The sequence below is a fragment of the Ambystoma mexicanum genome, chromosome 4q, assembly GCF_040938575.1.
Source record: "Ambystoma mexicanum isolate Mex_15411 chromosome 4q, UKY_AmexF1_1, whole genome shotgun sequence".
NCBI lineage: Eukaryota > Metazoa > Chordata > Amphibia > Caudata > Ambystomatidae > Ambystoma > Ambystoma mexicanum.
This window is the reverse complement of record NC_090928.1, coordinates 433684556-433816492: the sequence shown is the minus strand read 5'-3', so window position 1 is coordinate 433816492 and position 131937 is coordinate 433684556. Positions and strand designations below refer to the sequence as shown.

Genomic DNA, 131937 nt, shown 5'->3' with positions numbered 1-131937 from the left:
AATCACCATGGGGTGCCCAACTACACTGTTTGTGGAACATGCACTATTTGCAATATTGAATAAACCTAAGTCCACCCTAACCACGCAAAGGGCATCAGGTTATGAGATCATCTTATCCAGAGCTGAACTATCAATTGTTAGATGTAGCACGGTCAACCCTGCAAGGTTCCTAGCAGAAGTAATTGAGGAAGGAGATTATGCCCACGACTGTACGCAAATAACTGAAATGTACTCATGTACTAGAAAGATTGAAGAGAACGCACTAGAGGGAGGTGAGCTCCTGTTCATTGATGGGTCATCAACTATCGACCAAAGAGATGGTATAAGGAGGACTGGGGCAGCAGTGGTAAAAATGATGGAGGTACCGGTGTGTGTGGCAATGAAATGTGTACAACTACCACAGCATTATTCCGCTCAAGCAACAGAATTAATTGCACTGATTTTGGCGTTGAAGGAAAGCTTTGACAAACGAGTGACCATATATTCCGACAGCGCATATGTTACGTCCACTGTCCACTCAGGGCTGTCGAAATGGAGAAGAAGAGGGTTTAGGAGAGCTGATGGCACTCCAGTGCAACATGCCCTCCTATTGGCTGAACTAATTGAAGCAATAAATGACCCCCAAGAATTAGCTTTGGTCAAATGCACCGCACACACCAATGGTGAAGACCACATCTCAAAAGGGAATGCAACAGCGGACGCACATGCGAAGTATGCTGCATATTTTGGTGAGATATGGAACCCCCCAGAGTCACAGAGAGGGAGAGGGAGGGGAATGGCTAAGGAGATGTTGATAAGAGAAGGGTACACCCATCTCCCAGCCACACAGATAATGGAGCTACAAGCGGCTGCACCAATGGCAGAAAAAGAAATATGGGTTAAAATGAGGATGCACAATGTCACCAACTGACGCACTATGGCGCCAGGGTGACACTGGAAAGATTGTAATACCACTGGCACTATTGAACACCGCCCTGAGCCAACTACATCACCCAGCCCACACAGGCAAGGAAGTAATTGCAGCCTGAATTAGGGAAGACTGGTTCTGCCCCGAGTTAAATTCTCATGTGTCAAATTTTATCAGCATTTGTCTCACATGTCAACAGTTTACGGCCGGTCACACTCTGAAGGTGATAAGAGGTACTATACCCCGGCCAGAGGGACCCTTCCGACATCTCCATATTGACTATGTTGATATGATCAACGTATGTCAAGGAAATAGGTATATGATTGTAGTAGTATGCCCATTCTCGAGGTGGATTGAAGCAGGGCCCTGTTCACACCCAGATGCATTCAGAGCAGCTAAATTCCTAGTGAGGGAGGTCTTCCCCAGGTGGGGAGTGTGCGAGGTACTGCGGTCAGACAATGGCCCACATTTCGCAAACGAAATGTTCCAGCACATCACATCCTTGCTGAACATCAAGCATAAATTTGCATGTGCATACCACCCACAGGCCAACGGTTTATGTGAACGCCTGAATGGCCTATTAAAGGAGGCAATTGCAAAAATACAGCAAACAACAAAGAAGAGTTGGTTGTATTGCCTTCCATTAGCCCTATTTGAGCTAAGGAATAGACCAGGTTCCGACCACCACCTCACCCCTCACGAGGTGGTTACCGGACGTCAAATGCGCCTTCCCCTAACGCCAACATCAAGAGCATTTACCGACCACGAGAGTACTGCAAATGTCCTTGGTGATGAAATGTACCAATATGTGTCTTCTTTGATTACTAGTGTAGTTTTTGTGTCTCAACAGCTCGAGCGCACGCGGGGCGGGTCTAACAGCGATCAACAAGAAGACGTGGATAAAGAATTGGAAAAGGAAAGACTGTGCAAAGTTGCTAAAGGTGACCACGTACTACTTCGCAATTTCAACAGAAAGTGGAACAGCCCATGCTTCACTGGCCCCCATCTGGTAGAGGAGGTATCAACGAGAGCAGTAAAGCTACAGGACAAACGTGCCTGGAACCACCTACACGACGTAAAGATCTACAAACTCCAGACCCGCCCCAGCGCCACCGACAGGGCCACTGGAAGAACAACAACAGCGTCACCAACGGAGGAAGAGATTTCTACCACAACTAACGGCCTAAGTGTCCCCATACCCCGCCACCCCTCAGATTCCCCAGAGACAACTACTAGAAAAAAAAGGGGTGATCCCCATACCGCCCACCCCATGGTTACACGATTAAAGAGTAAAGAGACTTCCGCCAGTTGAGCCCCAAACCCTCTGCCCATTGACCCCCTACCCACTGTAGTAATAACTGAACTGAAGGACATTGTCTTACACATATACACATGTAAACACCTGAATGTTCTCTTTCTTTTCTCTCACACATGCAGGTACAGCGTATTATTGTACTACTAAGAAAGTAGATAACTAACCAATTCACTGCCCATGAGTAGATGGTACCCTCAGACGATAATTACCTGGAAGAATTGTCACACCAATTTGTATATGAAATAAAAAGGCCAACGTACCTGAAAAGAAGGAGGGTACGTGTCTACTACACAGCATTCCTCTTGGCCATAGAACATTCAATGCCCCACCTCCAACCATACTTGCCTGCCCTAAGAGATAGATCGCTTAGATTGGCGTGGGAACAGCTCTTCACCTGGGCACTGAATGACTACTTGATAGGGAGAGCTTAAAAACGACAACTAACACTAATAACAAGCATATTAAGAATGTTCAGGCGGGCAACTGTAACGTCGCAAGAATAAGCTGCCGGACTGCAGCAAGGTAAGAGCAAAATGCCGGTGAAATTAGCATTTGTAATAAAATTGATAGGGATTTTAATGATCACCGGGTTCTTGGCTGCCTCTGTATGGCAGTACAGCTATGCTATCAATATTATTGCTGTACCCAAACCTAATACACCCCCACCCCCAGCTGCAACAGGTGTTACGTCAGGTGGTACTAGTAAAATCCCACACAAGGAAAATAGAGTTAAACGCAGCACATACTCAGATAATAAAGGTATTGACAACTACATACAAGATTCAGCACACATCTCAAACAACATATGGTACCAACACATGACCCACATAGGTAAGCAGACAACAGAAGACAGCTGCTACGTTTGCTCATTGATCCCAGACGCCATGAGCGCTTCTCGAACATTTGTTGCCACGGAGATAGATGAAAAAATAGCACGATGTATAATATACCTGGCACTGTTCCAGACGAAAGGAAGATTTCAAGGGACAGTGGTGAAACTGGTGTGGAAAACACGAGATACATATCCATATGAAAACAACTTCCTCAAGACTTATTTGAGTTACCACAAGAGCAGTTTATATGCTGAAGGATTCAGATACCTAACAAGTGGTCCTGAAAAAGGTGAAACAAAGAAAGTAACACTAAAGTACCTACCATGTGATTGGTACGCCTCTGAAGTCCCTGGTAAAAACGGATGTTGGGAAAGACCACTGATGATAATAACAGGGAAGGTGTACATGAACAACAAATGGGACATAGGAGTGGTTGGCAGCAACATGGTAACAAGAGAAAATATTTCAACTATTGATGGACACAACCATAGATGTTGGATGACTTGGGTCAAGTACGTACCCATGCTCACTTGAATGGAGAAGGATGAAGACCCAATAACAATACTGCCGCTAACTGCGCCTAAGGTATGCTACCAACATAAAGGAGAGGTGGACGTAGGATACAACACCAACTGTGAAAGCGTGATGGAGTTACCTGAGGGGGGAGCAGGAACAGCAGTAGTAATGGACCATTACTGGGCCTGTGGAGACAAGGAGTACCACACACTGCCCCCTTTGTGGAATGGTATATGCACAATGGTGCACGTTAATGTACCATCACTAGTGGTGCCCCAGAAACATGTGAATATGGCGAATTTCCCCAAGATGGATGAAGGGAACAAAAGGAAGAAGAGATATGCACAGCCTCGGAAAGGGCCAGAGAACCGACACAACGGCAACAACACTGTCCTCAACAGAAGGAAAAGACAAGGAGAACCTCTGACAGGAAATTACCTGTGGGGAAGGTCGGAAACAGCACTCACCTCAATTCCGCCGGAACACAGACTATTCAGCAGAGCAGCTATGTTCTTCTCCTCAATAATACATCCTGGACTGCAGGCCTACGCAAACGCAAAATGGCTCCAGATAACTAGGTGGGAACTAATGATGACAATTAACTCTACAGTAAATTGATTCAACGCAATAAAAGAGGAATTGCGAGCAGTAAGAATGGTTGCACTACAGAACAGATATGTACTGGACGTCCTCACAGCAATGGAAGGAGGAGTTTGCGCAAAGATAGGACAATCATGCTGCACATTCATTCCTGCTAACGATGCTGACAATGGTACACTGACAGAAGCAGTTTTACAATTGGCCCAGATGCACTCAAAAATGATGGATGAAAGTAAAGGTGTGAAAAAGGATGAGAGCTGGTTTTCAATATTATGGTCATGGATGCCATCTTGGCTGTCAGATGGACTGAAGATTATAGTTGGATGTACTATTTTGGCTGGAGCTACACTGATCATAATAAGATTTTGGAAGGCCCGAAGGCACGCACCACAGACGAGATGATCGAAATGGTTGGTATACACCTCTTGATGCCAACAGATGACGGCCAACACACAGGCACAATCATAAAAGAGAGAGAGAAGTTGCGCAACCAGATCATCACCAACCACCTGGACCCACCATCTGTGAAGCTCGAAAACCCAAGAAACCCAAGGAGCTACATAGGGAAATGGGTATACTGCACTCCTGGAGGAACCTGTGAATATATGTATTGGTCATTTGAAGACCATGTTAACCACTATGGACATTTGGGAGTAATAACTAAAATATGGAGAGTAAGAGGAGATAAAGAAAAGGATATGTTTGTGGTCGACAAGTCGACCAGAGGGGGGACTGAAGTGGGAGAATGGAAGAACAGGCTCCCGCCCTTCCCCTCTCGCGCTTGGCCTAGAGGATCACGGCCTAGACACCCGCCACGAGAGGAGTTTGCCTATCTACCAGACGACCAAATACCCTGGTACAAAACATACGGATGTGCCCACCTACCTGCCCAGCAGCCCGCCCTGTCCATGCCGAGACCTGCGGCACGGATCAACTCGACTAAACCTACACGTCGTTAGAGATGCCATGACGACCTAGCCAACGGTCAGCACACCTGTGCAAACATGCACACCGGACACTCCCACACCAATCCACACGAAGAACATACTCAGTGCTATGACGTAGGTGACAGACATACCCACGGACGTGCATCTTTATTATTTTCCACATAGGCTCTCAAAATGCAGAAACGCAAGACGCATAATGAACTTATCTAAAAAGGCTTGCTCACGCTTCTTCTAAGAACCATGTACCATAATGAAGAATATAACGGAGACACGATACTGAGGATAGAGCAATATGATACCGTAACCTAAAACGCTCTGCATCAAACGGTTCCACCTATGCACCAGGCCCAAGTAGGCCGCAAGCAAAAGCTTCCATGAACATTGAATGAGCAAGAGCTTGGTTGCTGACCCTGCAAAATGAGCCCGGCGAAAGCACACCGCCAAGGGCACGATGTTGCAATCTCGCACGCCGCAAGCCGACACCTAGGTCGCACCTGCAAGATAAACCAGGCACACAGTAGGAAAAACAATATTAATTGTGTTGAATTTTGCCTCAAACACGGTCCCACCTCACGTGACAAAGCCAAACTTGACAGGACGCCAAGCCCAGGAGGAAGGAGACACCTGAATCCCACGTTTCAAGACACAGGCAGATACAATTAAAAGACTCATTGGACATCTGCAGCAGTGGGAGTAGTCGACCTCCCAACATACGAATGAATCCTCACATTGTTTACACCTACCCATAGTAAAACATTGTTGCAAAGGACAGGTGCACCGCGAGCTGGGAACAGCGATAGTCCCAGACTGGGAGGCTCGCGAGCGGACCAATCAGAACATGGGGCTCTTATCACTGACGCCATTAACATTGACCAATCCTCAGAGGTCTTCATGTAACAATTTTCATGTATCACATTGAAGGGACAGCCCAGGTATACCACCTGACTATCCCTCAACCACTAACACCGTTCTCTATATGTATGCTATATTAACCCTACCACTCGAGTAACCAATCCAGAGTGGAAAAAGGTGTTTTGCTAAACACTCCAAGGTGACGCAAGTAGCGCGTCAGAATAAGGTAAAAAGGGCCTGCGAGCCCCACAATTGTGTGTGTCAGGACGGACGCGTACGCTCCTTGACCCATCACTGCCGTTTTGTCTAATAAACAGCAGAGTCACCTTGCTTCTTGCGTGTGTCTCATACTCTATCTCTTTTGGGAAATACGGGAGGAGTTGGGGCCTCCCTGCCCGGAGGTCTGCAGACGGCCCGGCCGACCCCGGCAGAATTTCCCCCCGACAAGTGTATATGGTTATGAAACAGGGACTTCTTGAACTACACTCCTACGCTCTACCACTGACATAAACCCTTCAATGTTGAAAACTGCCCTTTTTTAAAAAGGTGATAGAGTGGGTGACTCTATGGAACTTGTAGAACTAATGACATCAGTGCACTTCTGGTCAGCTGTACAAATTAATACATTTCATTAAGGGCATATTATTGGTTTCCACCACAGTTTTAAAACATTCATATGAGCTTCCAATGGACTATTTCAAACTGATCATATCACCAGTAGAACTTGGGTGAATGTAAAACACAGCTTGTATCATATGAAGAAATCCTAAACAGCTTAATGGTGTTTACCCTATGTTTCAGGTGATGATCAGGAGTATTTCAAATGTAGAAATGTGTTGCTCATTACATAAAATTCTAACATTGTAAATGTTTACTTCAATTTATTTAGTTAAAAAAATATTTCTACAGGTAAAACAGTTAGACAAGGGGGCACCGAGATTTGAACTAGGGACCTTTTGATCTGCAGTGAATTCCTCTACCCCTGAGCTATACCCCCATTTCTGAAATGTTCACCTTTATTTATTCAGTAATATGTACAAAGTGGAAGCAACATGCAATCACCATCTAAGCAATGCATTTTCAGCCACCAAACCCTCCTTATAAGTATAAGGGGTACAAAAGATGTCCTTTATCTGCCTTGGTAAAATACAGTGAGATTTCCATTGCAAGAATTCATACATTTCGTATGACATGTAGATCTTGGAACATGGAAAAAAACTTTTGTCAAATGCACTAATTCTGCAAAACGTAACTGCTTCTCTACTGCAGTTTGTTGATTTTGTGCTAAGAGCATAGTTAAACCCAATTGTTCATTGTTTTTTATATGAAATGATGATATATCCTTTTGTTTCTTACAGTACATTGGGTTGAAAAACATTTTAACAGGATCTATTGACGAGGGTATATTGTTATGAAACAGGGACTTCTTGAACTGCACTCCTATGCTCTACCACTGAGTTAAACCCTTGAATGCTGAAAACTGCCCTTTTTTAAAAAGGTGATAGAGTAGGTGACTGTATGGAACTTGTAGAACTAATGACATCAGTGCACTTCTGGTCAGCTGTACAAATTAATACATTTAATTAAGGGCATATTATTGGTTTCCACCACAGTTTTATAACATTCATATGAGCTTCCAATGGACTATTTCAAACTGATAATATCACCAGTAGAACTTGGGTGAATGTAAAACACAGCTTGTATCATATGAAGAAATCCTAAACAGTTTCATGGTGTTTACCCTATGTATCAGGAGATGATCAGGAGTATTTCAAATGTAGAAATGTGTTGCTCATTACATAAAATGCTAAGATTGTAAATGTTTTCTTCAATTTATTTAATTAAAAAAATATTTCTACAGGTAAAACAGTTGAACAAGAGAGCACCAAGATTTGAACTATGGACTTCTTGATCTGCAGTCAAATGCTCTACCACTGAGCTATACCCCCAGTTCTGAAAATTTTACCTTTATTAATTCAGTAATATGTACAAAGTGCAAGCAACATGCAATCACCATCAAAGCAATGCATTTTCAGCCACCAAACCCTCCTTATAAGTATATGGGGTGCGAAGGATGTCCTTTATCTGCCTTGGTAAAATACAGTGAGGTTTCCATTGCAAGAATTCATACATTTCGTATCACATGTAGATCTTGGAATATGGAAAAAAAAATATTTTGTCAAATGCACAAATTCTGCAAAATGTAACTGCTTCTCTACTGCAGTTTGTTGATTTTGTGCTAAGAGTATAGTTAAACCCAATTGTTCATTGTTTTGTATATGAAATGATGATATATCCTTTTGTTTCTTACAGTGCATTGGGTTGAAAAACATTTTAACAGGATCTATTGAAGAGGGTATATGGTTATGAAACAGGAACTTCTTGAAAAGCACTCCTACGCTCTACCACTGACATAAACCCTTGAATGCTGAAAACTGCCCCTTTTTAAAAAGGTGATAGAGTGGGTGACTGTATGGAACTTGTAGAACTAATGACCTCAGTGCACTTCTGGTCAGCTGTACAAATCAATACATTTCATTAAGGGCATATTATTGGTTTCCACCACAGTTTTATAACATTCATATGAGCTTCCAATGGACTATTTCAAACTAATCATATCACCAGTAGAACTTGGGTGAATGTAAAACACAGCTTCTATCATATGAAGAAATCCTAAACAGCTTGATGGTGTTTACCCTATGTTTCAGATGATGATCAGGAGTATTTCAAATGTAGAAAAGTGTTGCTCATTACATAAAATGCTAAGATTGTAAATGTTTACTTCAATTTATTTAATTAAAAAAATATTTCTACAGGTAAAACAGTTGGACAAGGGTGCACCCAGATTTGAACTAGGGACCGTCTGACTTGTAGTGAAATGCTCTACCCCTGAGCTATACCCCCATTTCTGAATCGTTCACCTTTATTTATTCAGTAATATGTACAAAGTGGAAGCAACATGCAATCACTATCAAAGCAATGCATGTTAAGCCACCAAACCCTCCTTCTAAGTATAAGGGGTGCGAAGGATGTCCTTTATCTGCCTTGGTAAAATACAGTGAGGTTTCCATTGCAAGAATTCATACATTTCGTATCACATGTAGATCTTGGAACATGGAAAAATAATCTTTTGTCAAATGCACAAATTCTGCAAAATGTAACTGCTTCTCTACTGCAGTTCGTTGATTTTGTGCTAAGAGCATATTCAAACCCAATTGTTCATTGTTTTGTATATGAAATGATGATATCCTATTGTTGCTTACAGTGCATTGGGTTGAAAAACATGTTAACAGGATCTATTGAAGAGGGTATATGGTTATGAAACAGGGACTTCTTGAACTACACTCCTACGCTCTACCACTGACATAAACCCTTCAATGTTGAAAACTGCCCTTTTTTAAAAAGGTGATAGAGTGGGTGACTCGATGGAACTTGTAGAACTAATGACATCAGTGCACTTCTGGTCAGCTGAACAAATGATTACATTTCATTTAAGGCATATTATTTGTTTCCACCACAGTTTTATAACATTCATATGAGCTTCCAATGGACTATTTCAAACTGATCATATCACCAGTAGAACTTGGGTGAATGTAAAACACAGCTTCTATCATATGAAGAAATCCTAAAGAGCTTAATGGTGTTTACCCTATGTTTCAGATGATGATCAGGAGTATTTCAAATGTAGAAATGTGTTGCTCATTACATAAAATGCTAAGATTGTGAATGTTTATTTCAATTTATTTAATTAAAAAAATATTTCTACAGGTAAAACAGTTGGAGAAGGGGGCACCCAGATTTGAACTAGGGACCTTTTGATCTGCAGTGAAATCCTCTAACCCTGAGCTACAGCCCCATTTCTGAAATGTTCACCTTTATTTATTCAGTAATATGTACATAGTGGAAGCAACATGCAATCACCATCAAAGCAATGCATTTTCAGCCACCAAACCCTCCTTATAAGTATAAGGGGTACAAAAGATGTCCTTTATCTGCCTTGGTAAAATACAGTGAGGTTTCCATTGCAAGAATTCATGCATTTCATATCACATGTAGCTCTTGGAACATGGAAAAAAAATATTTTGTCAAATGCACAAATTCTGCAAAATGTAACTGCTTCTCTACTGCAGTTTGTTGATTTTGTGCTAAGAGCATATTTAAACCCAATCGTTCATTGTTTTGTATATGAAATGATGATATCCTATTGTTTCTTACAGTGCATTGGGTTGAAAAACATGTTAACAGGATCTATTGAAGAGGGTATATGGTTATGAAACAGGGACTTCTTGAACTACACTCCTACGCTCTACCACTGACATAAACCCTTCAATGTTGAAAACTGCCCTTTTTTAAAAAGGTGATAGAGTGGGTGACTCGATGGAACTTGTAGAACTAATGACATCAGTGCACTTCTGGTCAGCTGAACAAATGATTACATTTCATTTAAGGCATATTATTTGTTTCCACCACAGTTTTATAACATTCATATGAGCTTCCAATGGACTATTTCAAACTGATCATATCACCAGTAGAACTTGGGTGAATGTAAAACACAGCTTCTATCATATGAAGAAATCCTAAACAGCTTAATGGTGTTTACCCTATGTTTCAGATGATGATCAGGAGTATTTCAAATGTAGAAATGTGTTGCTCATTACATAAAATGCTAAGATTGCAAATGTTTACTTCAATTTATTTAATTAAAAAAATATTTCTACAGGTAAAACAGTTGGACAAGGGGGCACCCAGATTTGAACTAGGGACCGTTTGACTTGTAGTGAAATGCTCTATCCCTGAGCTATACCCCCATTTCTGAATTGTTCACCTTTATTTATTCAGTAATATGTACAAAGTGGAAGCAACATGCAATCACTATCAAAGCAATGCATGTTAAGCCACCAAACCCTCCTTCTAAGTATAAGGGGTGCGAAGGATGTCCTTTATCTGCCTTGGTAAAATACAGTGAGGTTTCCATTGCAAGAATTCATACATTTCGTATCACATGTAGATCTTGGAACATGGAAAAAAAATCTTTTGTCAAATGCACAAATTCTGCAAAATGTAACTGCTTCTCTACTGCAGTTTGTTGATTTTGTGCTAAGAGCATATTTAAACCCAATCGTTCATTGTTTTGTATATGAAATGATGATATCCTATTGTTTCTTACAGTGCATTGGGTTTAAAAACATGTTAACAGGATCTATTGAAGAGGGTATATGGTTATGAAACAGGGACTTCTTGAACTACACTCCTACGCTCTACCACTGACATAAACCCTTCAATGTTGAAAACTGCCCTTTTTTAAAAAGGTGATAGAGTGGGTGACTCGATGAAACTTGTAGAACTAATGACATCAGTGCACTTCTGGTCAGCTGTACAAATATTACATTTCATTTAAGGCATATTATTTGTTTCCACCACAGTTTTATAACATTCATATGAGCTTCCAATGGACTATTTCAAACTGATCATATCACCAGTAGAACTTGGGTGAATGTAAAACACAGCTTGTATCATATGAAGAAATCCTAAACAGCTTAATTGTGTATACCCTATGTTTCAGGTGATGATCAGGAGTATTTCAAATGTAGAAATGTGTTGCTCATTACATAAAATGCTAAGATTGTAAATGTTTACTTAAATTTCTTTAGTTAAAAAATATTTCTACAGGTAAAGCAGTTGGACAAGGGGGCACCCAGATTTGAACTAGGGACCTTTTGATCTGCAGTGAAATCCTCTAACCCTGAGCTACAGCCCCCTTTCTGAAATGTTCACCTTTATTTATTCAGTAATATGTACAAAGTGGAAGCAACATCCAATCACCATCAAAGCAATGCATTTTCAGCCACCAAACCCTCCTTATAGGTATAAGGGGTACAAAAGATGTCCTTTATCTGCCTTGGTAAAATACAGTGAGGTTTCCATTGCAAGAATTCATGCATTTCATATCACATGTAGATCTTGGAACATGGAAAAAAAATCTTTTGTCAAATGCACAAATTCTGCAAAATGTAACTCCTTCCCTACTGCAGTTTGTTGATTTTGTGCTAAGAGCATAGTTAAACCCAATTGTTCATTGTTTTTTATACTAAATGATGATATATCCTATTGTTTCTTACAGTGCATTGGGTTGAAATACATTTTAACAGGATCTATTGAAGAGGGTATATGGTTAAGAAACAGGGACTTCTTGAACTACACTCCTACGCTCTACCACTGACATAAACCCTTCAATGTTGAAAACTGCCCTTTTATAAAAAGGTGATAGAGTGGGTGACTCTATGGAACTTGTAGAACTAATGACATCAGTGCACTTCTGGTCAGCTGTACACATTAATACATTTCATTAAGGGCATATTATTGGTTTCCACCACAGTTTTATAACATTCATATGAGCTTCCAGTGGACTATTTCAAACTGATAATATCACCAGTAGAACTTGGGTGAATGTAAAACACAGCTTGTATCATAGGAAGAAATCCTAAACAGCTTAATGGTGTTTACCCTATGTTTCAGGTGATGATCAGGAGTATTTCAAATGTAGAAATGTGTTGCTCATTACATAAAATTCTAACATTGTAAATGTTTACTTCAATTTATTTAGTTAAAAAAATATTTCTACAGGTAAAACAGTTAGACAAGGGGGCACCGAGATTTGAACTAGGGACCTTTTGATCTGCAGTGAATTCCTCTACCCCTGAGCTATACCCCCATTTCTGAAATGTTCACCTTTATTTATTCAGTAATATGTACAAAGTGGAAGCAACATGCAATCACCATCTAAGCAATGCATTTTCAGCCACCAAACCCTCCTTATAAGTATAAGGGGTACAAAAGATGTCCTTTATCTGCCTTGGTAAAATACAGTGAGATTTCCATTGCAAGAATTCATACATTTCGTATGACATGTAGATCTTGGAACATGGAAAAAAACTTTTGTCAAATGCACTAATTCTGCAAAACGTAACTGCTTCTCTACTGCAGTTTGTTGATTTTGTGCTAAGAGCATAGTTAAACCCAATTGTTCATTGTTTTTTATATGAAATGATGATATATCCTTTTGTTTCTTACAGTACATTGGGTTGAAAAACATTTTAACAGGATCTATTGACGAGGGTATATTGTTATGAAACAGGGACTTCTTGAACTGCACTCCTATGCTCTACCACTGAGTTAAACCCTTGAATGCTGAAAACTGCCCTTTTTTAAAAAGGTGATAGAGTAGGTGACTGTATGGAACTTGTAGAACTAATGACATCAGTGCACTTCTGGTCAGCTGTACAAATTAATACATTTAATTAAGGGCATATTATTGGTTTCCACCACAGTTTTATAACATTCATATGAGCTTCCAATGGACTATTTCAAACTGATAATATCACCAGTAGAACTTGGGTGAATGTAAAACACAGCTTGTATCATATGAAGAAATCCTAAACAGTTTCATGGTGTTTACCCTATGTATCAGGAGATGATCAGGAGTATTTCAAATGTAGAAATGTGTTGCTCATTACATAAAATGCTAAGATTGTAAATGTTTTCTTCAATTTATTTAATTAAAAAAATATTTCTACAGGTAAAACAGTTGAACAAGAGAGCACCAAGATTTGAACTATGGACTTGTTGATCTGCAGTGAAATCCTCTACCCATGAGCTATACCCCATTTCTGAAATGTTCACCTTTATTCATTCAGAAAATATGTACAAAGTGGAAGCAACAAGCAATCTCCATCAAAGCAATGCATTTTCAGCCACCAAACCCTCCTTATAAGTATAAGGGGCACAAAAGATGTCCTTTATCTGCCTTGGTAAAATACAGTGAGGTTTCCATTGCAAGAATTCATACATTTCATATCACATGTAGATCTTGGAACATGGAAAAAAACTTTTGTCAAATGCACAAATTCTGCAAAACGTAACTGCTACTCTACTAGAGTTTGTTGATTTTGTGCTAAGAGCATAGTTAAACCCAATTGCTCATTGTTTTTTATATGAAATGATGATATATCCTTTTGTTTCTTACAGTACATTGGGTTGAAAAACATTTTAACAGGATCTATTGACAAGGGTATATGGTTATGAAACAGGGACTTCTTGAATTGCACTCCTACGCTCTACCACTGAGTTAAACCCTTGAATGTTGAAAACTGCCCTTTTTTAAAAAGGTGATAGAGTGGGTGACTCGATGGAACGTGTAGAACTAATGACATCAGTGCACTTCTGGTCAGCTGTACAAATTAATACATTTCGTTAAGGGCATATTATTGGTTTCCACCACAGTTTTATAACCTTCATATGAGCTTTCAATTGACTATTTCAAACTGATAATATGACCAGTAGAACTTGGATGAATGTAATACACAGCTTGTATCATACAAAGAAATCCGAAACAGCTTAATAGTGTTTACCCTATGTTTCAGGAGATGATCAGGAGTATTTCAAATGTAGAAATGTGTTGCACATTACATAAAATGCTAAGATTGTAAATGTTTTCTTCAATTTATTTAAAAAAATATTTCTACAGGTAAAACAGTTGGACAAGAGGGCACACAGATTTGAACTAGGGACCTCTTGATCTGCAGTCAAATGCTCTACCACTGAGCTATACCCCCAGTTCTAAAATGTTAACTTTTTTTTATTCAGTAATATGTACACAGTGGAAGCAACATGCAATCACCATCAAAGCAATGCATTTTCAGCCACCAAACCCTCCTTATAAGTATAAGGGGTACAAAAGATGCCCTTTATCTGCCTTGGTAAAATACAGTGAGGTTTCCAGTGCAAGAATTCATACATTTCGTATCACATGTAGATCTTGGAACATGGAAAAAAACTTTTGTCAAATGCACAAATTCTGCAATACGTAACTGCTTCTCTACTGCAGTTTGTTGATTTTGTGCTAAGAGCATAGTTAAACCTAATTGTTCATTGTTTTGTATATGAAATGATGACATATCTTATTGTTTCTTACAGTGCATTGGGTTGAAAAACATTTTAACAGGATCTATTGAAGAGGGTATGTGGTTATGAAACAGGGACTTCTTGAACTGTACTCCTACGCTCTACCTCTGACATAAACCCTTGAATGCTGAAAACTGCCCTTTTTTAAAAAAGTGATAGAGTGGGTGACTGTATGGAACTTGTAGAACTATTGACATCAGTGCACTTCTGGGCAGCTGAACAAATTAATACATTTCATTAAGGGCATATTATTGGTTTCCACCACAGTTTCATAACATTCATGTGAGCTTCCAATGGACTATTTCAAACTGATCATATCACCAGTAGAACTTGGGTGAATGTCAAACACAGCTTGTATCATATGAAGAAATCCTAAACAGTTTCAAGGTGTTTACCCTATGTTTCAGGAGATGATCAGGAGTATTTCAAATGTAGAAATGTGTTGCTCATTACATAAAATGCTAAAATTGTAAATGTTTTCTTCAATTTATTTAATTAAAAAAATATTTCTACAGGTAAAACAGTTGGACCCGGGGGCACCCAGATATGAACTAGGGACCTCTTAATCTGCAGTCAAATGCTCAACCACCGAGCTATACCCTGAGTTCTAAAATGTTTACCTATATTAATTCAGGAATATGTACAAAGTGGATGCAACATGCAATCACCATCAAAGCAATGCATTTTCAGCCACCAAACCCTCCTTATTACTATAAGGGGTACACAAGATGTCCTTTATCTGCCTTGCTAAAATACAGTGAGGTTTCCATTGCAAGAATTCATACATTTCGTATCACATGTAGATCTTGGAACATGGAAAAAAAAACTTTTGTCAAATGCACAAATTCTGCAAAACGTAACTGCTTCTCTACTGCAGTGTGTTGATTTTGTGCTAAGAGCATAGTTAAACCCAATTGTTCATTGTTTTGTATATGAAATTATGATATATCTTATTGTTTCTTACCGTGCATTGGGTTGAAAAAAGTTTTAACAGGATCTATTGAAGAGGTTATATGGTTATGAAACAGGGACTTCTTGAACTGCACTCCTACCCTCTACCACTGACATAAACCCTTGAATGCTGAAAACTGCCCTTTTTTAAAAAAGTGATAGAGTGGGTGACTGTATAGAACTTGTAGAACTAATGGCATCAGTGCACTTCTGGTCAGCTGTACAAATTAATACATTTCATTAAGGGCATATTATTGGTTTCCACCACAGTTTTATAACATTCATATGAGCTTCCAATGGACTATTTCAAACTGATAATATCACCAGTAGAACTTGGGTGAATGTAATACACAGCTTGTATCATACGAAGAAATCTGAAACAGCTTAATGGTGTTTACCCTATGTTTCAGGAGATGATCAGGAGTATTTCAATTGTAGAAATGTGTTGCTCATTACATAAAATGCTAAGATTGTAAATGTTTTCTTTAATTTATTTAATTAAAAACAAACTCTACAGGTACAACAGTTGGACCACGGGGCACCCAGATTTGAAGTAGGGACCTCTTGATCTCCAGTCAAATGCTCTACCACTGAGCTATACACCCAGTTCTAAAATATTCACCTTTATTAATTCAGTAATATGTACAAAGTGGAAGCAACATGCAATCACCATCAAAGCAATGCATTTTCAGCCACCAAACCCTCCTTATAAGTATATGGGGTGCGAAGGATGTCCTTTATCTGCCTTGGTAAAATACAGTGAGGTTTCCATTGCAAGAATTCATACATTTCGTATCACATGTAGATCTTGGAACATGGAAAAAAAAACTTTTGTAAAATGCACACATTCTGCAAAACTTAACTGCTTCTCTACTGCAGTTTGTTGATTTTGTGCTAAGAGCATAGTTAAACCCAATTGTTCATTCTTTTTTTTTTATATGAAATGATGATATATCCTATTGTTTCTTACAGTGCATTGGGTTGAAAAACATTTGAACAGGATCTATTGAAGAGGGTATATGGTTATGAAACAGGGACTCCTTGAACTGCACTCCTACCCTCTACCACTGACATAAACCCTTGAATGCTGAAAACTGCTCTTTTTAAAAAGGTGATAGAGTGGGTGACTGTATGGAACTTGTAGAACTAATGACATCAGTGCACTTCTGGTCAGCTGTACAAATTAATACATTTCATTAATGGCATATTATTGGTTTCCACCACAGTTTTATAACATTCATATGCGCTTCCAATGGACTATTTCAAACTGATAATATCACCAGTAGAACTTGGGTGAATGTAATACACAGCTTGTATCATACGAAGAAATCCGAAACAGCTTAATGGTGTTTACCCTATGTTTCCGGAGATGATCAGGAGTATTTCAAATATAGAAACGTGTTGCTCATTACATAAAATGCTAAGATTGTAAATATTTTCTTCAATTAAAAAAATATTTCTACAGGTGCAACAGTTGGACCAGGGGGCACTCAGATTTGAACGAGGGACCTCTTGATCTGCAGTCAAATGCTCTACCACTGAGCTATACCTGCAGTTCTAAAATGTTCACCTTTATTAATTCAGTAATATGTACAAAGTGCAAGCAACATGCAATCACCATCAAAGCAATGCATTTTCAGCCACCAAACCCTCCATATAAGTATATGGGGTGCGAAGGATGTCCTTTATCTGCCTTGGTAAAATACAGTGAGGTTTCCATTGCAAGAATTCATACATTTCGTATCACATGTAGATCTTGGAACATGGAAAAAAAATTTTGTCAAATGCACAAATTCTGCAAAACGTAACTGCTTCTCTACTGCAGTTTGTTGATTTTGTGCTAAGAGCATAGTTAAACCCAATATTTCATTGTTTTTTACACAAAATGATGATATATCCTATTGTTTCTTACAGTGCATTGGGTTCAAAAATATTTTACAGGATCTATTGAAGAGGGTATATGGTTATGAAACAGGGACTTCTTGAACTGCACTCCTACGCTCTACCACTGACATAAACCCTTGAATGCTGAAAATTGCCCTTTTTAAAAAAAGTGATAGAGTGGGTGACTGTATGGAACTTGTAGAACTAATGACATCAGTGCACTTCTGGGCAGCTGTACAAATTAATACATGTTATTAATGGCATATTATTGGTTTCTACCACAGTTTTATAACTTTCATATGAGCTTCCAATGAACTATTTCAAACTGATAATATTACCAGTAGAACTTGGGTGAAGGTAATACACAGCTTGTATCATACGAAGAAATCAGAAACAGCTTAATGGTGTTTACACTATGTTTCAGAAGATGATCAGGAGTATTTCAAATGTAGAAATGCGTTGCTCATTACATAAAATGCTAAGATTGTAAATGTTTTCTTCAATTTATTTAAAACAATATTTCTACAGGTACAACAGTTGGACCAGGGGGCACCCAGATTCGAACTAGGGACCTCTTGAACTGCAGTCAAATGCTCTACCACTGAGCTATACCCCCAGTTCTGAAATGTTCACCTTTACTAATTCAGTAATATGTACAAAGTGCAAGCAACATGCAATCACCATGAAAGCAAAGCATTTTCAGCCACCAAACCCTCCTTATAGGTATATGGGGTGCGAAGGATGTCCTTTATCTGCCTTGGTAAAATACAGTGAGGTTTCTATTGCAAGAATTCATACATTTTGTATCACATGTAGATCTTGGAACATGGAAAAAAAACTTTTGTCAAATGCACAAATTCTGCAAAACGTAACTGCTTCTCTACTGCAGTTTGTTGATTTTGTGCTAAGAGCATAGTTAAACCCAATTGTTCATTGTTTTTTATATGAAATGATTATATATCCTATTGTTTCTTACAGTGCATTGGGTTGAAAAACATTTTAACAGGATCTATTGAAGAGGATATATGGTTATGAATCAGGGACTTCTTGAACTGCATTCCTACGCTCTACCACTGAGTTAAACCCTTGAATGCTGAAAACTGCCCTTTTTAAAAAGGTGATCGAGTGGGTGACTGTATGGAACTTGTAGAACTAATGACATCAGTGAACTTCTGGTCAGCTGGAGAAATTAATACATTTCATTAAGGGCATATTTCTGGTTTCCACCACAGTTTTATAACGTTCATATGAGCTTCCAATGGACTATTTCAAACTGATAATATCACCAGTAGAACTTCGGTGAATGTAATACACAGCTTGTATCATACGAAGAAATCCGAAACAGCTTAATGGTTTTTACCCTATGTTTCCAGAGATGATCAGGAGTATTTCAAATGTAGAAATGTGTTGCTCATTACATAAAATGCTAAGATGGTAAATGTGTTCTTCAATTTATTTAATTAAAAAAATATTTCTACAGGTAAAACAGTTGGAGAAGGGGGCACCCAGATTTGAACTAGCGATCTCTTGATCTGCAGTCAAACGCTCTACCACTGAGCTATACCCCCAGTTCTAAAATATTCACCTGTATTCATTCAGTAATATGTACAAAGTGCAAGCAACATGCAATCACCATCAAAGCAATGCATTTTCAGCCACCAAACCCTCCTTATAAGTATAAGGGGTACAAAAGATGTCCTTTATCTGCCTTCGTAAAATACAGTGAGGTTTCCAGTGCAAGAATTCATACATTTCGTATCACATGTAGATCTTGGAACATGGAAAAACAAACTTTTGTCAAATGCACAAATTCTGCAAAATGTAACTGCTTCTCTACTGCAGTTTGTTGATTTTGTGCTAAGATCATAGTTAAACCCAATTGTTCATTGTTTTATATATGAAATGATGATATATCCTATTGTTTCTTACAGTGCATTGGGTTAACAAACATTTTAACAGGATCTATTGAAGAGGGTATATGGTTATGAAACAGGGACTTCTTGAACTACACTCCTACGCTCTACCACTGACATACACCCTTGAGTGTTGAAAACTGCCCTTTTTTAAAAAAAGTGATAGAGTGCGTGACTGTATGGAACTTGTAGAACTAATGACATCAGTGCACTTCTGGTCAGCTGTACAAATTAATACATTTCATTAAGGGCATATTATTGGTTTCCACCACAGTTTTATAACATTCATATGAGCTTCCAGTGGACTATTTCAAATTGATAATATCACCAGTAGAACTTGGGTGAATGTAATACACAGCGTGTATCATATGAAGAAATCCGAAACAGCTTAATGGTGTTTACCCTATGTTTCAGGAGATGATCAGGAGTATTTCAAATGTAGAAATGTGTTGCTCATTACATTAAATGCTAAGATTGTAAATGTTTTCTTCAATTTATTTAATTAAAAAAATATTTCTACAGGTGCAACAGTTGGACCAGGGGGCACTCAGATTTGAGCTAGGGACCTCTTGATCGGCAGTCAAATGCTCTACCACTGAGCTATACCCGCACTTCTAAAATGTTCACCTTTATTAATTCAGTAATATGTACATTGTGCAAGCAACATGCAATCACCATCAAAGCAATGCATTTTCAGCCACCAAACCCTCCTTATAAGTATATGGGGTGCGAAGGATGTCCTTTATCTGCCTTGGTAAAATACAGTGAGGTTTCCATTGCAAGAATTCATACATTTCGTATCACATGTAGATCTTGGAACATGGAAAAAAAACTTTTGTCAAATGCACAAATTCTGCAAAACGTAACTGCTTCTCTACTGCAGTTTGTTGATTTTGTGCTAAGAGCATAGTTAAACCCAATTGTTCATTGTTTTTTACACGAAATGATGATATATCCTATTGTTTCTTACAGTTCATTGGGTTGAAAAACATTTTAACAGGATCTATTGAAGAGGGTATATGGTTATGAAACAGGGACTTCTTGAACTGCACTCCTACGCTCTACCACTGACATAAACCCTTGAATGCTGAAAACTGCCCTTTTTAAAAAAAAAGTGATAGAGTGGGTGACTGTATGGAACTTGTAGAACTAATGACATCAGTGCACTTCTGGGAAGCTGTACAAATTAATACATTTCATTAAGGGCATATTATTGGTTTCTACCACAGTTTTATAACATTCATATGAGCTTCCAATGGACTATTTCAAACTGATAATATCACCAGTAGAACTTGGGTGAATGTAATACACAGCTTGTATCATACGAAGAAATCCGAAACAGCTTAATGGTGTTTACACTATGTTTCAGGAGATGATCAGGAGTATTTCAAATGTAGAAATGTGTTGCTCATTAGATAAAATGCTAAGATTGTAAATGTTTTCTTCAATTTATTTAAAACAATATTTCTACAGGTACAACAGTTGGACCAGGGGGCACCCAGATTTGAATTAGGGACCCCTTGATCTGCAGTCAAATGCTCTACCACTGAGCTATAGCCCCAATTCGATAATGTTCACCTTTATTTATTCAGTAATATGTACAAAGTGGAAGCAACATGCAATCACCATCAAAGCAATGCATTTTCAGCCACCAAACCCTCCTTATAAGTATAAGGGGTGCGAAGGATGTCCTTTATCTGCCTTGGTAAAATACAGTGAGGTCTCCATTTCAAGAATTCATACATTTCATATCACATGTAGATCTTGGAACATGGAAAAAAAACTTTTGTCAAATGCACAAATTCTGCAAAACGTAACTGCTTCTCTACTGCAGTTTGTTGATTTTGTGCTAAGAGCATAGTTAAACCCAATTGTTCATTGTTTTTATATGAAATGATGATATATCCTATTGTTTCTTACAGTGCATTGGGTTGAAAAACATTTTAACAGGATCTATTGAAGAGGGTAGATGGTTATGAAACAGGGACTTCTTGAACTGCATTCCTACGCTCTACCACTGAGTTAAACCCTTGAATGCTGAAAACTGCCCTTTTTAAAAAAAGTGATAGAGTGGGTGACTGTATGGAACGTGTAGAACTAATGACATCAGTGCACTTCTGGGAAGCTGTACAAATTAATACATTTCATTAAGGGCATATTATTGGTTTCCACCACAGTTTTATCACATTCATATGAGCTTCCAATGGACTATTTCAAACTGATGATATCACCAGTAGAACTTGGGTGAATGTAAAACACAGCTTGTATCATACGAAGAAATCCTAAACAGTTTCATGGTGTTTACCCTATGTTTCAGGAGATGATCAGGAGTATTTCAAATGTAGAAATGTGTTGCTCTTTATATAAAATGCTAAGATTGTAAATGTTTACTTCAATTTATTTAATTAAAAACATATTTCTACAGGTAAAACAGTTGGACAAGGGGGCACCCAGATTTGAACTAGGGACCTTTTGACCTGCAGTGAAATTCTCTACCCCTGAGCTATACCCCCATTTCTGAAATGTTCCCCTTTATTTATTCAGTAATATGTACAAAGTGGAAGCAACATGCAATCACCATCAAAGCAATGCATTTTCAGCCACCAAACCCTCCTTATAAGTATATGGGGTGCAAAGGATGTCCTTTATCTGCCTTGGTAAAATACAGTGAGGTTTCCATTGCAAGAATTCATACATTTCGTATCACATGTAGATTTTGGAACATGGAAAAACAATCTTTTGTCAAATGCACAAATTCTGCAAAATGTAACTGCTTCTCTACTGCAGTTTGTTGATTTTGTGCTAAGAGCATAGTTAAACCCAATTGTTCATTGTTTTGTATATGAAATGATGATATATCTTATTGTTTCTTACAGTGCATTGGGTTGAAAAACATTTTAACAGGATCTATTGAAGAGGGTATATGGTTATTAAACAGGGACTTTTTGAACTGCATTCCTATGCTCTACCACTGAGTTAAACCCTTGAATGCTGAAAACTGCCCTTTTTTAAAAAGGTGATAGAGTGGGTGACTGTATGGAACTTGTAGAACCAATGACATCAGTGCACTTCTGGTCAGCTGTATAAATTAATACATTTCATTAAGGGCATATTATTGGTTTCCACCACAGTTTTATAACATTCATATGAGCTTCCAATGGACTATTTCAAACTGATAATATCACCAGTAGAACTTGGGTGAATGTAAAACACAGCTTATATCATATGAAGAAATCCTAAACAGTTTCATGGTGTTTACCCTATGTTTCCAGAGATGATCAGGAGTATTTCAAATGTAGAAATGTGTTGCTCATTACATACAATGCTGAGATTGTAAATGTTTTCTTCAATTTATTTAATTAAAAAAATATTTCTACAGGTAAAAAAGTTGAACAAGGGGTCACCCAGATTTGAACTAGGGACCTCTAGATCTGGAGTCAAATGTTCTACCACTGAGCTATACCTTCAGTTCTGAAAAGTTCCCCTTTATTAATTCAGTAATATGTACAAAGTTCAAGCAACATGCAATCACCATCAAAGCAATGCATTTGCAGCCACCAAACCCTCCTTATAAGTATATGAGGTGCAAAGGATGTCCTTTATCTGCCTTGGTAAAATACAATGAGGTTTCCATTGCAAGAATTCATACATTTCGTATCACATGTAGATCTTGGAACATGGAAAAAAAAACTTTTGTCAAATGCACAAATTCTGGAAAACGTAACTGCTTCTCTACTGCAGTTTGTTGATTTTGGGCTAAGAGCATAGTTAAACCCAATGTTCATTGTTTTGTATATGAAATGATGATATATCCTATTGTTTCTTACAGTGCATTGGGTTGAAAAACATTTTAACAGGATTTATTGAAGAGGGTATATGGTTATGAAACTGGGACTTCTTGAACTACACTCCTACGCTCTACCACTGACATAAACCCTTGAATGTTGAAAACTGCCCTTTTTAAAAAAGATGATAGAGTGGGTGACTCTATGGAACTTGTAGAACTAATGACATCAGTGCACTTCTGGTCAGCTGTACAAATTAATACATTTCATTAAGGGCATATTATTGGTTTCCACCACAGTTTTATAACATTCATAAGAGCTTCCAATGGACTATTTCAAACTGATCATATCACCAGTAGAACTTGGGTGAATGTAAAACACAGCTTGTATCATATGAAGAAATCCTAAACAGCGTAATGGTGTTTACCCTATGTTCCAGGTGATGATCAGGAGTATTTCAAATGTAGAAATGTGTTGCTCATTACATAAAATGCTAAGATTGTAAATGTTTTCTTCAATTTATTTAATTAAAAAATATTTCTACAGGTAAAACAGTTGGACAAGGGGGCACCCAGATTTGAACTAGGGACCTCTTGATCTGCAGTCAAATGCTCTACCACTGAGCTATACCCCCAGTTATTAAATGTTCATCTTTATTAATTCAGTAATATGTACAAAGTGCAAGCAACATGCAATCACCATCAAAGCAATGCATTTTCAGCCACCAAACCCTCCTTATAAGTATATGGGGTGCGAAGGATGTCCTTTATCTGCCTTGGTAAAATACAGTGAGGTTTCCATTGCAAGAATTCATACATTTCGTATCACATGTAGATCTTGGAACATGGAAAAAAAACTTTTGTCAAATGCACAAATTCTGCAAAACGTAACTGTTTCTCTACTGCATTTTGTTGATTTTGTGCTAAGAGCATAGTTAAACCCAATTGTTCATTGTTTTGTATATGAAATGATGACATATCCTATTGTTTCTTCCAGTGCATTGGGTTGAAAAACATTTTAACAGGATCTATTGAAGAGGGTATATGGTTATGAAACAGGGACTTCTTGAACTACACTCCTACGCTCTACCACTGACATAAACCCTTGAATGATGAAAACTGACCTTTTTTAAAAAGGTGATAGAGTGGGTGACTGTATGGCACTTGTAGAACTAATGACATCAGTGCACTTCTGGTCAGCTGTACAAATTAATACATTTCATTAAGGGCATATTATTGGTTTCCACCACAGTTTTATAACATTCATATGCACTTCCAATGGACTATTTCAAACTGATAATATTACCAGTAGAACTTGGGTGAATGTAATACACAGCTTGTATCATACGAAGAAATCCGAAACAGCTTAATGGTTTTTACCCTATGTTTCCAGAGATGATCAGGAGTATTTCAAATGTAGAAATGTGTTGCTCATTACATAAAATGCTAAGATTGTAAATGTGTTCTTCAATTTATTTAATTAAAAAAATATTTCTACAGGTAAAACAGTTGGACAAGGGGGCACCCAGATTTGAACTAGGGATCTCTTGATCTGCAGTCAAATGCTCTACCACTGAGCCATACCCCCAGTTCTAAAATGTTCACCTGTATTCATTCAGTAATATGTACAAAGTGCAAGCAACATGCAATCACCATCAAAGCAATGCATTTTCAGCCACCAAACCCTCCTTATAAGTATAAGGGGTACAAAAGATGTCCTTTATCTGCCTTCGTAAAATACAGTGAGGTTTCCAGTGCAAGAATTCATACATTTCGTATCACATGTAGATCTTGGAACATGGAAAAAAAAAACTTTTGTCAAATGCACAAATTCTGCAAAATGTAACTGCTTCTCTACTGCAGTTTGTTGATTTTGTGCTAAGATCATAGTTAAACCCAATTGTTCATTGTTTTATATATGAAATGATGATATATCCTATTGTTTCTTACAGTGCATTGGGTTGAAAAACATTTTAACAGGATCTATTGAAGAGGGTATATGGTTATGAAACAGGGACTTCTTGAAATGCACTCCTACGCTCTACCACTGACATAAACCCTTGAATGCTGAAAACTGCCCTTTTTTTAAAAAAGTGAGAGAGTGGGTGACTGTATGGAACTTGTAGAACTAATGACATCAGTGCACTTCTGGGCAGCTGTACAAATTAATACATTTCATTAAGAGCATATTATTGGTTTCTACCACAGTTTTATAACATTCATATGAGCTTCCAATGGACTATTTCAAACTGATAATATCACCAGTAGAACTTGGGTGAATGTAATACACAGCTTGTATCATACGAAGAAATCCGAAACAGCTTAATGGTGTTTACACTATGTTTCAGGAGATGATCAGGAGTATTTCAAATGTAGAAATGTGTTGCTCATTAGATAAAATGCTTAGATTGTAAATGTTTTCTTCAATTTATTTAAAACAATATTTCTACAGGTACAACAGTTGGACCAGGGGGCACCCAGATTTGAATTAGGGACCCCTTGATCTGCAGTCAAATGCTCTACCACTGAGCTATACCCCCAATTCGATAATGTTCACCTTTATTTATTCAGTAATATGTACAAAGTGGAAGCAACATGCAATCACCATCAAAGCAATGCATTTTCAGCCACCAAACCCTCCTTATAAGTATAAGGGGTGCGAAGGATGCCCTTTATCTGCCTTGGTAAAATACAGTGAGGTCTCCATTTCAAGAATTCATACATTTCATATCACATGTAGATCTTGGAACATGGAAAAAAAACTTTTGTCAAATGCACAAATTCTGCAAAACGTAACTGCTTCTCTACTGCAGTTTGTTGATTTTGTGCTAAGAGCATAGTTAAACCCAATTGTTCATTGTTTTTATATGAAATGATGATATATCCTATTGTTTCTTACAGTGCATTGGGTTGAAAAACATTTTAACAGGATCTATTGAAGAGGGTAGATGGTTATGAAACAGGGACTTCTTGAACTGCATTCCTACGCTCTACCACTGAGTTAAACCCTTGAATGCTGAAAACTGCCCTTTTTAAAAAAAGTGATAGAGTGGGTGACTGTATGGAACGTGTAGAACTAATGACATCAGTGCACTTCTGGGAAGCTGTACAAATTAATACATTTCATTAAGGGCATATTATTGGTTTCCACCACAGTTTTATAACATTCATATGAGCTTCCAATGGACTATTTCAAACTGATAATATCACCAGTAGAACTTGGGTGAATGTAAAACACAGCTTGTATCATACGAAGAAATCCTAAACAGTTTCATGGTGTTTACCCTATGTTTCAGGAGATGATCAGGAGTATTTCAAATGTAGAAATGTGTTGCTCTTTATATAAAATGCTAAGATTGTAAATGTTTACTTCAATTTATTTAATTAAAAACATATTTCTACAGGTAAAACAGTTGGACAAGGGGGCACCCAGATTTGAACTAGGGACCTTTTGACCTGCAGTGAAATTCTCTACCCCTGAGCTATACCCCCATTTCTGAAATGTTCCCCTTTATTTATTCAGTAATATGTACAAAGTGGAAGCAACATGCAATCACCATCAAAGCAATGCATTTTCAGCCACCAAACCCTCCTTATAAGTATATGGGGTGCAAAGGATGTCCTTTATCTGCCTTGGTAAAATACAGTGAGGTTTCCATTGCAAGAATTCATACATTTCGTATCACATGTAGATTTTGGAACATGGAAAAACAATCTTTTGTCAAATGCACAAATTCTGCAAAATGTAACTGCTTCTCTACTGCAGTTTGTTGATTTTGTGCTAAGAGCATAGTTAAACCCAATTGTTCATTGTTTTGTATATGAAATGATGATATATCTTATTGTTTCTTACAGTGCATTGGGTTGAAAAACATTTTAACAGGATCTATTGAAGAGGCTATATGGTTATTAAACAGGGACTTTTTGAACTGCATTCCTATGCTCTACCACTGAGTTAAACCCTTGAATGCTGAAAACTGCCCTTTTTTAAAAAGGTGATAGAGTGGGTGACTCTATGGAACTTGTAGAACCAATGACATCAGTGCACTTCTGGTCAGCTGTATAAATTAATACATTTCATTAAGGGCATATTATTGGTTTCCACCACAGTTTTATAACATTCATATGAGCTTCCAATGGACTATTTCAAACTGATAATATCACCAGTAGAACTTGGGTGAATGTAAAACACAGCTTATATCATATGAAGAAATCCTAAACAGTTTCATGGTGTTTACCCTATGTTTCCATAGATGATCAGGAGTATTTCAAATGTAGAAATGTGTTGCTCATTACATACAATGCTGAGATTGTAAATGTTTTCTTCAATTTATTTAATTAAAAAAATATTTCTACAGGTAAAAAAGTTGAACAAGGGGTCACCCAGATTTGAACTAGGGACCTCTAGATCTGGAGTCAAATGTTCTACCACTGAGCTATACCTTCAGTTCTGAAAAGTTCCCCTTTATTAATTCAGTAATATGTACAAAGTGCAAGCAACATGCAATCACCATCAAAGCAATGCATTTGCAGCCACCAAACCCTCCTTATAAGTATATGAGGTGCAAAGGATGTCCTTTATCTGCCTTGGTAAAATACAGTGAGGTTTCCATTGCAAGAATTCATACATTTCGTATCACATGTAGATCTTGGAACATGGAAAAAAAACTTTTGTCAAATGCACAAATTCTGGAAAACGTAACTGCTTCTCTACTGCAGTTTGTTGATTTTGGGCTAAGAGCATAGTTAAACCCAATGTTCATTGTTTTGTATATGAAATGATGATATATCCTATTGTTTCTTACAGTGCATTGGGTTGAAAAACATTTTAACAGGATCTATTGAAGAGGGTATATGGTTATGAAACTGGGACTTCTTGAACTACACTCCTACGCTCTACCACTGACATAAACCCTTGAATGTTGAAAACTGCCCTTTTTAAAAAAGATGATAGAGTGGGTGACTCTTTGGAACTTGTAGAACTAATGACATCAGTGCACTTCTGGTCAGCTGTACAAATTAATACATTTCATTAAGGGCATATTATTGGTTTCCACCACAGTTTTATAACATTCATAAGAGCTTCCAATGGACTATTTCAAACTGATCATATCACCAGTAGAACTTGGGTGAATGTAAAACACAGCTTGTATCATATGAAGAAATCCTAAACAGCGTAATGGTGTTTACCCTATGTTCCAGGTGATGATCAGGAGTATTTCAAATGTAGAAATGTGTTGCTCATTACATAAAATGCTAAGATTGTAAATGTTTTCTTCAATTTATTTAATTAAAAAATATTTCTACAGGTAAAACAGTTGGACAAGGGGGCACCCAGATTTGAACTAGGGACCTCTTGATCTGCAGTCAAATGCTCTACCACTGAGCTATACCCTCAGTTCTTAAATGTTCATCTTTATTAATTCAGTAATATGTACAAAGTGCAAGCAACATGCAATCACCATCAAAGCAATGCATTTTCAGCCACCAAACCCTCCTTATAAGTATATGGGGTGCGAAGGATGTCCTTTATCTGCCTTGGTAAAATACAGTGAGGTTTCCATTGCAAGAATTCATACATTTCGTATCACATGTAGATCTTGGAACATGGAAAAAAAACTTTTGTCAAATGCACAAATTCTGCAAAACGTAACTGTTTCTCTACTGCATTTTGTTGATTTTGTGCTAAGAGCATAGTTAAACCCAATTGTTCATTGTTTTGTATATGAAATGATGATATATCCTATTGTTTCTTCCAGTGCATTGGGTTGAAAAACATTTTAACAGGATCTATTGAAGAGGGTATATGGTTATGAAACAGGGACTTCTTGAACTACACTCCTACGCTCTACCACTGACATAAACCCTTGAATGATGAAAACTGACCTTTTTTAAAAAGGTGATAGAGTGGGTGACTGTATGGAACTTGTAGAACTAATGACATCAGTGCACTTCTGGTCAGCTGTACAAATTAATACATTTCATTAAGGGCATATTATTGGTTTCCACCACAGTTTTATAACATTCATATGCGCTTCCAATGGACTATTTCAAACTGGTAATATCACCAGTAGAACTTGGGTGAATGTAATACACAGCTTGTATCATACGAAGAAATCCGAAACAGCTTAATGGTTTTTACCCTATGTTTCCAGAGATGATCAGGAGTATTTCAAATGTAGAAATGTGTTGCTCATTACATAAAATGCTAAGATTGTAAATGTGTTCTTCAATTTATTTAATTAAAAAAATATTTCTACAGGTAAAACAGTTGGACAAGGGGGCACCCAGATTTGAACTAGGGATCTCTTGATCTGCAGTCAAATGCTCTACCACTGAGCTATAGCCCCAGTTCTAAAATGTTCACCTGTATTCATTCAGTAATATGTACAAAGTGCAAGCAACATGCAATCACCATCAAAGCAATGCATTTTCAGCCACCAAACCCTCCTTATAAGTATAAGGGGTACAAAAGATGTCCTTTATCTGCCTTCGTAAAATACAGTGAGGTTTCCAGTGCAAGAATTCATACATTTCGTATCACATGTAGATCTTGGAACATGGAAAAAAAAAACTTTTGTCAAATGCACAAATTCTGCAAAATGTAACTGCTTCTCTACTGCAGTTTGTTGATTTTGTGCTAAGATCATAGTTAAACCCAATTGTTCATTGTTTTATATATGAAATGATGATATATCCTATTGTTTCTTACAGTGCATTGGGTTAACAAACATTTTAACAGGATCTATTGAAGAGGGTATATGGTTATGAAACAGGGACTTCTTGAACTACACTCCTACGCTCTACCACTGACATACACCCTTGAGTGTTGAAAACTGCCCTTTTTTAAAAAAAGTGATAGAGTGCGTGACTGTATGGAACTTGTAGAACTAATGACATCAGTGCACTTCTGGTCAGCTGTACAAATTAATACATTTCATTAAGGGCATATTATTGGTTTCCACCACAGTTTTATAACATTCATATGAGCTTCCAGTGGACTATTTCAAATTGATAATATCACCAGTAGAACTTGGGTGAATGTAATACACAGCTTGTATCATATGAAGAAATCCGAAACAGCTTAATGGTGTTTACCCTATGTTTCAGGAGATGATCAGGAGTATTTCAAATGTAGAAATGTGTTGCTCATTACATAAAATGCTAAGATTGTAAATGTTTTCTTCAATTTATTTAATTAAAAAAATATTTCTACACATGCAACAGTTGGACCAGGGAGCACTCAGATATGAACTAGGGACCTCTTGATCCGCAGTCAAATGCTCTACCACTGAGCTATACCCGCACTTCTAAAATATTCACCTTTATTAATTCAGTAATATGTACATTGTGCAAGCAACATGCAATCACCATCAAAGCAATGCATTTTCAGCCACCAAACCCTCTTTATAAGTATATGGGGTGCGAAGGATGTCCTTTATCTGCCTTGGTAAAATACAGTGAGGTTTCCATTGCAAGAATTCATACATTTCGTATCACATGTAGATCTTGGAACATGGAAAAAAAACTTTTGTCAAATGCACAAATTCTGCAAAACGCAACTGCTTCTCTACTGCAGTTTGTTGATTTTGTGCTAAGAGCATAGTTAAACACAATTGTTCATTGTTTTTTACACGAAATGATGATATATCCTATTGTTTCTTACAGTTCATTGGGTTGAAAAACATTTTAACAGGATCTATTGAAGAGGGTATATGGTTATGAAACAGGGACTTCTTGAACTGCACTCCTACGCTCTACCACTGACATAAACCCTTGAATGCTGAAAACTGCCCTTTTTTTAAAAAAGTGAGAGAGTGGGTGACTGTATGGAACTTGTAGAACTAATGACATCAGTGCACTTCTGGGCAGCTGTACAAATTAATACATTTCATTAAGAGCATATTATTGGTTTCTACCACAGTTTTATAACATTCATATGAGCTTCCAATGGACTATTTCAAACTGATAATATCACCAGTAGAACTTGGGTGAATGTAATACACAGCTTGTATCATACGAAGAAATCCGAAACAGCTTAATGGTGTTTACACTATGTTTCAGGAGATGATCAGGAGTATTTCAAATGTAGAAATGTGTTGCTCATTAGATAAAATGCTTAGATTGTAAATGTTTTCTTCAATTTATTTAAAACAATATTTCTACAGGTACAACAGTTGGACCAGGGGGCACCCAGATTTGAATTAGGGACCCCTTGATCTGCAGTCAAATGCTCTACCACTGAGCTATACCCCCAATTCGATAATGTTCACCTTTATTTATTCAGTAATATGTACAAAGTGGAAGCAACATGCAATCACCATCAAAACAATGCATTTTCAGCCACCAAACCCTCCTTATAAGTATAAGGGGTGCGAAGGATGTCCTTTATCTGCCTTGGTAAAATACAGTGAGGTCTCCATTTCAAGAATTCATACATTTCATATCACATGTAGATCTTGGAACATGGAAAAAAAACTTTTGTCAAATGCACAAATTCTGCAAAACGTAACTGCTTCTCTACTGCAGTTTGTTGATTTTGTGCTAAGAGCATAGTTAAACCCAATTGTTCATTGTTTTTATATGAAATGATGATATATCCTATTGTTTCTTACAGTACATTGGGTTGAAAAACATTTTAACAGGATCTATTGAAGAGGGTAGATGGTTATGAAACAGGGACTTCTTGAACTGCATTCCTACGCTCTACCACTGAGTTAAACCCTTGAATGCTGAAAACTGCCCTTTTTAAAAAAAGTGATAGAGTGGGTGACTGTATGGAACGTGTAGAACTAATGACATCAGTGCACTTCTGGGAAGCTGTACAAATTAATACATTTCATTAAGGGCATATTATTGGTTTCCACCACAGTTTTATAACATTCATATGAGCTTCCAATGGACTATTTCAAACTGATAATATCACCAGTAGAACTTGGGTGAATGTAAAACACAGCTTGTATCATACGAAGAAATCCTAAACAGTTTCATGGTGTTTACCCTATGTTTCAGGAGATGATCAGGAGTATTTCAAATGTAGAAATGTGTTGCTCTTTATATAAAATGCTAAGATTGTAAATGTTTACTTCAATTTATTTAATTAAAAACATATTTCTACAGGTAAAACAGTTGGACAAGGGGGCACCCAGATTTGAACTAGGGACATTTTGACCTGCAGTGAAATTCTCTACCCCTGAGCTATACCCCCATTCCTGAAATGTTCCCCTTTATTTATTCAGTAATATGTACAAAGTGGAAGCAACATGCAATCACCATCAAAGCAATGCATTTTCAGCCACCAAACCCTCCTTATAAGTATATGGGGTGCAAAGGATGTCCTTTATCTGCCTTGGTAAAATACAGTGAGGTTTCCATTGCAAGAATTCATACATTTCGTATCACATGTAGATTTTGGAACATGGAAAAACAATCTTTTGTCAAATGCACAAATTCTGCAAAATGTAACTGCTTCTCTACTGCAGTTTGTTGATTTTGTGCTAAGAGCATAGTTAAACCCAATTGTTCATTGTTTTGTATATGAAATGATGATATATCTTATTGTTTCTTACAGTGCATTGGGTTGAAAAACATTTTAACAGGATCTATTGAAGAGGGTATATGGTTATTAAACAGGGACTTTTTGAACTGCATTCCTATGCTCTACCACTGAGTTAAACCCTTGAATGCTGAAAACTGCCCTTTTTTAAAAAGGTGATAGAGTGGGTGACTCTATGGAACTTGTAGAACCAATGACATCAGTGCACTTCTGGTCAGCTGTATAAATTAATACATTTCATTAAGGGCATATTATTGGTTTCCACCACAGTTTTATAACATTCATATGAGCTTCCAATGGACTATTTCAAACTGATAATATCACCAGTAGAACTTGGGTGAATGTAAAACACAGCTTATATCATATGAAGAAATCCTAAACAGTTTCATGGTGTTTACCCTATGTTTCCATAGATGATCAGGAGTATTTCAAATGTAGAAATGTGTTGCTCATTACATACAATGCTGAGATTGTAAATGTTTTCTTCAATTTATTTAATTAAAAAAATATTTCTACAGGTAAAAAAGTTGAACAAGGGGTCACCCAGATTTGAACTAGGGACCTCTAGATCTGGAGTCAAATGTTCTACCACTGAGCTATACCTTCAGTTCTGAAAAGTTCCCCTTTATTAATTCAGTAATATGTACAAAGTGCAAGCAACATGCAATCACCATCAAAGCAATGCATTTGCAGCCACCAAACCCTCCTTATAAGTATATGAGGTGCAAAGGATGTCCTTTATCTGCCTTGGTAAAATACAGTGAGGTTTCCATTGCAAGAATTCATACATTTCGTATCACATGTAGATCTTGGAACATGGAAAAAAAACTTTTGTCAAATGCACAAATTCTGGAAAACGTAACTGCTTCTCTACTGCAGTTTGTTGATTTTGGGCTAAGAGCATAGTTAAACCCAATTGTTCATTGTTTTGTATATGAAATGATGATATATCTTATTGTTTCTTACAGTGCATTGGGTTGAAAAACATTTTAACAGGATCTATTGAAGAGGGTATATGGTTATTAAACAGGGACTTTTTGAACTGCATTCCTATGCTCTACCACTGAGTTAAACCCTTGAATGCTGAAAACTGCCCTTTTTTAAAAAGGTGATAGAGTGGGTGACTCTATGGAACTTGTAGAACCAATGACATCAGTGCACTTCTGGTCAGCTGTATAAATTAATACATTTCATTAAGGGCATATTATTGGTTTCCACCACAGTTTTATAACATTCATATGAGCTTCCAATGGACTATTTCAAACTGATAATATCACCAGTAGAACTTGGGTGAATGTAAAACACAGCTTATATCATATGAAGAAATCCTAAACAGTTTCATGGTGTTTACCCTATGTTTCCATAGATGATCAGGAGTATTTCAAATGTAGAAATGTGTTGCTCATTACATACAATGCTGAGATTGTAAATGTTTTCTTCAATTTATTTAATTAAAAAAATATTTCTACAGGTAAAAAAGTTGAACAAGGGGTCACCCAGATTTGAACTAGGGACCTCTAGATCTGGAGTCAAATGTTCTACCACTGAGCTATACCTTCAGTTCTGAAAAGTTCCCCTTTATTAATTCAGTAATATGTACAAAGTGCAAGCAACATGCAATCACCATCAAAGCAATGCATTTGCAGCCACCAAACCCTCCTTATAAGTATATGAGGTGCAAAGGATGTCCTTTATCTGCCTTGGTAAAATACAGTGAGGTTTCCATTGCAAGAATTCATACATTTCGTATCACATGTAGATCTTGGAACATGGAAAAAAAACTTTTGTCAAATGCACAAATTCTGGAAAACGTAACTGCTTCTCTACTGCAGTTTGTTGATTTTGGGCTAAGAGCATAGTTAAACCCAATGTTCATTGTTTTGTATATGAAATGATGATATATCCTATTGTTTCTTACAGTGCATTGGGTTGAAAAACATTTTAACAGGATCTATTGAAGAGGGTATATGGTTATGAAACTGGGACTTCTTGAACTACACTCCTATGCTCTACCACTGACATAAACCCTTGAATGTTGAAAACTGCCCTTTTTAAAAAAGATGATAGAGTGGGTGACTGTATGGAACTTGTAGAACTAATGACATCAGTGCACTTCTGGTCAGCTGTACAAATTAATACATTTCATTAAGGGCATATTATTGGTTTCCACCACAGTTTTATAACATTCATAAGAGCTTCCAATGGACTATTTCAAACTGATCATATCACCAGTAGAACTTGGGTGAATGTAAAACACAGCTTGTATCATATGAAGAAATCCTAAACAGCGTAATGGTGTTTACCCTATGTTCCAGGTGATGATCAGGAGTATTTCAAATGTAGAAATGTGTTGCTCATTACATAAAATGCTAAGATTGTAAATGTTTTCTTCAATTTATTTAATTAAAGAAATATTTCTAAAGGTAAAACAGTTGAACAAGGGGGCACCCGGATTAGAACTAGGGACCTCTTGATCTGCAGTCAAATGCTCTACCACTGAGCTATACCCCCAGTTCTGAAAAGTTCCCCTTTATTAATTCAGTAATATGTACAAAGTGCAAGCAACATGCAATCACCATCAAAGCAATGCATTTTCAGCCACCAAACCCTCCTTATAAGTATATGAGCTGCGAAGGATGTCCTTTATCTGCCTTGGTAAAATACAGTGAGGTTTCCATTGCAAGAATTCATACATTTCGTATCACATGTAGATCTTGGAACATGGAAAAAAAATATTTTGCCAAATGCACAAATTCTGCAAAATGTAACTGCTTCTCTACTGCAGTTTGTTGATTTTGTGCTAAGAGCATAGTTAAACCCAATTGTTAATTGTTTTGTATATGAAATGATGATAAATCCTACTGTTTCTTACAGTGCATTGGGTTGAAAAACATTTTAACAGGATCTATTGGAGAGGGTATATGGTTATGAAACAGGGACCTCTTGAACTACACTCCTACGCTCTACCACTGACATAAACCCTTGAATGTTGAAAACTGGCCTTTTTAAAAAAGGTGATAGAGTGGGTGACTCTATGGAACTTGTAGAACTAATGACATCAGTGCACTTCTGGTCAGCTGTACAAATTAATACATTTCATTAAGGGCATATTATTGGTTTCACCCACAGTTTTATAACATTCATATGAGCTTCCAATGGACTATTTCAAACTGATCATATCACCAGTAGAACTTGGGTGAATGTAAAACACAGCTTGTATCATATGAAGAAATCCTAAACAGCTTAATGGTGTTTACCCTATGTTTCACGTGATGATCAGGAGTATTTCAAATGTAGAAATGTGTTGCTTATTACATAAAATGCTAAGATTGTAAATGTTTACTTCAATTTATTTAATTAAAAAAATATTTCTATAGGTAAAACAGTTGGACAAGGGGGGACCCAGATTTGAACTGGTGACCTTTTGATCTGCAGTGAAATGCTCTACCCCTGAGCTATACCCCCATTTCTGAAATGTTCACCTTTATTTATTCAGTAATATGTACAAAGTGGAAGCAACATGCAATCACCATCAAATCAATGCATTTTCAGCCACCAAACCCTCCTTATAAGTATAAGGGGTACAAAAGATGTCCTTTATCTGCCGTGGTAAAATACAGTGAGGTTTTCATTGCAAGAATTCATACATTTCGTATCACATGTAGATCTTGGAACATGGAAAAAAAAGTTTGTCAAATGCATAAATTCTGCAAAACGTAACTGTTTCTCTACTGCATTTTTTTGATGTTGTGTTAAGAGCATAGTTAAACCCAATTGTTCATTGTTTTGTATATGAAATGATAATATATCTTATTGTTTCTTACAGTGCATTGGGTTGAAAAACATTTAACAGGATCTATTGAAGAGGGTATATGGTTATGGAACAGGGACGTCTTGAACTACACTCCACCACTGACATAAACCCTTGAATGTTGAATACTGCCCTTTTTTAAAAAGGTTATTGAGTGGGTGACTCTATGGAACTTGTAGAACTAATGACATCAGTGCACTTCTGGTCAGCTGTACAAATTAATAGATTTCATTAAGGGCATATTATTGGTTTCCACCACAGTTTTATAACATTCATAAGAGCTTCCAATGGACTATTTCAAACTGATCATATCACCAGTAGAACTTGGGTGAATGTAAAACACAGCTTGTATCATATGAAGAAATCCTAAACAGCTTAATGGTGTTTACCCTATGTTTCAGGTGATGATCAGGAGTATTTCAAATGTAGAAATGTGTTGCTCATTACATAAAATGCTAAGATTGTAAATGTTTACTTCAATTTATTTAATTAAAAACACATTTCTACAGGTAAAACAGTTGGACAAGGGGGCACCCAGATTTGAACTAGGGACCTTTTGATCTGCAGTGAAATACTCTACCTCTGAGCTATACCCCCATTTCTGAAATGTTCACCTTTATTTATTCAGTAATATGTACAAAGTGGAAGCAACATGCAATCACCATCAAAGCAAAGCATTTTCAGCCACCAAACCCTCCTTATAAGTATATGGGGTGCGAAGGATGTCCTTTATCTGCCTTGGTAAAATACAGTGAGGTTTCCATTGCAAGAATTCATACATTTCGTATCACATGTAGATCTTGGAACATGGAAAAAAATCTTTTGTCAAATGCACAAATTCTGCAAAATGTAACTGCTTCTCTACTGCAGTTTGTTGATTTTGTGCTAAGAGCATAGTTAAACCCAATTGTTCATTCTTTTGTATATGAAATGATGATATATCTTATTGTTTCTTACAGTGCATTGGGTTGAAAAACATTTGAACAGGATCTATTGAAGAGGATATATGGTTATGTAACAGGGACTTCTTGAACTGCATTCCTAGATCTACCACTGAGTTAAACCCTTGAATGCTGAAAACTGCCCTTTTTTAAAAAGGTGATAGAGTGGGTGACTGCATGGAACTTGTAGAACTAATGACATCAGTGCACTTCTGGTCAGCTGTACAAATTAATACATTTCATTAAGGGCATATTATTGGTTTCCACCACAGTTTTATAACATTCATATGAGCTTCCAATGGACTATTTCAAACTGATCATATCACCAGTAGAACTTGGGTGAATGTAAAACACAGCTTGTATCATATGAAGAAATCCTAAACAGTTTCATGGTGTTTACCCTATGTTTCAGGAGATGATCAGGAGTATTTCTAATGTAGAAATGTGTTGCTCATTACATAAAATGCTAAGATTGTAAATGTTTTCTTCAATTTATTTAATTAAAAAAATATTTCTACAGGTGAAACAGGGGGCACCCAGATTTGTACTAGGGACCTCTTGATCTGCAGTCAAATGCTCTACCACTGAGCTATACCCCAGTTCTTAAAAGTTGACCTTTATTCATTCAGTAATATGTACAAAGTGCAAGCAACATGCAACCACCATCAAAGCAATGCATTTTCAGCCACCAAACCCTCCTTATAAGTATATGGGGTGCGAAGGATGTCCTTTATCTGCCTTGGTAAAATACAGTAAGGTTTCCATTGCAAGAATTAATACATTTCGTATCACATGTAGATCTTGGATCATGGAAAAAAATCTTTTGTCAAATGCACAAATTCTGAAAAATGTAACTGCTTCTCTACTGCAGTTTGTTGATTTTGTGCTAAGAGCATAGTTAAACCCAATTGTTCATTGTTTTGTATATGAAATGATGATATATCTTATTGTTTCTTACAGTGCATTGGGTTGAAAAACATGTGATAGAGTGGGTGACTCTATGGAACTTGTAGAACTAATGACATCAGTGCACTTCTGGTCAGCTGTACAAATTAATACATTTCATTAAGGGCATATTATTGGTTTCCACCACAGTTTTATAACATTCATAAGAGCTTCCAATGGACTATTTCAAACTGATCATATCACCAGTAGAACTTGGGTGAATGTAAAACACAGCTTGTATCATATGAAGAAATCCTAAACAGCTTAATGGTGTTTACCCTATGTTTCAGGTGATGATCAGGAGTATTTCAAATGTAGAAATGTGTTGCTCATTACATAAAATGCTAAGATTGTAAATGTTTACTTCAATTTATTTAATTAAAAACATATTTCTACAGGTAAAACAGTTGGACAAGGGGGCACCCAGATTTGCACCAGGGACCTTTAGATCTGCAGTGAAATGCTCTACCCCTGAGCTATACCGCCATTTCTGAAATGTTTACCTTTATTTATTCAGTAATATGTACAAAGTGGAAGCAACATGAAATCACCATCAAAGCAATGCATGCTCAGCCACTAAACCCTCCTTATAAGTATAAGGGGTGCGAAGGATGTCCTTTATCTGCCTTGGTAAAATACAGTGAGGTTTCCATTGCAAGAATTCATACATTTCGTATCACATGTAGATCTTGGAACATGGAAAAAAAATATTTTGCCAAATGCACAAATTCTGCAAAACGTAACTGCTTCTCTACTGCAGTTTGTTGATTTTGTGCTAAGAGCACAGTTAAACCCAATTGTTCATTGTTTTGTATATGAAATGATAATATATCTTATTGTTTCTTACCATGCATTGGGTTGAAAAACATTTAACAGGATCTATTGAAGAGGGTATATGGTTATGAAACGGGGACTTCTTGAACTGCATTCCTACGCTCTACCACTGAGTTAAACCCTTGAATGCTGAAAACTGCCCTTTTTTAAAAAGGTGATAGAGTGGGTGACTGTATGGAACTTGTAGAACTAATGACATCAGTGCACTTCTGGTCAGCTGTACAAATTAATACATTTCATTAAGGGAATATTATTGGTTTCCACCACAGTTTTATAACATTCATATGAGCTTCCAATGGACTATTTCAAACTGATAATATCACCAGTAGAACTTGGGTGAATGTAAAACACAGCTTGTATCATACGAAGAAATCCTAAACAGTTTCATGGTGTTTACCCTATGTTTCAGGAGATGATCAGGAGTATTTCTAATGTAGAAATGTGTTGCTCATTACATAAAATGCTAAGATTGTAAATGTTTTCTTCAATTTATTTAATTACAAATATATTTCTACAGGTAAAACAGTTGAACAAGGGAGCACCCAGATTTGAACTAGGGACCTCTTGATCTGCAGTCAAATGCTCTACCACTGAGCTATACCGCCATTTCTGAAAAGTTCACCTTTATTAATTCAGTAATATGTACAAAGTGCAAGCAACATGCAATCACCATCAAAACAATGCATTTTCAGCCACCAAACCCTCCTTATAAGTATAAGTGGTACAAAAGATGTCCTTTATCTGCCTTGGTAAAATACAGTGAGGTTTCCATTGCAAGAATTCATACATTTCGTATCACATGTAGATCTTGGAACATGGAAAAAAAATCTTTTGTCAAATGCACAAATTCTGCAAAATGTAACTGCTTCTCTACTGCAGTTTGTTGATTTTGTGCTAAGAGCATAGTTAAACCCAATTGTTCATTGTTTTGTATATGAAATGTTGATATATCCTTTTGTTTCCTACAGTGCATTGGGTTGAAAAACATTTTAACAGGATCTATTGAAGAGGGTATATAGTTATGAAACAGGGACTTCTTGAACTGCACTCCTATATTCTACCACTGAGTTAAACCCTTGAATGCTGAAAACTGCCCTTTTTTAAAAAAGGTGATAGAGTGGGTGACTGTATGGAACTTGTAGAACTAATGACATCAGTGCACTTCTGGTCAGATGTACAAATTAATACAGTTCATTAAGGGCATATTATTGGTTTCCACCACAGTTTTATAACATTCATATGAGCTTCTAATTGACTATTTCAAACTGATAATATCACCAGTAGAACTTGGGTGAATGTAAAACACAGCTTGTATCATATGAAGAAATCCTAAAAGGTTTCATGGTGTTTACCCTATGTTTCAGGAGATGATCAGGAGTATTTCAAATGTAGAAACGTGTTGCTCATTACATAAAATGCTAAGATTGTAAATGTTGTCTTTAATTTATTTAATAAAAAACATATTTCTACAGGTAAAACAGTTGAACAAGGGGGCACCCAGTTTTGAACTATGGACCTCTTGATCTGCAGTCAAATGCTCTACCACTGAGATATACCCCCATTTCTGAAAAGTTCACCTTTATTAATTCAGTAATATGTACAAAGTGCAAGCAACATGCAATCACCATCAAAACAATGCATTTTCAGCCACCAAACCCTCCTTATAAGTATAAGTGGTACAAAAGATGTCCTTTATCTGCCTTGGTAAAATACAGTGAGGTTTCCATTGCAAGAATTCATACATTTCGTATCACATGTAGATCTTGGAACATGGAAAAAAAATCTTTTGTCAAATGCACAAATTCTGCAAAATGTAACTGCTTCTCTACTGCAGTTTGTTGATTTTGTGCTAAGAGCATAGTTAATCCCAATTGTTCATTGTTTTGTATATGAAATGATGATATATCTGATTGTTTCTTACAGTGCATTGGGTTGAAAAACATTTTAACAGGATCTATTGAAGAGGGTATATAGTTATGAAACAGGAAATTCTTGAACTACACTCCTACGCTCTACCACTGACATAAACCCTTGAATGTTGAAAACTGCCCTTTTTAAAAAAGATGATAGAGTGGGTGACTTTATGGAACTTGTAGAACTAATGACATCAGTGCACTTCTGGTCAGCTGTACAAATTAATACATTTCATTAAGGGCATATTATTGGTTTCCACCACAGTTTTATAACATTCATAAGAGCTTCCAATGGACTATTTCAAACTGATCATATCACCAGTAGAACCTGGGTGAATGTAAAACACAGCTTGTATCATATGAAGAAATCCTAAACAGCGTAATGGTGTTTACCCTATGTTCAAGGTGATGATCAGGAGTATTTCAAATGTAGAAATATGTTGCCCATTACATAAAATGCTAAGATTGTAAATGTTTACTTTAATTTATTTAATTAAAAACATATTTCTAGAGGTAAAACAGTTGGACAAGAGGGCACCCAGATATGAACTAGGATCCTTTCGATCTGCAGTGAAATGCTCTACCCCTGAGCTATATACCCCCATTTCTGAAAAGTTCACCTTTATTTATTCAGTAATATGTACAAAGTGGAAGCAACATGCAATCACCATCAAAGCAAAGCATTTTCAGCCACCAACCCCTCCTTATAAGTATATGGGGTACAAAAGATATCCTTTATCTGCCTTGGTAAAATACAGTGAGGTTTCCATTGCAAGAATTCATACATTTCGTATCACATGTAGATCTTGGAACATGGAAAAAAAATCTTTTGTCAAATGCACAAATTCTGCAAAATGTAACTGCTTCTCTACTGCAGTTTGTTGATTTTGTGCTAAGAGCATAGTTAATCCCAATTGTTCATTGTTTTGTATATGAAATGATGATATATCTGATTGTTTCTTACAGTGCATTGGGTTGAAAAACATTTTAACAGGATCTATTGAAGAGGGTATATAGTTATGAAACAGGAAATTCTTGAACTACACTCCTACGCTCTACCACTGACATAAATCCTTGAATGTTGAAAACTGCCCTTTTTTAAAAAGGTGATAGAGTGGGTGACTCTATGGAACTTGTAGAACTAATGACATCAGTGCAATTCTGGTCAGCTGTACAAATTAATACATTTCATTAAGGGCATATTATTGGTTTCCACCACAGTTTTATAACATTCATAAGAGCTTCCAATGGACTATTTCAAACTGATCATATCACCAGTAGAACTTGGGTGAATGTAAAACACAGCTTGTATCATATGAAGAAATCCTAAACAGCTTAATGGTGTTTACCCTATGTTTCAGGTGATGATCAGGAGTATTTCAAATGTAGAAATGTGATGCTCATTACATAAAATGCTAAGATTGTAAATGTTTACTTCAATTTATTTAATTAAAAACATATTTCTACAGGTAAAACAGTTGGACAAGGGGACACCCAGATTTGAACTAGGAACCTTTTGATCTGTAGTCAAATGCTCTACCACTGAGCGATACCCCCAGTTCGGAAACGTTCACCTTTATTAATTCAGTAATATGTACAAAGTGCAAGCAACATGCAATCACCATCAAAGCAATGCATTTTCAGCCACCAAACCCTCCTTATAAGTATATGGGGTGCGAAGGATGTCCTTTATCTGCCTTGGTAAAATACAGTGAGGTTTCCATTGCAAAAATTCATCCATTTCGTATCACATGTAGATCTTGGAACAAGGAAAAAAAATCTTTTGTCAAATGCACAAATTCTGCAAAATGTAACTGCTTCTCTACTGCAGTTTGTTGATTTTGTGCTAAGAGCATAGTTAAACCCAATTGTTCATTGTTTTGCATATGAAATGTTGATATATCCTTTTGTTTCCTACAGTGCATTGGGTTGAAAAACATTTTAACAGGATCTATTGAAGAGGGTATATAGTTATGAAACAGGGACTTCTTGAACTGCACTCCTATGTTCTACCACTGAGTTAAACCCTTGAATGCTGAAAACTGCCCTTTTTTTAAAAAGGTGATAGAGTGGGTGACTGTATGGAACTTGTAGAACTAATGACATCAGTGCACTTCTGGTCAGCTGTACAAATTAATACAGTTCATTAAGGGCATATTATTGGTTTCCACCACAGTTTTATAACATTCATATGAGCTTCCAATGGACTATTTCAAACTGATAATATCACCAGTAGAACTTGGGTGAATGTAAAACACAGCTTGTATCATACGAAGAAATCCTAAACAGTTTCATGGTGTTTACCCTATGTTTCAGGAGATGATCAGGAGTATTTCAAATGTAGAAATGTGTTGCTCATTACATAAAATGCTAAGATTGTAAATGTTTACTTCAATTTATTTAATTAAAAACATATTTCTACAGGTAAAACAGTTGGACAAGGGGGCACCCAGATTTGAACTAGGAACCTTCTGATTTGCAGTGAAATGCTCTACCCCTGAGCTATAGCCCATTTCTGAAATGTTTACCTTTATTTATTCAGTAATATGTACAAAGTGGAAGCAACATGCAATCACCATCAAAGCAATGCATTTTCAGCCACCAAACCCTCTTTATAAGTATATGGGGTGCGAAGGATGTCCTTTATCTGCCTTGGTAAAATACAGTAAGGTTTCCATTGCAAGAATTCATACATTTCGTATCACATGTAGATCTTGGAACATGGAAAAAAAAATCTTTTGTCAAATGCACAAATTCTGAAAAATGTAACTGCTTCTCTACTGCAGTTTGTTGATTTTGTGCTAAGAGCATAGTTAAACCCAATTGTTCATTGTTTTGTATATGAAATGATTATATATCTTATTGTTTCTTACAGTGCATTGGGTTGAAAAACATTTAACAGGATCTATTGAAGAGGGTATATGGTTATGAAACAGGGACTTCTTGAACTACACTCCTACGCTCTACCACTGACATAAACCCTTGAATGTTGAAAACTGCCCTTTTTTAAAAAGGTGATAGAGTGGGTGACTCTATGGAACTTGTAGAACTAATGGCATCAGTGCACTTCTGGTCAGCTGTACAAATTAATACATTTCATTAAGGGCATATTATTGGTTTCCACCACAGTTTTCTAACATTCATATGAGCTTCCAATGGACTATTTCAAACTGGTAATATCACCAGTAGAACTTGGGTGAATGTCAAACACAGCTTGTATCATATGAAGAAATCCTAAACAGTTTCATGGTGTTTACCCTATGTTTCAGGAGATGATCAGGAGTATTTCTAATGTAGAAATGTGTTGCTCATTACATAAAATGCTAAGATTGTAAATGTTTTCTACAATTAAAAACATATTTCTACAGGTAAAACAGTTGGACAAGGGGGCACCCAGATTTGAACTAGCGACCTTTAGATCTACAGTGAAATGCTCTACCCCGGAGCTATACCCCCATTTCTGAAATGTTCACCTTTATTTATTCAGTAATATGTACAAAGTGGAAGCAACATGAAATCACCATCAAAGCAATGCATGCTCAGCCACTAAACCCTCCCTATAAGTATAAGGGGTGCGAAGGATGTCCTTTATCTGCCTTTGTAAAATACAGTGAGGTTTCCATTGCAAGAATTCATACATTTCGTATCACATGTAGATCTTGGAACATGGAAAAAAAATATTTTGCCAAATGCACAAATTCTGCAAAACGTAACTGTTTCTCTACTGCATTTTTTTGATTTTGTGCTAAGAGCATATTTAAACCCAATTGTTCATTGTTTTGTATCTGAAATGATAATATATCTTATTGTTTCTTACAGTGCATTGGGTTGAAAAACATTTAACAGGATCTATTGAAGAGGGTATATGGTTATGAAACAGGGACGTCTTGAACTACACTCCTACGCTCTACCACTGACATAAACCCTTGAATGTTGAAAACTGCCCTTTTTAAAAAAGATGATAGAGTGGGTGACTTTATGGAACTTGTAGAACTAATGACATCAGTGCACTTCTGGTCAGCTGTATAAATTAATACATTTCATTAAGGGCATATTATTGGTTTCCACCACAGTTTTATAACATTCATAAGAGCTTCCAATGGACTATTTCAAACTGATCATATCACCAGTAGAACCTGGGTGAATGTAAAACACAGCTTGTATCATATGAAGAAATCCTAAACAGCGTAATGGTGTTTACCCTATGTTCAAGGTGATGATCAGGAGTATTTCAAATGTAGAAATATGTTGCTCATTACATAAAATGCTAAGATTGTAAATGTTTACTTTAATTTATTTAATTAAAAACATATTTCTAGAGGTAAAACAGTTGGACAAGGGGGCACCCAGATATGAACTAGGATCCTTTCGATCTGCAGTGAAATGCTCTACCCCTGAGCTATATACCCCCATTTCTGAAACGTTCACCTTTATTTATTCAGTAATATGTACAAAGTGGAAGCAACATGCAATCACCATCAAAGCAAAGCATTTTCAGCCACCAACCCCTCCTTATAAGTATATGGGGTACAAAAGATGTCCTTTATCTGCCTTGGTAAAATACAGTGAGGTTTCCATTGCAAGAATTCATACATTTCGTATCACATGTAGATCTTGGAACATGGAAAAAAAATCTTTTGTCAAATGCACAAATTCTGCAAAATGTAACTGCTTCTCTACTGCAGTTTGTTGATTTTGTGCTAAGAGCATAGTTAAACCCAATTGTTCATTGTTTTGTATATGAAATGTTGATATATCCTTTTGTTTCCTACAGTGCATTGGGTTGAAAAACATTTTAACAGGATCTATTGAAGAGGGTATATAGTTATGAAACAGGAAATTCTTGAACTACACTCCTACGCTCTACCACTGACATAAATCCTTGAATGTTGAAAACTGCCCTTTTTTAAAAAGGTGATAGAGTGGGTGACTCTATGGAACTTGTAGAACTAATGACATCAGTGCAATTCTGGTCAGCTGTACAAATTAATACATTTCATTAAGGGCATATTATTGGTTTCCACCACAGTTTTATAACATTCATAAGAGCTTCCAATGGACTATTTCAAACTGATCATATCACCAGTAGAACTTGGGGGAATGTAAAACACAGCTTGTATCATATGAAGAAATCCTAAACAGCTTAATGGTGTTTACCCTATGTTTCAGGTGATGATCAGGAGTATTTCAAATGTAGAACTGTGATGCTCATTACATAAAATGCTAAGATTGTAAATGTTTACTTCAATTTATTTAATTAAAAACATATTTCTACAGGTAAAACAGTTGGACAAGGGGGCACCCAGATTTGAACTAGGAACCTTTTGATCTGCAGTCACATGCTCTACCACTGAGCGATACCCCCAGTTCTGAAACATTCACCTTTATTAATTCAGTAATATGTACAAAGTGCAAGCAACATGCAATCACCATCAAAGCAAAGCATTTTCAGACACCAAACCCTCCTTATAAGTATATGGGGTGCGAAGGATGTCCTTTATGTGCCTTGGTAAAATACAGTGAGGTTTCCATTGCAAAAATTCATACATTTCGTATCACATGTAGATCTTGGAACATGGAAAAAAAATCTTTTGTCAAATGCACAAATTCTGAAAAATGTAACTGCTTCTCTACTGCAGTTTGTTGATTTTGTGCTAAGAGCATAGTTAAACCCAATTGTTCATTGTTTTGTATATGAAATGATTATATATCTTATTGTTTCTTACAGTGCATTGGGTTGAAAAACATTTAACAGGATCTATTGAAGAGGGTATATGGTTATGAAACAGGGACTTCTTGAACTACACTCCTACACTCTACCACTGACATAAACCCTTGAATGTTGAAAACTGCCCTTTTTTAAAAAGGTGATAGAGTGGGTGACTCTATGGAACTTGTAGAACTAATGGCATCAGTGCACTTCTGGTCAGCTGTACAAATTAATACATTTCATTAAGGGCATATTATTGGTTTCCACCACAGTTTTATAACATTCATATGAGCTTCCAATGGACTATTTCAAACTGGTAATATCACCAGTAGAACTTGGCTGAATGTCAAACACAGCTTGTATCATATGAAGAAATCCTAAACAGTTTCATGGTGTTTACCCTATGTTTCAGGAGATGATCAGGAGTATTTCTAATGTAGAAATGTGTTGCTCATTACATAAAATGCTAAAATTGTAAATGTTTTCTTCAATTAAAAACATATTTCTACAGGTAAAACAGTTGAACAAGGGGGCACCCAGTTTTGAACTAGGGACCTCTTGATCTGCAGTCAAATGCTCTACCACTGAGCTATACCCCCATTTCTGAAAAGTTCACCTTTATTAATTCAATAATATGTACAAAGTGCAAGCAACATGCAATCACCATCAAAACAATGCATTTTCAGCCACCAAACCCTCCTTATAAGTATAAGTGGTACAAAAGATGTCCTTTATCTGCCTTGGTAAAATACAGTGAGGTTTCCATTGCAAGAATTCATACATTTCGTAACACATGTAGATCTTGGAACATGGAAAAAAAATCTTTTGTCAAATGCACAAATTCTGCAAAATGTAACTGCTTCTCTACTGCAGTTTGTTGATTTTGTGCTAAGAGCATAGTTAATCCCAATTGTTCATTGTTTTGTATATGAAATGATGATATATCAGATTGTTTCTTACAGTGCATTGGGTTGAAAAACATTTTAACAGGATCTATTGAATAGGGTATATGGTTATGAAACAGGGACTTCTTGAACTACACTCCTACGCTCTACCACTGACATAAATCCTAGAAATGTTGAAAACTGCCCTTTTTTAAAAAGCTGATAGAGTGGGTGACTCTATGGAACTTGTAGAACTAATGACATCAGTGCAATTCTGGTCAGCTGTACAAATTAATACATTTCATTAAGGGCATATTATTGGTTTCCACCACAGTTTTATAACATTCATAAGAGCTTCCAATGGACTATTTCAAACTGATCATATCACCAGTAGAACTTGGGTGAATGTAAAACACAGCTTGTATCATATGAAGAAATCCTAAACAGCTTAATGGTGTTTACCCTATGTTTCAGGTGATGATCAGGAGTATTTCAAATGTAGAAATGTGATGCTCATTACATAAAATGCTAAGATTGTAAATGTTTACTTCAATTTATTTAATTAAAAACATATTTCTACAGGTAAAACAGTTGGACAAGGGGGCACCCAGATTTGAACTAGGAACCTTTTGATCTGCAGTCAAATGCTCTACCACTGATCGATACCCCCAGTTCTGAAAAGTTCACCTTTATTAATTCAGTAATATGTACAAAGTGCAAGCAACATGCAATCACCATCAAAGCAATGCATTTTCAGCCACCAAACCCTCCTTATAAGTATATGGGGTGCGAAGGATGTCCTTTATCTGCCTTGGTAAAATACAGTGAGGTTTCCATTGCAAGAATTCATCCATTTTGTATCAAATGTAGATCTTGGAACATGGAAAAAAATATTTTGTCAAATGCACAAATTCTGCAAAATGTAACTGCTTCTCTACTGCAGTTTGTTGATTTTGTGCTAAGAGCATAGTTAAACCCAATTGTTCATTGTTTTGTATATGAAATGTTGATATATCCTTTTGTTTCCTACAGTGCATTGGGTTGAAAAACATTTTAACAGGATCTATTGAAGAGGGTATATAGTTATGAAACAGGGACTTCTTGAACTGCACTCCTATATTCTACCACTGAGTTAAACCCTTGAATGCTGAAAACTGCCCTTTTTTAAAAAGGTGATAGAGTGGGTGACTGTATGGAACTTGTAGAACTAATGACATCAGTGCACTTCTGGTCAGATGTACAAATTAATACAGTTCATTAAGAGCATATTATTGGTTTCCACCACAGTTTTATAACATTCATATGAGCTTCTAATTGACTATTTCAAACTGCTAATATCACCAGTAGAACTTGGGTGAATGTCAAACACAGCTTGTATCATATGAAGAAATCCTAAACAGTTTCATGGTGTTTACCCTATGTTTCAGGAGATGATCAGGAGTATTTCTAATGTAGAAATGTGTTGCTCATTACATAAAATGCTAAGATTGTAAATGTTTTCTTCAATTAAAAACATATTTCTACAGGTAAAACAGTTGAACAAGGGGGCACCCAGTTTTGAACTATGGACCTCTTGATCTGCAGTCAAATGCTCTACCACTGAGCTATACCCCCATTTCTGAAAAGTTCACCTTTATTAATTCAGTAATATGTACAAAGTGCAAGCAACATGCAATCACCATCAAAACAATGCATTTTCAGCCACCAAACCCTCCTTATAAGTATAAGTGGTACAAAAGATGTCCTTTATCTGCCTTGGTAAAATACAGTGAGGTTTCCATTGCAAGAATTCATACATTTCGTATCACATGTAGATCTTGGAACATGGAAAAAAAATCTTTTGTCAAATGCACAAATTCTGCAAAACGTAACTGCTTCTCTACTGCAGTTTGTTGATTTTGTGCTAAGAGCATAGTTAATCCCAATTGTTCATTGTTTTGTATATGAAATGATGATATATCTGATTGTTTCTTACAGTGCATTGGGTTGAAAAACATTTTAACAGGATCTATTGAAGAGGGTATATAGTTATGAAACAGGAAATTCTTGAACTACACTCCTACGCTCTACCACTGATATAAACCCTTGAATGTTGAAAACTGCCCTTTTTAAAAAAGATGATAGAGTGGGTGACTTTATGGAACTTGTAGAACTAATGACATCAGTGCACTTCTGGTCAGCTGTACAAATTAATACATTTCATTAAGGGCATATTATTGGTTTCCACCACAGTTTTATAACATTCATAAGAGCTTCCAATGGACTATTTCAAACTGATCATATCACCAGTAGAACCTGGGTGAATGTAAAACACAGCTTGTATCATATGAAGAAATCCTAAACAGCTTAATGGTGTTTACCCTATGTTCAAGGTGATGATCAGGAGTATTTCAAATGTAGAAATATGTTGCTCATTACATAAAATGCTAAGATTGTAAATGTTTACTTTAATTTATTTAATTAAAAACATATTTCTAGAGGTAAAACAGTTGGACAAGGGGGCACCCAGATATGAACTAGGATCCTTTCGATCTGCAGTGAAATGCTCTACCCCTGAGCTATATACCCCCATTTCTGAAACGTTCACCTTTATTTATTCAGTAATATGTACAAAGTGGAAGCAACATGCAATCACCATCAAAGCAAAGCATTTTCAGCCACCAACCCCTGCTTATAAGTATATGGGGTACAAAAGATGTCCTTTATCTGCCTTGGTAAAATACAGTGAGGTTTCCATTGCAAGAATTCATACATTTCGTATCACATGTAGATCTTGGAACATGGAAAAAAAATCTTTTGTCAAATGCACAAATTCTGCAAAATGTAACTGCTTCTCTACTGCAGTTTGTTGATTTTGTGCTAAGAGCATAGTTAATCCCAATTGTTCATTGTTTTGTATATGAAATGATGATATATCTGATTGTTTCTTACAGTGCATTGGGTTGAAAAACATTTTAACAGGATCTATTGAAGAGGGTATATAGTTATGAAACAGGAAATTCTTGAACTACACTCCTACGCTCTACCACTGACATAAATCCTTGAATGTTGAAAACTGCCCTTTTTTAAAAAGGTGATAGAGTGGGTGACTCTATGGAACTTGTAGAACTAATGACATCAGTGCAATTCTGGTCAGCTGTACAAATTAATACATTTCATTAAGGGCATATTATTGGTTTCCACCACAGTTTTATAACATTCATAAGAGCTTCCAATGGACTATTTCAAACTGATCATATCACCAGTAGAACTTGGGTGAATGTAAAACACAGCTTGTATCATATGAAGAAATCCTAAACAGCTTAATGGTGTTTACCCTATGTTTCAGGTGATGATCAGGAGTATTTCAAATGTAGAAATGTGATGCTCATTACATAAAATGCTAAGATTGTAAATGTTTACTTCAATTTATTTAATTAAAAACATATTTCTACAGGTAAAACAGTTGGACAAGCGGGCACCCAGATTTGAACTAGGAACCTTTTGATCTGCAGTCAAATGCTCTACCACTGAGTGATACCCCCAGTTCTGAAACGTTCACCTTTATTAATTCAGTAATATGTACAAAGTGCAAGCAACATGCAATCACCATCAAAGCAATGCATTTTCAGCCACCAAACCCTCCTTATAAGTATATGGGGTGCGAAGGATGTCCTTTATCTGCCTTGGTAAAATACAGTGAGGTTTCCATTGCAAAAATTCATCCATTTCGTATCACATGTAGATCTTGGAACATGGAAAAAAAATCTTTTGTCAAATGCACAAATTCTGCAAAATGTAACTGCTTCTCTACTGCAGTTTGTTGATTTTGTGCTAAGAGCATAGTTAAACCCAATTGTTCATTGTTTTGTATATGAAATGTTGATATATCCTTTTGTTTCCTACAGTGCATTGGGTTGAAAAACATTTTAACAGGATCTATTGAAGAGGGTATATAGTTATGAAACAGGGACTTCTTGAACTGCACTCCTATGTTCTACCACTGAGTTAAACCCTTGAATGCTGAAAACTGCCCTTTTTTAAAAAAGGTGATAGAGTGGGTGACTGTATGGAACTTGTAGAACTAATGACATCAGTGCACTTCTGGTCAGCTGTACAAATTAATACAGTTCATTAAGGGCATATTATTGGTTTCCACCACAGTTTTATAACATTCATAAGAGCTTCCAATGGACTATTTCAAACTGATCATATCACCAGTAGAACTTGGGTGAATGTAAAACACAGCTTGATCATATGAAGAAATCCTAAACAGCTTAATGGTGTTTACCCTATGTTTCAGGTGATGATCAGGAGTATTTCAAATGTAGAAATGTGTTGCTCATTACATAAAATGCTAAGATTGTAAATGTTTACTTCAATTTATTTAATTAAAAACATATTTCTACAGGTAAAACAGTTGGACAAGGGGGCACCCAGATTTGAACAAGTGACCTTTTGATCTGCAGTGAAATGCTCTACTCCGGAGCAATACCCCCATTTCTGAAATGCTCACCTTTATTTATTCAGTAATATGTACAAAGTGGAAGCAACATGCAATCACCATCAAAGCAAAGCATTTTCAGACACCAAACCCTCCTTATAAGTATATGGGGTGCGAAGGATGTCCTTTATGTGCCTTGGTAAAATACAGTGAGGTTTCCATTGCAAAAATTCATACATTTCGTATCACATGTAGATCTTGGAACATGGAAAAAAAATCTTTTGTCAAATGCACAAATTCTGAAAAATGTAACTGCTTCTCTACTGCAGTTTGTTGATTTTGTGCTAAGAGCATAGTTAAACCCAATTGTTCATTGTTTTGTATATGAAATGATTATATATCTTATTGTTTCTTACAGTGCATTGGGTTGAAAAACATTTAACAGGATCTATTGAAGAGGGTATATGGTTATGAAACAGGGACTTCTTGAACTACACTCCTACGCTCTACCACTGACATAAACCCTTGAATGTTGAAAACTGCCCTTTTTTAAATAGGTGATAGAGTGGGTGACTCTATGGAACTTGTAGAACTAATGGCATCAGTGCACTTCTGGTCAGCTGTACAAATTAATACATTTCATTAAGGGCATATTATTGGTTTCCAGCACAGTTTTATAACATTCATATGAGCTTCCAATGGACTATTTCAAACTGGTAATATCACCAGTAGAACTTGGATGAATGTCAAACACAGCTTGTATCATATGAAGAAATCCTAAACAGTTTCATGGTGTTTACCCTATGTTTCAGGAGATGATCAGGAGTATTTCTAATGTAGAAATGTGTTGCTCATTACATAAAATGCTAAGATTGTAAATGTTTTCTTCAATTAAAAACATATTTCTACAGGTAAAACAGTTGGACAAGGGGGCACCCAGATTTGAACTAGGGACCTCTTGATCTGCAGTGAAATGCTCTACCCCGGAGCTATACCCCCATTTCTGAAATGTTCACCTTTATTTATTCAGTAATATGTACAAAGTGGAAGCAACATGAAATCACCATCAAAGCAATGCATGCTCAGCCACTAAACCCTCCCTATAAGTATAAGGGGTGCGAAGGATGTCCTTTATCTGCCTTGGTAAAATACAGTGAGGTTTCCATTGCAAGAATTCATACATTTCGTATCACATGTAGATCTTGGAACATGGAAAAAAAATATTTTGCCAAATGCACAAATTCTGCAAAACGTAACTGTTTCTCTACTGCATTTTTTTGATTTTGTGCTAAGAGCATAGTTAAACCCAATTGTTCATTGTTTTGTATATGAAATGATAATATATCTTATTGTTTCTTACAGTGCATTGGGTTGAAAAACATTTAACAGGATCTATTGAAGAGGGTATATGGTTATGAAACAGGGACGTCTTGAACTACACTCCTTCGCTCTACCACTGACATAAACCCTTGAATGTTGAAAACTGCCCTTTTTAAAAAATATGATAGAGTGGGTGACTTTATGGAACTTGTAGAACTAATGACATCAGTGCACTTCTGGTCAGCTGTACAAATTAATACATTTCATTAAGGGCATATTATTGGTTTCCACCACAGTTTTATAACATTCATAAGAGCTTCCAATGGACTATTTCAAACTGATCATATCACCAGTAGAACTTGGGTGAATGTAAAACACAGCTTGTATCATATGAAGAAATCCTAAACAGCGTAATGGTGTTTACCCTATGTTCAAGGTGATGATCAGGAATATTTCAAATGTAGAAATATGTTGCTCATTACATAAAATGCTAAGATTGTAAATGTGTACTTTAATTTATTTAATTAAAAACATATTTCTAGAGGTAAAACAGTTGGACAAGGGGGCACCCAGATATGAACTAGGATCCTTTTGATCTGCAGTGAAATGCTCTACCCCTGAGCTATATACCCCCATTTCTGAAACGTTCACCTTTATTTATTCAGTAATATGTACAAAGTGGAAGCAACATGCAATCACCATCAAAGCAAAGCATTTTCAGCCACCAACCCCTCCTTATAAGTATATGGGGTACAAAAGATGTCCTTTATCTGCCTTGGTAAAATACAGTGAGGTTTCCATTGCAAGAATTCATACATTTCGTATCACATGTAGATCTTGGAACATGGAAAAAAAATCTTTTGTCAAATGCACAAATTCTGCAAAATGTAACTGCTTCTCTACTGCAGTTTGTTGATTTTGTGCTAAGAGCATAGTTAATCCCAATTGTTCATTGTTTTGTATATGAAATGATGATATATCTGATTGTTTCTTACAGTGCATTGGGTTGAAAAACATTTTAACAGGATCTATTGAAGAGGGTATATAGTTATGAAACAGGAAATTCTTGAACTACACTCCTACGCTCTACCACTGACATAAATCCTTGAATGTTGAAAACTGCCCTTTTTTAAATAGGTGATAGAGTGGGTGACTCTATGGAACTTGTAGAACTAATGGCATCAGTGCACTTCTGGTCAGCTGTACAAATTAATACATTTCATTAAGGGCATATTATTGGTTTCCACCACAGTTTTATAACATTCATATGAGCTTCCAATGGACTATTTCAAACTGGTAATATCACCAGTAGAACTTGGGTGAATGTCAAACACAGCTTGTATCATATGAAGAAATCCTAAACAGTTTCATGGTGTTTACCCTATGTTTCAGGAGATGATCAGGAGTATTTCTAATGTAGAAATGTGTTGCTCATTACATAAAATGCTAAGATTGTAAATGTTTTCTTCAATTAAAAACATATTTCTACAGGTAAAACAGTTGGACAAGGGGGCACCCAGATTTGAACTAGGGACCTCTTGATCTGCAGTGAAATGCTCTACCCCAGAGCTATACCCCCATTTCTGAAATGTTCACCTTTATTTATTCAGTAATATGTACAAAGTGGAAGCAACATGAAATCACCATCAAAGCAATGCATGCTCAGCCACTAAACCCTCCCTATAAGTATAAGGGGTGCGAAGGATGTCCTTTATCTGCCTTGGTAAAATACAGTGAGGTTTCCATTGCAAGAATTCATACATTTCGTATCACATGTAGATCTTGGAACATGGAAAAAAAATATTTTGCCAAATGCACAAATTCTGCAAAACGTAACTGTTTCTCTACTGCATTTTTTTGATTTTGTGCTAAGAGCATAGTTAAACCCAATTGTTCATTGTTTTGTATATGAAATGATAATATATCTTATTGTTTCTTACAGTGCATTGGGTTGAAAAACATTTAACAGGATCTATTGAAGAGGGTATATGGTTATGAAACAGGGACGTCTTGAACTACACTCCTACGCTCTACCACTGACATAAACCCTTGAATGTTGAAAACTGCCCTTTTTAAAAAATATGATAGAGTGGGTGACTTTATGGAACTTGTAGAACTAATGACATCAGTGCACTTCTGGTCAGCTGTACAAATTAATACATTTCATTAAGGGCATATTATTGGTTTCCACCACAGTTTTATAACATTCATAAGAGCTTCCAATGGACTATTTCAAACTGATCATATCACCAGTAGAACTTGGGTGAATGTAAAACACAGCTTGTATCATATGAAGAAATCCTAAACAGCGTAATGGTGTTTACCCTATGTTCAAGGTGATGATCAGGAGTATTTCAAATGTAGAAATATGTTGCTCATTACATAAAATGCTAAGATTGTAAATGTGTACTTTAATTTATTTAATTAAAAACATATTTCTAGAGGTAAAACAGTTGGACAAGGGGGCACCCAGATATGAACTAGGATCCTTTTGATCTGCAGTGAAATGCTCTACCCCTGAGCTATATACCCCCATTTCTGAAAAGTTCACCTTTATTTATTCAGTAATATGTACAAAGTGGAAGCAACATGCAATCACCATCAAAGCAAAGCATTTTCAGCCACCAACCCCTCCTTATAAGTATATGGGGTAAAAAAGATGTCCTTTATCTGCCTTGGTAAAATACAGTGAGGTTTCCATTGCAAGAATTCATACATTTCGTATCACATGTAGATCTTGGAACATGGAAAAAAAATCTTTTGTCAAATGCACAAATTCTGCAAAATGTAACTGCTTCTCTACTGCAGTTTGTTGATTTTGTGCTAAGAGCATAGTTAATCCCAATTGTTCATTGTTTTGTATATGAAATGATGATATATCTGATTGTTCCTTACAGTGCATTGGGTTGAAAAACATTTTAACAGGATCTATTGAAGAGGGTATATAGTTATGAAACAGGAAATTCTTGAACTACACTCCTACGCTCTACCACTGACATAAATCCTTGAATGTTGAAAACTGCCCTTTTTTAAAAAGGTGATAGAGTGGGTGACTCTATGGAACTTGTAGAACTAATGACATCAGTGCAATTCTGGTCAGCTGTACAAATTAATACATTTCATTAAGGGCATATTATTGGTTTCCACCACAGTTTTATAACATTCATAAGAGCTTCCAATGGACTATTTCAAACTGATCATATCACCAGTAGAACTTGGGTGAATGTAAAACACAGCTTGATCATATGAAGAAATCCTAAACAGCTTAATGGTGTTTACCCTATGTTTCAGGTGATGATCAGGAGTATTTCAAATGTAGAAATATGATGCTCATTATATAAAATGCTAAGATTGTAAATGTTTACTTCAATTTATTTAATTAAAAACATATTTCTACAGGTAAAACAGTTGGACAAGGGGGCACCCAGATTTGAACTAGGAACCTTTTGATCTGCAGTCAAATGCTCTACCACTGAGCGATACCCCCAGTTCTGAAACGTTCACCTTTATTAATTCAGTAATATGTACAAAGTGCAAGCAACATGCAATCACCATCAAAGCAATGCATTTTCAGCCACCAAACCCTCCTTATAAGTATATGGGGTGCGAAGGATGTCCTTTATCTGCCTTGGTAAAATACAGTGAGGTTTCCATTGCAAAAATTCATCCATTTCGTATCACATGTAGATCTTGGAACATGGAAAAAAAATCTTTTGTCAAATGCACAAATTCTGCAAAATGTAACTGCTTCTCTACTGCAGTTTGTTGATTTTGTGCTAAGAGCATAGTTAAACCCAATTGTTCATTGTTTTGTATATGAAATGTTGATATATCCTTTTGTTTCCTACAGTGCATTGGGTTGAAAAACATTTTAACAGGATCTATTGAAGAGGGTATATAGTTATGAAACAGGGACTTCTTGAACTGCACTCCTATGTTCTACCACTGAGTTAAACCCTTGAATGCTGAAAACTGCCCTTTTTTTAAAAAGGTGATAGAGTGGGTGACTGTATGGAACTTGTAGAACTAATGACATCAGTGCACTTCTGGTCAGCTGTACAAATTAATACAGTTCATTAAGGGCATATTATTGGTTTCCACCACAGTTTTATAACATTCATAAGAGCTTCCAATGGACTATTTCAAACTGATCATATCACCAGTAGAACTTGGGTGAATGTAAAACACAGCTTGATCATATGAAGAAATCCTAAACAGCTTAATGGTGTTTACCCTATGTTTCAGGTGATGATCAGGAGTATTTCAAATGTAGAAATGTGTTGCTCATTACATAAAATGCTAAGATTGTAAATGTTTACTTCAATTTATTTAATTAAAAACATATTTCTACAGGTAAAACAGTTGGACAAGGGGGCACCCAGATTTGAACAAGTGACCTTTTGATCTGCAGTGAAATGCTCTACTCCGGAGCAATACCCCCATTTCTGAAATGCTCACCTTTATTTATTCAGTAATATGTACAAAGTGGAAGCAACATGCAATCACCATCAAAGCAAAGCATTTTCAGACACCAAACCCTCCTTATAAGTATATGGGGTGCGAAGGATGTCCTGTATGTGCCTTGGTAAAATACAGTGAGGTTTCCATTGCAAAAATTCATACATTTCGTATCACATGTAGATCTTGGAACATGGAAAAAAAATCTTTTGTCAAATGCACAAATTCTGAAAAATGTAACTGCTTCTCTACTGCAGTTTGTTGATGTTGTGCTAAGAGCATAATTAAACCCAATTGTTCATTGTTTTGTATATGAAATGATTATATATCTTATTGTTTCTTACAGTGCATTGGGTTGAAAAACATTTTAACAGGATCTATTGAAGAGGGTATATGGTTATGAAACAGGGACCTCTTGAACTGCACTCCTACGCTCTACCACTGAGTTAAACCCTTGAATGCTGAAAACTGCCCTTTTTAAAAAAGGTGATAGAGTGGGTGACTGTATGGAACTTGTAGAACTAATGACATCAGTGCACTTCTGGTCAGCTCTACAAATTAATACATTTCATTAAGGGCATATTATTGGTTTCCACCACAGTTTTATAACATTCATATGAGCTTCCAATGGACTATTTCAAACTGATAATATCACCAATAGAACTTGGGTGAATGTAAAACACAGCTTGCATCATATGAAGAAATCCTAAACAGCTTAATGGTGTTTGTTTACCCTATGTTTCAGGAGATGATCAGGAGTATTTCAAATGTAGAAATGTGTTGCTCATTACATAAAATGCTAAGATTGTAAATGTTTTCTTCAATTTATTTAATTAAAAAAATATTTCTACAGGTAAAACAGTTGGACAAGGGGGCACCCAGATTTCAACTAGGGACCTTTTGATCTGCAGTTAAATGCTCTACCACTGAACTATATGCCCAGTTCTGAAATTTTCACCTTTATTAATTCAGTAATATGTACAAAGTTAAAGCAACATGCAATCACCATCAAAGCAATGCATTTTCAGCCACCAAACCCTCCTTATAAGTATAAGGGGTGCAAAATATGTCCTTTATCTGCCTTGGTAAAATACAGTGAGGTTTCCATTGCAAGAATTCATACATTTCGTATCACATGAAGATCTTGGAACATGGAAAAAAAAACGTTTGTCAAATGCACAAATTCTGCAAAACGTCACTGCTTCTCTACTGCATTTTGTTGATTTTGTGCTAAGAGCATAGCTAAACCCAATTGTTCATTGTTTTGTATATTAAATGATGATATATCTTATATTTTCTTACAGTTCATTGGGTTGAAAAACATTTTAACAGGATCTATTGAAGAGGGTATATGGTTATGAAACAGGGACTTCTTGAACTGCTTCCTACCCTCCACCACTGACATAAACCCTTGAATGCTGAAAACTGCCCTTTTTTAAAAAAGAGATAGAGTGGGTGACTGGATGGAACTTGCAGAACTAATGACATCAGTGCACTTCTGGTCAGCTGTACAAATTAATACATTTCATTAAGGGCATATTATTGGTTTCCACCACAGTTTTATAACATTCATATGAGCTTCCAATGGTCTATTTGAAACTGATAATATCACCAGTAGAACTTGGGTGAATGGAATACACAGCTTGTATCATACGAAGAAATCCGAAACAGCTTAATGGTGTTTACCCTATGTTTCAGGAGATGATCAGGAGTATTTCAAATGTAGAAATGTGTTTCTCATTACATAAAATGCTAAGATTGTAAATGTTTTCTTCAATTTATTTAAAAAATATTCCTACAGGTAAATCAGTTGGACAAGGGGGCACCCAGATTTGAACTAGGGACCTCTTGATCTGCAGTGAAATGCTCTACCCCTGAGCTAAAGCCCCATTTCTGAAATGTTCACCTTTATTTATTCAGTAATATGTACAAAGTGGAAGCAACATGCAATCACCATCAAAGCAATGCATTTTCAGCCACCAAACCCTCCTTATAACTATAAGGGGTACACAAGATGTCCTTTATCTGCCTTGGTAAAATACAGTGAGGTTTCCATTGCAAGAATTCATACATTTCTTATCACATGTAGATCTTGGTACATGGAAAGAAAACTTTTGTCAAATGCACAAATTCTGCAAAACCTAACTGCTTCTCTACTGCAGTTTGTTGATTTTGTGCTAAGAGCATAGTTAAACCCAATTGTTCATTGTTTTTTATATGAAATGATGATATATCATATTTTTACTTACAGTGCATTGGGTTGAAAAACATTTTAACAGGATCTATTGAAGAGGGTATATGGTTATGAAACAGGGACTTCTTGAACTGCACTCCTACGCTCTACCACTGGGTTAAACCCTTGAATGCTGAAAACTGCCCTTTTTAAAAAAGGTGATAGAGTGGGTGACTGTATGGAACTTGTAGAACTAATGACATCAGTGCACTTCTGGTCAGCTCTACAAATTAATACATTTCATTAAGGGCATATTATTGGTTTCCACCACAGTTTTATAACATTCATATGAGCTTCCAATGGACTATTTCAAACTGATAATATCACCAATAGAACTTGGGTGAATGTAAAACACAGCTTGCATCATATGAAGAAATCCTAAACAGCTTAATGGTGTTTGTTTACCCTATGTTTCAGGAGATGATCAGGAGTATTTCAAATGTAGAAATGTGTTGCTCATTACATAAAATGCTAAGATTGTAAATGTTTTCTTCAATTTATTTAATTAAAAAAATATTTCTACAGGTAAAACAGTTGGACAAGGGGGCACCCAGATTTAAACTAGGGACATTTTGATCTGCAGTCAAATGCTCTACCACTGAACTATATGCCCAGTTCTGAAATTTTCACCTTTATTAATTCAGTAATATGTACAAAGTTAAAGCAACATGCAATCACCATCAAAGCAATGCATTTTCAGCCACCAAACCCTCCTTATAAGTATAAGGGGTACAAAATATGTCCTTTATCTGCCTTGGTAAAATACAGTGAGGTTTCCATTGCAAGAAATCATACATTTCGTATCACATGAAGATCTTGGAACATGGAAAAAAAACGTTTGTCAAATGCACAAATTCTGCAAAACGTCACTGCTTCTCTACTGCATTTTGTTGATTTTGTGCTAAGAGCATAGCTAAATCCAATTGTTCATTGTTTTGTATATTAAATGATGATATATCTTATATTTTCTTACAGTTCATTGGGTTGAAAAACATTTTAACAGGATCTATTGAAGAGGGTATATGGTTATGAAACAGGGACTTCTTGAACTGCTTCCTACCCTCCACCACTGACATAAACCCTTGAATGCTGAAAACTGCCCTTTTTTAAAAAAGGGATAGAGTGGGTGACTGGATGGAACTTGCAGAACTAATGACATCAGTGCACTTCTGGTCAGCTGTACAAATTAATACATTTCATTAAAGGCATATTATTGGTTTCCACCACAGTTTTATAACATTCATATGAGCTTCCAATGGACTATTTGAAACTGATAATATCACCAGTAGAACTTGGGTGAATGTAATACACAGCTTGTATCATACGAAGAAATCCGAAACAGCTTAATGGTGTTTACCCTATGTTTCAGGAGATGATCAGGAGTATTTCAAATGTAGAAATGTGTTTCTCATTACATAAAATGCTAAGATTGTAAATGTTTTCTTCAATTTATTTAAAAGAATATTTCTACAGGTAAATCAGTTGGACAAGGGGGCACCCAGATTTGAACGAGGGACCTCTTGATCTGCAGTGAAACGCTCTACCCCTGAGCTACAGCCCCATTTCTGAAATGTTCACCTTTATTTATTCAGTAATATGTAAAAAGTGGAAGCAACATGCAATCACCATCAAAGCAATGCATTTTCAGCCACCAAACCCTCCTTATAACTATAAGGGGTACACAAGAGGTCCTTTATCTGCCTTGGTAAAATACAGTGAGGTTTCCATTGCAAGAATTCATACATTTCTTATCACATGTAGATCTTGGAACATGGAAAGAAAACTTTTGTCAAATGCACAAATTCTGCAAAACCTAACTGCTTCTCTACTGCAGTGTGTTGATTTTGTGCTAAGAGCATAGTTAAACCCAATTTTTCATTGTTTTTTATATGAAATGATGATATATCATATTTTTACTTACAGTGCATTGGGTTGAAAAACATTTTAACAGGATCTATTGAAGAGGGTATATGGTTATGAAACAGGGACCTCTTGAACTGCACTCCTACGCTCTACCACTGAGTTAAACCCTTGAATGCTGAAAACTGCCCTTTTTAAAAAAGGTGATAGAGTGGGTGACTGTATGGAACTTGTAGAACTAATGACATCAGTGCACTTCTGGTCAGCTCTACAAATTAATACATTTCATTAAGGGCATATTATTGGTTTCCACCACAGTTTTATAACATTCATATGAGCTTCCAATGGACTATTTCAAACTGATAATATCACCAATAGAACTTGGGTGAATGTAAAACACAGCTTGCATCATATGAAGAAATCCTAAACAGCTTAATGGTGTTTGTTTACCCTATGTTTCAGGAGATGATCAGGAGTATTTCAAATGTAGAAATGTGTTGCTCATTACATAAAATGCTAAGATTGTAAATGTTTTCTTCAATTTATTTAATTAAAAAAATATTTCTACAGGTAAAACAGTTGGACAAGGGGGCACCCAGATTTCAACTAGGGACCTTTTGATCTGCAGTCAAATGCTCTACCACTGAACTATATGCCCAGTTCTGAAATTTTGAGCTTTATTAATTCAGTAATATGTACAAAGTTAAAGCAACATGCAATCACCATCAAAGCAATGCATTTTCAGCCACCAAACCCTCCTTATAAGTATAAGGGGTGCAAAATATGTCCTTTATCTGCCTTGGTAAAATACAGTGAGGTTTCCATTGCAAGAATTCATACATTTCGTATCACATGAAGATCTTGGAACATGGAAAAAAAAAACGTTTGTCAAATGCACAAATTCTGCAAAACGTCACTGCTTCTCTACTGCATTTTGTTGATTTTGTGCTAAGAGCATAGCTAAACCCAATTGTTCATTGTTTTGTATATTAAATGATGATATATCTTATATTTTCTTACAGTTCATTGGGTTGAAAAACATTTTAACAGGATCTATTGAAGAGGGTATATGGTTATGAAACAGGGACTTCTTGAACTGCTTCCTACCCTCCACCACTGACATAAACCCTTGAATGCTGAAAACTGCCCTTTTTTAAAAAAGAGATAGAGTGGGTGACTGGATGGAACTTGCAGAACTAATGACATCAGTGCACTTCTGGTCAGCTGTACAAATTAATACATTTCATTAAGGGCATATTATTGGTTTCCACCACAGTTTTATAACATTCATATGAGCTTCCAATGGTCTATTTGAAACTGATAATATCACCAGTAGAACTTGGGTGAATGGAATACACAGCTTGTATCATACGAAGAAATCCGAAACAGCTTAATGGTGTTTACCCTATGTTTCAGGAGATGATCAGGAGTATTTCAAATGTAGAAATGTGTTTCTCATTACATAAAATGCTAAGATTGTAAATGTTTTCTTCAATTTATTTAAAAAATATTCCTACAGGTAAATCAGTTGGACAAGGGAGCACCCAGATTTGAACTAGGGACCTCTTGATCTGCAGTGAAATGCTCTACCCCTGAGCTAAAGCCCCATTTCTGAAACGTTCACCTTTATTTATTCAGTAATATGTACAAAGTGGAAGCAACATGCAATCACCATCAAAGCAATGCATTTTCAGCCACCAAACCCTCCTTATAACTATAAGGGGTACACAAGATGTCCTTTATCTGCCTTGGTAAAATACAGTGAGGTTTCCATTGCAAGAATTCATACATTTCTTATCACATGTAGATCTTGGTACATGGAAAGAAAACTTTTGTCAAATGCACAAATTCTGCAAAACCTAACTGCTTCTCTACTGCAGTTTGTTGATTTTGTGCTAAGAGCATAGTTAAACCCAATTGTTCATTGTTTTTTATATGAAATGATGATATATCATATTTTTACTAACAGTGCATTGGGTTGAAAAACATTTTAACAGGATCTATTGAAGAGGGTATATGGTTATGAAACAGGGACTTCTTGAACTGCACTCCTACGCTCTACCACTGTGTTAAACCCTTGAATGCTGAAAACTGCCCTTTTTAAAAAAGGTGATAGAGTGGGTGACTGTATGGAACTTGTAGAACTAATGACATCAGTGCACTTCTGGTCAGCTCTACAAATTAATACATTTCATTAAGGGCATATTATTGGTTTCCACCACAGTTTTATAACATTCATATGAGCTTCCAATGGACTATTTCAAACTGATAATATCACCAATAGAACTTGGGTGAATGTAAAACACAGCTTGCATCATATGAAGAAATCCTAAACAGCTTAATGGTGTTTGTTTACCCTATGTTTCAGGAGATGATCAGGAGTATTTCAAATGTAGAAATGTGTTGCTCATTACATAAAATGCTAAGATTGTAAATGTTTTCTTCAATTTATTTAATTAAAAAAATATTTCTACAGGTAAAACAGTTGGACAAGGGGGCACCCAGATTTAAACTAGGGACATTTTGATCTGCAGTCAAATGCTCTACCACTGAACTATATGCCCAGTTCTGAAATTTTCACCTTTATTAATTCAGTAATATGTACAAAGTTAAAGCAACATGCAATCACCATCAAAGCAATGCATTTTCAGCCACCAAACCCTCCTTATAAGTATAAGGGGTACAAAATATGTCCTTTATCTGCCTTGGTAAAATACAGTGAGGTTTCCATTGCAAGAAATCATACATTTCGTATCACATGAAGATCTTGGAACATGGAAAAAAAACGTTTGTCAAATGCACAAATTCTGCAAAACGTCACTGCTTCTCTACTGCATTTTGTTGATTTTGTGCTAAGAGCATAGCTAAACCCAATTGTTCATTGTTTTGTATATTAAATGATGATATATCTTATATTTTCTTACAGTTCATTGGGTTGAAAAACATTTTAACAGGATCTATTGAAGAGGGTATATGGTTATGAAACAGGGACTTCTTGAACTGCTTCCTACCCTCCACCACTGACATAAACCCTTGAATGCTGAAAACTGCCCTTTTTTAAAAAAGGGATAGAGTGGGTGACTGGATGGAACTTGCAGAACTAATGACATCAGTGCACTTCTGGTCAGCTGTACAAATTAATACATTTCATTAAAGGCATATTATTGGTTTCCACCACAGTTTTATAACATTCATATGAGCTTCCAATGGACTATTTGAAACTGATAATATCACCAGTAGAACTTGGGTGAATGTAATACACAGCTTGTATCATACGAAGAAATCCGAAACAGCTTAATGGTGTTTACCCTATGTTTCAGGAGATGATCAGGAGTATTTCAAATGTAGAAATGTGTTTCTCATTACATAAAATGCTAAGATTGTAAATGTTTTCTTCAATTTATTTAAAAGAATATTTCTACAGGTAAATCAGTTGGACAAGGGGGCACCCAGATTTGAACGAGGGACCTCTTGATCTGCAGTGAAACGCTCTACCCCTGAGCTACAGCCCCATTTCTGAAATGTTCACCTTTATTTATTCAGTAATATGTACAAAGTGGAAGCAACATGCAATCACCATCAAAGCAATGCATTTTCAGCCACCAAACCCTCCTTATAACTATAAGGGGTACACAAGAGGTCCTTTATCTGCCTTGGTAAAATACAGTGAGGTTTCCATTGCAAGAATTCATACATTTCTTATCACATGTAGATCTTGGAACATGGAAAGAAAACTTTTGTCAAATGCACAAATTCTGCAAAACCTAACTGCTTCTCTACTGCAGTGTGTTGATTTTGTGCTAAGAGCATAGTTAAACCCAATTTTTCATTGTTTTTTATATGAAATGATGATATATCATATTTTTACTTACAGTGCATTGGGTTGAAAAACATTTTAACAGGATCTATTGAAGAGGGTATATGGTTATGAAACAGGGACCTCTTGAACTGCACTCCTACGCTCTACCACTGAGTTAAACCCTTGAATGCTGAAAACTGCCCTTTTTAAAAAAGGTGATAGAGTGGGTGACTGTATGGAACTTGTAGAACTAATGACATCAGTGCACTTCTGGTCAGCTCTACAAATTAATACATTTCATTAAGGGCATATTATTGGTTTCCACCACAGTTTTATAACATTCATATGAGCTTCCAATGGACTATTTCAAACTGATAATATCACCAATAGAACTTGGGCGAATGTAAAACACAGCTTGCATCATATGAAGAAATCCTAAACAGCTTAATGGTGTTTGTTTACCCTATGTTTCAGGAGATGATCAGGAGTATTTCAAATGTAGAAATGTGTTGCTCATTACATAAAATGCTAAGATTGTAAATGTTTTCTTCAATTTATTTAATTAAAAAAATATTTCTACAGGTAAAACAGTTGGACAAGGGGGCACCCAGATTTCAACTAGGGACCTTTTGATCTGCAGTCAAATGCTCTACCACTGAACTATATGCCCAGTTCTGAAATTTTCACCTTTATTAATTCAGTAATATGTACAAAGTTAAAGCAACATGCAATCACCATCAAAGCAATGCATTTTCAGCCACCAAACCCTCCTTATAAGTATAAGGGGTACAAAATATGTCCTTTATCTGCCTTGGTAAAATACAGTGAGGTTTCCATTGCAAGAATTCATACATTTCGTATCACATGAAGATCTTGGAACATGGAAAAAAAACGTTTGTCAAATGCACAAATTCTGCAAAACGTCACTGCTTCTCTACTGCATTTTGTTGATTTTGTGCTAAGAGCATAGCTAAACCCAATTGTTCATTGTTTTGTATATTAAATGATGATATATCTTATATTTTCTTACAGTTCATTGGGTTGAAAAACATTTTAACAGGATCTATTGAAGAGGGTATATGGTTATGAAACAGGGACTTCTTGAACTGCTTCCTACCCTCCACCACTGATATAAACCCTTGAATGCTGAAAACTGCCCTTTTTTAAAAAAGGGATAGAGTGGGTGACTGGATGGAACTTGCAGAACTAATGACATCAGTGCACTTCTGGTCAGCTGTACAAATTAATACATTTCATTAAGGGCATATTATTGGTTTCCACCACAGTTTTATAACATTCATATGAGCTTCCAATGGATTATTTCAAACTGATAATATCACCAGTAGAACTTGGGTGAATGTAAAACACAGCTTGTATCATACGAAGAAATCCTAAACAGCTTAATGGTGTTTACCCTATGTTTCAGGTGATGATCAGGAATATTTCAAATGTAGAAATGTGTTTCTCATTACATAAAATGCTAAGATTGTAAATGTTTTCTTCAATTTATTTAAAAAAATATTTCTACAGGTAAATCAGTTGGACAAGGGGGCACCCAGATTTGAACTAGGGACTTCTTGATCTGCAGTGAAATGCTCTACCCCTGAGCTATAGCCCCATTTCTGAAAGGTTCACCTTTATTTATTCAGTAATATGTACAAAGTGGAAGCAACATGCAATCACCATCAAAGCAATGCATTTTCAGCAACCAAACTCCCCTTATAACTATAAGGGGTACACAAGATGTCCTTTATCTACCTTGGTAAAATACAGTGAGGTTTCCATTGCAAGAAGTCATACATTTCTTATCACATGTAGATCTTGGAACATGGAAAAAAAACTTTTGTCAAATGCACAAATTCTGCAAAACCTAACTCCTTCTCTACTGCAGTTTGTTGATTTTCTGCTAAGAGCATAGTTAAACCCAATTGTTCATTATTGTGTATATGAAATGATGATATATCTTATTGTTTCTTACATTGCATTGGGTTGAAAAACATTTTAACAGGATCTATTGAAGAGGGTATATGGTTATGAAACAGGGACTTCTTGAACTGCACTCCTACGCTCTACCACTGACATAAACCCTTGAATGCTGAAAACTGCCCTTTTTTTAAAAAGGTGATAGAGTGGATGACTGTATGGAACTTGTAGAACTAATGACATCAGTGCAATTCTGGTCAGCTGTACAAATTAATACATTTCATTAAGGGCATATTATTGGTTTCCACCACAGTTTTATAACAATCATATGAGCTTCCAATGGACTATTTCAAACTGATAATATCACCAGTAGAACTTGGGTGAATGTAAAACACAGCTTGTATCATACGAAGAAATCCTAACCAGTTTCATGGTGTTTACCCTATGTTTCAGGAGATGATCAGGAGTATTTCAAATGTAGAAATGTGTTGCTCATTACATAAAATGCTATGATTTTAAATGTTTTCTTCAATTTATTTAAATAAAAAAAATATTTCTACAGGTAAAACAGTTGGACAAGGGAGCACCCAGATTTGAACTAGGGATCTCTTGATCTGCAGTCAAATGCTCTACCACTGAGCTATACCCCCAGTTGTGAAATGTTCACCAATATTAATTCAGTAATATGTACTAAGTGGAAGCAACATGCAATCACCATCAAAGCAATGCATTTTCAGCCACCAAACTCTCCTTATAACTATATGGGGTACACAAGATGTCCTTTATCTGCCTTGGTAAAATCCAGTGAAGTTTCCATTGCAAGAATTCATACATTTCATATCACATGTAGATCTTGGAACATGGAAAAAAATCTTTTCTCAAATGCACAAATTCTGCAAAATGTAACTGCTTCTCTACTGCAGTTTGTTGATTCTGTGCTAAGAGCATAGTTAAACCCAATTGTTCATTGTTTTGTATATGAAATGATGATATATCCTATTGTTTCTTACAGTGCATTGGGTTGAAAAACATTAGAACATGATCTATTGAAGAGGGTATATGGGTATGAAACAGGGACTTCTTGAACTACACTCCTACGCTCTACCACTGACATAAACCCTTGAATGTTGAAAACTGCCCTTTTTTAAAAAGGTGATAGAGTGGGTGACTGCATGGAACTTGTAGAACTAATGACATCAGTGCACTTCTGGTCAGCTGTACAAATTAATACATTTCATTAAGGGCATATTATTGGTTTCCACCACAGTTTTATAACATTCATATGAGCTTCCAATGGATTATTTCAAACTGATAATATGACCAGTAGAACTTGGGTGAATGTAAAACACAGCTTGTATCATATGAAGAAATCCTAAACAGCTTAATGGTGTTTACCCTATGTTTCAGGAGATGATCAGGAGTATTTCAAATGTAGAAATGTGTTGCTCATTACATAAAATGCTAAGATTGTAAATGTTTTCTTCAATTTATTTCTACAGGTAAAACAGTTAGACAAGGGGGCACCCAGATTTGAACTAGGAACCTCTTGATCTGCAGTCAAATGCTCTACCACTGAGCTATATCCCCCTTTCTGAAATGTTCACCTTTATTTATTCAGTAATATGTACAAAGTGGAAGCAACATGCAATCACCATCAAATCAATGCAATTTCAGCCACCAAACCCTCCTTATAAGAATAAGTGGTAGAAAAGATGTCCTTTATCTGCCTTGGTAAAATACAGTGAGGTTTCCATTGCAAGAATTCATACATTTTGTATCACATGTAGATCTTGGAACATGGAAAAAAAACCTTTGTCAAATGCACAAATTCTGCAAAACGTAACTGCTTCTCTACTGCAGTTTGTTGATTTTGTGCTAAGAGCATAGTTAAACCCAATTGTTCATTGTTTTGTATATGAAATGATGATATATCTTATTGTTTCTTACAGTGCATTGGGTTGAAAAACATTTTAACAGGATCTATTGAAGAGGGTATATGGTTATGAAACAGGGACTTCTTGAACTGCACTCCTACCCTCTACCACTTACATAAACCCTTGAATGCTGAAAACTGCCCTTTTTTAAAAAAGTGATAGAGTTGGTGACTGTATGGAACTTGTCGAACTAATGACATCAGTGAACTTCTGCTCAGCTGTACAAATTAAAACATTTCATTAAGGGCATATTATTGGTTTCCACCACAGTTTTATAACATTCATATGAGCTTCCAATGGACTATTTCAAACTGATAATATCACCAGTAGAACTTGGGTGAATGTAATACACAACTTGTATCATACAAAGAAATCTGAAACAGCTTAATGGTGTTTACCCTATGCTTCAGGAGTATTTCAAATGTAGAAATGTGTTGCTCATTACGTAAAATGCTAAGATTGTAAATGTTTTCTTCAATCGATTTAATTAAAAAAATATTTCTACAGGTAAAAGAGCTGGACAAGGGGGCACCCAGATTTGAGCTAGAGACCTTTTGATCTGCAGTCAAATGCTCTACCACTGAGCTATACCCCAGTTCTAAAACATTTACCTTTATTTATTCAGTAATATGTACAAAGTGGAAGCAACATGCAATCACCATCAAAGCAATGCATTTTCAGACGCCACCAAACCCTTCTTATAAGTATAAAGGGTACGAAAGATGTCCTTTATCTGCCTTGGTAAAATACAGTGAGGTTTCCATTGCAAGAATTCATAGATTTCGTATCACATGTAGATCTTGGAACATGGAACAAAAACTTTTGTCAAATGCACAAATTCTGCAAAACGTAACTGCTTCTCTACTGCAGTTTTTTGATTTTGTGCTAAGAGCATAGTTAAACCCAATTGTTCATTGTTTTGTATATGAAATGATGATATATCTTATTGTTTCTTACAGTGCATTGGGTTGAAAAACATTTTAACATGATCTATTGAAGAGGGTATATGGTTATGAAACAGGGACTTCTTGAACTGCACTCCTACGCTCTAACACTGAGTTAAACCCTTGAATGCTGAAAACTGCCCTTTTTAAAAAAGGTGATAGAGTGGGTGACTGTATGGAACTTGTAGAACTAATGACATCAGTGCACTTCTGGTCAGCTCTACAAATTAATACATTTCATTAAGGGCATATTATTGGTTTCCACCACAGTTTTATAACATTCATATGAGCTTCCAATGGACTATTTCAAACTGATAATATCACCAGTAGAACTTGAGTGAATGTAATACACAGCTTGTATCATACGAACAAATCCGAAACAGCTTAATGGTGTTTACACTATGTTTCAGGAGATGATCAGGAGTTTTTCAAATGTAGAAATGTGTTGCTCATTACATAAAATGCTAAGATTGTAAATGTTTTCTTCAATTTATCTCTACAGGTAAAACAGTTGGACAAGGGGGCACCCAGATTTGAACTAACGACCTCTTGATCTGCAGTCAAACGCACTACCACTGAGCTATACCCACAGTTCTGAAATGTTCACCTTTATTTATTCAGTAATATGTACAAAGTGGAACAACATGCAATCACCATCAAAGCAATGTTTTTTCAGCCACCAAAACCTCCTTATAAGTATAAGGGGTACAAAATATGTCCTTTATCTGCCTTGGTAAAATACAGTGAGGTTTCCATTGCAAGAATTCATACATTTCGTATCACATGAAGATCTTGGAACATGGAAAAAAACGTTTGTCAAATGCACAAATTCTGCAAAACGTCACTGCTTCTCTACTGCATTTTGTTGATTTTGTGCTAAGAGCATAGTTAAACCCAATTGTTCATTGTTTTGTATATGAACTGATGATATATCCTATTGTTTCTTACAGTGCATTGGGTTGAAAAACATTAGAACATGATCTATTGAAGAGTCTATATGGTTATGAAACAGGGACTTCTTGAACTGCTTCCTACCCTCCACCACTGACATAAACCCTTGAATGCTGAAAACTGCCCTTTTTTAAAAAAGGGATAGAGTGGGTGACTGGATGGAACTTGCAGAACTAATGACATCAGTGCACTTCTGGTCAGCTGTAAAAATTAATACATTTCATTAAGGGCATATTATTGGTTTCCACCACAGTTTTATAACATTCATATGAGCTTCCAATGGACTATTTCAAACTGATCATATCACCAGTAGAACTTGGGTGAATGTAAAACACAGCTTGTATCATATGAAGAAATCCTAAACAGCTTAATGGTGTTTACCCTATGTTTCAGGTGATGATCAGGAGTATTTGAAATGTAGAAATGTGTTGCTCATTACATAAAATGCTAAGATTGTGAATGTTTACTTCAATTTATTTAATTAACAAATATTTCTACATGTAAAACAGTTGGGCAAAGAGGCACCCAGATTTGAACTAGGGACCTCTTGATCTGCAGTGAAATGCTCTACCCCTGAGCTATAGCCCCATTTCTGAAATGTTGATCTTTATTTATTCAGTAATATGTACAAAGTGGAAGCAACATGCAATCACCATCAAAGCAATGCATTTTCAGCCACCAAACCCTCCTTATAAGTATAAGGGGTACAAATGATGACCTTTATCTGCCTTGGTAAAATACAGTGAGGTTTCCATTGCAAGAATTCATACATTTAGTATCACATGTAGATCTTGGAACATGGAAAAAAAACTTTTGTCAAATGCACAAATTCTGCAAAACGTAACTGCTTCTCTACAGCAGTTTGTTGATTTTGTGCTACGAGCATAGTTAAACCCAATTGTTCATTGTTTTGTATATGAAATGATGATATATCTTATAGTTTCTTACAGTGCATTGGGTTAAAAAACATTTTAACAGGATCTATTGAAGAGGGTATATGGTTATGAAACAGGGACTTCTTGAACTGCACTCCTACGCTCTACCACTGACATAAACCCTTGAATGCTGAAAACTGCCCTTTTTTAAAAAGGTGATAGAGTGGGTGACTCTATGGAACTTGTAGAACTAATGACATCAGTGCACTTCTGGGCAGCTGTACAAATTACTACATTTCATTAAGGGCATATTATTGGTTTCCACCACAGTTTTATAACATTCATATGAGCTTCCAATGAACTATTTCAAACTGATAATATCACCAGTAGAACTTGGGTGAATGTAAAACACAGCTTGTATCATACAAAGAAATCCTAAACAGTTTCATGGTGTTTACCCTTTGTTTCAGGAGATGACCAGGAGTATTTCAAATGTAGAAATGTGTTGCTCATTACATAATATGCTAAGATTGTAAATGTTTTCTTCAATTTACAGTTGGACAAGGGGGCACCCAGATTTGAACGAGGGACCTCTTGATTTACAGTCAAATGCTCTACCACGGAACTAAACCCCCAATTCTGAAATGTTCACGTATTTTAATTCAGTAATATGTACAAAGTGGAAGCAACATGCAATCACCATCAAAGCAATGCATTTTCAGCCACCAAACCCTCCTTATAGCTGTAAGGGGTACACAAGATGTCCTTTATCTGCCTTGGTAAAATACAGTGAGGTTTCCATTGCAAGAATTCATACATTTCTTATCACATGTAGATCTTGGAACATGGAAAAACAACTTTTGTCAAATGCACAAATTCTGCAAAACCTAACTGCTTCTCTACTGCAGTTTGTTGATTTTGTGCTACGAGCATTGTTAAACCCAATTGTTCATTGTTTTGTATATGAAATGATGATATATCTTATAGTTTCTTACAGTGCATTGGGTTAAAAAACATTTTAACAGGATCTATTGAAGAGGGTATATGGTTATGAAACAGGGACTTCTTGAACTGCACTCCTACGCTCTACCACTGACATAAACCCTTGAATGCTGAAAACTGCCCTTTTTTAAAAAGGTGATAGAGTGGGTGACTCTATGGAACTTGTAGAACTAATGACATCAGTGCACTTCTGGGCAGCTGTACAAATTAATACATTTCATTAAGGGCATATTATTGGTTTCCACCACAGTTTTATAACATTCATATGAGCTTCCAATGAACTATTTCAAACTGATAATATCACCAGTAGAACTTGGGTGAATGTAAAACACAGCTTGTATCATACAAAGCAATCCTAAACAGTTTCATGGTGTTTACCCTTTGTTTCAGGAGATGACCAGGAGTATTTCAAATGTAGAAATGTGTTGCTCATTACATAATATGCTAAGATTGTAAATGTTTTCTTCAATTTACAGTTGGACAAGGGGGCACCCAGATTTGAACGAGGGACCTCTTGATTTACAGTCAAATGCTCTACCACGGAACTAAACCCCCAATTCTGAAATGTTCACGTATTTTAATTCAGTAATATGTACAAAGTGGAAGCAACATGCAATCACCATCAAAGCAATGCATTTTCAGCCACCAAACCCTCCTTATAGCTGTAAGGGGTACACAAGATGTCCTTTATCTGCCTTGGTAAAATACAGTGAGGTTTCCATTGCAAGAATTCATACATTTCGTATCACATGTAGATCTTGGAACATGGAAAAAAATATTTTGTCAAATGCACAAATTTTGCAAAATGTAACTGCTTCTCTACTGCAGTTTGTTGATTTTGTGCTAAGAGCATAGTTAAACCCAATTGTTCATTGTTTTGTATATGAAATGATGATATATCGTATTGTTTCTTACAGTGCATTGGGTTGAAAAACATTTTAACAGGATCTATTGACGAGGGTATATGGTTATGAAACAGGGACTTCTTGAACTGCACTCCTACGCTCTACCACTGAGTTAAACCCTTGAATGCTGAAAACTGCCCTTTTTTAAAAAGGTGATAGAGTGGGTGACTGTATGGAACTTGTAGAACTAATGACATCAATGCACTTCTGGTCAGCTGTACAAATTAATACATTTCATTAAGGGCATATTATTGGTTTCCACCACAGATTTATAACATTCATATGAGCTTCCAATGGACTATTTCAAACTGATAATATCACCAGTAGAACTTGGGTGAATGTGAAACACAGCTTGTATGATATGAAAAAATCCTAAACAGTTTCATGGTGTTTACCCTATGTTTCAGGAGATGATCAGGAGTATTTCAAATGTAGAAATGTGTTGCTCATTACATAAGATGCTAAGATTGCAAATGTTTTCTTCAATTTATTTAATTAAAAAAATATTTCTACAGGTAAACCAGTTGAAAAAGGGGGCACCCAGATTTGAACTAGGTGACCTCTTGATCTGCAGTCAAATGCTCTACCACTGGGCTATACCCCCAGTTCTGACAAGATCACCTTTATTAATTCAGTAATATGTACAAAGTGGAAGCAACATGCAATCACCATCAAAGCAATGCATTTTCAGCCACCAAACCCTCCTTATAAGTATATGGGGTGCGAAGGATGTCCTTTATCTGCCTTGGTAAAATACAGTGAGGTTTCCATTGCAAGAATTCATACATTTCGTATCACATGTAGATCTTGGAACATGGGAAAAAAACGTTTGTCAAATGCACAAATTCTGCAAAACATAATTGCTTCTCTACTGCAGTTTGTTGATTTTGTGCTTAGAGCATAGTTAAACTCAATTGTTCATTGTTTTGTATATGAAATGATGATATATCCTATTGTTTCTTACAGTGCATTGGGTTGAAAAACATTTTAACAGGATCTATTGAAGAGGGTATATGGTTGTGAAACAGGGACTTCTTGAAAAGCACTCCTACGCTCTACCACTGACATAAACCCTTGAATGCTGAAAACTGCCCTTTTTTTATAAAGGTGATAGAGTGGGTGACTGTATGGAACTTGTAGAACTAATGACATCAGTGCAATTCTGGTCAGCTGTACAAAATAATACATTTCATTAAGGGCATATTATTGGTTTCCACCACAGTTTTATAACATTCATATGAGCTTCCAATGGACTATTTCAAACTAATCATATCACCAGTAGAACTTGGGTGAATGTAAAACACAGCTTGTATCGTATGAAGAAATCCTAAACAGCTTAATGGTGTTTACCCTATGTTTCAGATGATGATCAGGAGTATTTCAAATGTAGAAATGTGTGGCTCATTACATAAAATGCTAAGATTGTAAATGTTTACTTCCATTTATTTAATTAAAAAAATATTTCTACAGGTAAAACAGTTGGACAAGGCAGCACCCAGATTTGAACTAGGGATCTCTTGATCTGCAGTCAAATGCTCTACCACTGAGCTATACCCCCAGGTCTACAAAGTTCGCCTTTATTAATTCAGTAATATGCACAAAGTGCAAGCAACATGCAATCACCATCAAAGCAATGCATTTCAGCCACCAAACCCTCCTTATAAGTATAAGGGGTACAAAAGATGTCCTTTATCTGCCTGGGTAAAATACAGTGATGTTTCCGCAAGAATTCATACATTTCGTATCACATGTAGATCTTGGAACATGGAAAAAAACTTTTGTCAAATGCACAAATTCTGCAAAACGTAACTGCTTCTCTACTGCATTTTGTTGATTTGTGCTAAGAGCATAGTTAAACCCAATTGTTCATTGTTTTTTATATGAAATGATGATATATCCTATTGTTTCCTACAGTGCATTGGGTTGAAAAACATTTTAACAGGATCTATTGAAGAGGGTATATGGTTATGAAACAGGGACTTCTTGAAAAGCACTCCTACGCTCAACCACTGACATAAACCCTTCAATGTTGAAAACTGCCCTTTTTTAAAAAGGTGATAGAGTGGGTGACTCTATGGAACTTGTAGAACTAATGACATCAGTGCACTTCTGGTCAGCTGTACAAATTAATACATTTCATTAAGGGCATATTATTAGTTTCCACCACAGTTTTATAACATTCATATGAGCTTCCAATGGACTATTTCAAACTGATCATATCACCAGTAGAACTTGGGTGAATGTAAAACACAGCTTGTATCATATGAAGAAATCCTAAACAGCTTAATAGTGTTTACCCTATGTTTCAGGTGATGATCAGGAGTATTTCAAATGTAGAAATGTGTTGCTCATTACATAAAATGCTAAGATTGTAAATGTTTACTTCAATTTATTTAATTAAAAAAATATTTCTACAGGTAAAAGAGTTGGACAAGGGGGTACCCAGATTTGAACTAGGGACCTCTTGATGTGCAGTGAAATGCTCTACCCCTGAGTTATAACCCAATTTCTGAAATGTTCACCTTTATTTCTTCAGTAATATGTACAAAGTGGAAGCAACATGCAATCACCATCAAAGCAATGCATTTTCAGCCACCAAACCCTCCTTATAAGTATAAAGGGTACAAAAGATGTCATTTATCTGCCTTGGTAAAATACAGTGAGGTTTCCATTGCAAGAATTCATACATTTCGTATCACATGTAGATCTTGGAACCTGGAAAAAACCTTTTGTCAATGCACAAATTCTGCAAAACGTAACTGTTTCTCTACTGCATTTTGTTGATTTTGTGCTAAGAGCATAGTTAAACCCAATTGTTCATTGTTTTGTATATGAAATTATGATATATCTTATTGTTTCTTACAGTGCATTGGGTTAAAAAAATAAATTTTAACAGGATCTATTGAAGAGGGTATATGGTCATGAAACAGGAACTTCTTGAAAAGCACTCGTACGCTCTACCACTGACATAAACCCTTGAATGTTGAAAACTGCCCCTTTTTAAAAAGTTGATAGAGTGGGTGACTGTATGGAACTTGTAGAACTAATGACATCAGTGCACTTCTGGTCAGCTGTACAAATTAATACATTTCATTAAGGGCATATTATTGGTTTCCACCACAGTTTTATAACATTCATATGAGCTTCCAATGGACTATTTCAAACTGATAATATCACCAGTATAACTTGGGTGAATGTAAAACACAGCTTGTATCATATGAAGAAATCCTAGACAGTTTCATGGTGTTTACCCTATGTTTCAGGAGATGATCAGGAGTCTTTCAAATGTAGAAATGTGTTGCTCATTACATAAAATGCTAAGATTGTAAATGTTTTCTTCAATTTATTTCTACAGGCAAAACAGTTGGAGAAGAGGGCACCGAGATTTAAACTAGGGACCTCTTGATCTGCAGTCAAATGCTCTACAACTGAGCTATACCCCCTCTCTAAAATGTTCGCATTTATTTATTCAGTAATATGTACAAAGTGGAAGCAACATGCAATCACCATCAAAGCAATGCAAATTCAGCCACTAAACCCTCCTTATAAGTATAAGGGTTGCGAAGGATGTCCTTTATCTGCCTTGGTAAAATACAGTGAGGTTTCCATTGCAATAATTCATACATTTCGTATCACATGTAGATCTTGGAACATGGAAAAAAAATCTTTTGTCAAATGCACACATTCTGCAAAACGTAACTGCTTCTCTACTGCAGTTTGTTGATTTTGTGCTAAGAGCATAGTTAAACCTAATTGTTCATTGTTTTGTACATGAAATGATGATATATCTTATTGTTTCTTACAGTACATTGGGTTAAAAAACATTTTAACAGGATCTATTGAAGAGGGTATATGATTATGAAACAGGGTCTTCTTGAACTGCACTCCTACACTCTACCACGGAGTTAAACCCTTGAATGCTCAAAACTGCCCTTTTTTAAAAAGGTGATAGATTGGGTGACTGTATGGAACTTGTAGAACTAATGACATCAGTGCACTTCTGGTCAGCTGTACAAATTAATACATTTCATTAAGGGCATATTATTGGTTTCCACCACAGTTTATAACATTCATATGAGCTTTCAATGGACTATTTCAAACTGATCATATCACCAGTAGAACTTGGGTGAATGTAAAAAACAGCTTGTATCATATGAAGAAATCCTAAACAGCTTAATGGTGTTTACCCTATGTTTCAGGAGATGATCAGGAGTCTTTCACATGCAGAAATGTGTTGCTCATTACATAAAATGCTAAGATTGTAAATGTTTTCTTCAATTTATTTCTACAGGTAAAACAGTTGGAGAAGGGGGCATCCAGGTTTGAACTAGGGACCTCCTGATCTGCAGTCAAATGCTCTACCACTGAGCTATACCCCCAATTCTGAAATATTCCGCTATATTAATTCAGTAATATGTACAAAGTGGAAGCAACATGCAATCACCATCAAAGCAATGCAATTTCAGCCACCAAACCCTCCTTATAAGTATAAGGGGTACAAAAGATTTCCTTTATCTGCCTTGGTAAAATACAGTGAGGTTTCCATTGCAAGAATTCATACATGTTGTATCACATGTAGATCTTGGAACATGGAAAAAAAACTTTTGTCAAATGCACAAATTCTGCAAAACGTAACTGCTTCTCTACTGCAGTTTGTTGATTTTGTGCTAAGAGCATAGTTAAACCCAATTGTTCATTGTTTTGTATATGAAATGATGATATATCTTATTGTTTCTTACAGTGCATTGGGTTCAAAAACATTTTAACAGGATCTATTGAAGAAGGTATATGGTTATGAAACAGGGACTTCTTGAACTGCACTCCTACCCTCTACCACTGACATAAACCCTTGAATGCTGAAAACTGCCCTTTTTTAAAAAAGTGATAGAGTGGATGACTGTATGGAACTTGTCAAACTAATGACATCAGTGAACTTCTGGTCAGCTGTACAAATTAATACATTTCATTAAGGGCATATTATTGGTTTCCACCACAGTTTTATAACATTCATATGAGCTTCCAATGGACTATTTCAAACTGATAATATCACCAGTAGAAGTTGGGTGAATGTAATACACAACTTGTATCATACAAAGAAATCCTAAACAGCTTAATGGTGTTTACCCTATGTTTCAGGAGATGATCAGGAGTATTTCAAGTGTAGAAATGTGTTGCTCATTACATAAAATGCTAAGATTGTAAATGTTTTCTTCAATTTATTTAAAAAAATATTTCTACAGGTAAAAGAGCTGGACAAGGGGGCACCCAGATTTGAGCTAGGGACCTCTTGATCTGCAGTCAAATGCACTACCAATGAGCTATACCCCCAGTTCTGAAATATTCACCTTTATGTATTCAGTAATATGTACAAAGTGGAAGCAACATGCAATCACCATCAAAGCAATGCATTTTCAGCCGCCACCAAACCCTCCTTATAAGTATAAGGGGTACAAAAGATGTCCTTTATCTGCCTTGGTAAAATACAGTGAGGTTTCCATTGCAGGAATTCATAGATTTCGTATCACATGTAGATCTTGGAACATGGAAAAAAACGTTTGTCAAATGCACAAATTCTGCAAAATGTAACTGCTTCTCTACTGCAGTTTTTTGATTTTGTGCTAAGAGCAAAGTTAAACCCAATTGTTCATTGTTTTGTATATGAAATGATGATGTATCTTATTGTTTCTTACAGTGCATTGGGTTGAAAAACATTTTATCAGGATCTATTGAAGAGATTATATGGTTATGAAACAGGAACTTCTTGAACTGCATGCCTTCCCTCTACCACTGACATAAACCCTTGAATGCTGAAAACTGCTCAAATTAATACATTTCATTAAGGGCATATTATTGGTTTCCACCACAGTTTTATAACATTCATATGAGCTTCCAATGGACTATTTCAAACTGATAATATCACCAGTAGAACTTGGGTGAATGTAATTGTCGGGGGGTTTCTCCTGGGGTCGGCTGTGCCTTCCGCGGACCTCCGGGCTGGGAGGCCCCAACTCCTCCCGCGTATCCCAAAAATGAGTATGAGACACACACAAGAAGCAAGGTGTTACTGCTGTTTATTGAATAACGGCAGGGATGGGTCTAGGATCGTACGCGTCCGTCCAGACTCTCGAAATTCGTAGGGCTCGCAGGCCCCTTTTTGCCTCAGTATGACGCGCTACTTGCGTCACCTGGGAAAGTTAGCAAAAAACCTATTGCCACTCTGGATTGGTCGCTAGAGTGGTAGGGTTAGTATAGCATACGTATAGAGAACGCTGTTAGTGGTTAAGGGTCAGTCAGATGGTATACTTAGGTTGTCCCTTCTATTAGATACTTGAAAATTGTTACACAAAGACCCCTAATGATTGGCTAATGTTAGTGGCTTCAGTGATGAGTGCCCCATGTTCTGATTGGTCGACTCGCGAGCCCCCCAGCCTGGGACCATCGTTGTTCCCTGCTCGCGGTGTACCTGTCATTTGCAACAATATGTAACTATGTGTTTGTGCAGACAATGCGTGAATTTGCTCATATGCCTGAGAGCAGACCATTCCCATCGCTGTAGGTGTCCATTAGGTCATTTCATTGTTGCAGCCTGTGTCTCAAACGTGGGATCCAGGCAAATTCTTCCTCCTGGGTCTGGCACCCTGTCAGGTTTGCCTTGGTCACGTGAGGAGAGACCGTGGTTGAGGCAGAATTTTGCACATTTAAGTTGTACTTTCCACTGTGTGTCTGGCTTAGCTTGCAGGTGCGACCTTGGCGTTGGCTGGTGGCATGCGAGTTGCAACATCGCTCCCTTGGCTGTCAGTTCTCGCTGGGCACGTTCTGCAGGGTCAGCAATTGTACTCTTGCTCGTTCAATGTTCATGGAGGCTCTTGCTTGCGGCCTACTTGGGCCTGGTGCATAGGTGGGGATGTTTAATGCACGGCACTTTAAGTTGCAGTATCACATTGCTTCATAGCCGGGACCATGTCTACGTTGTATTTTCATCACAATGCAAGGGTTAGGAGAAGCGCCTGCAAGCATTTAGATGAGTGCTTTGTGCGTCTTGCGTTTCTGCATTTCGAAAAACCTATGTGAAAAATAATAAAGATGCGCGTCAGTGGGTGAGTCTGTCATCTACGTCATAGCACTGAGTATGTTCTTCATGTAGATTGGTGTGGGGGTGTCCAGTGTGCATGGTTGCACGAGTGTTCTGACAGTTGGCTAGGTCGTCATGGCATCTCTAACGATGTGTTTATTTACTGTTGAAGGGTTTAGTCGAGTTCATCCATGCCGCAGGTGTCGGCTTGAGCAGGGCAGGCTGGTGGGCAGGCTGATGGGCACATCCGTATGTTCCTGTACCAGGGTATTTGGTCGTCTGGTAGATATGCAAATTCATCTTGTGGCGGGTGTCTGGGTCGCGATCCTCTAGGTCAGGGGCGCGAGGAGATTGGGGGGAGTCTTTTCTCCCATTCTCCCACTTCATAATACACAGCTTGTATCATACGAAGAAATCCGAAACAGCTTAATGGTGTTTACCCTATGTTTCAGGTGACGATCAGGAGTATTTCAAATGTAGAAATGTGTTGCTCATTACATAAAATGCTAAAATTGTAAATGTTTTCTTCAATTTATTTAATTAAAAAAATATTTCTACAGGTTAAACAAGTGGGCACCCAGATATGAACTAGGTACCTCTTGATCTGCAGCCAAACACTCTACCACGGAGCTATACCCCCAATTCTGAAACATTCAGCTATTTTAATTCAGTAATATGTACAAAGTGGAAGCAACATGCAATCACCATCAAAGCAATGCATTTTCAGCCACCAAACCCTCCTTATAACTATAAGGGGTACACAAGATGTCCTTTATCTGCCTTGGTAAAATACAGTGAGGTTTCCATTGCAAGAATTAATACATTTCGTATCACATGTAGATCTTGGAACATGGAAAAAAAACTTTTGTCAAATGCACAAATTCTGCAAAACGTAACTGCTTCTCTACTGCAGTTTGTTGATTTTGTGCTAAGAGCATAGTTAAACCCAATTGTTCATTGTTTTGTATATGAAATGATGATATATCTCATTGTTTCTTACAGTGCATTGGGTTGAAAAACATTTTAACAGGATCTATTGAAGACGGTATATGGTTATGAAACAGGGAGTTCTTGAACTGCACTCCTACGCTCTACCATTGAGTTAAACCCTTGAATGCTGAAAACTGCCCTTTTTTAAAAAGGTGATAGAGTGGGTGACTGTATGGAACTTGTAGAACTAATGACATCAGTGCACTTCTGGTCAGCTGTACAAATTAATACATTTCATTAAGGGCATATTATTGGTTTCCACCACAGTTTTATAACATTCATATGAGCTTCCAATGGACTATTTCAAACTGATAATATCACCAGTAGAACTTGGGTGAATGTAAAACACAGTTTGTATCATATGAAGAAATCCTAAACAGCTTAATAGTGTTTACCCTATGTTTCAGGTGATGATCAGGAGTATTTCAAATGTAGAAATGTGTTGCTCATTACATAAAATGCTAAGATTGTAAATGTTACTTCAATTTATTTAATTAAAACAATATTTCTCCAGGTAAAACAGTTGGACAAGGGGGCACCCACATTTGAACTAGGGACACCTTGATCTGCAGTGACATGCTCTACCCCTGAGCACTAACCCAATTTCTGAAATGTTCACCTTTATTTATTCAGTAATATGTACAAAGTGGAAGCAACATGCAATCACCATCAAAGCAATGCATTTTCAGCCACCAAACCCTCCTTATAAGTATAAGGGGTACAAAAGATGTCCTTTATCTGACTTGGTAAAATACAGTGAGGTTTCCATTGCAAGAATTCATACATTTCGTATCACATGTAGATCTTGGAACATGGAAAAAAACTTTTGTCAAATGCACAAATTCTGCAAAATGTAACTGCTTCTCTACTGCAGTTTGTTGATTTTGTGCTAAGAGCATAGTTAAACCCAATTGTTCATTGTTTTGTATATGAAATGATGATATATCCTATTGTTTCTTACAGTGCATTGGGTTAAAAAATACATTTTAACAGGATCTATTGAAGAGGCTATATGGTCATGAAACAGGAACTTCTTGAAAAGCACTCGTGCGCTCTACCACTGACATAAAACCTTGAATTCTGAAAACTGCCCTTTTTTAAAAAGGTGATAGAGTGGGTGACTGTATGGAACTTGTAGAACTAATGACATCAGTGCACTTCTGGTCAGCTGTACAAATTAATACATTTCATTAAGGGCATATTATTGGTTTCCACCACAGTTTTATAACATGCATGTGAGCTTCCAATGGACTATTTCAAACTGATAATATCACCAGTAGAACTTGGGTGAATGTCAAACACAGCTTGTATCATATGAAGAAATCCTAAACAGTTTCAAGGTGTTTACCCTATGTTTCAGGAGATGATCAGGAGTATTTCAAATGTAGAAATGTGTTGCTCATTATATAAAATGCTAAGATTGTAAATGTTTTCTTCAATTTATTTAATAAAAAAAATATTTCTACAGGTAAAACAGTTGAACAAAGGGGCACCCGGATTTGAACCAGGGACCTCTTGATCTGCAGTCAAATGCTCTACCACTGAGCTATACCCCCAGTTCTGAAAAGTTCACCTTTATTAATTCAGTAATATGTACAAAGTGCAAGTAACATGCAATCACCATCAAAGCAAAGCATTTTCAGCCACCAAAACCTCCTTATAAGTATATGGGTTGTCAAGGATGTCCTTTATCTGCCTTGGTAAAATACAGTGAGGTTTCCATTGCAAGAATTCATACATTTCGTATCACATGTAGATCTTGGAACATGGAAAAAAAACGTTTGTCAAATGCACAAATTCTGCAAAACGTAACTGCTTCTCTACTGCAGTTTGTTGATTTTGTGCTAAGAGTATAGTTAAACCCAATTGTTCATTGTTTTTTATATGAAATGATGATATATCCTATTGTTTCTTACAGTGCATTGGGTTGAAAAACATTTTAACAGGATCTATTGATGAGGGTATATGGTTATGAAACAGGGACTTCTTGAACTGCACTTCTATGCTCTACCACTGAGTTAAACCCCTGAATGCTGAAAACTGCCCTTTTTCTAAAAAGGTGATAGAGTGGGTAACTGTATGGAACTTGTAGAACTAATGACATCAGTGCACTTCTGGTCAGCTGTACAAATTAATACATTTCATTAAGGGCATATTATTGGTTTCCACCACAGTTTTATAACATGCATGTGAGCTTCCAATGGACTATTTCAAACTGATAATATCACCAGTAGAACGTGGGTGAATGTCAAAAACAGCTTGTATCATATGAAGAAATCCTAAACAGTTTCAAGGTGTTTACCCTATGTTTCAGGAGATGATCAGGAGTATTTCAAATGTAGAAATGTGTTGCTCATTATATAAAATGCTAAGATTGTAAATGTTTTCTTCAATTTATTTAATAAAAAAATATTTCTACAGGTAAAACAGTTGAACAAGGGGGCACCCAGATTTGAACTAGGGACCTCTTGAACTGCAGTCAAATGCTCTACCACTGAGCTATACCCCCAGTTCTGAAAAGTTCACCTTTATTACTTCAGTAATATGTACAAAGTGCAAGCAACATGTAATCACCATCAAATCAAAGCATTTTCAGCCAACAAAACCTCCTTATAAGTATATGGGGTGCAATGGATGTCCTTTATCTGCCTTGGTAAAATACAGTTAGGTTTCCATTGCAAGAATTCATACATTTTGTATCACATGTAGATCTTGGAACATGGAAAACAAATCTTTTGTCAAATGCACAAATTCTGCAAAATGTAACTGCTTCTCTACTGCAATTTGTTGATTTTGTGCTAAGAGCATAGTTAAACCCAATTGTTCATTGTGAGCTTCCAATGGACTATTTCAAACTGATAATATCACCAGTAGAACTTGGGTGAATGTAAAACACAGCTTGTATCATATGAAGAAATCCTAAACAGTTTCATGGTGTTTACCCTATGTTTCAGGAGATGATCAGGAGTATTTCTAATGTAGAAATGTGTTGCTCATTACATCAAATGCTAAGATTGTAAATGTTTTTTTCTACAGGTAAAAAAGTTGAACAAGGGGGCACCCAGATTTGAACGAGGGACCTCTATGATCTGCAGTCAAATGCTCTACCACTGAGCTATACCCCCAGTTTGGAAAGGTTTAACTTTATTAATTCTGTAATATGTACAAAGTGCAAGCAACATGCAATCACCATCAAAGCAATGCATTTTCAGCCACCAAACCCTCCTTATAAGTATAAGGGGTACACAAGATGTCCTGTATCTGCCTTGGTACAATACAGTGAGGTTTCCATTGCAAGAATTCAAACATTTCGTATCACATATAGATCTTGGAACATGAAAAAAAAAACTTTTGTCAAATGCACAAATTCTGCAAAACGTAACTGCTGCTCTACTGCAGTTTGTTGATTTTGTGCTAAGCGAATAGTTAAACCCAATTGTTCATTGTTTTGTATATGAAATGATGATATATCCTATTGTTTCTTACAGTGCATTGGGTTGAAAAACATTTTAACAGGATCTATTGAAGAGGGTATATGGTTATGAAACAGGGACTTCTTCAATTGCACTCCTTTGCTCTACCACTGACATAAACCCTTGAATGCTGAAAACTGCCCTTTTTTAAAAAGGTGATAGAGTGTGTGACTGTATGGAACTTGTAGAACTAATGACATCAGTGCACTTCTGGTCAGCTGTACAAATTAATACATTTCATTAAGGGCATATTATTGGTTTCCACCACAGTTTTATAACATTCATATGAGCTTCCAATGGACTATTTCAAACTGATAATATCACCAGTAGAACTTGGGTGAATGTAAAACACAGCTTGTATCATACGAAGAAATCCTAAACAGTTTCATGGTGTTTACCCTATGTTTCAGGAGATGATCAGGAGTATTTCAAAGGTAGAAATGTGTTGCTCATTACATAAAATGCTATGATTGTAAATGTTTTCTTCAATTTATTTAAAAAAAATATTTCTACAGGTAAACCTTTTGGACAAGGGGGCACCCAGATTTGAACTGGAGACATCTTGATCTGCAGTCTAATGCTCCACCACTCAGCTATACCCCCAGTTCTGAATTGTTCACCTTTATTAATTCAGTAATATGTACAAAGTGCAAGCAACATGCAATCACCATCAAAGCAATGCATTTTCAGCCACCTAACCCTTCTTATAACTATAAGGGGTACACAAGATGTCCTTTATCTGCCTTGGTAAAATACAGTGAGGTTTCCATTGCAAGAATTCATACATTTCGTATCACATGTAGATCTTGGAACATGGAAAAAAAATCTTTTGTCAAATGCACAAATTCTGCAAAATGTAACTGCTTCTCTACTGCAGTTTGTTGATTTTGTGCTAAGAGTATAGTTAAACCCAATTGTTCATTGTTTTGTATATGAAATGATGATATATCCTATTGTTTCTTACAGTGCATTGGGTTGAAAAACATTTTAACAGGATCTATTGAAGAGGGTATATGGTTATGAAACAGGGACTTCTTGAACTACACTGCTACGCTCTACCACTGAGTTAAACCCTTGAATGCTGAAAACTGCCCTTTTTTTTAAAAAGGTGATAGAGTGGGTGACTGTATGGAACTTGTAGAACTAAGGACATCAGTGCACTTCTGGTCAGCTGTACAAATTCATACATTTCATTAAGGGCATATTATTGCTTTCCACCAAAGTTTTATAACATTCATATGAGCTTCCAATGGACTAATTCAAAATGATAATATCACCAGTAGAACATGGGTGAATGTAAAAAACAGCTTGTATCATATGAAGAAATCCTAAACAGTTTCATGGTGTTTACCCTATGTTTCAGGAGATGTTCAGGAGTATTTCAAATGTAGAAATGTGTTGCTCATTACATAAAATGCTAAGATTGTAATCATTTTGTTCAATTTATTTAATTAAAAAAATATTTCTACAGGTAAAAGAGTTGAACAAGGGGGCACCCAGATTTGAACTAGGGACCTCTTGATCTCCAGTCAAATGCTCTACCACTGAGCTATACCCCCAGTTCTGAAATGTTCTCCTTTATTAAGTCAGTAATATGTACAAAGTGCAAGCAACATGCAATCACCATCAAAGCAATGCATTTTCAGCCACCAAACCCTCCTTATAAGTATATGGGGTGCAAAGGATGTCCTTTATCTGCCTTGGTAAAATACAGTGAGGTTTCCATTGCAAGAATTCATACATTTCGTATCACATGTAGATCTTGGAACATGGAAAAAAAATCTTTGTCAAATGCACACATTCTGCAAAATGTAACTGCTTCTCTACTGCAGTTTGTTGATTTTGTGCTAAGAGCATAGTTAAACCCAATTGTTCATTGTTTTGTATATGAAATGATGATATATCCTTTTGTTTCAATGCTGTGCATTGGGTTGAAAAACATTTTAACAGGATCTATTGAAGAGGGTATATGGTTATGAAACAGGGACTTCTTGAGCTACACTCCTACGCTCTACCATTGAGTTAAACCCTTGAATGTTGAAAACTGTCCTTTTTTAAAAAGGTGATAGAGTGGGTGACTGTATGGAACTTGTAGAACTAATGAAATCAGTGCACTTCTGGTCAGCTGTACAAATTAATACATTTCATTAAGGGCATATTATTGGTTTCCACCAAAGTTTTATAACATTCATATGAGCTTCCAATGGACTATTTCAAATTGATAATATCACCAGTAGAACTTGGGTGAATGTAAAACACAGCTTGTAGCATATGAAGAAATCCTAAACAGTTTCATGGTGTTTACCCTATGTTTCAGGAGATGATCAGGAGTATTTCAAATGTAGAAATGTGTTGCTCATTACATAAAATGCTAAGATTGTAAATGTTTTCTTCAATTTATTTAATTAAAACAAATTTCCACAGGTAAAACAGTTGAACAAGGGGGCACCCAGATTTGAACTAGGGACCTCTTGATCTCCATTCAAATGCTCTACCACTGAACTATTCCCCCAGATCTGAAAATTTCGCCTTTATTAATTCTGTAATATGTACAAAGTGCAAACAACATGCAATCACCATCAGAGCAATGCATTTTCAGCCACCAAACCCTCCTTATAAGTATATGGGGTGCGAAGGATGTCCTTTATCTGCCTTGGTAAAATACAGTGAGGTTTCCATTGCAAGAATTCATACATTTCGTATCACACGTAGATCTTGGAACATGGAAAAAAAATCTTTTGTCAAATGCACAAATTCTGCAAAATGTAACTGCTTCTCTACTGCAGTTTGTTGATGTTGTGCTAAGAGCATAGTTGAACCCAATTGTTCATTGTTTTGTATATGAAATGATGATATATCCTATTGTTTCTTACAGTGCATTGGGTTGAAAAACATTTTAACTGTATCTATTGAAGAGGGTATATGGTTATGAAACAGGGACTTCTTGAACTACACTCCTACGCTCTACCACTGACATAAACCCTTCAATGTTGAAAACTGCCCTTTTTTAAAAATGTGATAGAGTGGGTGACTCTATGGAACTTCTAGAACTAATGACATCAGTGCACTTCTGGTCAGCTGTACAAATTAATACATTTCATTAAGGGCACATTATTGGTTTCCACCACAGTTTTATAACATTCATATGAGCTTCCAATGGACTATTTCAAACTGATCATATCACCAGTAGAACTTGGGTGAATGTAAAACACAGCTTGTATCATATGAAGAAATCCTAAACAGCTTAATGGTGTTTACCCTATGTTTCAGGTGATGATCAGGAGTATTTCAAATGTAGAAAAGTGTTGCTCATTACATAAAATGCTAAGATTGTAAATGTTTACTTCAATTTATTTAATTGATAAATATTTCTACAGGTAAAACAGTTGGACAAGGGGGCACCCAGATTTGAACTAGGGACCTCTTAATCTGCAGTGAAATGCTCTACCCCTGAGCTATAACCCCACTTCTGAAATGTTTACCGTTATTTATTCAGTAATATGTACAAAGTGGAAGCAACATGTAATCACCATCAAAGCAATTCATTTTCAGCCACCAAACCCTCATTATAAGTATAAGGGGTACAAAAGATGTCCTTTATCTGCCTTGGTAAAATACAGTGAGGTTTCCATTGCAAGAATTCATACATTTCGTATCACATGTAGATCTTGGAACATGGAAAAAAATCTTTGTCAAATGCACACATTCTGCAAAATGTAACTGCTTCTCTATTGCAGTTTGTTGATTGTGTGCTAAGAGCATAGTTAAACCCAATTGTTCATTGTTTTGTATATGAAATTATGATATATCCTATTGTTTCTTACAGTGCATTGGGTTGAAAAACATTTTAACAGGATCTAATGAAGAGGGTATATGGTTATGAAACAGGGACTTCTTGAACTACACTCCTACGCTCTACCACTGACATAAACCCTTGAATGTTGAAAACTGTCATTTTTTAAAAAGGTGATAGAGTGGGTGACTGTATAGAACTTGTAGAACTAATGACATCAGTGCAGTTCTGGTCAGCTGTACAAATTAATACATTTCATTAAGGGCATATTATTGGTTTCCACCACAGTTTTATAACATTCATATGAGCTTCCAATGGACTATTTCAAACTGATAATATCACCAGTAGAACTTGGGTGAATGTAAAACACAGCTTGTATCATATGAAGAAATCCTAAACAGTTTCATGGTGTTTACCCTATGTTTCAGGAGATGATCAGGAGTCTTTCAAATGTAGAAATGTGTTGCTCATTACATCAAATGCTAAGATTGTAATCATTTTCTTCAATTTATTTAATTAAAAAAATATTTCTACAGGTAAAAGAGTTGAACAAGGGGGCACCCAGATTTGAACTAGGGACCTCTTGATCTGCAGTCAAATGCTCTACCACTGAGCTATACCCCCAGTTCTGAAATGTTCTCCTTTATTAAGTCAGTAATATGTACAAAGTGCAAGCAACATGCAATCACCATCAAAGCAATGCATTTTCAGCCACGAAACCCTCCTTATAAGTATATGGGGTGCAAAGGATGTCCTTTATCTGCCTTGGTAAAATATAGTGAGGTTTCCATTGCAAGAATTCATACATTTCGTATCACATGTAGATCTTGGAACATGGAAAAAAAATCTTTTGTCAAATGCACAAATTCTGCAAAATGTAACTGCTTCTCTACTGCAGTTTGTTGATTTTGTGCTAAGAGTATAGTTAAACCCAATTGTTCATTGTTTTGTATATGAAATGATGATATATCCTATTGTTTTTTACAGTGCATTGGGTTGAAAAACATTTTAACAGGATCTATTGAAGAGGGTATATGGTTATGAAACAGGGACTTCTTGAACTACACTCCTACGCTCTACCACTGAGTTAAACCCTTGAATGCTGAAAACTGCCCTTTTTTTTAAAAAGGTGATAGAGTGGGTGACTGTATGGAACTTGTAGAACTAAGGACATCAGTGCACTTCTGGTCAGCTGTACAAATTAATACATTTCATTAAGGGCATATTATTGCTTTCCACCAAAGTTTTATAACATTCATATGAGCTTCCAATGGACTAATTCAAACTGATAATATCACCAGTAGAACTTGGGTGAATGTAAAACACAGCTTGTATCATATGAAGAAATCCTAAACAGCTTAATGGTGTTTGTTTACCCTATGTTTCAGGAGATGATCAGGAGTATTTCAAATGTAGAAATGTGTTGCTCATTACATAAAATGCTAAGATTGTATTCGTTTTCTTCAATTTATTTAATTAAAAAAATATTTCTACAGGTAAAACTGTTGAACAAGGGGGCACCCAGATTTGAACTAGGGACCTCTTGATATGCAGTCAAATGCTCTACCACTGAGCTATACCCCCAGTTCTGAAAAGTTCACCTTTATTAATTCAGTAATATGTACAAAGTGCAAGCAACATGCAATCACCAACAAAGCAATGCATTTTCAGCCACCATACCTTCCTTATAAGTATATGGGGTACAAAAGATGTCCTTTATCTGCCTTGGTAAAATACAGTGAGGTTTCCATTGCATTAATTCATACATTTCATATCACATGTAGATCTTGGAACATGGAAAAAAAACTTTTGTCAAATGCACAAATTCTGCAAAACGTAACTGTTTCTCTGCTGCATTTTATTGATCTTGTGCTAAGAGCAGAGTTAAACCCAATTGTTCATTGTTTTGTATATGAAATGATGATATATCTTATTTTGTCTTACAGTGCATTTGGTTAAAAAATACATTTTAACAGGATCTATTGACAAGGGTATATGGTTATGAAACAGGGACTTCTTGAACTGCACTCCTATGCTCTTCCACTGAGTTAAACCCTTGAATGCTGAAAACTGCCCTTTTTTAAAAAGGTGATAGAGTGGGTGACTGTATGGAACTTGTAGAACTAATGACATCAGTGCACTTCTGGTCAGCTGTACAAATTAATACATTTCGTTAAGGGCATATTATTGGTTTCCACCACAGTTTTATAAAATTCATATGAGCTTCCAATGGACTATTTTAAACTGATAATATCACCAGTAGAACTTGGGTGAATGCAAAACACAGCTTGTATCATATGAAGAAATCCTAAACAGCTTAACGGTGTTTACCCTATGTTTCAGGTGATGATCAGGAGTATTTCAAATGTAGAAATGTGTTGCTCATTACATCAAATGCTAAGATTGTAAATGTGTTTTTCTATAGGTAAAACAGTTGAACAAGGGGGCACCCAGATTTGAACTAGGGACGCTTGATCTGCAGTCAAATGCTCTACCACTGAGCTATAGTCCCAGTTGTGAAAAGTTCACCTTTATTAATTCAGTAATATGTACAAAGTGCAAGCAACATGCAATCACCATCAAAGCAATGCATTTTCAGCCACCAAACCCTCCTTATAAGTATATGGGATGCAAAGGATGTCCTTTATCTGCCTTGGTAAAATACAGTGAGGTTTCCATTGCAAGAATTCATACATTTCGTATCACATGTAGATCTTGGAACATGGAAAAAAAATCTTTTGTCAAATGCACAAATTCTGCAAAATGTAACTTCTTCTCTACTGCAGTTTGTTGATTTTGTGCTAAGCGCATAGTTAAACCCAATTGTTCATTGTTTTGTATATGAAATGATGATATATCCTATTCTTTCTTACAGTGCATTGGGTTGAAAAACATTTTAACATGATCTATTGAAGAGGGTATATGGTTATGAAACAGGGACTTCTTGAAAAGCACTCCTACGCTCTACCACTGACATAAACCCTTGAATGCTGAAAACTGCCCTTTTTTAAAAAGATGATAGAGTGGGTGACTGTATGGAACTTGTAGAACTAATGACATCAGTGCACTTCTGGTCAGCTGTACAAATTAATACATTTCATTAAGGGCATGTTATTGGTTTCCACCACAGTTTTATAACATTCATATGAGCTTCCAATGGACTATTTCAAACTAATCATATCACCAGTAGAACTTGGGTGAATGTAAAACACAGCTTGTATCATATGAAGAAATCCTAAACAGTTTCATGGTGTTTACCCTATGTTTCAGGAGATGATCAGGAGTATTTCTAATGTAGAAATATGTTGCTCATTACATAAAATGCTAAGATTGTAAATGTTTTCATCAATTTATTTAATTAAAAAAATATTTCTACAGGTAGAACAGTTGAACAAGGGGGCACCCAGATTTGAACTAGGGACCTCTTGATATGCAGTCAAATGCTCTACCACTGAGCTATACCCCCAGTTCTGAAAAGTTCACCTTTATTAATTCAGTAATATGTACAAAGTGCAAGCAACATGCAATCACCAACAAAGCAATGCATTTTCAGCCACCATACCTTCCTTATAAGATAAGTATATGGGGTACAAAAGATGTCCTTTATCTGCCTTGGTAAAATACAGTGAGGTTTCCATTGCATTAATTCATACATTTCATATCACATGTAGATCTTGGAACATGGAAAAAAAACTTTTGTCAAATGCACAAATTCTGCAAAACGTAACTGTTTCTCTGCTGCATTTTATTGATCTTGTGCTAAGAGCAGAGTTAAACCCAATTGTTCATTGTTTTGTATATGAAATGATTATATATCTTATTTTGTCTTACAGTGCATTTGGTTAAAAAATACATTTTAACAGGATCTATCGACAAGGGTATATGGTTATGAAACAGGGACTTCTTGAACTGCACTCCTATGCTCTTCCACTGAGTTAAACCCTTGAATGCTGAAAACTGCCCTTTTTTAAAAAGGTGATAGAGTGGGTGACTGTATGGAACTTGTAGAACTAATGACATCAGTGCACTTCTGGTCAGCTGTACAAATTAATACATTTCATTAAGGGCATATTATTGGTTTCCACCACAGTTTTATAACATTCATATGAGATTCCAATGGACTATTTCAAACTGATAATATCACCAGTAGAACTTGGGTGAATGTAAAACACAGCTTGTATCATATGAAGAAATCCTAAACAGTTTCATGGTGTTTACCCTATATTTCAGGAGATGATCAGGAGTATTTCAAATGTAGAAATGTGTTGCTCATTGCATCAAATGCTAAGATTGTAAATGTTTTTGTCTACAGGTAAAACAGTTGAACAAGGGGACACCCAGATTTGAACTAGGAACCTCTTGATATGCAGTCAAATGCTCTACCACTGAGCTATACCCCCAGTTTTGAAAAGATCACTTTTATTAATTCAGTAATATGTACAAAGTGCAAGCAACATGCAATCACCATCAAAGCAATGCATTTTCAGCCACCAAACGCACCTTATAAGTATAAGGGGTACAAAAGATGTCCTTTATCTGCCTTGGTAAAATACAGTGAAGTTTCCATTGCAAGAATTCCTACATTTCGTATCACATGTAGATCTTGGAACATGGAAAAAAAACTTTTGTCAAATGCACAAATTCTGCAAAACGTAACTGCTTCTCTACTGCAGTTTGTTGATTTTGTGCTAAGAGCATAGTTAAACCCAATTGTTCATCGTTTTTTATATGAAATGATGATATATCCTTTTGTTTCTTACAGTACATTGGGTTGAAAAACATTTTAACAGGATCTATTGACGAGGGTATATGGTTATGAAACAGGGACTTCTTGAACTACACTCCTACGCTCTACCACTGACATAAACCCTTGAATGCTGAAAACTGCCCTTTTTTAAAAAGGTGATAGAGTGGGTGACTGTATGGAACTTGTAGAACTAATGACATCAGTGCACTTCTGGTCAGCTGTACAAATTAATACATTTCATTAAGGGCATATTATTGGTTTCCACCACAGTTTTATAACATTCATATGAGCTTCCAATGGACTATTTCAAACTGATAATATCACCAGTAGAACTTGGGTGAATGTAAAACACAGCTTGTATCATACGAAGAAATCCGAAACAGCGTAATGGTGTTTACACTATGTTTCAGGAGATGATCAGGAGTATTTCAAATGTAGAAATGTGTTTCTCATTACATAAAATGCTAACATTGTAAATGTTTACTTCAATTTATTTAATTAAAAAATATTTCTACAGGTAAAACAGTTGGACAAGGGGGCACCCAGATTTCAACTAGGGACCTTTTGCTCTGCAGTGAAAAGCTCTACCCCTGAGCTATACCCCCATTTCTGAATTGTGCACCTTTATTTATTCAGTAATATGTACAAAGCGGAAGCAACATGCAATCACCATCAAAGCAATGCATTTTCAGCCACCAAACCCTCCTTATAAGTATAAGGGGTACAACAGATGTCCTTTATCTGCCTTGGTAAAATACAGTGAGGTTTCCATTGCAAGAATTCCTACATTTTGTATCACATGTAGATCGTGGAACATGGAAAAAAAACTTTTGTCAAATGCACAAATTCTGCAAAACGTAACTGCTTCTCTACTGCAGTTTGTTGATTTTGTGCTAAGAGCATAGTAAAACCCAATTGTTCATTGTTTTTTTATATGAAATGATGATATATCCTTTTGTTTCTTACAGTCCATTGGGTTGAAAAACATTTTAACAGGATCTATTGACAAGGGTATATGGTTATGAAACAGGGACTTCTTGAACTGCACTCCTACGTTCTACCACTGAGTTAAACCCTTGAATGCTGAAAACTGCCCTTTTTTAAAAAGGTGATAGAGTGGGTGACTGTATGGAACTTGTAGAACTAATGACATCAGTTCACTTATGGTCAGCTGTACAAATTAATACATTTCATTAAGGGCATATTATTGGTTTCCACCACAGTTTTATAACATTCATATGAGCTTCCAATGGACTATTTCAAACTGATAATATCACCAGTAGAACTTGGGTGAATGTAAAACACAGCTTGTATCATATGAAGAAATCCTAAACAGCTTAATGGTGTTTACCCTATGTTTCAGGTGATGATCAGGAGTATTTCAAATGTAGAAATGTGTTGCTCATTACATAAAATGCTAAGATTGTAAATGTTTACTTCAATGTATTTAATTAAAAAAATATTTTTACAGGTAAAACAGTTGGACAAGGGGGAACCCAGATTTGAACTAGGGACCTTTTTTAAGTGCAGTGAAATGCTCTACCCTGAGCTATACCCCCATTTCTGAATTGTTCACCTTTATTTATTCAGTAATATGTACAAAGTGGAAGCAACATGCAATCACTATCAAAGCAATGCATGTTCAGCCACCAAACCCTCCTTATAAGTATAAGGGGTGCGAAGGATGTCCTTTATCTGCCTTGGTAAAATACAATGAGGTTTCCATTGCAAGAATTCATACATTTCGTATCACATGTAGATCTTGGAACAAAAAAAAAATCTTTTGTCAAATGCACAAATTCTGCAAAATGTAACTGCTTCTCTACTGCAGTTTGTTGATTTTGTGCTAAGAGCATAGTTAAACCCAATCGTTCATTGTTTTGTATATGAAATGATGATATATCCTATTGTTTCTTACAGTGCATTGGGTTGAAAAACATGTTAACAGGATCTATTGAAGAGGGTGAAGTGGGAGAATGGAAGAACAGGCTCCCGCCCTTCCCCTCTCGCGCTTGGCCTAGAGGATCACGGCATAGACACCCGCCACGAGAGGAGTTTGCCTATCTGCCAGACGACCAAATACCCTGGTACAGGAACATACGGATGTGCCCACCTACCTGCCCAGCAGCCCGCCCTGTCCATGCCGACACCTGCGGCACGGATCAACTCGACTAAACCTACACGTCGTTAGAGATGCCATGACGACCTAGCCAACGGTCAGCACACCTGTGCAAACATGCACACCGGACACTCCCACACCAATCCACACGAAGAACATACTCAGTGCTATGACGTAGGCGACAGACATACCCACGGACGTGCATCTTTATTATTTTCCACATAGGCTCTCAAAATGCAGAAACGCAAGACGCATAATGAACTTATCTAAAAAGGCTTGCTCACGCTTCTTCTAAGAACCATGTACCATAATGAAGAATATAACGGAGACACGATACTGAGGATAGAGCAATATGATACCGTAACCTAAAGCGCTCTGCATCAAACGGTTCCACCTATGCACCAGGCCCAAGTAGGCCGCAAGCAAAAGCTTCCATGAACATTGAATGAGCAAGAGCTTGGTTGCTGACCCTGCAAAATGAGCCCGGAGAAAGCACACCGCCAAGGGCACAATGTTGCAATCTCGCACGCCGCAAGCCGACGCCAAGGTCGCACCTGCAAGATAAACCAGGCACACAGTAGGAAAAACAATATTAATTGTGTTGAATTTTGCCTCAAACACGGTCCCACCTCACGTGACAAAGCCAAACTTGACAGGACGCCAAGCCCAGGAGGAAGGAGACGCCTGAATCCCACGTTTCAAGACACAGGCAGATACAATTAAAAGACTCATTGGACATCTGCAGCAGTGGGAGTAGTCGACCTCCCAACATACGAATGAATCCTCACATTGTTTACACCTACCCATAGTAAAACATTGTTGCAAAGGACAGGTGCACCGCGAGCTGGGAACAGCGATAGTCCCAGACTGGGAGGCTCGCGAGCGGACTAATCAGAACATGGGGCTCTTATCACTGACGCCATTAACATTGACCAATCCTCAGAGGTCTTCATGTAACAATTTTCATGTATGAAATTGAAGGGACAGCCCAGGTATACCACCTGACTAACCCTCAACCACTAACACCGTTCTCTATATGTATGCTATATTAACCCTACCACTCGAGTAACCAATCCAGAGTGGAAATAGGTTTTTTGCTAAACTTTCCAAGGTGACGCAAGTAGCGCGTCATACTAAGGTAAAAGGGCCTGCGAGCCCCACAATTGTGTGTGTCAGGACGGACGCGTACGCTCCTTGACCCATCCCTGCCGTTTTGTCTAATAAACAACAGAGTCACCTTGCTTCTTGCGTGTGTCTCATACTCTATCTCTTTTGGGATATACAGGAGGAGTTGGGGCCTCCCTGCCCGGAGGTCTGCGGACGGCCCGGCCGACCCCGGCAGAATTTCCCCCCGACAAGTTGGAGGCACTGCTGAGATCTGTTTAAGATCTGCTTTTTTATTTTTATTTTTTTCCAGGTACTTCTGTTGCGAGGAGGCCCGGCGGCGCGGCCCCCTCTCCCGTTGCCCCCTTCTGAGGACTACTGGACCATCGCGGAACTGCGAGAAGACCGGACAGCGCAATCCGGATATTGGCTTTCGGGAGCCGGTTGAGAAGTATCCCGCCCGCGGTTGGCGAGTGTCCAGACGTGGTCCAGACGAGGGGAGGTGGCGAGCCGCTTGGATGGGTGCACGCAGTCGAGCGGCCCCGCATCAAGAGAACTTGGTGAGCATGCCACGCACAACAAGCAATGTGAAATTGTGAGGGAGGGGGGAGGAATTAAATACGGGAGGTGGGAGGTGTTGCACAGGTGCGCGGCGAAGGTTTGACAATTTAGTGTAGACAATGAAATGAATGGTAGCCGAACGAGTGCGAGAGCAGTCGGCTACGTTACGCGAGAGAGGGGGGCGGAGCACGAAAACATCACGTGCGGCCGCTCGTAGACACTGATTGGCCTAGGTCGCGACTACATGTAAGGGTGTGTGTGTGGTTTCCTACGAGTTGGCATTTATTGATCAATGAGTAGATGAGGATCCCTATTGTTCGAGCAAGAAACTCGATAGGTAGATGACGTTTCCCTGTAGGCGGTAGCTAGTTAGTTGCCCAATACGGAAGATAATTGGCTGGTTAAGCCCTCCTGTCGAGGGGCGTATCACACGCGAGGCGACACAGCGTGCGCAGTCCGATTATATTATTGATTACCTTGTTCCAGGAGTGACAGGAAGACAGCTGTGAGGTTAACGGGGGTAGATTGCAAGTGTATTTTGGACTTAAAGAATATATGAAGAACTTACCAGTAGTTTGAAGCGATCGGTGACGTCACCAGTAGGGCCTTTCATAGGATATCCCGAGCACAAGGCATTTTTCTTTCTGAGAGTGGTGGGGAAGAGAACTGTGGGAAGGGAGTGGAAACGGAGATAAACGGTAACGAGTTGATCAGGGAAAGGCGAAACGGGGGACGTGGCTGCGCACGGAGAACGCCGGCCACGGCAAGTGTAGAAGAAGGAGGAGGAGCAAATAAAAATAGGACGACTGTATAAGAACTTCACAAGGGGTACGCAGCCGCAGGGGGCTACGTGCGCCTCGGCCGCAGGGGGCCGTAAGGGTGTTGTGTAAAGGAAGAAAGAAAGAAGAAAATATACAAATGTAAATACTATATTTTAATAATTTTCCTTAGCGGACTATCGCAAGTCCCCAAACTTACGGGGCCAGGTAAAGGTATAAGGCTGTGTATTGTAAGTGTTAGTAAGATAATAGCTACCAAATAGGGGAAGGCTAACAAGTGAAGCGCTACTATGTCATACGGGACAGGATCGGGAGGGTGGGGGAACACCCTCACTACCCCACTACAACACATATGTACAACACTGTCACCCCATAGGGAGAAACTGATCAAGTATAGCATAGAATGGACACAGGGGATGGACAACAAAATGATAACACCATGGCCGCCTAATGGTAGCTTCGATCCATATGCCCAACATTCACTATTAAACCATCTGCATAATACATACAAAGGGAAGAAGTTGACAAACCACGTGGAGGTGTTTAACTTATGGAGGATGTTCCAAGGGTCCCGACCAGGACCAAATGGAATGTTCACTGTGGGGGAAATACCGGAAGAAAAAGAGATTAAGGAGGAAGGAGAGGTTTTGAAAAAGGGGAGTGAAGACCCAAAGAACACGGGGAACGGACAAGAGGGAGGAGAAAAGAATAATAACTCAAAAGAAAATGAAATAAAAAAGGAACTGAGCAACGATATACCCCTAGCAAAGGTAGTGAAAACAGAGGGAGGGGGGTTGTACCCTTTAAGAGAATTAGGAGAAATAGAAAGAGGACAGTTAAGGGCGGCTGAGGGGTACTCGAACCCAGCATACAGCCCGCCACCATATGTGGCTCATAGGAAGATGCCAGCAGGGGAGGGGAAGACTGGAGAAGAACAAACTGTGGAAATAGGACATGATGAGTGGGTAGCTGCGCAGATACTATTAAAATTACGAGGTTCATTAACAGGAGAAGAGAAGGAGGTAGTAAGGAAAACAGACGAGGATAATACCAGGGAGAGTGGAATGAGAGGGGAAGAGCTGTTACGGCAAAAGGAAGAGATTTTGGAGGAACGACTAGCAGAGTTAAGGGATGAGCAGAATGAACTGATCAAACAGCTCGAGAGGGAGGAAAGAGATAGAGCGAGGGAAAGGAAAGAAGGTAAGAACGAATTGGAAAAAATAAGGGAACGAACTGAGGAGCAAAGGAGAGAAGCTGAAAGGGTAAAAGCAGCAGCAGAAAGGGTATCAAGAGCAGTGCTACGAGAGAGGAAAAGGGAAGAAGAAGAGAAAGAAAGAGAAATGGCAATGTGGAAGAAGAGATTACTATCAGAAATGACTAAGAAATACGAAGAAGGGAGGGTGATAGAGAGTATATTACAAAGGGAGAGGGTGAGATGGGAAAGGAAGAAAGAGGATGAAAGGATATTGGAAAAGGTGAGTAGTGAAGTAATGGAGGAATTAAAAAGGAAAAGGAAGGAAAATGGTAGGGAGATGGAGGAGAGAAATGAAGGGGAAAGAGAAGATAGGAGAAGGGAGAATGAAGTAAGGGGGTATGTATATAGAGACACAGAAGTAGCAACAACATCAGCGCAAAGGGGAGCGGTTGGTAAAGGAGAAAAGGGAGAACCGGACCTAATAGACTTAAAAACAGTAACAATCAAGGGAAAAAAGACAGAGTGGGGGTGCCGTTTATGAATGACTTTTGTAGTGAGGAAGAAGAAGGAATGGAGAAGGAAGGAAGAAACAGTGAAAGGGAAAGGCTAGATAAACTATACATCACACGGACCAACACAGACTCACCATGGATCCGTAGGAGAAAGGATGAACTGGAGAGAAATGAGGAGGAAGAGCAAGGAATAGCGGAAAGACAGACACATCAAGCCACACCGTCACCATCACACCCTCTCCCATCCCACCCTACATGCTCAACCACCTCACGCTCATTACGTACAATCAAACTTGCGCCCTTCACAGACGAACTGACACCCTATGTAGGTCGGCTTAGAGGCCTCCCTAGACGCAGGCAGGAAGGACGAATACACATGCCCACATTAAATACAGGAAATGATGGAAGAAGGGGAAAAGATGGAGAAGAAAGAGTTACGAGCAGGGGAAATACGGACGAAATTGACGATGTAGGAGAGAGGGAAGAAGAGGAGGGGTGTGAGGACTCGATTTTATGGAACCCAAAGGGTAAAACGAGACACAACTTAATGCCACTTCTGGAGAGGGGAGGGGTTAGACCACAGTACGTCCCTTGGAAGCATACAGACAAAGAAAATATAAAGTGCAGGCTCCCATCATTAAGTGGAGGTGTGGGTAAATGGATATATGAAATGGAAAAACACACCGCAGGACAGAAACTGGCAGTGGGAGATGTAAAGGGCCTTCTAATATCGATATTAGGGGATGCAGCGGATGACATTTGGAAGAGAGCGGGATTCCCTGGGGTAACAATAGTAAACACATCGCACGATGGGGCACCATTCGCAAACTGCAGACATGCACTATGGCAGGCACTGAGGGTGCAGAACCCAGACACATCAGACATAGGAGCAATTACTTCACGCAAGATGTGTGAGAACGAAGATCCTGTTGATTATATCCAGGAAATCCAAGAGAAATGGCGCATGGAAACTAGAGAACAATGGGACAAAACACCAGCAATATTTTATCATATACTAGTACAAGGGCTCCCAGAAGGAGTTCAGAAACAACTGAAGAAAGTAGTGGGAATGGAAGCAAAAGCATGGCCAGAAATACAACTGACAATAGTGCATCATTGCAGGATATGGCAAGGAAAAATGAAACAAAAGGAAGAGGACAGGAAAACGGAAGAGGCTAAACTAGTACAGAAAAAACTTACTAAATACACAATGGAAGGGGCACTAATAACTACAGCCACAACAATGACCCAAAGCCCCACACAAGTAGTGGCTGCACAAGATCCCTCCCAAATACCACCCTCACAGACTATAACACAACAGGTGCCGCCACTCCAACCATACACGACCAACATGGGAGGAGGATACTCAATGCCAGGAGCTGGGTATTATAATTACAACAGGGGAAGAGGAGGAATTATGAGAGGGAGAGGATACGGATATAACACACAACAGCAGGTGGGGGGACTTAGAAATTCCTACCCCACCGGGCAACCAGTATACCAGGACAACACAGGGAGCTTTCCATGGCAGAGTAGGGAACCACCGGTGTGTTGGAGTTGTGGATTATTAGGGCATATGTCACGCACGTGTAGAGTAAGACCAGGAACACCATCATGGAGCGAACAGGGACAACCAAGGCCCACACAGGAACAGCAGGGCATACAGCAACAGCAGACGTTGCAACAGGGAAATGAACAGCAACAACTAATAACACAACAACAGCCACAGACGTATTCACTGCCACAACAACAGGTAGCGATAACACAACAACCCCAAGCACAACAAACACAACTGGGTAGGGTGACAGTCCTGGATACAACCCTTACACAGGAAATGGTCAATATTTGTACCCTCAATAGGACAGCCCACAGACGGCCTTGGTGTGTCCCATCCTGTCAGTAACACCTAATAGTGCAGAGGAACCACGCATAGAGGTAACGATAGGCGACAAAAAATTATCATTCCTTGTTGACACCGGGGCGACCCGGTCTTGCATAAGGGAAGGTAAATTTAAGATGTCGGGCGAAGCCATGAACACCCAAAGATTCTCTGGGGCTAGAGGGTTGGTTCCTTTTACTGATAACATTCCCTTATCTATAGGAGATTATGACATGTCAGTTCCACTTTTATATTATAGTGCCTCGCCAGTAAATATACTGGGGAGAGACATAATGAACAGGTTGAATATGACGATCTCCTTTACGGAGGACGGCATAATTTGCTCTACTCCAGGGATTAACATGCTCACAGCACGACAGATTATGCAAGCATACTGCGGACAGACAGCGATTAGGGCTGAGCCAGTAGATGGCGAACTCTTCCAGTACGGGACAGACATGGCATTTGCATGGATGCCAGGGATAGAGGGAAAGATCTGGAGGAGGCCAGCAGCCTATTTGTTCAGACCAGAAACACCAGTCAATGAACCAGAAGGAAAGGTGGTTCCAGTGGACATTGAGAGCATTATAGCAACAGCTGATTACATTGCTGTACATGCCCAAGACAGAGAAGGAAGAGCATGGAGGGCAGTAATAGCACTAGCAGAAGGATGTAGACTCACCCAGGTGTCAGATGAGGACCTGTTTTGATAAGAAAAGGAGGAAGGTGAAATGGTGTTTATGATGAGTGTGGAAATATGGCTAAGAGTGGCGTACAAACAAGTAGCACAGAAAATTGCAATGGCACTTGAGGCACCCACATCCACCCCAGTTCCCTTCTTTGAGGAGGATATGACAAAAGTACCCACATCATTATGGACTACTAGCCCCTATGACGTGGGGTGCATAAAAAGTATAGGGGGAGTAAGGATAAAATTGAAAAAAGGTGCAATACTCCCCAGAGTGAAACAGTACCCACTATCAAAAGAGGCAGATGAGGGCATATATGAAACCATAACGGCCCTTATAGATAATGGCATATTGGTCCCGTCAGAATCACCATGTAACACGGCTGTATACCCAGTGCGCAAGGCTAAAGGGGGGTCTTGGCGCTTCATAGAGGATCTCAGGCCCTTGAACAACATAGTAGAAGCAGAATACCCCATAGCCGCAAACCCGGCCACAATATTGTGTGGCATTCCAGCAGAAGCATCACGATTTACAGTGATCGACCTTAAAAATGCTTTTTTCTCAATACCATTGCACCCAGACTCACAAGATCTGACAAGCTTCACTTACAGAAACACAAAGTGGAAACACACCAGATTGCCACAAGGGTATTGCGAATCACCCTCAATTTTCAACAGAGTAATACAGATGGATTTGGGTAACATTGAAGTGGAAAGCACAGTGTTGCAGTATGTCGACGACATAATAATTTGCAGTACAAACGTAAGAACATGCAGAGAGGACTCATTAAAGATGCTGACAATATTGGCTGAAAAAGGTTACAAGGTAGACATGGAAAAGTTACAGTGCTGTCAAGAACAGGTACTTTACATTGGTCAGCTCATATCCCAACATGGAAGGAAGATTGCACCACAAAGAGCACAGGCCATTTCAAACACACCAGTGCCACAAACAGTGAGGGAACTTCAGCAGTTCCTGGGTCTGTGCAACTACTGTAGAGCATGGGTATTTGATTACAGCTCATACAATAAAGGGGAGAAAAAGTTGGGGTGGACAATGGAAATGAAAGAGGCTTTTGATGGATTGAAAGATGCGATATCAACTGCTCCGGTACTGGCATCCCCAGACTATGAGCGACAATTCTTTATATTTTCACATTGCGACTCAGCAGTAATGAAAGCAGTGTTGGCTCAAAAAACAAGCATGGGCTACAAACCAGTAGCATTTTACAGCGGCCACTTAGATCCTGTGATGTTAGGTCATTTCCCTTGCGAACAAGGTCTCGCCGCAGCTGCTTTTGCAGTAGAGAAAGCATCAGCAATCACCATGGGGTGCCCAACTACACTGTTTGTGGAACATGCACTATTTGCGATATTGAATAAACCTAAGTCCACCCTAACCACGCAAAGGGCATCAGGTTATGAGATCATCTTATCCAGAGCTGAACTATCAATTGTTAGATGTAGCACAGTCAACCCTGCAAGGTTCCTAGCAGAAGTAATTGAGGAAGGAGATTATGCCCACGACTGTACGCAAATAACTGAAATGTACTCATGTACTAGAAAGATTGACGAGAACGCACTAGAGGGAGGTGAGCTCCTGTTCATTGATGGGTCATCAACTATCGACCAAAGGGATGGTATGAGGAGGACTGGGGCAGCAGTGGTAAAAATGATGGAGGTACCGGTGTGTGTGGCAATGAAATGTGTACAACTACCACAGCATTATTCCGCTCAAGCAGCAGAATTAATTGCACTGATTTTGGCGTTGAAGGAAAGCTTTGACAAACGAGTGACCATATATTCCGACAGCGCATATGTTACGTCCACTGTCCACTCAGGGCTGTCGAAATGGAGAAGAAGAGGGTTTAGGAGAGCTGATGGCACTCCAGTGCAACATGCCCTCCTATTGGCTGAACTAATTGAAGCAATAAATGACCCCCAAGAATTAGCTTTGGTCAAATGCACCGCACACACCAATGGTGAAGACCACATCTCAAAAGGGAATGCAGCAGCGGACGCACATGCAAAGTATGCTGCATATTTTGGTGAGATATGGAACCCCCCAGAGTCACAGAGAGGGAGAGGGAGGGGAATGGCTAAGGAGATGTTGGTAAGAGAAGGGTACACCCATCTCCCAGCCACACAGATAATGGAGCTACAAGCGGCTGCACCAATGGCAGAAAAAGAAATATGGGTAAAAAGAGGATGCACAATGTCACCAACTGACGCACTATGGCGCCAGGGTGACACTGGAAAGATTGTAATACCACTGGCACTATTGAACACCGCCCTGAGCCAACTACATCACCCAGCCCACACAGGCAAGGAAGTAATTGCAGCACGAATTAGGGAAGACTGGTTCTGCCCCGAGTTAAATTCTCATGTGTCAAATTTTATCAGCAATTGTCTCACATGTCAACAGTTTACGGCCGGTCACACTCTGAAGGTGATAAGAGGTACTATACCCCGGCCAGAGGGACCCTTCCGACATCTCCATATTGACTATGTTGATATGATCAACGTATGTCAAGGAAATAGGTATATGATTGTAGTAGTATGCCCATTCTCGAGGTGGATTGAAGCAGGGCCCTGTTCACACCCAGATGCATTCAGAGCAGCTAAATTCCTAGTGAGGGAGGTCTTCCCCAGGTGGGGAGTGTGCGAGGTACTGCGGTCAGACAATGGCCCACATTTCGCAAATGAAATGTTCCAGCACATCACATCCTTGCTGAACATCAAGCATAAATTTGCATGTGCATACCACCCACAGGCCAACGGTTTATGTGAATGCCTGAATGGCCTATTAAAGGAGGCAATTGCAAAAATACAGCAAACAACAAAGAAGAGTTGGTTGTATTGCCTTCCATTAGCCCTATTTGAGCTAAGGAATAGACCAGGTTCCGACCACCACCTCACCCCTCACGAGGTGGTTACCGGACGTCAAATGCGCCTTCCCCTAACGCCAACATCAAGAGCATTTACCGACCACGAGAGTACTGCAAATGTCCTTGGTGATGAAATGTACCAATATGTGTCTTCTTTGATTACTAGTGTAGTGTTTGTGTCTCAACAGCTCGAGCGCACGCGGGGCGGGTCTAACAGCGATCAACAAGAAGACGTGGATAAAGAATTGGAAAAGGAAAGACTGTGCAAAGTTGCTAAAGGTGACCACGTACTACTTCGCAATTTCAACAGAAAGTGGAACAGCCCACGCTTCACTGGCCCCCATCTGGTAGAGGAGGTATCAATGAGAGCAGTAAAGCTACAGGACAAACGTGCCTGGAACCACCTACACGACGTAAAGATCTACAAACTCCAGACCCGCCCCAGCGCCACCGACAGGGCCACTGGAAGAACAACAACAGCGTCACCAACGGAGGAAGAGATTTCTACCACAACTAACGGCCTAAGTGTCCCCATACACTGCCACCCCTCAGATTCCCCAGAGACAACTACTAGAAAAAAAAGGGGTGATCCCCATACCGCCCACCCCATGGTTACACGATTAAAGAGTAAAGAGACTTCCGCCAGTTGAGCCCCAAACCCTCTGCCCATTGACCCCCTACCCACTGTAGTAATAACTGAACTGAAGGACATTGTCTTACACATATACACATGTAAACACCTGAATGTTCTCTTTCTTTTCTCTCACACATGCAGGTACAGCGTATTATTGTACTACTAAGAAAGTAGATAACTAACCAATTCACTGCCCATGAGTAGATGGTACCCTCAGACGATAATTACCTGGAAGAATTGTCACACCAATTTGTATATGAAATAAAAAGGCCAACGTACCTGAAAAGAAGGAGGGTACGTGTCTACTACACAGCATTCCTCTTGGCCATAGAACATTCAATGCCCCACCTCCAACCATACTTGCCTGCCCTAAGAGATAGATCGCTTAGATTGGCGTGGGAACAGCTCTTCGCCTGGGCACTGAATGACTACTTGATAGGGAGAGCTTAAAAACGACAACTAACACTAATAACAAGCATATTAAGAATTTTCAGGCGGGCAACTGTAACGTCGCAAGAATAAGCTGCCGGACTGCAGCAAGGTAAGAGCAAAATGCCGGTGAAATTAGCATTTGTAATAAAATTGATAGGGATTTTAATGATCACCGGGTTCTTGGCTGCCTCTGTATGGCAGTACAGCTATGCTATCAATATTATTGCTGTACCCAAACCTAATACACCCCCACCCCCAGCTGCAACAGGTGTTACGTCAGGTGGTACTAGTAAAATCCCACACAAGGAAAATAGAGTTAAACGCAGCACATACTCAGATAATAAAGGTATTGACAACTACATACAAGATTCAGCACACATCTCAAACAACATATGGTACCAACACATGACCCACATAGGTAAGCAGACAACAGAAGACAGCTGCTACGTTTGCTCATTGATCCCATACGCCATGAGCGCTTCTCGAACATTTGTTGCCACGGAGATAGATGAAAAAATAGCACGATGTATAATATACCTGGCACTGTTCCAGATGAAAGGAAGATTTCAAGGGACAGTGGTGAAACTGGTGTGGAAAACACGAGATACATATCCATATGAAAACAACTTCATCAAGACTTATTTGAGTTACCACAAGAGCAGTTTATATGCTGAAGGATTCAGATACATAACAAGTGGTCCTGAAAAAGGTGAAACAAAGAAAGTAACACTACAGTACCTACCATGTGATTGGTACGCCTCTGAAGTCCCTGGTAAAAACGGATGTTGGGAAAGACCACTGATGATAATAACAGGGAAGGTGTACATGAACAACAAATGGGACATAGGAGTGGTTGGCAGCAACATGGTAACAAGAGAAAATATTTCAACTATTGATGGACACAACCATAGATGTTGGATGACTTGGGTCAAGTACGTAACCATGCTCACTTGGATGGAGAAGGATGAAGACCCAATAACAATACTGCCGCTAACTGCGCCTAAGGTATGCTACCAACATAAAGGAGAGGTGGACGTAGGATACAACACCAACTGTGAAAGCGTGATGGAGTTACCTGAGGGGGGAGCAGGAACAGCAGTAGTAATGGACCATTACTGGGCCTGTGGAGACAAGGCGTACCACACACTGCCCCCTTTGTGGAATGGTATATGCACAATGGTGCACGTTAATGTACCATCACTAGTGGTGCCCCAGAAACATGTGAATATGGCGAATTTCCCCAAGATGGATGAAGGGAACAAAAGGAAGAAGAGATCTGCACAGCCTCGGAAAGGGCCAGAGAACCGACGCAACGGCAACAACACTGTCCTCAACAGAAGGAAAAGACAAGGAGAACCTCTGACAGGAAATTACCTGTGGGGAAGGTCGGAAACAGCACTCACCTCAATTCCGCCGGAACACAGACTATTCAGCAGAGCAGCTATGTTCTTCTCCTCAATAATACATCCTGGACTGCAGGCCTACGCAAACGCAAAATGGCTCCAGATAACTAGGTGGGAACTAATGATGACAATTAACTCTACAGTAAATGATTCAACGCAATAAAAGAGGAATTGCGAGCAGTAAGAATGGTTGCACTACAGAACAGATATGTACTGGACCTCCTCACAGCAATGGAAGGAGGAGTTTGCGCAAAGATAGGACAATCATGCTGCACATTCATTCCTGCTAACGATGCTGACAATGGTACACTGACAGAAGCAGTTTTACAATTGGCCCAGATGCACTCAAAAATGATGGATGAAAGTAAAGGTGTGAAAAAGGATGAGAGCTGGTTTTCAATATTATGGTCATGGATGCCATCGTGGCTGTCAGATGGACTGAAGATTATAGTTGGATGGATGTACTATTTTGGCTGGAGCTACACTGATCATAATAAGATTTTGGAAGGCCCGGAAGGCACGCACCACAGACGAGATGATCGAAATGGTTGGTATACACCTCTTGATGCCAACAGATGACGGCCAACACACAGGCACAATCATAAAAGAGAGAGAGAAGTTGCACAACCAGATCATCACCAACCACCTGGACCCACCATCTGTGAAGCTCGAAAACCCAAGAAACCCAAGGAGCTACATAGGGAAATGGGTATACTGCACTCCTGGAGGAACCTGTGAATATATGTATTGGTCATTTGAAGACCATGTTAACCACTATGGACATTTGGGAGTAATAACTAAAATATGGAAAGTAAGAGGAGATAAAGAAAAGGATATGTTTGTGGTCGATAAGTCGACCAGAGGGGGGACTGAAGTGGGAGAATGGAAGAACAGGCTCCCGCCCTTCCCCTCTCGCGCTTGGCCTAGAGGATCACGGCCTAGACACCCGCCACGAGAGGAGTTTGCCTATCTACCAGACGACCAAATACCCTGGTACAGGAACATACGGATGTGCCCACCTACCTGCCCAGCAGCCCGCCCTGTCCATGCCGAGACCTGCGGCACGGATCAACTCGACTAAACCTACACGTCGTTAGAGATGCCATGACGACCTAGCCAACGGTCAGCACACCTGTGCAAACATGCACACCGGACACTCCCACACCAATCCACACGAAGAACATACTCAGTGCTATGACGTAGGTGACAGACATACCCACGGACGTGCATCTTTATTATTTTCCACATAGGCTCTCAAAATGCAGAAAGACGCATAATGAACTTATCTAAAAAGGCTTGCTCACGCTTCTTCTAAGAACCATGTACCATAATGAAGAATATAACGGAGACACGATACTGAGGATAGAGCAATATGATACCGTAACCTAAAGCGCTCTGCATCAAACGGTTCCACCTATGCACCAGGCCCAAGAAGGCCGCAAGCAAAAGCTTCCATGAACATTGAATGAGCAAGAGCTCGGTTGCTGACCCTGCAATATGAGCCCGGCGAAAGCACACCGCCAAGGGCACGATGTTGCAATCTCGCACGCCACAAGCCGACGCCAAGGTCGCACCTGCGAGCGGACCAATCAGAACATGGGGCTCTTATCACTGACGCCATTAACATTGACCAATCCTCAGAGGTCTTCATGTAACAATTTTCATGTATCAAATTGAAGGCACAGCCCAGGTATACCACCTGACTAACCCTCAACCACTAACACCGTTCTATTAAACATACCACTCGAGTAACCAATCCAGAGTGGAAATAGGTTTTTTGCTAAACACTCCAAGGTGACGCAAGTAGCGCGTCAGAATAAGGTAAAAAGGGCCTGCGAGCCCCACAATTGTGTGTGTCAGGACGGACGCGTACGCTCCTTGACCCATCCCTGCCGTTTTGTCTAATAAACAGCAGAGTCACCTTGCTTCTTGCGTGTGTCTCATACTCTATCTCTTTTGGGATATACGGGAGGAGTTGGGGCCTCCCTGCCCGGAGGTCTGCGGACGGCCTGGCCGACCCCGGCAGAATTTCCCCCCGACAAGTGTATAAGGTTATGAAACAGGGACTTCTTGAACTACACTCCTACGCTCTACCACTGACATAAACCCTTCAATGTTGAAAACTGCCCTTTTTTAAAAAGGTGATAGAGTGGGTGACTCTATGGAACTTGGAGAACTAATGACATCAGTGCACTTCTGGTCAGCTGTACAAATTAATACATTTCATTAAGGGCATATTATTGGTTTCCACCACAGTTTTAAAACATTCATATGAGCTTCCAGTGGACTATTTCAAACTGATAATATCACCAGTAGAACTTGGGTGAATGTAAAACACAGCTTGTATCATACGAAGAAATCCTAAACAGCTTAATGGTGTTTACCCTATGTTTCAGGTGATGATCAGGAGTATTTCAAATGTAGAAATGTGTTGCTCATTACATAAAATGCTAAGATTGTAAATGTTGACTTTAATTTATTTACTTAAAAAAATATTTCTACAGGTAAAACCGGAGGACAAGAGGGCACCCAGATTTGAACTAGGGACCTCTTGATCTGCAATCAAATGCTCTACCATTGAGCTATACCCCCAGTTCTGAAAAATCACCTTTATTAATTCAGTAATATGTACAAAGTACAAGCAACATGCAATCACCATCAAAGGAATGCATTTTCAGCCACCAAACCCTCCTTATAAGTATATGGGGTGGGAAGGATGTCCTTTATCTGCCTTGGTAAAATACAGTGAGGTTTCCATTGCAAGAATTCATACATTTCATATCACATGTAGATCTTGGAACATGGAAAAAAAATCTTTTGTCAAATGCACAAATTCTGCAAAATGTAACTGCTTCTCTACTGCAGTTTGTTGATTTTGTGCCAAGAGCATATTTAAACCCAATCGTTCATTGTTTTGTATATGAAATGATGATATACCCTATTGTTTCTTACAGTGCATTGGGTTGAAAAACATGTTAACAGGATCTATTGAAGAGGGTATATGGTTATGAAACAGGGACTTCTTGAACTACACTCCTACGCTCTACCACTGAAATAAACCCTTCAATGTTGAAAACTGCCCTTTTTTAAAAAGGTGATAGAGTGGGTGACTCGATGGAACTTGTAGAACTAATGACATCAGTGCACTTCTGGTCAGCTGTACAAATTAATACATTTCATTAAGGGCATATTATTGGTTTCCACCACAGTTTTAAAACATTCATATGAGCTTCCAGTGGACTATTTCAAACTGATAATATCACCAGTAGAACTTGGGTGAATGTAAAACACAGCTTGTATCATATGAAGAAATCCTAAACAGCTTAATGGTGTTTACCCTATGTTTCAGGTGATGATCAGGAGTATTTCAAATGTAGAAATGTGTTGCTAATTACATAAAATGCTAAGATTGTAAATGTTTACTTCATTTTTTTTAGTTAAAAAAATATTTCTACAGGTAAAACAGTTGGACACGGGGGCACCCAGATTTGAACTAGGGACCTTTTGATCTGCAGTGAAATCCTCTACCCCTGAGCTATACCCCCATTTCTGAAATGTGCTCCTTTATTTATTCAGTAATACGTACAAAGTGGAAGCAACATGCAATCACCATCAAAGAAATGCATTTTCAGCCACCAAACCCTCCTTATAAGTATAAAGGGTACAAAAGGTGTCTTTTATCTGCCTTGGTAAAATACAGTGAGGTTTCCATTGCAAGAATTCATGCATTTCATATCACATGTAGATCTTGGAACATGGAAAAAAAATCTTTTGTCAAATGCACAAATTCTGCAAAATGTAACTGCTTCTCTACTGCAGTTTGTTGATTTTGTGCTAAGAGCATATTTAAACCCAATCGTTCATTGTTTTGTATATGAAATGATGATATACCCTATTGTTTCTTACAGTGCATTGGGTTGAAAAACATGTTAACAGGATCTATTGAAGAGGGTATATGGTTATGAAACAGGGACTTCTTGAACTACACTCCTACGCTCTACCACTGACATAAACCCTTCAATGATGAAAACTGCCCTTTTTTAAAAAGGTGATAGAGTGGGTGACTCTTTGGAACTTGTAGAACTAATGACATCAGTGCACTTCTGGTCAGCTGTACAAATTAATACATTTCATTAAGGGCATATTATTGGTTTCCACCACAGTTTTATAACATTCATATGAGCTTCCAATGGACTATTTCAAACTGATCATATCACCAGTAGAACTTGGGTGAATGTAAAACACAGCTTGTATCATATGAAGAAATCCTAAACAGCTTAATGGTGTTTACCCTATGTTTCTGGTGATGATCAGGAGTATTTCAAATGTAGAAATGTGTTGCTCATTACATAAAATGCTAAGATTGTAAATGTTTACTTCAATTGATTTAGTTAAAAAATATTTCTACAGGTAAAACAGTTGGACAAGGGGGCACCCAGATTTGAACTAGGGACCTTTTGATCTGCAGTGAAATCCTCTACCCCTGAGCTATACCCCCATTTCTGAAATGTTCACCTTTATTCATTCAGAAAATATGTACAAAGTGGAAGCAACAAGCAATCACCATCAAAGCAATGCATTTTCAGCCACCAAACCTTCCTTATAAGTATAAGGGGCACGAAAGATGTCCTTTATCTGCCTTGGTAAAATACAGTGAGGTTTCCATTGCAAGAATTCATACATTTCATATCACATGTAGATCTTGGAACATGGAAAAAAACTTTTCTCAAATGCACAAATTCTGCAAAACGTAACTGCTTCTCTATTGCAGTTTGTTGATTTTGTGCTAAGAGCATAGTTAAACCCAATTGTTCATTGTTTTTTATATGAAATGATGATATATCCTTTTGTTTCTTACAGTACATTGGGTTGAAAAACATTTTAACAGGATCTATTGACAAGGGTATATGGTTATGAAACAGGGACTTCTTGAATTGCACTCCTACGCTCTACCACTGAGTTAAACCCTTGAATGCTGAAAACTGCCCTTTTTTAAAAAGGTGATAGAGTGGGTGACTGTATGGAACGTGTAGAACTAATGACATCAGTGCACTTCTGGTCAGCTGTACAAATTAATACATTTAATTAAGGGCATATTATTGGTTTCCACCACAGTTTTATAACATTCATATGAGCTTCCAATGGACTATTGCAAACTGATAATATCACCAGTAGAACTTGGGTGAATGTAAAACACTGCTTGTATCATATGAAGAAATCCTAAACAGCTTAATGGTGTTTACCCTATGTTTCAGGTGATGATCAGGAGTATTTCAAATGTAGAAATGTGTTGCTCATTACATAAAATGCTAAGATTGTAAATGTTTACTTCAATTTATTTAGTTAAAAAAATATTTCTACAGGTAAAACAGTTGGACAAGGGGGCACCCAGATTTGAACTAGAGACCTTTTGATCTGCAGTGAAATCCTCGACCCCTGAGCTATACCCCCATTTCTGAAATATTCACCTTTATTTATTCAGTAATATGTACAAAGTGGAAGCAACATGCAATCACCATCTAAGCAATGCATTTTCAGCCACCATACCTTCCTTATAAGTATATGGGGTACAAAAGATGTCCTTTATCTGCCTTGGTAAAATACAGTGAGGTTTCCATTGCATTAATTCATACATTTCATATCACATGTAGATCTTGGAACATGGAAAAAAAACTTTTGTCAAATGCACAAATTCTGCAAAACGTAACTGCTTCTCTACTGCAGTTTGTTGATTTTGTGCTAAGAGCATAGTTAAACCCAATTGTTCATTGTTTTTTATATGAAATGATGATATATCCTTTTGTTTCTTACAGTGCATTGGGTTGAAAAACATTTTAACAGGATCTATTGACGAGGGTATATGGTTATGAAACAGGGACTTCTTGAACTGCACTCCTCTGCTCTAACACTGAGTTAAACCCTTGAATGCTGAAAACTGCCCTTTTTTAAAAAGGTGATAGAGTGGGTGACTCTATGGAACTTGTAGAACTAATGACATCAGTGCACTTCTGGTCAGCTGTACAAATTAATACATTTCATTAAGGGCATATTATTGGTTTCCACCACAGTTTTAAAACATTCATATGAGATTCCAATGGACTATTTCAAACTGATAATATCACCAGTAGAACTTGGGTGAATGTAAAACACAGCTTGTATCATACGAAGAAATCCTAAACAGCTTAATGGTGTTTACCCTATGTTTTAGGTGATGATCAGGAGTATTTCAAATGTAGAAATGTGTTGCTCATTACATAAAATGCTAAGATTGTAAATGTTTACTTTAATTTATTTACTTAAAAAAATATTTCTACAGGTAAAACCGGAGAACAAGAGGGCACCCAGATTTGAACTAGGGACCTCTTGATCTGCAATCAAATGCTCTACCATTGAGCTATACCCCCAGTTCTGAAAAGATCACCTTTATTATTTCAGTAATATGTACAAAGTACAAGCAACATGCAATCACCATCAAAGGAATGCATTTTCAGCCACCAAACCCTCCTTATAAGTATATGGGGTGGGTAGGATGTCCTTTATCTCCCTTGGTAAAATACAGTGAGGTTTCCATTGCAAGAATTCATACATTTCATATCACATGTAGATCTTGGAACATGGAAAAAAAATCTTTTGTCAAATGCACAAATTCTGCAAAATGTAACTGCTTCTCTACTGCAGTTTGTTGATTTTGTGCTAAGAGCATATTTAAACCCAATCGTTCATTGTTTTGTATATGAAATGATGATATACCCTATTGTTTCTTACATTGCATTGGGTTGAAAAACATGTTAACAGGATCTATTGAAGAGGGTATATGGTTATGAAACAGGGACTTCTTGAACTACACTCCTACGCTCTACCACTGACATAAACCCTTCAATGTTGAAAACTGCCCTTTTTTAAAAAGGTGATAGAGTGGGTGACTCGATGGAACTTGTAGAACTAATGACATCAGTGCACTTCTGGTCAGCTGTACAAATTAATACATTTCATTAAGGGCATATTATTGGTTTCCACCACAGTTTTAAAACATTCATATGAGCTTCCAGTGGACTATTTCAAACTGATAATATCACCAGTAGAACTTGGGCGAATGTAAAACACAGCTTGTATCATATGAAGAAATCCTAAACAGCTTAATGGTGTTTACCCTATGTTTCAGGTGATGATCAGGAGTATTTCAAATGTAGAAATGTGTTGCTAATTACATAAAATGCTAAGATTGTAAATGTTTACTTCATTTTTTTTAGTTAAAAAAATATTTCTACAGGTAAAACAGTTGGACAAGGGGGCACCCAGATTTGAACTAGGGACCTTTTGATCTGTAGTGAAATCCTCTACCCCTGAGCTATACCCCCATTTCTGAAATGTTCTCCTTTATTTATTCAGTAATACGTACAAAGTGGAAGCAACATGCAATCACCATCAAAGAAATGCATTTTCAGCCACCAAACCCTCCTTATAAGTATAAAGGGTACAAAAGGTGTCTTTTATTTCCTTGGTAAAATACAGTGAGGTTTCCATTGCAAGAATTCATGCATTTCATATCACATGTAGATCTTGGAACATGGAAAAAAAATCTTTTGTCAAATGCACAAATTCTGCAAAATGTAACTGCTTCTCTACTGCAGTTTGTTGATTCTGTGCTAAGAGCATAGTTAAACCCAATTGTTCAGTGTTTTGTAAATGAAATGATGATATATCCTATTGTCTCTTACAGTGCATTGGGTTGAAATACATTTTAACAGGATCTATTGAAGAGGGTATATGGTTATGAAACAGGGACTTCTTGAACTACACTCCTACGCTCTACCACTGACATAAACCCTTCAATGATGAAAACTGCCCTTTTTTAAAAAGGTGATAGAGTGGGTGACTCTATGGAACTTGTAGAACTAATGACATCAGTGCACTTCTGGTCAGCTGTACAAATTAATACATTTCATTAAGGGCATATTATTGGTTTCCACCACAGTTTTATAACATTCATATGAGCTTCCAATGGACTATTTCAAACTGATCATATCACCAGTAGAACTTGGGTGAATGTAAAACACAGCTTGTATCATATGAAGAAATCCTAAACAGCTTAATGGTGTTTACCCTATGTTTCTGGTGATGATCAGGAGTATTTCAAATGTAGAAATGTGTTGCTCATTACATAAAATGCTAAGATTGTAAATGTTTACTTCAATTGATTTAGTTAAAAAAATATTTCTACAGGTAAAACAGTTGGACAAGGGGGCACCCAGATTTGAACTAGGGACCTTTTGATCTGCAGTGAAATCCTCTACCCCTGAGCTATACCCCCATTTCTGAAATGTTCCCCTTTATTCATTCAGAAAATATGTACAAAGTGGAAGCAACAAGCAATCACCATCAAAGCAATGCATTTTCAGCCACCAAACCATCCTTATAAGTATAAGGGGCACAAAAGATGTCCTTTATCTGCCTTGGTAAAATACAGTGAGGTTTCCATTGCAAGAATTCATACATTTCATATCACATGTAGATCTTGGAACATGGAAAAAAAACTTTTCTCAAATGCACAAATTCTGCAAAACGTAACTGCTTCTCTATTGCAGTTTGTTGATTTTGTGCTAAGAGCATAGTTAAACCCAATTGTTCATTGTTTTTTATATGAAATGATGATATATCCTTTTGTTTCTTACAGTACATTGGGTTGAAAAACATTTTAACAGGATCTATTGACAAGGGTATATGGTTATGAAACAGGGACTTCTTGAATTGCACTCCTACACTCTACCACTGAGTTAAACCCTTGAATGCTGAAAACTGCCCTTTTTTAAAAAGGTGATAGAGTGGGTGACTGTATGGAACATGTAGAACTAATGACATCAGTGCACTTCTGGTCAGCTGTACAAATTAATACATTTCATTAAGGGCATATTATTGGTTTCCACCAGAGTTTTATAACATTCATATGAGCTTCCAATGGACTATTGCAAACTGATAATATCACCAGTAGAACTTGGGTGAATGTAAAACACAGCTTGTATCATATGAAGAAATCCTAAACAGCTTAATGGTGTTTACCCTATGTTTCAGGTGATGATCAGGAGTATTTCAAATGTAGAAATGTGTTGCTCATTACATAAAATGCTAAGATTGTAAATGTTTACTTCAATGTATTTAGTTAAAAAAATATTTCTACAGGTAACACAGTTGGACAAGGGGGCACCCAGATTTGAACTAGAGACCTTTTGATCTGCAGTGAAATCCTCTACCCCTGAGCTATACCCCAATTTTTGAAATGTTCCCCTTTATTTATTCAGTAATATGTACAAAGTGGAAGCAACATGCAATCACCATCTAAGCAATGCATTTTCATCCACCAAACCCTCCTTATAAGTATAAGGGGTACAAAAGATGTCCTTTATCTGCCTTGGTAAAATACAGTGAGGTTTCCATTGCAAGAATTCATACATTTCGTAACACATGTAGAGCTTGGAACATGGAAAAAAAACTTTTGTCAAATGCACAAATTCTGCAAAACGTAACTGCTTCTCTACTGCAGTTTGTTGATTTTGTGCTAAGAGCATAGTTAAACCCAATTGTTCATTGTTTTTTTATATGAAATGATGATATATCCTTTTGTTTCTTACAGTGCATTGGGTTGAAAAACATTTTAACAGGATCTATTGACGAGGGTATATGGTTATGAAACAGGGACTTCTTGAACTGCACTCCTCTCCTCTACCACTGAGTTAAACCCTTGAATGCTGAAAACTGCCCTTTTTTAAAAAGGTGATAGAGTGGGTGACTCTATGGAACTTGTAGAACTAATGACATCAGTGCACTTCTGGTCAGCTGTACAAATTAATACATTTCATTAAGGGCAAATTATTGGTTTCCACCACAGTTTTATAACATTCATACGAGCTTCCAATGGACTATTTCAAACTGATCATATCACCAGTAGAACTTGGGTGAATGTGAAACACAGCTTGTATCATATGAAGAAATCCTAAACAGCTTAATGGTGTTTACCCTATGTTTCAGGTGATGATCAGGAGTATTTCAAATGCAGAAATGTGTTGCTCATTACATAAAATGCTAAGATTGTAAATGTTTACTTCAATTTATTTAATTAAAAAAATATTTCTACAGGTAAAACAGTTGGACAAGGGGGGACCCAGATTTGAACTGGGGACCTTTCAATCTGCAGTGAAATGCTCTACCTCTGAGCTATACCCCCATTTCTGAAATTTTCACCTTTATTTATTCAGTAATATGTACAAAATGGAAGCAACATGCAATCATCATCAAATCAATGCATTTTCAGCCACCAAACCCTCCTTATAAGTATATGAGCTATGAAGGATGTCCTTTATCTGCCTTGGTAAAATACAGTGAGGTTTCCATTGCAAGAATTCATACATTTCGTATCACATGTAGATCTTGGAACATGGAAAAAAAATATTTTGCCAAATGCACAAATTCTGCAAAACGTCACTGCTTCTCTACTGCAGTTTGTTGATTTTGTGCTAAGAGCATAGTTAAACCCAATTGTTCATTGTTTTGTATATGAAATGATGATATATCTTATTGTTTCTTACGGTGCATTGGGTTGAAAAACATTTTAACAGGATCTATTGAAGAGGGTATATGGTTATGAAACAGGGACCTCTTGAACTACACTCCTACGCTCTACCACTGACATAAACCCTTGAATGTTGAATACTGCCCTTTTTTAAAAAGGTGATAGAGTGGGTGACTCTATGGAACTTGTAGAACTAATGACATCAGTGCACTTCTGGTCAGCTGTACAAATTAATACAGTTCATTAAGGGCATATTATTGGTTTCCACCACAGTTTTATAACATTCATATGAGCTTCCATTGGACTATTTCAAACTGATAATATCACCAGTAGAACCTGGGTGAATGTAAAACACAGCTTGAATCATATGAAGAAATCCTAAACAGTTTCCTGGTGTTTACCCTATGTTTCAGGAGATGATCAGGAGTATTTCAAATGTAGAAATGTGTTGCTCATTACATAAAATGCTAAGATTATAAATGTTTTCTTCAATTTATTTAATTAAAAACATATTTCCACAGGTAAAACAGTTGAACAAGGGAGCATCAAGATTTAAACTATGGACCTCTTGATCTGCAATCAAATGCTCTACCACTGAGCTATATCCCCAGTTCTAAAAGGTCACCTTTATTAATTCAGTAATATGTACAAAGTGCAAGCAACATGCAATCACCATCAAAGCAATGCAGTTTCAGCCACCAAACCCTCCTTATAAGTATATGGGGTGCGAAGGAGGTCCTTTATCTGGCTTGGTAAATTACAGTGAGGTTTCCATTGCAAGAATTCATACATTTCGTATCACATGTAGATCTTGGAACATGGAAAAAAATATTTTGTGAAATGCACAAATTCTGCAAAATGTAACTGCTTCTCTACTGCAGTTTGTTGATTTTGTGCTAAGAGCATAGTCAAACCCAATTGTTCATTGTTTTGTATATGAAATGATGATATATCCTATTGTTTCTTACAGTGCATTGGGTTGAAAAACATTTTAACAGGATCTGTTGAAGAGGGTATATGGTTATGAAACAGGGACTTCTTGAACTGCATTCCTACCCTCTACCACTGAGTTAAACCCTTGAATGCTGAAAACTGCCCTTTTTTAAAAAGGTGATAGAGTGGGTGACTGTATGGAACTTGTATAACTAATGACAACAGTGCACTTCTGGTCAGCTGTACAAATTAATACATTTCATTAAGGGCTTATTATTGGTTTCCACCACAGTTTTAAAACATTCATATGAGCTTCCAATGGACTATTTCAAACTGATGATATCACCAGTAGAACTTGGGTGAATGTAATACACAGCTTGTATCATACGAAGAATTCCGAAACAGCTTAATGGTGTTTACCCTATGTTTCAGGAGATGATCAGGAGTATTTCAAATGTAGAAATGTGTTGCTCATTTCATAAAATGCTAAAATTGTAAATGTGTTCTTCAATTTATTGAATTAAAAAAATATTTCTACAGGTAAAACTGTTGAACAAGGGGGCACCCAGATTTGAACTAGGGACTTCATGATCTGTAGTCAAATGCTCTACCACTGAGCTATACACCCAGGTCTGAAATGTTCACCTTTATTTATTCAGTAATATGTACAAAGTGCAAACAACATGCAATCACCATCAAAGCAATGCATTTTCAGCGACCAAACCCTCCTTATAAGTATAAGGGGTACAAAAGATGTCCTTTATCTGCCTTCGTAAAATACAGTGAGGTTTCCAGTGCAAGAATTCATACATTTCGTATCACATGTAGATCTTGGAACATGGAAAAAAAAAACTTTTGTCAAATGCACACATTCTGCAAAACGTAACTGCTTCTCTACTGCAGTTTGTTGATTTTGTGCTAAGAGCATAGTTAAACCCAATTGTTCATTGTTTTGTATATGAAATGATGATATATCTTATTGTTTCTTACGGTGCATTGGGTTGAAAAACCTTTTAACAGGATCTATTGAAGAGGGTATATGGTTATGAAACAGGGACTTCTTGAACTGCACTCCTACCCTCTACCTCTGACATAAAGCCTTGAATGCTGAAAACTGCCCTTTTTTTAAAAAAAGTGATAGAGTGGGTGACTTTATGGAACTTGTAGAACTAATGACATCAGTGCACTTCTGGTCAGCTGTACAAATTAATACATTTCATTAAGGGCATATTATTGGTTTCCACCACAGTTTTATAACATTCATATGAGCTTCCAATTGACTATTTCAAACTGATAATATCACCAGTAGAACTTGGGTGAATGTAATACACAGCTTGTATCATACGAAGAATTCCGAAACAGCTTAATGGTGTTTACCCTATGTTTCAGGAGATGATCAGGAGTATTTCAAATGTAGAAATGTGTTGCTCATTACATAAAATGCTAAGATTGTAAATGTTTTCTTTAATTAAAAATAAAATTCTACAGGTACTACAGTTGTACCAGGGGGCACCCAGAATTGAATTAGGGACCTCTTGATCTGCAGTCAAATGCTCTACCACTGAGCTACACCCCCAGTTCTAAAATGTTCACCTTTATTAATTCAGTAATATGTACAAAGGGAAGCAACATGCAATCAACATCAAAGCAATGCATTTTCAGCCGCCAAACCCTCCTTATAAGTATATGGGGTGCGAATGATGTCCTTTATCTGCCTTGGTAAAATACAGTGAGGTTTCCATTGCAAGAATTCATACATTTCGTATCACATGTAGATCTGGAACATGGAAAAAAAACATTTGTCAAATGCACACATTCTGCAAAACGTAACTGCTTCTCTACTGCAGTTTGTTGATTTTGTGCTAAGAGCATAGTTAAACCCAATTGTTCATTGTTTTGTATATGAAATGATGATATATCTTATTGTTTCTTACAGTGTATTGGGTTGAAAAACATTTTAACAGGATCTATTGAAGAGGGTATATGGTTATGAAACAGGGGCTTCTTGAACTACACTCCTACGCTCTACCACTCACATAAACCCTTGAATGTTGAAAACTGCCGTTTTTTAAAAAGGTGATAGAGTGGGTGACTCTATGGAACTTGTAGAACTAATGACATCAGTGCACTTCTGGTCAGCTGTACAAATTAATACATTTCATTAAGGGCATATTATTGGTTTCCACCACAGTTTTATAACATTCATAAGAGCTTCCAATGGACTATTTCAAACTGATCATATCACCAGTAGAACTTGGGTGAATGTAAAACACAGCTTGTATCATATGAAGAAATCCTAAACAGCTTAATGGTGTTTACCCTATGTTTCAGGTGATGATCAGGAGTATTTCAAATGTAGAAATGTGTTGCTGATTACATAAAATGCTAAGATTGTAAATGTTTACTTCAATTTATTTAATTCAAAACATATTTCTACAGGTAAAACAGTTGGACAAGGGGGCACCCAGATTTGAACTAGGGACCTTTTGATCTGCAGTGAAATGCTCTACCCCGGAGCTATACCCCCATTTCTGAACTGTTCACCTTTATTTATTCAGTAATATGTACAAAGTGGAAGCAACATGCAATCACCATCAAAGCAAAGCATTTTCAGCCACCAAACCCTCCTTATAAGTATATGGGGTGCGAAGGATGTCCTTTATGTGCCTTGGTAAAATACAGTGAGGTTTCCATTGCAAGAATTCATACATTTCGTATCACATGTAGATCTTGGAACATGGATAAAAAATCTTTTGTCAAATGCACAAATTCTGCAAAATGCAACTGCTTCTCTACTGCAGTTTGTTGATTTTGTGCTAAGAGCATAGTTAAACCCAATTGTTCAATCTTTTGTATATGAAATGATGATATATCTTATTGTTTCTTACAGTGCATTGGGTTGAAAAACATTTTAACAGGATCTATTGAAGAGGGTATATGGTTATGAAACAGGGACTTCTTGATCTGCATTCCTACGCCCTACCACTGAGTTAAACCCTTGAATGCTGAAAACTGCCCTTTTTTAAAAAGGTGATAGAGTGGTTGACTGTATGGAACTTGTAGAACTAATGACATCAGTGCACGTCTGGTCAGCTGTACAAATTAATACATTTCATTAAGGGCATATTATTGGTTTCCACCACAGTTTTATAACATTCATATACGCTTCCAATGGACTATTTCAAACTGATAATATCACCAGTAGAACTTGGGTGAATGTAAAACACAGCTTGTATCATATGAAGAAATCCTAAACAGCTTAATGGTGTTTACCCTATGTTTCAGGTGATGATCAGGAGTATTTCAAATGTAGAAATGTGTTGCTCATTACATAAAACGCCAAGATTGTAAATGTTTACTTCAATTTATTTAATTAAAAAAATATTTCTACAGGTAAAACAGTTGGACAAGGGGGGACCCAGATTTGAACTGGGGACCTTTTGATCTGCATTGAAATGCTCTACCCCTGAGCTATACCCCCATTTCTGAAATGTTCACCTTTATTTATTCAGTAATATGTACAAAGCGGAAGCAACATGCAATCACCATCAAATCAATGCATTTTCAGCCACCAAACCCTCCTTATCAGTATAAGGGGTACAAAAGATGTCCTTTATCTGCCTTGGTAAAATACAGTGAGGTTTTCATTGCAAGAATTCATACATTTCGTATCACATGTAGATCTTGGAACATGGGAAAAAAACTTTGTCAAATGCACAAATTCTGCAAAACGTAACTGTTTCTCTACTGCATTTTTTTGATTTTGTGCTAAGAGCATAGTTAAACCCAATTGTTCATTGTTTTGTATATGAAATGATAATATATCTTATTGTTTCTTACAGTGCATTGGGTTGAAAAACATTTAACAGGATCTATTGAAGAGGGTATATGGTTATGAAACAGGGACGTCTTGAACTACACTCCTACGCTCTACCACTGACATAAACCCTTGAATGTTGAATACTGCCCTTTTTTAAAAAGGTGATAGAGTGGGTGACTCTATGGAACTTGTAGAACTAATGACATCAGTGCACTTCTGGTCAGCTGTACAAATTAATACATTTCATTAAGGGCATATTATTGGTTTCCACCACAGTTTTATAACATTCATATGCACTTCCAATGGACTATTTCAAACGGATAATATCACCAGTAGAACTTGGGTGAATGTAAAACACAGCTTATATCATATGAAGAAATCCTAAACAGTTTCATGGTGTTTACCCTATGTTTCCAGAGATGATCAGGAGTATTTCAAATGTAGAAATGTGTTGCTCATTACATAAAATGCTAAGATTGTAAATGTTTTCTTCAATTTATTTAATTAAAAAAACATTTCTACAGGTAAAACAGTTGGACAAGGGGGCACCCAGATTTAAACTAGGGACCTCTTGATCTGCTGTCAAATGCTCTACCACTGAGCTATACCCCCAGTTCTTAAATGTTCAACTTTAATAATTCAGTAATATGTACAAAGTTCAAGCAACATGCAATCACCATCAAAGCAATGCATTTTCAGCCACCAAACCCTCCTTATAAGTATATGGGGTGCGAAGGATGTCCTTTATCTGCCTTGGTAAAATACAGTAAGGTTTCCATTGCAAGAATTCATACATTTCGTATCACATGTAGATCTTGGAACATGGAAAAAAAACTTTTGTCAAATGCACAAATTCTGCAAAACGTAACTGTTTCTCTACTGCATTTTGTTGATTTTGTGCTAAGAGCATAGGTAAACCCAATTGTTCATTGTTTTGTATATGAAATGATGATATATCTTAATGTTTCTTACAGTGCATTGGGTTGAAAAACATTTTAACAGATCAATTGAAGAGGGTATATGGTTATGAAACAGGGACTTCTTGAACTGCACTCCTCTCCTCTACCACTGAGTTAAACCCTTGAATGCTGAAAACTGCCCTTTTTTAAAAAGGTGATAGAGTGGGTGACTCTATGGAACTTGTAGAACTAATGACATCAGTGCACTTCTGGTCAGCTGTACAAATTAATACATTTCATTAAGGGCAAATTATTGGTTTCCACCACAGTTTTATAACATTCATACGAGCTTCCAATGGACTATTTCAAACTGATCATATCACCAGTAGAACTTGGGTGAATGTGAAACACAGCTTGTATCATATGAAGAAATCCTAAACAGCTTAATGGTGTTTACCCTATGTTTCAGGTGATGATCAGGAGTATTTCAAATGCAGAAATGTGTTGCTCATTACATAAAATGCTAAGATTGTAAATGTTTACTTCAATTTATTTAATTAAAAAAATATTTCTACAGGTAAAACAGTTGGACAAGGGGGGACCCAGATTTGAACTGGGGACCTTTCAATCTGCAGTGAAATGCTCTACCTCTGAGCTATACCCCCATTTCTGAAATTTTCACCTTTATTTATTCAGTAATATGTACAAAATGGAAGCAACATGCAATCATCATCAAATCAATGCATTTTCAGCCACCAAACCCTCCTTATAAGTATATGAGCTATGAAGGATGTCCTTTATCTGCCTTGGTAAAATACAGTGAGGTTTCCATTGCAAGAATTCATACATTTCGTATCACATGTAGATCTTGGAACATGGAAAAAAAATATTTTGCCAAATGCACAAATTCTGCAAAACGTCACTGCTTCTCTACTGCAGTTTGTTGATTTTGTGCTAAGAGCATAGTTAAACCCAATTGTTCATTGTTTTGTATATGAAATGATGATATATCTTATTGTTTCTTACGGTGCATTGGGTTGAAAAACATTTTAACAGGATCTATTGAAGAGGGTATATGGTTATGAAACAGGGACCTCTTGAACTACACTCCTACGCTCTACCACTGACATAAACCCTTGAATGTTGAATACTGCCCTTTTTTAAAAAGGTGATAGAGTGGGTGACTCTATGGAACTTGTAGAACTAATGACATCAGTGCACTTCTGGTCAGCTGTACAAATTAATACATTTCATTAAGGGCATATTATTGGTTTCCACCACAGTTTTATAACATTCATATGAGCTTCCATTGGACTATTTCAAACTGATAATATCACCAGTAGAACCTGGGTGAATGTAAAACACAGCTTGAATCATATGAAGAAATCCTAAACAGTTTCCTGGTGTTTACCCTATGTTTCAGGAGATGATCAGGAGTATTTCAAATGTAGAAATGTGTTGCTCATTACATAAAATGCTAAGATTATAAATGTTTTCTTCAATTTATTTAATTAAAAACATATTTCCACAGGTAAAACAGTTGAACAAGGGAGCATCAAGATTTAAACTATGGACCTCTTGATCTGCAATCAAATGCTCTACCACTGAGCTATATCCCCAGTTCTAAAAGGTCACCTTTATTAATTCAGTAATATGTACAAAGTGCAAGCAACATGCAATCACCATCAAAGCAATGCAGTTTCAGCCACCAAACCCTCCTTATAAGTATATGGGGTGCGAAGGAGGTCCTTTATCTGGCTTGGTAAATTACAGTGAGGTTTCCATTGCAAGAATTCATACATTTCGTATCACATGTAGATCTTGGAACATGGAAAAAAATATTTTGTGAAATGCACAAATTCTGCAAAATGTAACTGCTTCTCTACTGCAGTTTGTTGATTTTGTGCTAAGAGCATAGTTAAACCCAATTGTTCATTGTTTTGTACATGAAATGATGATATATCCTATTGTTTCTTACAGTGCATTGGGTTGAAAAACATTTTAACAGGATCTGTTGAAGAGGGTATATGGTTATGAAACAGGGACTTCTTGAACTGCATTCCTACCCTCTACCACTGAGTTAAACCCTTGAATGCTGAAAACTGCCCTTTTTTAAAAAGGTGATAGAGTGGGTGACTGTATGGAACTTGTAGAGCTAATGACATCAGTGCACTTCTGGTCAGCTGTACAAATTAATACATTTAATTAAGGGCATATTATTGGTTTCCACCACAGTTTTATAACATTCATATGAGCTTCAAATGGACTATTTCAAACTGACAATATCACCAGTAGAACTTGGGTGAATGTAATACACAGCTTGTATCATATGAGGAAATCCTAAACAGCTTAATGGTGTTTACCCTATGTTTCAGGAGATGATCAGGAGTATTTCAAATGTAGAAATGTATTGCTCATTACATAAAATGCTAAAATTGTAAATGTTTTCTTCAATTTATTTAAAAAATATTTCTACAGGTAAAACAGTTTGACAAGGGGGCACCCAGATTTGAACTAGGGACCTCTTGATCTGCAGTCAAATGCTCTACCACTGAGCGATACCCGCAGTTCTGAAATGTTTACCTTTATTTATTCACTAATATGTACAAAGTGGAAGCAACATGCAATCACCATCAAAGCAATGCATTTTCAGCCACCAAACCCTCCTTATAAATATAAGGGGTACAAAAGATGTCCTTTATCTGCCTTTCTAAAATACAGTGAGGTTTCCAGTGCAAGAATTCATACATTTTGTATCACATGTAGATCTTGGACCAGGAAAAAAAAACTTTTGTCAAATGCACAAATTCTGCAAAACGTAACTGCTTCTCTACTGCAGTTTGTTGAGTTTGTGCTAAGAGCATAGTAAACCCAATTGTTCATTGTTTTGTATATGAAATGATGATATATCTTAGTGTTTCTTACCGTGCATTGGGTTGAAAAACATTTTAACAGGATCTATTGAAGAGGGTATATGGTTATTAAACAGGGACTTCTTGAACTGCATTCCTACGCTCTACCACTGAGTTAAACCCTTGAATGCTGAAAACTGCCCTTTTTTAAAAAGGTGATAGAGTGGGTGACTCTAAGGAACGTGTAGAACTAATGGCATCAGTGCACTTCTGGTCAGCTGTACAAATTAATACATTTCATTAATGGCATATTATTGGTTTCCACCACAGTTTTATAACATTCATATGAGCTTCCAATGGACTATTTCAAACTGATGATATCACCAGTAGAACTTGGGTGAAGGTAATACACAGCATGTATCATACAAAGAAATCCTAAACAGTTTCATGGTGTTTACCCTATGTTTCAGGAGATGATCAGGAGTATTTCAAATGTAGAAATGTGTTGCTCATTTCATAAAATGCTAAAATTGTAAATGTGTTCTTCAATTTATTGAATTAAAAAAATATTTCTACAGGTAAAACTGTTGAACAAGGGGGGACCAAGATTTGAACTAGGGACTTCATGATCTGTAGTCAAATGCTCTACCACTGAGCTATACACCCAGGTCTGAAATGTTCACCTTTATTTATTCAGTAATATGTACAAAGTGCAAACAACATGCAATCACCATCAAAGCAATGCATTTTCAGCGACCAAACCCTCCTTATAAGTATAAGGGGTACAAAAGATGTCCTTTATCTGCCTTCGTAAAATACAGTGAGGTTTCCAGTGCAAGAATTCATACATTTCGTATCACATGTAGATCTTGGAACATGGAAAAAAAAAACTTTTGTCAAATGCACACATTCTGCAAAACGTAACTGCTTCTCTACTGCAGTTTGTTGATTTTGTGCTAAGAGCATAGTTAAACCCAATTGTTCATTGTTTTGTATATGAAATGATGATATATCTTATTGTTTCTTACGGTGCATTGGGTTGAAAAACCTTTTAACAGGATCTATTGAAGAGGGTATATGGTTATGAAACAGGGACTTCTTGAACTGCACTCCTACCCTCTACCTCTGACATAAAGCCTTGAATGCTGAAAACTGCCCTTTTTTTAAAAAAAGTGATAGAGTGGGTGACTTTATGGAACTTGTAGAACTAATGACATCAGTGCACTTCTGGTCAGCTGTACAAATTAATACATTTCATTAAGGGCATATTATTGGTTTCCACCACAGTTTTATAACATTCATATGAGCTTCCAATTGACTATTTCAAACTGATAATATCACCAGTAGAACTTGGGTGAATGTAATACACAGCTTGTATCATACGAAGAATTCCGAAACAGCTTAATGGTGTTTACCCTATGTTTCAGGAGATGATCAGGAGTATTTCAAATGTAGAAATGTGTTGCTCATTACATAAAATGCTAAGATTGTAAATGTTTTCTTTAATTAAAAATAAAATTCTACAGGTACTACAGTTGTACCAGGGGGCACCCAGAATTGAATTAGGGACCTCTTGATCTGCAGTCAAATGCTCTACCACTGAGCTACACCCCCAGTTCTAAAATGTTCACCTTTATTAATTCAGTAATATGTACAAAGGGAAGCAACATGCAATCACCATCAAAGCAATGCATTTTCAGCCGCCAAACCCTCCTTATAAGTATATGGGGTGCGAATGATGTCCTTTATCTGCCTTGGTAAAATACAGTGAGGTTTCCATTGCAAGAATTCATACATTTCGTATCACATGTAGATCTGGAACATGGAAAAAAAACATTTGTCAAATGCACACATTCTGCAAAACGTAACTGCTTCTCTACTGCAGTTTGTTGATTTTGTGCTAAGAGCATAGTTAAACCCAATTGTTCATTGTTTTGTATATGAAATGATGATATATCTTATTGTTTCTTACAGTGTATTGGGTTGAAAAACATTTTAACAGGATCTATTGAAGAGGGTATATGGTTATGAAACAGGGGCTTCTTGAACTACACTCCTACGCTCTACCACTCACATAAACCCTTGAATGTTGAAAACTGCCGTTTTTTAAAAAGGTGATAGAGTGGGTGACTCTATGGAACTTGTAGAACTAATGACATCAGTGCACTTCTGGTCAGCTGTACAAATTAATACATTTCATTAAGGGCATATTATTGGTTTCCACCACAGTTTTATAACATTCATAAGAGCTTCCAATGGACTATTTCAAACTGATCATATCACCAGTAGAACTTGGGTGAATGTAAAACACAGCTTGTATCATATGAAGAAATCCTAAACAGCTTAATGGTGTTTACCCTATGTTTCAGGTGATGATCAGGAGTATTTCAAATGTAGAAATGTGTTGCTGATTACATAAAATGCTAAGATTGTAAATGTTTACTTCAATTTATTTAATTCAAAACATATTTCTACAGGTAAAACAGTTGGACAAGGGGGCACCCAGATTTGAACTAGGGACCTTTTGATCTGCAGTGAAATGCTCTACCCCGGAGCTATACCCCCATTTCTGAACTGTTCACCTTTATTTATTCAGTAATATGTACAAAGTGGAAGCAACATGCAATCACCATCAAAGCAAAGCATTTTCAGCCACCAAACCCTCCTTATAAGTATATGGGGTGCGAAGGATGTCCTTTATGTGCCTTGGTAAAATACAGTGAGGTTTCCATTGCAAGAATTCATACATTTCGTATCACATGTAGATCTTGGAACATGGATAAAAAATCTTTTGTCAAATGCACAAATTCTGCAAAATGCAACTGCTTCTCTACTGCAGTTTGTTGATTTTGTGCTAAGAGCATAGTTAAACCCAAGTGTTCAATCTTTTGTATATGAAATGATGATATATCTTATTGTTTCTTACAGTGCATTGGGTTGAAAAACATTTTAACAGGATCTATTGAAGAGGGTATATGGTTATGAAACAGGGACTTCTTGATCTGCATTCCTACGCCCTACCACTGAGTTAAACCCTTGAATGCTGAAAACTGCCCTTTTTTAAAAAGGTGATAGAGTGGTTGACTGTATGGAACTTGTAGAACTAATGACATCAGTGCACGTCTGGTCAGCTGTACAAATTAATACATTTCATTAAGGGCATATTATTGGTTTCCACCACAGTTTTATAACATTCATATACGCTTCCAATGGACTATTTCAAACTGATAATATCACCAGTAGAACTTGGGTGAATGTAAAACACAGCTTGTATCATATGAAGAAATCCTAAACAGCTTAATGGTGTTTACCCTATGTTTCAGGTGATGATCAGGAGTATTTCAAATGTAGAAATGTGTTGCTCATTACATAAAACGCTAAGATTGTAAATGTTTACTTCAATTTATTTAATTAAAAAAATATTTCTACAGGTAAAACAGTTGGACAAGGGGGGACCCAGATTTGAACTGGGGACCTTTTGATCTGCATTGAAATGCTCTACCCCTGAGCTATACCCCCATTTCTGAAATGTTCACCTTTATTTATTCAGTAATATGTACAAAGCGGAAGCAACATGCAATCACCATCAAATCAATGCATTTTCAGCCACCAAACCCTCCTTATCAGTATAAGGGGTACAAAAGATGTCCTTTATCTGCCTTGGTAAAATACAGTGAGGTTTTCATTGCAAGAATTCATACATTTCGTATCACATGTAGATCTTGGAACATGGAAAAAAAACTTTGTCAAATGCACAAATTCTGCAAAACGTAACTGTTTCTCTACTGCATTTTTTTGATTTTGTGCTAAGAGCATAGTTAAACCCAATTGTTCATTGTTTTGTATATGAAATGATAATATATCTTATTGTTTCTTACAGTGCATTGGGTTGAAAAACATTTAACAGGATCTATTG

At 37.3% G+C, this 131937-nt stretch overlaps 21 non-coding genes across 21 annotated transcripts; all 21 read right to left on the bottom strand.

The window, feature by feature from the left end:
• Positions 1 to 18310: 18310 nt before the first annotated feature.
• TRNAC-GCA (transfer RNA cysteine (anticodon GCA)) lies at positions 18311 to 18382 on the bottom strand. Its single transcript has one exon. It is a non-coding gene; the product is annotated as a tRNA-Cys (tRNA).
• A 5644-nt stretch (positions 18383 to 24026) lies between these two features.
• TRNAC-GCA (transfer RNA cysteine (anticodon GCA)) lies at positions 24027 to 24098 on the bottom strand. Its single transcript has one exon. It is a non-coding gene; the product is annotated as a tRNA-Cys (tRNA).
• An 881-nt stretch (positions 24099 to 24979) lies between these two features.
• TRNAC-GCA (transfer RNA cysteine (anticodon GCA)) lies at positions 24980 to 25051 on the bottom strand. Its single transcript has one exon. It is a non-coding gene; the product is annotated as a tRNA-Cys (tRNA).
• Positions 25052 to 28788: 3737 nt separating this feature from the next.
• TRNAC-GCA (transfer RNA cysteine (anticodon GCA)) lies at positions 28789 to 28860 on the bottom strand. The gene has a single exon. It is a non-coding gene; the product is annotated as a tRNA-Cys (tRNA).
• Positions 28861 to 40083: 11223 nt separating this feature from the next.
• Positions 40084 to 40155, bottom strand: TRNAC-GCA (transfer RNA cysteine (anticodon GCA)). The gene has a single exon. It is a non-coding gene; the product is annotated as a tRNA-Cys (tRNA).
• A 2793-nt stretch (positions 40156 to 42948) lies between these two features.
• TRNAC-ACA (transfer RNA cysteine (anticodon ACA)) lies at positions 42949 to 43020 on the bottom strand. Its single transcript has one exon. It is a non-coding gene; the product is annotated as a tRNA-Cys (tRNA).
• A 4680-nt stretch (positions 43021 to 47700) lies between these two features.
• On the bottom strand, positions 47701 to 47772 carry TRNAC-GCA (transfer RNA cysteine (anticodon GCA)). The gene has a single exon. It is a non-coding gene; the product is annotated as a tRNA-Cys (tRNA).
• A 9443-nt stretch (positions 47773 to 57215) lies between these two features.
• Positions 57216 to 57287, bottom strand: TRNAC-GCA (transfer RNA cysteine (anticodon GCA)). Its single transcript has one exon. It is a non-coding gene; the product is annotated as a tRNA-Cys (tRNA).
• Positions 57288 to 68651: 11364 nt separating this feature from the next.
• On the bottom strand, positions 68652 to 68723 carry TRNAC-GCA (transfer RNA cysteine (anticodon GCA)). Its single transcript has one exon. It is a non-coding gene; the product is annotated as a tRNA-Cys (tRNA).
• Positions 68724 to 69588: 865 nt separating this feature from the next.
• On the bottom strand, positions 69589 to 69660 carry TRNAC-GCA (transfer RNA cysteine (anticodon GCA)). The gene has a single exon. It is a non-coding gene; the product is annotated as a tRNA-Cys (tRNA).
• Positions 69661 to 84230: 14570 nt separating this feature from the next.
• TRNAC-GCA (transfer RNA cysteine (anticodon GCA)) lies at positions 84231 to 84302 on the bottom strand. Its single transcript has one exon. It is a non-coding gene; the product is annotated as a tRNA-Cys (tRNA).
• An 881-nt stretch (positions 84303 to 85183) lies between these two features.
• On the bottom strand, positions 85184 to 85255 carry TRNAC-GCA (transfer RNA cysteine (anticodon GCA)). Its single transcript has one exon. It is a non-coding gene; the product is annotated as a tRNA-Cys (tRNA).
• Positions 85256 to 87706: 2451 nt separating this feature from the next.
• TRNAS-GGA (transfer RNA serine (anticodon GGA)) lies at positions 87707 to 87778 on the bottom strand. Its single transcript has one exon. It is a non-coding gene; the product is annotated as a tRNA-Ser (tRNA).
• An 881-nt stretch (positions 87779 to 88659) lies between these two features.
• TRNAS-GGA (transfer RNA serine (anticodon GGA)) lies at positions 88660 to 88731 on the bottom strand. Its single transcript has one exon. It is a non-coding gene; the product is annotated as a tRNA-Ser (tRNA).
• Positions 88732 to 90564: 1833 nt separating this feature from the next.
• TRNAC-GCA (transfer RNA cysteine (anticodon GCA)) lies at positions 90565 to 90636 on the bottom strand. The gene has a single exon. It is a non-coding gene; the product is annotated as a tRNA-Cys (tRNA).
• Positions 90637 to 91524: 888 nt separating this feature from the next.
• TRNAC-GCA (transfer RNA cysteine (anticodon GCA)) lies at positions 91525 to 91596 on the bottom strand. The gene has a single exon. It is a non-coding gene; the product is annotated as a tRNA-Cys (tRNA).
• A 1810-nt stretch (positions 91597 to 93406) lies between these two features.
• TRNAC-GCA (transfer RNA cysteine (anticodon GCA)) lies at positions 93407 to 93478 on the bottom strand. Its single transcript has one exon. It is a non-coding gene; the product is annotated as a tRNA-Cys (tRNA).
• Positions 93479 to 111473: 17995 nt separating this feature from the next.
• On the bottom strand, positions 111474 to 111545 carry TRNAC-GCA (transfer RNA cysteine (anticodon GCA)). Its single transcript has one exon. It is a non-coding gene; the product is annotated as a tRNA-Cys (tRNA).
• A 3740-nt stretch (positions 111546 to 115285) lies between these two features.
• Positions 115286 to 115357, bottom strand: TRNAC-GCA (transfer RNA cysteine (anticodon GCA)). The gene has a single exon. It is a non-coding gene; the product is annotated as a tRNA-Cys (tRNA).
• An 882-nt stretch (positions 115358 to 116239) lies between these two features.
• TRNAC-ACA (transfer RNA cysteine (anticodon ACA)) lies at positions 116240 to 116311 on the bottom strand. The gene has a single exon. It is a non-coding gene; the product is annotated as a tRNA-Cys (tRNA).
• Positions 116312 to 121006: 4695 nt separating this feature from the next.
• Positions 121007 to 121078, bottom strand: TRNAC-ACA (transfer RNA cysteine (anticodon ACA)). Its single transcript has one exon. It is a non-coding gene; the product is annotated as a tRNA-Cys (tRNA).
• Positions 121079 to 131937: the final 10859 nt, after the last annotated feature.